At 45.9% G+C, this 144,179-nt stretch overlaps 1 protein-coding gene across 3 annotated transcripts; it reads right to left on the reverse strand.

The window, feature by feature from the left end:
* Window positions 1-12,477: 12,477 nt before the first annotated feature.
* TP63 (tumor protein p63) lies at window positions 12,478-117,034 on the reverse strand. Of its 3 annotated transcripts, XM_074911761.1 has the most exons (14): window positions 116,973-117,034; window positions 95,956-96,084; window positions 95,090-95,222; window positions 61,611-61,865; window positions 32,389-32,575; window positions 30,575-30,690; window positions 30,157-30,266; window positions 29,742-29,878; window positions 28,655-28,737; window positions 27,585-27,721; window positions 16,040-16,197; window positions 14,966-15,110; window positions 14,016-14,109; window positions 12,478-12,774 (listed from the first exon to the last, which is right to left on the reverse strand). In XM_074911761.1, the coding sequence occupies exons 1-14, from the start codon at window positions 117,032-117,034 to the stop codon at window positions 12,478-12,480; spliced, it is 2,043 nt and encodes a 680-aa protein (XP_074767862.1). The 3 variants fall into 3 exon arrangements, with proteins under 3 accessions (XP_074767862.1, XP_074767863.1, XP_074767864.1); XM_074911762.1 differs by lacking the exon at window positions 116,973-117,034 and having other exon boundaries at window positions 29,754-29,878; window positions 95,956-96,029; XM_074911763.1 differs by lacking the exons at window positions 12,478-12,774; window positions 14,016-14,109; window positions 14,966-15,110; window positions 16,040-16,197; window positions 116,973-117,034 and adding an exon at window positions 22,898-23,012 and having other exon boundaries at window positions 95,956-96,029.
* Between the last annotated feature and the right edge of the window lie 27,145 nt (window positions 117,035-144,179).

A 144,179-nucleotide genomic window follows, 5' to 3' on the forward strand; every position in this document is an offset into this window, starting at 1 on the left:
TCAGTCACCCCACATAGCGGTTTTTGACTCCCTCCCTCTCGCCAAGCACACTGGAAAAAGCTTTAGTGTGAGCCCATTCTTCCTTGCTCTACCCAAGAGGTCAAGGGAAAAAATAAAGCCTTTAATATGGGCAGCCCATGGCACTGAGAGAGGGTGGGGCAGGCTGTGAGCTCCTCATCAGCAGCGGGGCGATCGCTGAAAATCCCGGCCTCATAGCCTGGCCTCATTTCACACAGCTGCAGGGAAGAGGTTTGTCACCAAAGGTCCCCAGGGAAAGCCCGGAGCTGTGTGCGGTTGATGCCCTGAGGTGCTCTGAGCAAACACTTTCAGAATAACCATCCCCACATCAAAACATGGCCCCGATAGTAACTCTTAGGGTTGGGAGGAAGTATATACAGACTTTCTCCTGAGCCTGGCTGTGCCCTGAGCTTCCCAAGTGACTCACCCGGCCCTCGCAGCACCTCCGCAAGCAAAACAGCCCTGGAGGTTTTTTCCCCCATCTCATTCATGGCCATGAAGAGAAGGATGTTTACATGCATCTTCCAAAATCTCAGCCACGAGCAACTGACGTGCCGTGCTCTCCTGTGCCCAGCAAACTCCCAGGTCCACCCTGCCAGCTGCAAGCCCATGGGGTTGCCACCAGGATTTCCTGGCAGCTTGGGCTTGGCCACCCCTCTGGAGCCACCTGAGAGGCTATGGGGAAAGTAAACATACAGCAAACCCAGGTCCTGCAGGGCGTGAGAAAGCCTGGCTGATGAGCACCCACCCTGCCCCGCTCAGCTGGCACCATGCACCTTCCTCCCTGTTTGCTTGAACATCTGCACTGGGAGCTGTGGCAGTGACCTGGCAGCCGTGGCCAGCACCCTGCCAGTGCCCTGAAAGCAGCTTGACCATGGGGGCTGCATGGCCAAGAGCTGCTGGCATGCCTGCCCGCTCCTCGGCTGCTGGGACTGATTGTGCTGGCTGGAGCTGCTAGCATCATTGCTTTGGGGGAATCAGGCCAAATCTACAAATTGCGTTTGCTTTGGGAGTGTAACGAACCCTTAGCAGTTCTCCTTGAGGTGGAAGATGCTACATCCTTTCTCCCCTTTCAGACTAATTACACTGAAACAAAAGGTGAGATATACCATGCCAGGAACATTACCAAGCCTGCAAGTCCTTCAGCCAGCGGGATTAGGTGGAAGCTCTGGATGGCACAAATACAGATGCCGGCAGCCAGCCTCACGCTCTTCTTGCTCAACCGCTGGCGCCACCAGGCAAAAGATAACAAACACCTCTCCTGCTCCCATGATGGGCCTAGCAGTAAAAGATTTCCAAGTCTGAAGTTCCTGCTGAGTAGCCCATGTTCCAGGCTGTGCGGAAGAGCTGCCATCCCTCAGCACCTTTTTGCCCCAGCTATGAACATTGTAGTACTAAAATGTAGGGGAGACCCAAGTGCTGCATAGCCCAGGCACTGCCATGGGTTCTCTCCTGCTGCCTTCAAACTGCATCTCACTTCCAGCACTTCCACCCTTCTCAAAGGATGTCATGGCTGTTGCTGACTTCTCCTTTTTCAGGAAAACCCATCTGGACTCTTTGCTTTCCCCTCCCTTGCAGCTCTGCAAGTCATCAGTTGCCATGCTGCCAGGTCATGGTAGTCTGAAGGCAGCTCTGACTTGAAGACATACTCAGTATAAACAGGAATAAATGCACCAGAGGGATCCTCCTGTTCTAACCAAGGAGGGGAAAAAGGACAGAGTGCTGCCTGGAAACACAGGCCAGCTCTGGAAGCATCACCCAGACCTTCTCCCTCCCTGTCATAGCTGGCCTCTCCGGTCAGCATTGCTCTTCTCTCACTTGCAATGGGGATGCTCACCACCAGCTAAAGCTGCATGAATGGGAAAAAAATCAGGCTTAGGAAATTTGCCTCTAACAGTATAGACATTCATCTTGGGCACCCTTTTCTGCAGCCTCACTGGATCTGACCTGGCTGTCTCAACTAGCTGAGAGGCCTCCATATGCCCTGGCCTAACCAGGCATACAAGGGTTAACCAGCATGTTCTTTGGGCCCAGCATCTCTTCATTCAGATGAAGCAGAGGAAAGCTCTACTGAAGCTCTTCCTCTTGAAGATGGGAAAAGGGTCAAGTGCTCCAGTTTGTGTTCCATGTCTTCCCAGACTCCCTTGCTGGGCTCCACCTCCTGTGAAATGCTGTGGTAACTGTGCTACTTCCCAGCCATGGGGGCACCAGTACAAAAACAACAGAAAAAAATTAAAAATCAGATTTCAGTCAGCTTGCTCTGCTCCTGAGACTCTCCAGACAGCAGCCGGGCACAGCCTGCATCGGACACAGAGTGCCTTTGCCTTCACGTCCTCACCTGCCCATCTTCATCTGGCTGCTGGCATCCCTGCCAGGGCTTCAGTCATGTCCAATTTCCTCACCTCCAAGGCAAGGCTGAAATAATCTGAGACAGCTGCTGCCCATGGCCTGACTGTAATGTACTTGCCTTAATGGTTACTTGCTAATATTTTACCCTTGGGTGAAATGATAAGGTTCAGGGCCAGGTGGAACACGTTCAGCCATCTCTTCTTTGGGGCAAGCTGAGTCACTGCTGTTAGAGTTGTGCAAATCGAGTCTGTGTGTGGTTTTGGTGCATGTGTTTTTACCGTGAGCCCTTGCCTTCAGCACACAGCAGGATCCCTGATAGCTCCTACACACCGACTTCCTTCTGTTCAAGTCACTAATTAAGCAGCAATAAAGGCTAGAATATAAACTATAATAGAAGTAACTGTCTTGATACCTGTAGCACTTAAAGCTGAAAGAAAACTTTTCTATAGGGAGAGCAAACAGTGAGGTCTGTGTTGTCCAGCTACCACGCTCAGTGGCAGGCAGGCACCACCACAGGCTGCTGCCCTAGAAAATCAAAGCCCTGCTCAGAACTTGCAAGAGATGTGGTGGATTTGAGGCTCAGGCCAGAGCCTAAATGCAAGAAGGGAGGGGACCAGCTCACAGATGCCGATGCTCAGGGCTGAGTATTTGCACAGCCTTCAGAGGGCCAAATACTGCCCTAGCAGAAGGGTGCTGGACACTGCTCTGGGGCCTGGCTTCCAGCACATGGACCACTGCAGCATCTTCTAGGCACATTGTGCTGGACGTGACCTGCTACCTCCTGCTTCTGTGAAAAACATCTCCATTCAGATACTCACATTCACCTTCAGGTTGGCAGCTCTCTCCAGGTTCAGCATGGGCTGCTTGACTGTCTCCTTGGAATAAGAAATCAATGTGTTTATCTCACATTTCACCGTGCACGTGGATAATTTGATGCAATTGTGTAGCCATCCACGCCTTTAATTAATCAAAGAGTTTTTCACGCAGCACTGTGCAATATTTTGTTTCCTAACATCCCTGCTACAGAATACTAGGATCTGTTGTAACATTTCTTACCCAATTCCAGCTCTAGGGCTATGCAGCCAAGAAGAAGATGGATCACGTGTAGAAATCTTCAGCATTGTCTCCAGAGGCGATTTCCAAGGAATCAGAAGCTGAATTTATCAGAGGCTCACAGAGGGATTTGGAAAAACAAAACAAAACTGAAAAAGAAGCAGCCAACAAACAAAAACAACGTCGGGAAGAAAACAGGAAGAAGTCAGCAGGTTCCCTGGGGTGCCATTTAGGAAGCTCAGGCAAAACTAGAGAAAAACAGAGGCTCTCATATAAAACACCGTGCCAGAGTTCACTGTTTTAGGACAGGTCTGAAAACGCCTTCCAAGGGGCCACTCCAACAGCTTTGCTTTCAGACCTGCTCCTGCACAGCTTCATGTTGCAGCTGCTGGCGGGGGGGGAGTGCAGGTAAAGACTAGAGATGGCCAAGTAGGAGAGTGCTTGGAAATGCTTGGGCCGAATGCTACTCAACTGTAAAGAAACTCCTGACAGATGCTTGTCCACACCTGAGAGCCGAGCACCCAGCTCACACCTTCGTGCCCAAAGGAGCGGTTTGCGCCCTCTTCCCTCCGGGCTCCCCCGACCCCAGCCAGGACAGCTGGGCTGGTCCTGGCGGGCAGGGCGCCTTGCTGGGGAGCAGAGAGCCTGCGTGGGCAGAGCAGGGCCCTGGAGGCCAAACCCCACGCAAGTGCTGCCCCGGGCTGCCAGCATGGCACACCCTCCCCTCCCCGCCTGCCAGGCAAGGGGGTGCCATCCTCTGCAGCTCCCCAGCTCTCCCTGGGAGCTGCAGACTGTCTCCGTGGCACAGCCCTGGACTGCGGCGGGTGCCTGCCCTGCGCTGGGGGCTGCTCTCACGTTTGTCCCCCCCGAGGGCAGAACTGCACGTGAGCCAAATGAGCGGGGCGAGCTTTCAAAGCGTGCACCAGCACACCGAGCTGGAGCCAGCTCACGGCCTCCGAGCCAACAGCCCGCAGGGAGCCCCGGGGCAGAGCCCCCCTCCGCGCAGGTCCTTCGGAGCCACGCAGGTGCGGAGCGGGGTGCCGGGCCGGCCCTGGCGGGGTGCCGGGTCCCCACCCGGACTGGCTGAGCGGGCTGCCGCCGCGGCGTGGGAGCGCGGGGCCGGCCGCGGGTGCTGCAGCCAGGTGCTGCTGTGGGAGTTCCCGGCTGCGGCGTGTGCTCCCTGCAAAATACCTGGTGGTATTTTCTCAGCTGGAAGGAGAGATGTGTATCGCTCTGGCAGGAAGGACTCGTGCAGCCGAGGCGCTGTGTGTGTGCGGAGGGAAGGTGGAGCGCCTCTGGTGCCCACAGGCAGGGCACCCATGGTGCTGGGAACCCGGGGGCTGCCTGCGCCTCGGCCGTGGCCGCGGGGTGTTGCGGCACAGGGTGGCCGTGCAGGGCTGTTTGCCTCCCTCCGTCTCCAACCAGCCTCCTGGGGCGGGCAGGCTTTGGCTCTGGAGGGCACAGCTTCAAGCCTTTTGCACCCCAGAGCTGCCTGGGGTGAGAAAAGCCGTCTCTCCTGGTTTTGGCAGGTGATGGTTTTTGGTCTTCATCGTCTGAATGTCTCATTCTCGTGAATTGTGCTGGTGTTGGTTGCCACGGGCACGACGCTGGGGATTCCCTAGGTCACAGCAAAGGGCAGGAGCGCAGTAGCTTTCCCAAGAGGCAGCCGCAGCAGTAGTTGCTCTGAAACACCAGCAGGTCGCTGGGTGGTGCCACCCATGCAGCTCAGCGGCCCTTGCTCACGGAATCGAGGCGTTGAGAAGGGCCGTTGTGCAGAACTCATGCCCAGAGAGAGCCGTTCGGGGGGCACGCTCCGTCATTGGCTTTGCACCCACCCGCGCTGGGAAACACGGGACCACATCGGCGGAGGAGGAGAGCTGGCACCGCCAGCCGTCACCCGCCGCGGCCCCGCCAGGCCAGACACCGCCACCGGCCCCCGGCCCCCGCCGCCAGGCCCCGCAGCCCGCTGCCGCCGGCGAGGCCGGCCCGGCCCGGCGCGGGTCCCGCTAGAGGGCAGTGGCGCCCCGGGCAGCACCGCGCACCACCGCCGCCCTCCTCATTTTTTACTTAATTCTTTTTTATGAAGACGGCGTTATAAATCCCCTTGACAGAGGAACCAACGCGGGTGGCAGATGATGGACTCGGAAACGCCTTGGCTTAGTGCAGCCAGATCTCCCGTTGTCTCAATTTTCAATTATTTTTTAATGTCTTTCTCTTTTCTTTCTTTCTTTCTTTCTTTCTTTCTTTCTTTCTTTCTTTCTTTCTTTCTTTCTTTCTTTCTTTCTTTCTTTCTTTCTTTCTTTCTTTCTTTCTTTCTTTCTTTCTTTCTTTCTTTCTTTCTTTCTTTCTTTCTTTCTTTCTTTCTTTCCTTCCTTCCTTCCTTCCTTCCTTCCTTCTCTTTCCCTTCCTTCCTTCCTTCTCTTTCCCTTCCTTCCTTCCTTCCTTCCTTCCTTCCTTCCTTCCTTCCTTCCTTCCTTCCTTCCTTCCTTCCTTCCTTCCTTCCTTCCTTCCTTCCTTCCTTCCTTCCTCCCTCCCTCCCTCCCTCCCTCCCTCCCTCCCTCTCCTTCTCCTTCTCCTTCTCCTTCTCCTTCTCCTTCTCCTTCTCCTTCTCCTTCTCCTTCTCCTTCTCCTTCTCCTTCTCCTTCTCCCTCTCCCTCTCCCTCTCCCTCTCCCTCTCCCTCTCTTTCTTTCCTTTTTATATATATATATATATATATATATATATTAGGTCTGTTGCTAGACACTCATTTCAAGAGTGCTGACAGTTAAAACAGAAGAGGAAAAGCACCATCTCTTCCCCAGGGTCTGCCCATTGATTTTGTTTCAGTTTCTCCCTTTTTCTCCTCAGACCCTGCACCAGTTTCTTTGCCACATGCAGAGCTGTACAGCCCCTGGATTGCACATGGCTGTGCCATGAGAGTGTTGCTTCCAGTGCAGCCAAAAGCCTTAGGAACTCAGCAAAGCTGATTGCATGGACAGAGCTGTCCTGCTTACTATTAACAAACAAGCTTACCCTTCCCTTGGCCTTGAAGCAGGCACTAATGAGACCACATCTTCCAGGGCATGATTCAAAGCCAATATGCTCTGAATGGCTCCCCAGGGACTTTCTTGCCACTGATGATGGAGGGAGCCTAACCTCCTACCCTAGGCAGTTGGGAGAGACAATGTAAGCATCTCCCTTCCATGCTGTAATGGTTGGTATCAGCCCAGCTGCCTGTGAGTAATTGCTGAGCGTGCCAGAAGGCACCCACCTCCTGTTGGAGCATGTATCCCCATCATCCGGGGAAGTGGCACAGCCAGAAAAGCCACTGGCTGCTGTGCTCTCATTATTGTTGCATGCAAAGGGCAGTGCACTGCAACAAGAGTGAAAAAATCAGCTGAACGGTGCATGGAGACCCTCACCAAACACTTCATCTTAGAGCTATCAAGCTGAAATCCAGTTGCCCGTGGCCCTGTGTCTGGTGGTGCTGTGGGAGCGGAGCAAGGTGTGGTGCTGCTGTGACTGCAGCCACCAAGGCAGAAACACGCTGGGTACAAACAACGTCCTCAGGTGTGGTTGGGACTCCAGCCCTTGGCTTGAGTGCTGCAGGCACACAGTCACTGTGCACCATCCCCAGAGATGCCCCTAAGTGCTTGTCCATGCCCTGGCGCTGCAGCTGCAGCCCCCTTGTCCAGCCCCAAATCCGGTATCTCCTGCCCCCCTGAGTCCCACATAGCCTTTCCTTCACTCACCAGTGATCCCAGGTATCTGTCTCTCTTCAAGCAGGCAGAGCTGACATTTCCTAAGAACAAAACACTGTAGGAGTGTTTACAAGGAAGTCAAAGTATTTTAACATAACCAGCTGATCCCCACACTGCCCCAAAGAAGCACTTACCTAGCAGCAGGGCATGGCTGCGATGGGCAGCCCTGCAACATCCACAGGCAGATCGAGGGGGCTGTGGAGGGGCTCCAACTCCTCACTGAATGAAAGGCACCTACTAATAAAAATACACATACACATAAAGCTAAAACCACCTGGTTCCCCAGCGCTGATGTTCAGGCCTTGTGCTGTAGGGGTGGTATATACAGTTGGGAGAGACTGGGCATATAAGGAAAGGGCTGCAGCAAAGAGCAACTGCCACACACCTCTAAGTAAAATTTTGCCTCCTTAATGTTAGGGAAGCAAGCTGGGAGAAAACTGCAGCCAACAGAGCATAAAGATTAGCTTGCTTTTAGTTTATTTGACCTTCAGGGACAGTGTATCCAAATATCAACAATAAGGCTCCAAAACTCCAGCCTCTGCCCTTTGCTATATAATCAGGAAGACAACTCCCTGCCGTCATGGGTCATAAAGAGCCAAAACATCTCAGGACCTGGAAACCACCAGCTGGAGCCTGGCAGCCAGGTGAGGCTGTTTGCCAAACCTGCCTGGTGAAGGCTCGGCACAGGCACAGCCTGTGCCCGCGTAGTGACTGTGTCCTGCTGCCCCCCAAAGCTGACCACTCAGGGAAGCTCTGCAGGGCCTGGCGTAGTAGCTCCTCACTAACCTTCACACAGCAGCTGATACAAGCTACACATTTTATCGTTCAGTAAATCAGAAGGCCAAACAGCCCAGGCTCCCACTTGGTGCTAGGGCTGCCTGCATGGTTTTCCCACTGAAAAACAACTTGCAAAGAAGCAGAGCGGGAGACCAGGTCCTGCAATCCTCCCACCACAGCACAGACAGCCCTTTTGCTGTCAGGAAGGAAGGGGTTTCTGCTAAACTATACAGGACAGAAAGAACGTGATGAGCAAGACATCGTTCACAGGCTCCACTCGGATGTTTGCCAAGTTTTGTTGTGTCCGGATAAGTTTCATTCCAGCGGACTGCTAGCTTCAGCACACTTAGAACTAACAGCATAGAAGGGTATGCACGTCTTCAGAGGTCCACCCAAGCTTGCAAAACACAGCTGGAAGCTTGTGAGGGATCCCTACCCTGAAAACTTCATGCCTGCATATGAAGCATCCCAATATCCAAAGACAAAATTCCAATGGGTATGGGTGGAGGGCAAAAGGGAGAGCACCAGCTTAGGATTCCTCAGCACTGAAACCCTTGCTGTAACAGAAGCAATGCAGAAGTTCCCTACTCCAGCAGTGGATCATAGTGAACAGCAACCATCAGCAAACGTATTTCAAACCTACCTAGTTAATGGAAACTGAAATCCTATTTTACCTGATCCAATTTGCTCATCTAGAGGCAAAGAGCCCGTCAGCTGAAACAGCAAGTTCTTGCAGCCGTTGTGGTAGCAATTCTCTCTTTGAGGGCAACATGCTAGTTTTTAACACTACGTTCAAGCAATCCCTGACTGCCAGAGTGCAACCAGGGGACCAATGCCTCAGGTATTGATATCCAGAGACAACTGTTTCTTTAATCCGTCAAGCAAAATGGAAAAGAAACAGCGATCAGAACCAAAGAAATCAGGCAACCATTCCCTACTCTAATGGTAAACATGAAACTAACTCCGAAGGGAAGCCATGCCTTTTCTTCTTCTGAGATCTTTGTGGGGTTTTTTGACTCCCTGTTCCTGAGTATCCTCCCCCAACCATAGCCCAGGAAAACTGTAAGAGACAGACACGGGACCCCATACAGAAGCCACTGATGAGATTGAGCTGTTAATGTGGTGGTCCATGGACAGACTGAGGCCCCCAGCTGACGGAGCCCACTCCATCACTTTTGGGACAGCCATCCCACTGGCTCTGAGCTGCTCTTTCAAATCCCTGGAAGAACCAAGATGCAAAGGAAATGACTTGGTAGGAGAGAGGATGAATGGGGTGATGGATGAAGCCTTTGGTGTAAATTAAATAAGGACAAACCTCGCCAAGCTCCGAGTGGGATGGTGAGATGGCTGTGCAAGCTTATTTCAGAAGCATGGAGGTAGGAAAGAGCAGCACTGACCCTGCCTGCTCAGTGTGCACATTCCCTCCCCCTGGCCAGGGTACAGAGCAGTCACAGCTCCGTGATGTTTGAGCAGGATGTTGAACACGTGGCATTTCCGAGCACCCTGCTCAGGAACAGAATAAAGAAAGGGCAAAAGCCAGGAGACTTCACAGTTCAGCAGAGGGGGCTTACAGAGGTTGACCCATTCAATCTGCCAGAAAGCAGGCAGGTGGGTGTAGGATGGCACCTTGTAACACACCCTTGTGACACAGGTGGTGCAAGGATGAGAAAACTACACACATGGGCAAAGGCGACATGAAGCCCCAGCTGCTCAGATGACAAAGCAGCAGCAAAGACTCCTGCTCATTTCCAAGGCGGCGCACAGGCAAGAAAAAAAGTTGTTTGGGAATTCAGTGTCATTTTCAGTTTGGCTTTTATTTTCATTGACTTCAACAACAAGGTGTTCCAAAACACACACAGGTCTTGGTGCAGGCAACACTGTCATTGCTACAAGCATTGGCAGATTCTCAGCTCAATTAACCCATACGCTTTGATGTATCAAAACAAAACGGAAAAAAAAAAAAAAAAAATCACAGCTCTACAGGGGAGGGTAAAAGCTACAGCAGTTCAAACTCATTGAAGATTCCGGTTATACAGAAGTGGGCTCCATAGTGGCATACAGTAGAAAGGTTTTCACAGCATATATTTTAATCAGTGATGCAGCAGAAAAGCTCCATCTCACTGCTGAGTTGAAAAGCAGATGCTGAAGTTCTTGCACCCAGACTGAGCACAACATTAACTGCATTAACCTTTATAGTCAGAAGCTTCCTAGTTCCTAAAATGACAGTATTTTTGCATCAATATTTGTACAATACTGAAGCAGCTCAGAAGGATTACACAATGGAGATGCAAAACCTTGGAGGTGAGAAGGGCACAGCCTAATTCACCTCCAGGAATTTGCAAAGTACCTGCACTAACACTTTCCCCACACTAACACTGCCCCGCTGAATTAATTCTTGCATCGAGTCAAGAGCAGGATGACTCGCTTCTCTTGTAGCATATAGGAAAAAAAAAAAAAAAGACATAGTAAATTTTCACACTGAGCATGTTAAATACTTTGAAATCTAGGACACTGCTCTTTGAAGTGTTACAAAATAAAATGACAAAACAGGCTTTCGGTACCTGCCCCCTCCCCCCTCAACTGCAAAGTAACACAGGAATCTCAGTATGAAAAATACAAATATATTTGTCCAGTGATGAATCATTTGTTACAAGGTATACTGTAAGCGTTCTGCATAAAAATAATAATTAAAAAAAACAGAAAAACAAACAACATTTTATTGTGGTTCTGTCAGACCCAGTAGCCCAAGAAGAAATAAAAATTGGCATGTTATGCTGTAGGAAACAAAAATTACACATACAAAAAAATATTTATATACACACACTTTACAGGGTAACCATCTTGCATTACCATTCAGAGCTATCCAAAATAGGCTTGCACAGGTACTGAAAGGCAGTCTTTGAATGCAACATAGACCTGGCACAACAGACAGAGGAGGATGCTAACAGTATCAGACTTAAATGAAATATGTGGCACATGGCAGGGCCCAGGAAACAGCCGCTGCATTGAAACAAGATTATTTGGTTGTAGCAAGGTAGGATGAAAAGTCATTTAAGCTGCTTCTTTCCATCTTTCCCCAACCAAAAAAATGTCAGGCTTACTGGTAAAAAGAGCAAGTCAACTTGAAAGCAGCTGTGCTGAGCTGAGCTCCTCAGTTTAGGTTTGTTTTGTGTATGTTAGAGTCTCACTATCCTGGACAATATAAATGTGAAAACATGCACTCTGTTCAGTAACTCCTCCACAGGATCACTGGCAGTCAGAGGAAATGCCTCAGAGCACAGCTGCTGTAGAACCAATAAAGCAAAAACACAGAGAAATCAATTTCTCATGTAAACATGACTTTTTGCAGTAGCAACACTCATATTACCAGGAACTGGTCCTTGCTCCAAGGCAGTTGGAAATTTCTTTCTTTTTTCACTCTCCACTTCTAGTTGCTCATCACTTAGTCTACAGTCACCAGCAAGAAACCACAACAGGCTCCAGCCTATCACAGATATATCTAAAGACAGTTCTACTTCACTTGGCAGGAAACCAATTTAGCGTGGTCTAAATAAAAGATTGTCTGGGTTTAGAATAGCTGAAGCCCTACAAATCACTGTGCAGCTCTCAGTTGGTCCTCTGTTCAACTGGAGGCTAGGCAGGCAAATCCTTATGCTAAACTAACCAGGCTGCATATGTGGCAAAACCTAATTCTCTAGCTTAAATGTCAGTAGTAGTACAGAATGGCTAAAGGTTGGGTGGGGGGCAGAAGAGTGACTGACGGCTGTATTTGCATTTACATCCTGAAACAAGCAAACCAGGACATACACATGAAGGTAAATTCAAAACAAGAAGAGACAGCAGGCTTGGTTTTTCCCAGAGAAGGTGAGGGAAAGGAAAAGTGTGTTGCAGGTGGCCATAAGTGCTGGCCTGCCCAGCAAAGTGCATGTGCTGTCTCCGCTGGAGAATATTACACATGAACAGAGCACTCAGCTCCGTGGGAAGAGGCTGTTTAAGTGCAACGTTCAGCAGACCGATTCCCATTTATTTTTTGGATGAACTGCTAGTTCAGACTTTGGTGGCTTTGGGTTTTTTGCATTTGGTTTTGGGGTTAGGGTTTTGGGTGGGTTTTTTTTTTTTTGCTTTTTAAACATTTATATTAAACTTTCCTGCTTTTCAAAGCGGGATCACTGGATGAGAGAGACAAGTTTGCAGGTCAGGATGCCCACAAGGTGTGTGAGGATTCAAAAGTCAAGGAAAGAAGCCCTGTCCCCAGAGGAAAACACGAAACAAGAACAACGCCTTCTCGAGAAGGTCAACGGCTTTCAAGGAAATACTACCCGCCTTCCCCCTTCGCTCAGCTCTTCCCCTTGCAAGAGCTGGGGTGGAGGTGGCTGCCCAGGAGTATGACCTAGACAGCATCAAGGGCATAACCTAGCGTGAGTGAGCAAGAAGGTTCCCTCCGCCCTTCGTCCAGGGGTACAGTACCAAGCAGAAGGAAGACAAATGAAGGGCTGAGCAGTTTCTGGCCGAGGCGGGGTGGAGCGGGGTCCGTGGGCCTCACTCCCCTTCCTCCTTGATGCGTTGCTGTTTGTTGCGCCGGGCATCCATGTCGAAGTTGAAGTCATTCCACTCGTCGCGGGGCGGGAAGGAAATGGTCTGCCGGAGCGTGAAGCGGACCGCGTCGATGACCCGCTCCCCCCGGGTTTCGCTGGAGCCCACGCTGACGGTGGAGGCGCCGCTGGGGGTGCGCAGGAGGTGGGGAGGGGAGGAGAAGTCATGGAGCTGCCGGTGGTCCAGGATGCCCTTCCAGATGGCATGGCGGAACTGCTCCGGGATCTTGAGGCTCACCAGATCCTGCAAGGCAAGGTAGAGGGCTTAACAGGGCAATCCCTGGGCAAGCTGGTCTCCAGGAATGGAAGGACCCTCTGGCCCACCCTGAAAATGCCTATTAACCAGCAAAGCTGCTAAAATCCAGGTGGCCATGATGCACATGAAGACAAACCACTAATCTTGAAGGTGGTCATTCACTTCTGAACAAGCATGTTTAGCCGTGAGGCAGCAAGGACTAATGACACAAGGTCTGTTCTGAAGTTACACAAAATGCACATTCATGCATAAGATATGGTGACCTAAAGCTAAATGTTTAACTGGACTGCAAGACCTCCAAGACAACCTCAGGGAGATCTGCTGGTTGTCTATGGTGGGGGCTGCTGGGCTGCAGAAGTTCAGTAGCTTTGAAAACTTCCATGTTTATTTGAAAGCCTGCAAAAGGATTTTAGAATCCAAATCTGAGCTCCAGTATTCAAAGCTCTGGGTCTGACTCTACAGGAACTGCCTTAACTTGAACACAACCAAAATTTAAAAACAGACACATAACCTTAGAAAACTCGGACTCTGAGGTCCCATCACCTTTGGTGCAGTACCTGAGGGGAACATTAACTAAACTCTGGGAAATATGATATCAGCTTCTGAAAAAATTAGCAACCAGCTTTGGTTAATTCGGGTCAGCTTTTCTGATTAGAGCAGCAGCAAAAGGAAGGCAGCCCATGCTACGAAGCAAAAGCACCACAGCCTTACAAAGTCTTGGGGAAGAAAAAAGGGACAGCCAGCTCGGAGGAGAGCAATGGTGCAGGAGAGGAAGCAGCAACCCTGCAGCAAAAGCCATGCAAGAGAAAAAAAGAAAACCAAAACAGGGCTGAGATGCCAGTGGCAAGAGAAGATCATTAAGGTAAGGTCAGAAAAAGAAGCAGGGAGGGAAAAATGCTTCTGGACAGCCTACTTGTCTGCAGGCAAGTGAGGTGTTTCAGAGCAGTGTGAACTGAAACCAAGCCTTGCAGAATTAACAGGCATGTGGGCTGGGTCCACTTCGGGGGCTGAAACAGAGTGGTGGGGAGGGGGAGACACTCTTTCTCTGTGCCAGGCAAGGCAGTTAAAATGCTGGCCTTGAGTCCAGCCTCTCTTCACCTTCTCTGTGTGCAACAGCCTTAAGTCACAGTAATCATATAAAAATAAAAATATACTGAGTCTGGATTTCTGACCCCTTCCTAAAGCAGGGTCAAGAGTGCAAACAAAGGAAATGGTGAGGAGTTACTTACATCCATGGAGTAATGCTCAATCTGATAGATGGTTGTCAGCCCCTGGGTCGTGAAATAATCCACACAGGATGAGCAGCCCAACCTCGCTAAGAAGCTGCAGAGGAGGAAGGAAGGAAGGAGAGAGAAAAAAGGATCACCCTGGCTGCAACAGCCTAAACCACAGAAAAACCAAACACTCAGCCAACCTGCAGCAACAGGAAACAAAGCTTTCACCCTTGGCTTGACCTTCTCCAAGACATCCCAGGCCAGCAAGCCACATCGCTCCACATCAAACAAATGAGGGAGTCCTTCGGCTCAGCGCCCAGCAGACAACCCTCATGGCAGCACATTGCCTGAGTCAAGAGCTGGTACTGCATAGCCTGGATCCTGGGGCAGGAAGGCTCATATAGACCCTCCTGCCAGATCACTTCACCCAGAAGGTGGCCAAGCCCATGGCAGCCTGCTGCATGGATAGAGGGCTTCAACAAGACAGTGGGTCTGGGGCTCAGACACGTCATGCACACAAAGTACTTCAAATCTGTACATTCCTCCCTAAGTGTAAAGGATTCCTCCTTTATGGGCAGCATCTTTCAACCTGTTTGACTTCATGGAGGGCAGAGTGGCTTCTGACCCCAGACATGGCTTGTTGAGTGGGCAAAGGGGAAAAAAAAAAAAGCAAAAAGAAATGTTTGCAAGACTGCCTGGCACGCTCAGCTCCACCAGTTCAACAGATGCTGCATCCCTCAGCTTTCTTGCAGTCCTAACGTCCCTGTTTCTCTCAGGTGCTTGGAGGTGGCGGTTTGAGGCTCGGTGCCCAGAGGGTGCCAGACCCAGGACTGCCAAGACCCACTGGGATCCAGTGCTCCTAGAGAATGGGGTGAAGAACCCGGCAGGACCCTTCAGGCTCCTGACACGAGGTCTCTGCTCCCTGCAGGTGGGAAACGTGTGCCGGGCAGCCTGCTCCTGCTCACCTGACGATGCTGCAGTCTGTGGGGTACGGAGGAGGGGGGGTGCAGTGGGACGTTGAAGGCATGGAGAGGGGAGGAGGCAGCGCCTGCGTGGGACTGAGGCCATTCATGTCACCGGTCATGGCCATGTGGGTACCCATCATGGGAACTGGAGGAGAAAAGGAGCAGCACATCGTTACCCAGGCATCCCAAGACCCCTGCTTCACCCCCAGCACCAAAGGACAGCACCTGCAGCTGAAGCAGCCTTAGATCCCCTGCAAAGCCCCAGACAGAGCGAGCTCATAGGGAACTACAGGCAGGGCTGCAATGACTGCACAAGGAGCAGATGACAGACAGTCCTTCAGGATCTCTCCCCTCACTGGAGCAACTGTCAGCAGCACCGCCGCCGCCGCGTCACCTTCCCTTACAAACAGGCTCGGTAGAAACCTAAGAAGCTGCAGGCATCTCAGCTTTCCCTGCCGTAGGAGAGGAGCAGGACAGAGCCAGCGGAGTAACTCAATACAGAAGCCAAACAGCTTTGTTTTCAGAGACACCAAGAGCACCCAAAGGGGATCAGCAACAGGTGTGGGCAGGAGTCCAGTGCTTTTGAAATTAAAAAAAAAGAAAAAAAAACACCAACAAAACTCAGCCCCCAGAACCATGTCTGTCATCCTGGATTTACAGGGCTGCTGGGCACTCTTCAACAGCCAGGAGGAAGCAGGATACAGAGCTGCAAGATGCAGATACTTCCTTTGAAACTAAGAAGTGTCTTAATTGAACTGAGGGAAAAAAAATTTTGCCAACATTTGCATCTCCTCTGCTGGGAATAGAAGAAGAAACAAGTCTTGAAAGGCAGACAACAGTGCAGCCAGCTAGATCTGCAGCAAAAAGCAGCTCTGTTCACCCCTGTGAGGCTCAGAACAGGATGCTGAAGCCTTGCCCTGTGGCACAGCAGTGAGCAATATTTCATTCTGCAGATTTCCAACAAATGACTCCAGGCTCTCCAGCATAACACTAGCCACTTGGAGGGGCCAAGTCTCCTTGCCCAGACTAGTGGGGAGCATGCACGGAACAGGAGAAGGAGTGAGGGTTTCTTACTGTTGGTTCCCATGCCGTCGGGGATGGTGGTTGGGGTCAGGGCATTGCGCTGCTGGGGGTTAATTAGCTGGCTGACCGAGGGCAGCTTGTTCATGCTGTTCATTTTGCTGAGTGGTGGAGAGTTGGAGCCGTAGGATGACTGCGACTGCATGGAGGTCCTGCAAACCAAGGAGGTGTTAGGACAGCTGTTAAGAGCATGTATCCAAGAGGCTAAATGCTCTGTGGCAGTGGTGCTACTGCTAGTGAAATTACTACACCATGGAAGCATTGCAGATAAAGATCATTGGAGAGAGAAAGTCAACAGGAAATAAGAAGTTTCCCAGATATTCTGGGTATTTAAAAAACAAATGGTGAAATACTAACAAAGGGAAGCTTTACTTTCAGTTCAAATTTTTTATTTAAGGAAAAGTTTTTACGTAGGTTTTTCAGTTGAAAAGAACACAGGCAAAGCCAGCAAACAGCTGCCAAAACTCAAAATGAGTATTTTTAAGTTAAACTTTCCTTGTGGTCAAAGACTTTTTTCATAAGAACAAGAACTGAGGAAGAAATCTCAAACCATCCTAACTACCCCTAAAACCTGACTGCAGAAACGATTTTCAGATTGGGACACATATCACTTTGGTTTCTCCAAAACTCCTAGTTATTCATATAATCAAGTTGTTACCAGGTGTATGTATAACAGCCAGAGGCTCTTTGCTCAAGACAGACTCCACACACCTTAGGGACCACTGCTGAGATGGTCAGAGCTGCCTGAGACACCGATATGCAGCTTTTGCTGGTGTTAAGGAATACCTGATATCCAAACCCCGCAGGCTGCTTGCAAAGAGTATCAGATTCCTACTACCACTCGACAACAGCACTAGCCTCCCTCAAGTCCAGACAGCCCCAAACTCCATCCAGCATATCCACGAACTGGGCCAGAGAGGCTTGCTGGCAAGCTCCCCCCTGCCCAGCCCCAAGGGTCCCAGCTGTAATCCTGCCTCGTAAGTGATCCAGAGTGTGAAGACCAGACTGCTTCTGAACAGCAGCCCAGTTCCCAGATCGCGTTACGGCTGCGGCATCCCATCTGCAGCGGGGTCTTATCTGAGATATGCAGAAAATGATCATTAAAGCAGGTCCAACAGCACAATTGGCAGAGCAGCACCATGCCGCAAGAGAGCAGGTTTTCCTCTCTCTGACACCAAGACTGGGCAAAGGTGCTGGGGAAGCGGGCACACTTCCCAAACACGACAGACACTCGCAAGCTGTGCTCACCCAGCAGAGCGGAGGTCGCCTGGCTCACCACGGAGCCCAACCCTCGTTCGGCCATATCACAGTGACCCCACAGTGAACGTGCAAGGGCACATTCCCATCTTATTTCCCATTGGGAAACTTGTTCGTCTGGGTATAACTGGTTATACCAATTCCTGGGAACTGGCTTTCCTTCTATGCAAAGAGAACATTTGTTACTTCAAATAAGCAAAGTGTAAAAGAAAGAAAAGGCTTATTCCTAGCTAATTTATTAAAACCTTCAGCACTCAAGGTCAAGTTTCATACAATTACATTGTCTCCAGCTTCCTGCACTTTTAAGACTTGCAATGTTGGGTGGAGAAAACATCTATGCTAACAGGCTAGAGTATCTAAGGCCCTGAAGAAATGTTACCTTAATTACACAATTACAGGAGGTACAGAAGGGTGTGAACTGTCCTTTGGCAGTGAAGATGCAGGACAAGATCCAGCAAACTTCATAGACTCAAGGAAGCTTCACAAATTAATATTAACTATGGCAGCAATTCCCAAGGGGAAGTGAAACCAAGCCATGAAGTTCAGATCCAACTTTTCAGGGTGAAGGGAATGATTCAGATCTGAGGTTTCAATTCACCAGTTATGAAAGTTGAGGCCAGCCATGAAATTCAAGTCACATTGACACAACCCTTAACCTAAGAGGATTCTGGATTTAGAGCCAAAATGAGTATTTCTACTTTACAGGTTTGGGCACTTATCCTAACTGAGGTTCAGCTGCAATTAATATACACCTGAGTAGTCTTTTGGGGCAAAATCTGCACAATATGTAAGTGGGGAGGTCACCATGTACACAGTGAAATTCTAGATCAAATCAATAAAGACTTCCCAAGAAAGATTTAGTTGCATGGTTTAAGCTCAGGACAGATTTTATTCAGAGAGCTCATGACTAGAAACCTTTTATTTAAAAAAAAAAAAAAAAAATCCTGTTGCTATGAAACAAGGTTCTCCAAGGAGGTCAGTAGTGGGCCTAACTTTGCCCTCTCCACCACTAACAGTGATCCAGTGATCTCAGCAAAGCTAGTTAGGAGACTACAAAATATTTTGGGGAAAAAAGTAAACTATCAAGCAAACACAAACCAACCCAAAGCACCCTACACTACAGAAAACAAATGCCTACATTAACATATAGCTTAAGGACTCCATTCTTACCTCCTTCATGCTGCTAAGAATCAAGATTAAGACAATCAAGCTCAAGTGAATAAAACAATAAAAACCCCTATTTTTCTTCATACCCATATTCATTTCAACTAAACAATTCCATCACATTTGCAAACACGTAGAAGGTCTAAAGAGAGACATCCAGCCAAATAAAAGTCCCACGATGAACCAAGATGCAAAATTTTATTGAAAATTAACGTCACACGTCAATGTAGCAACAGTCTCAGAAACACAAGAAAATGTTTTGGTATTAAACACACAGACTACATGGTGTTTGAGGATTCATTTCAAATATATTGCTTTTTTCTCTTTTTTTTTTTAAAACAGGTATTATAAGAATGTCATGCACAGTGATTTTTATTAAAATTATACTTACTATGTCTCAAGAAAGATTAGAAGTAGGAGCATTAACATTTCTTTGATATCAATGCCAATGAAATGCATTTTAATATCAAGGTATAAGGACTTCAATTAAGAGACTATTATACTTCTTGGAACAGTCTGATATGAAAGGCACTGAGTCACATTCTGCAACTGATTTTTCTCTCTTCAAGAGGCTATGTAATTATTTAGCCAATAACATTTGTAGTTATGCAAGCTCATATAAAGGCAATCACCTCTCATGCTTCAAGGCACATACTGATCATCTCAAGAGGTCAAGAAGGAACTTCCTTCTTCTCCCACATATGAAGCACAGTTCAGTTCATAGGTTAACTTGTATAATTCTGCACTTCTCCAGCTCACTGGATATCAGCCCTTCACCAGAGGTAGAAAACTGCTTGGATAGACCAATTACCTGATTCAGTAGACAAGTCCCAGAGTCCTCATTCACATTAGATGAGCACACCGTCATGTAAGCAGCCTTAATGCAAATGACATCAAAGGTTCATTAAGTGCAAGAATAGGGCAGCTCAGGCTCAGAGAGTTTAAGATCTCACCCAAGCCCCTGTGCTTACAGTTTGCTATCCTTGAAGACCTAGAGCTAGTCACAGTGCAGAGAGACCGAAGTGAAATCTAAGCTGTTCAGTTCTGGGCCTGCCTCTCCTCACAGCAAGTGCAGCAAGAATTACATCCTAAGTTCACACATGGTCAACATGTCCATTTGCAACATTTTTTCAAGTAAGGTTGCCCAGTGGGATGCATAACCCTGGGATGTCACTGATGTAGTCAGTAATGGCACACAAGTGACAGATGATGCTCACTTGCACTCATCCACTTTGAAGGCCCATGAAGCAGAGAGATGCCCTTGCTCTCCACATCTCAAACAGCTGCTACTCTAAAGCAAGCAACAGTGCATGTTTTCAACCACACAAGTGGTTTGTAGGCTTGGTAACTAACTGGGAGCACGGAAAGGAGGAGCTTTGATGGTCACTAGGCAGACAGCAACTACAGCACACAGACAAGGGTAGCGATAATGACTACCCTTAGATTTCACATATGGGAACTTCCCAAGCTAGGCAGTGGATGCAACCTGCTTTCCAGGGAATGGAGCTGTAATGAAGGGAGTGGATATACATCAACTAGTTGACACAGACTATTATGACCGGACTGACAAGGCCTAATTAGTCCACTCAGTTATTCCTTGAAAGGAAAAGGCTTATTTTTCGGAATCTTTGAGAAGCAATCAAAAGACAGAACAAAAAAGCAATCAAAAGACAGCTAGGAAAAAGTTTTCTTCTTTTATTATCTCCAATTGCTTTCAGCTCTAGGTTATTTGATAAAAAAAAAAAAATCTAAAAAGTGCACCTTCTGAGATAACTACCTTGTAGCTGGAGAGCAAATCAAGTCACCATTAAGACCAGTTTCACAATCATCATCCTCTTACAGGTGAGGACAGATGGGAAAACCTTTCCAGAGGACAGTGGGATCCAAATAATTTATATTCTTGTTTTGTGGACATTTCAGGTATTGTATTGCCCATCAAGTTACAAGAGATTTCCTAGAGGTCAAACCAAATGGTGAACTGGAGCATGAGCTGGAAATCTGCTGGTGCGAGCTGTGGATGTCTTGTATCTTCTGGTGGACAGGCCCTGGAGCACAGCTGTAGATACAGATTAGCGTGTCCCTGTCGCAGCATTTCTGTATTGCCATCCATAACCCACAAGACCAAAATCCAGGAACAAACTTTCATTGGAAGGACAGACTCACAGTGCCATGCATAATCCTGCATCTGGGCTGCATTTGCAGTTCAGATTCGCACCTCTCACAGGGAAAGGAGTGGTGTTGCCTTCCTTCTTCCAAATAAAGGCACAGAGCAATAGTTATCTGCTTTGTGATCTCAAAGTACTTCCTGTAGTTTGCAGGCAAAGTACAGAGGCACTTGATCTGGTTAGTTTTACACAAAGAATAATGGTAGAGCTGCAACTGTATGAAATAGTCACTGCTAGTGTTTGTTATTATTTATACTTAATCACAGTTTTTGGGGCTCTTCTCCATCAGCCCTCCCCCACACTGCTACGGTAGAACGAGTCTTGCTAAGACATTGAAGGAGATATCCAGAGATGGGATATGGCTCTCAAAGGAGATGTTAGTACGAGTCATCACCTGCTCAGATCACTGCTCTGCTGCCTGGAAGCAGATGATGTGATGTTCAGAGATAAGAGTCTTCTCCCACTGCATCAGGCTTTTTTCCTTGGTGGGTGGCCAGGAGGCCCGCTCTGCATCTGGAAGGCATTTTCTCTTCAGGCTGTGCCTAACCACAAGTGTGTCAGAGCTGGGTATGCACCTACCCCAGATAAATCCAGCACAGACTGCACTGCAGGCACACAGGTCCCCATCAGTACTGATCCAGCTTCCTGTGTTTCTCAGGGGCTGCTGATCACTGGCGTTTGTAACCGAGCTCTGCTCCTCAACCACCGCTGATCTGTGCGGACACCAGCCCACAGGGAGCACTGCTCCTGGCATGCCTTCAGTAACTTCTTCACATTTCTATTTCCTGCAGCCATGAACATCACAGAGTTCCCCAGGAGAAATGTCACCACCTGGAAGTGTGCATTGAAGGACACTTCTCTACCAGCATTAGAGGCTGTTCTTCATGTAAGGATGTTTGAACACCTCTCGGTGGGGAATGCCACAGCAGGCACCATGCCCACCCTCAACTAGCTCCACCCTCATCACCAGTACCCGCACCTAGTGCCATGCTCAGCAATGCCACATTAGTTCCATGGCAAGTTACTTGCCTGTTGATCATTCCTCCTTTGTGCTGGTCTGGGCTTGACACTTAAGAGATGAAGTTTTCAAATTATTCAAGGATGGCTTTCAGAGGTAGAATTTGATACAAGCAGTGTGAGGATTTACAAGTCCCTTCTGAGAAACAGTCTTCTGTGCAGGAATGGCTAAGCCAGGATGCACTTCATCGACACAATAAGCAAAAGCCACTGGTTGCAGGATTAATGGACAAGGTGGGCACAGCTGAGACCACTTGGGGGAGTCCACTGCAACATATGCTGGCACCATTTTCCTTTGAACAAGGCTTGTAGTGAGGTTATAGTAGGGTTGATGAAAACTCTAAGGCAACGTCTAGTAACTGCTGAAGATCTGCAAGGAAAGGGGCAAGCTCTGACCCCTTTTCACAGGTAGGGCAGTGAGCAATTTTGGACACTCTGGTCTTTACACCCTCAGCTGCAAAGGGACGGAGACATTGGGCACACATGGATGTCATTACACAGAAAGACTTCAACCTCACATTCAACTTGTGCAGCTCAACCCACCACTTGGATCGAGCCCGCAGAGTCAGGAGGGACCTTCCTAAATTCAAAACTGGATTAATGCCAGCAGTACTGATGCAAAGTCAAAGTCACTCAGTCTTCCCTACAATTCTGATGTATTTCAGACCAGACCCTTTAAGATTAGAAATAAGGGGAAACAATTCATGATGTCAAAGTAGTGGGCATTTCTACAGAAAAAAACCAATTCTTACCAGTGCCAATTCATATAATTCTTACCTCCCTCTGTCCAGCAGTACAAATACTTCAGTTACTTGCAGTATTACTGCATGACCAACATTAAAACAGGCCAAATTGACTATCACAGACCTTTTAAACACACACCCCCTTTCACCCCTCCCCCCCCCCAAGTCCATGAACACATTTTTTAATTTAAACAAGACAAGAGGCATTTTAAAATTGAGACCTGCTCAGAGAAACCCTGATGAGTTTCACAAATACAGAAGAGGAAAGAGTATCAACACATTACAAAAACAGGAAGAAAACGTTACACTAAGACAACATTGTGGTTCCTGACCTCCCAATGCTATGGACTACAGCTAAGAGGTCTGTAGAAGTGTCTGTTGTTTCTGCAAAGTTTGAGTCCCTTCAGAAGATTACTCTCACTATTTGCTCTGTTGCTATCAGGCTGTGTATTTGCCCCACTGTTCCTAGTCCTGCCAGCTGGGCAAAGTGACCCCACCATCTCGGTTTATGGATATACTGATGGGTTTGGGGGGCTGGAATGTTTTAGGATGGCATCGGTCTGTTTGGGAGGGTCTCTCCTTGAGTCCATGAGTTCACTCCTGAAGCAGGCCGAAAGGAGACTGTAGAGAAGGAACCAGACAAAAGAAAAAGATGAATGTACAGGACCCTTCACCAGCCACCAAGAAACAGTCACTTTTCACCTTCATGATCACAGTATGGGCTTTGCAGGAGGGGAAAAGCAGATGTCTTAGCACCTACAGTGAGGGTATGTGACACGGAGATTTAGAAAGCTGGAAAGCCCCAAGTACAGGTGAGTGCTTGGCAAGGAAGAGAAAACAACTAGTTGATAGGGAAATCAGATTTCTGTGTCCTAGTCTCGTGGGTGCAAATGGTGCCCCAATACTGTTCCCAGTAAGAAATATAAGAGGAAAAAAGCACTCAGCTAAAGGGGAAAAGGAGAGAAGCAGTATCCATTGAGTCTACTTCAAACTTCTATTACTTAAAAACCAGAAGCTGGTTCTAGGGAGACAGGATGGTGCCTACTGTGAAAGGGCTGTATTGATTACAGCTCAACTACTCCCATTTTCAAAGCCAGGAGACCCCTCGCACTAAAGCTGAGGGGTCCCTGGGGCTGCCAGAAGGCACTGCACCCTCTGAGCAAGCAAAGGAAATGCAGCACATCTTTATATACCTAATCTCACATTTTTTCTTGCTTATTTTCTTCTTGGCAGTTCTCTAGTGAGAACACGATCCAAGTGCCTGGAGTTCACAACACATGCAAGCACAGCACTACCAAGCCAAACCATGCAAAAATCCACTATATAGTTTTCACACCAAAAATGAGAGTGACTAGGTGGAGGTATGAAGAATACCTTCCCCACCAGCCCCCTCCCCACAACAGCAAGCACTCTCATCTCAGCCGGAGCACTCCAGGCACCAGATAGCTCAGCTCTGTCATACCTCACTGACAAGGTTAATTCCTTCTGGTTTGGATAACGAGCTGTGCTGCTCACTAGATTGAAAGTCTGGGAGCTTGCAGCCCTGCTGATACGAGAGAAAACGTTTGCTGGGATATAAGATCCCACTTGGAGATAAGAACTCTCCTTCTTGGTAGCCATTGGAAGACTTTGTGAAAACCTTTCCATCATGGGAGTTGGATTTGATACTTATGGGTCCTTTCCAACTTGAGATATTCTATGCTGTGACAAATTGAAATAAAAACTGTTCTGAAAACAGTGCTCAGCAGGGTGAAATCCACCACACAAAATCTTACTGAAAAAGTGTTTTCCAGTGAAACCTTTAAAGGCTGTGGAGATACTCCCTGGGAATATTGATGGCAAATGTGTTCCACAGCAGAGTATTGAAGAAACCTTCCCTCCCCAATAAAGCACGGGCCACCTCTGGTATCTCTGGCAGCAGGGATCTTCTGGCAAATCCATGTTTTAAACAAATGGTGGCAGACCACGTAAAGGAAGTCTTCTAAACATGTGTGCTGATGTTCACATATGGGCCACAGGATTTGTCAGTGAAAAAAGAAGAATAGAAACTGCAGCAAAAAACCCCCAAACCTTCCCACCTATGATCATGAAGGTATTTGGCATAACAGTAAATAAGAGAAAACCATGCACAAAGGAGCAGAGAGAGGAGATGAGACAGAGAAAGATTGTGGTCTGGCATGATGTGGAGCACTGCAGTATTTTGGTCATCTCGTGGGACACAAAGCTTTCTGATTGTCACCAGATTTGTCCTTTTTATTCCAGAACAGTGAGACTGTTGCATCTGCTGGCCTGCCAAATGAAATGCTGGTCTGTATGTGCACAAGAGCAATTATTCAGTTATTTTCCAAAATGACAGATTTATATTTGTAAAACTACCTTTCACCATGATAATCCCATCCTTGCTTTTCCTACTCTTCAAAAAAGATGAAGCTTTCCATGTTGTAGGAATGAAAGGGAAACTTCACCCCACACATTTAGATAGCTTTTCTATGTTAACTAGTACTCAGAAAAGTAAGCTGAAAAATCAAGCAATTCCTCCATCAAGGCTTGACTGTGGAGCACATATGGATGAAGCTCCATTTTGAGAAGAGCAAGCCAAAGGGTCTTTTTCTGAATTCTGGAACTCACAAACATGCCACCCCCACAGAACCCTGCTAGGACCTACAGCTTCCTACACATCTGAACTCAGTCACTGCACATGCACTTTCCTAGCTCCCAGTTTTAACATACACTTTGAACAAAAGTAAACCAAGAGTGAGATTTGAAAGTACATCCCTACCTATAAAGTGAAAGGCATTTTCTTTTAAAGCCAGAACAGACTTGCAAAGGAGTCACTGCGCTGCTGAGTTTGGCTGGCCTGACAAGGAAGCAGTAGCAGGACATCTCCCAGCAACCTGCTTGCATGCAAGGATGCTCTTATCCAAACCAGTTCCTACAAAGTGTCTTCTCTCCCCATTCTCACATCAAAATGTGAGGCTCCTTTACAATTCATTTTTGGGGTACAGTTGTGTCTCCAAGTCTTTTCAGCCTAAATGCCCCTTTCCCCTGAACACATTCCTTCAGAAATTAAGTTTTACCCTGGATTATCAAGGAAGAAGCACCAGAATCCAACTGCACCTAAGAAGCTATTGCTTGAACATGCATTTCAGCACAGAGGACCTTGCTTGATGGTAGGCTGTCGGCAGAGACAAGTGCAGGAGCTCTGAACAAACACTGAAAGTTATTTTTCTCCACACTCCTGGCATCCTTAAAAGCTCTTAATCTTTCTCCCCAGTATTTGAGCACGCTCAGCAGCTGAGAAAAACGAGTCTATAACTGGACAAGTGCCAGGAGACATGCCAAAAGAAGTTTCATTAAATTAAATGGCTGGACTTATACATGCTGGTCTTAAAGGTAACACAAATACCAACCTCAGTTGCCAGGAACCCATCCTATTGATATAGGAAGAATGAAAACAGTAATTATGGCAAAGCAACTGTCAGCACCAAGTGAAAGCTGTCATCTGCTGCCGTCCATTTCTGCTTACAAAACCATTTCTCAAGTGAAATGGCTGTGCAGTTCAGGTGGAGCTTTGAAGACACGCAGCTGAGCGCACAAAGGTTGCAATGCCTAGGAGCTAATAAATACAAGCTATAATATATACAAGCAGTGCAGATGACTGATAAAAATAAATAATAACAACAATAATGAGAATTTTAAGTGCCCCCCAAAAAAGTCTAGAGCCCCTGGATGCTCCAGCCATTTTGGCACAAGGCTTTTTTCACACCTCCACAAGACTCCAGCTGACACTAAAAACACACAGGTCGAAATGTGAACACATGCAGAGATCTGGCAGAAAGCCGTGGTATTGCAGAAGTCCTGAGACAAGGCCAAGGCACCGAAATAAAACCCTACAGGCTCAAGTGGGACTTATGTGGTGCCTTGGCCTTGTGCTAACCTCTGCAGAGGAATGAGTTATACCCGCAGCCTCTTGACGCGTGAGCTTACCAGCAGGAACGCGTGAGATCCTAAGCACTACCGCTGGCGGCTACCTACGGCCCGGGTGGCTATTTTCTGTCACCCGATACAGCAGGTGAAGCAATGCCCATGAATGACACTGCTTACAGTCTGTCTGGGAAGTAATTCTCTGACCCAGTCTCTGTAACTGCAAAGCTTGGTGAACAGAGGGGAAAATGGAAACCAGACACTTATTTGGCCCTTCTTCTCCCCATCCTCCTGGCACTTACACCACCCAAAGTAAATCTGGCACAGCCCTGCCAGCTGAGTTCAGATAGGGACTACGTCTGCCTGGATGGAAAGTTTCTCATGCACAATGTGGAAAGTCAGTAACAAAATAGAGTTTTTAAAAACACTTTATAAGTGCATGCGTAGTCTTTTTTGAAGTTTCCACTGGTCACAAAGGGATTCATACATGTTTTATCCTCACTCTCGACTTTCAGCTTCTCATTTTATAGCCGAGGAACCTACAGTATTTATATGCCACTGAGACACCAACCCTCCAACAGTCCCAGAGACACACAGCAGCGGGATCCAAGCACTCGGCCGAGCCAGTGCTCGCAGTCCCAGTTCCACATGCTCTTGGCAAGATGCGATGGATACCCTGGAGAAGGCATGGAGATGGTCCCACATTTGCTGCTGTTCCCATGGAGCAGATGGGAGAAGAGTACACTCACCCTGTGCTCCCCAGCTCAGGCATGCACACACAGCATGTTTCTGGCTGCAGGCTGTTCAATGGCACTGCCTTGCTGTGCTGCACCTTGGGCTCTAGTTGGAAGTCAGAAACGAGGCACTGAGCCTCACTCTCTGAGGCCAAAATGTGAATTGTGTGGGACAAGAGACTAGAGAGGGACCTTGCAAGCAGTCAGAATGTGTGCTTGGGGAAGGAGGACTGCTTTCTCCCATTGCACAGGTCAGGAAATCTGGATCTCAAACTCAGTCTCTCAAGTTCTGTACAGAAACTTGGCTTTGGCCAAATTTCTGACATCGATTTCTACCAGCTCTGACCACGGGGTTAACAAGCAGCTATGCTGTTAGAAAGGATTTTGCCAATGCAGTATTCTAAAAGTGCTTGGCCCTTGGTTGAGCACCACATCCCTACAAACAAGTGTGCAGAAGCCTTCTGTGTCTCTCTCCTCTCTCCCCCTTCCTCACCGTCCTCACCACACAGGTCACTGGAAGCTCACTCATACTCACTGCTTCTGGAGCAAGTGCTGGTGCTGCTGCTGCTGCTGCTGCCGGTAGGTCTCAATCGTGTGCTGGGGAAGGTACTGCATTAGTTCCAGGGACTCTTTGATCTTTAGCAGCATTTCATATGTCTCCCGTCCCCTCACCTGGATCATGGCAAAAGGAAAGGGGGGAAAAGAAAAGCCTTAAAGGACTGCATCTACACTCCTTAGTGACAGCCACCTTAGCGAGTTTTAGATAAAGTCAAGTAAACAACCAGAGCAGGATGCAAATCCTCTGTTTATGCACTATGCATACGCAATAAAACCGCTCAACCTTGCACTAGAGGCACAGCAGATAATGTTGAAGAGCGATAATCTGACACTGCAGGCTAATGAACATCTTGGGGTTGTCATCCTGCTTGATGTAAATCTATACCAACTAAAAGTAATATTCTGATCCAATCTGTTAGAAAATGTCTTTACTTGCCTCAGATGTAAGCAGATCTGGTGCCTTGAGGAAAAAAAAAAAAAAGAGTCCTTGAATTTGGGTGCTGGGTTTAGATCTCCCTTCTCCTCTAAGCACACCATGGTTTGTGATTTATCCAATTAAGTGTGGCTCATGGGTAAGCAACTAAACAGACAATTACAGATATTTATTGTCCTTTCTGACCCTTCCTTCAATACAGGTATTTCACTTTTATCGTTAGAATAGTAACACATATAAAAGCTACTGAACCATCCACCTTTGTCAGTATGACAACACCCATTATCTCTAGGGAAAGTTCAAGTGCCACAGACCCAGAAATGACAGAGGAGGAAACCCAGTTAGGTCTCCAAGACAACGTTCCCACCAGGATAGATGGATCCCTTGGAATATTCTCATATGCCTTGCCAAGCCACTCTCAGCAGCTAATGGGATTTTTCATATTTTTTGTTTGAAATATGCATTTAAAATAGGTAGCTCTGGGGATTAAAAAAAATTTCACATTTCATCCCCATCCTCAGTTCTCTCTGAGGTCTAGATGAGCAGCTGACTTGTCTCAAATCACTGAGGAAGATACTAAACATAGGGTAAATGCAAAAATAGAGAGAACTCACTGGCAAATATAAGAGTTCGTCATCTGGGGAACGTCTTTTTTTGATAGATGTCATCTGTATGCCATGAGTTCCTTGTCGAAAAGCTGGAAGAGAAACCCCAAAAGAATGCCATTTAAAATTTAAAAAAAAAAAAAAAAAAAGGAAGAAAATGAAAAGAGAGATACAAAAGAGACATGAAGTGCATGGCCAACTCAGATCTGTTCAGTGCTCTGAAAGGGTCTCTGCCTGAACCGCTCCAGAACCGTGCTTGAAGCTCCTGGCTCCATAAGGCAGACGTGACTTCGTAGATGTTGGGTGGCCATAATGCTTGAGGAAACACATCAGCCAAGGAACACATGATACATGGCAAAACCCCAGCAAGTCATACCTAGAACAAGCACTGGCTCTTTGCAGGAAAGACTGCGGGCTTTGGTATTACAGTGCTCACAAGACGTTGGTGCATCAGTGATCCATGAAGGTAAGACAACAGGCAGGGAGCATGCAGAATTCACTGCAGAAATGAAGCCCCCTTCCAATCTGGCTCCTGTTCAAACCTGCTGCCTTGCCATTCAGCCTAGTGCTATTGCTGAAAATACATGGGAAACCAAAGCCGGGTTTCCACATCTTGCATCTCAGAGAACACAGAGCGCCACTTGCCAGAGCACCTCCGATGCACAGCAGGTTTTACATGCAGTCTTAATCTAGATCCATGTGGTTGGAAGACACATGCCACAACATGAGACACTGGCTAGAAGTAGCAGAGGATGACAGCACAGTCCCAAACAAGCAGTAAAGGTTCAAAAAGTGATTACAGAGTCCCAGCCATGTACCTTGAGGGTGGCAAATAAACATCCCCTCCAGCCACTGCCGGCAGGGCTAATCTAACTCAGGCAGTGGTGCAAGGCAGCCCGCAAACCCGGATTTGACAAACGCTGTTTTGTGAACACCAGATCATTTTTCAGGCTGATTGACCCTGGGAGAACAGATGCCTAATGCCCTCCTGCCCGCAAGCCCATGCACAGCACCGCTCCATCCCTGCGGCACAAGCACCAGGGTTGCACCAGTGACAGCATGATTTGCAATCCACCCAGCTCTGCCAGCTACTTACGGCGCTTCGTACCATCACCATTCTTTGTACTGTCGGAGACTTGCTGCTTGCGGATGCTGTCCTCGTCTGCTTTGCGATCTCTGCCTGGGCAAGCGCAAATGCGAGCTTCGAAACATCGGCGGCCCAGGACTTGCCCACTGGGAAAAGAGGTGAGAGGAAATGTCAGCTGGCAGCTCTGATGTGGGCCAGCAGTGTTCCTCAACTTCACACCCGACTGTGCACAGACCCAAACCTCCCATTTCCCAGTCAGGATGTCCCAGGTGTTGGACAACTCCCACCTGCAAAGATTTGAAAAATATCCCATGGCCCCAGGCATCAAACTGTCCCTAAGGATATGCAATACTGCTCTGAGCAGAAGAGGAGCCAATAAGGCCACCTCTCAAGCAGAGGGCTACACTCATGATGCACTACTTACTCTCTGGTTTCCAGCGTCACAATGATGAGGATCGGGCGACGGTTCATCCCTCCCACGCAGCTACTGTTACACATGAAGTTGTACAAGACTGTTGTGAACTCTGTACCAACCTGGATGAGACAAAGGGGATGAGCAGAAGAGACAGTGGATGGAAAGCTCTGCTTTTTCCAGGCTCTCCACCTGTAGTTTCACAGCTGTGCTGCACTCAGACTAGCATGAAATAGGACCCACCACAAAGCTTCCTTAAAAGAAATGAAACACTGGTCTCAAGTGATAAAGAAGGTGTTTAAAAGCTCTTTTCTGATGAAGAGGAAAAAGGGATTCATTGTGATGAGGATGGGGAAAGCACAATATCCCAACTCCTTTGACTAGGGTTACGACCCCCACCCTTTTTGTGTACCCCAAGCTCACAACGTACCTGGGGCGGCTCGTAGGGGACCAGCACACTCTGCCTCCCAGTGATGGGGTCTTCTACATACTGGGCATGGCTGTTCCCTTCCACCCTGATCAAGTGGCTGGGAGGTGCAATCTGCCCTGCAATGGCAAGAGGCAAAACCCAAGAGACACCATTCAGTGAAGCAAGGTCATGCACAGAGCAGCAAGATCTTCCACCAAGGGAGACCTCCATACGTGGTCCCAGAGGTCTTTCAGAGCACATGCGTACCTCCCAGCCCTTATAGCATCCCTTCCCAAGGTCCCTGCAGCCAGGCATCAAAGGCAATGCAGACTTTCTCAAGCTCACGGTGGACACCTATGAGTAAACTTGAGCACTGGCTTCCCAAGATCACAGACGAAGTGAGCCCAAACATTAACTGAATGGCAGCTCACACAACTCCTTCAGCAGATAACTCCATGTGGATTTTCATGCCATCTGAAAGTCCTTCTTTTCCTCCCCCTCACACATACACAAAGCAAATTTCTTCAAGTCTCAGTTCCTATACTTTTCCCTATTAATTGCTAGCCCTGTTCCCTCCTACCAGTCTTGATCTTGAAGAACTAAAAAGGATTCAAGCAGCAAAAGAAATAGGCATTTAATTAATGGTCAACTTGAAAAATCACACTTGCTTACAGCAGCAGCGGAAGAGAACATGATCTTTGTTGTTTCTAGGCCCCTTTCCAATAATTTAAAAAAAAAAAAAAAAAAATCCTTCTTGAAAATTTTCTTCAGTGTTTCTACAGTATAGAAATAAATTCTGAGGAGAGAAGCCTGTTACAGGTTCTTCTCAAGAATTTGTTTGAACTGTTCAATTCATACTCAAAATACAGCATATTTCTAGATAAGTAATTATTCTGTAGTAAAAATTTATTTTTTTTAAAACTCCACTATTTTGAGGGTATCAACCCTCAAAAAAATCCATTGTCAGAAAAGCACTTTCTAATATGAAAAACTATTTCTAAGAGCTGTCTTGCTCCACTCTGATTTTACACTCCCAAGTCCTCACTTATTTTTGGCTTGTCTAGCTGACTGCACTGTAACCAGCAAAGGGATCCAGGCTCCTAAGACATCCTGCTAACTGACATCAACCAGGTTTTTTTACAGTAGGAGATAAATAATGCATATAGAATAAAACAGATGCTCATCTGAACTTATGCGAACATAAGTGGCCAAGGCAAAACAGAGCCCAGCCCATGAGTTTGCAGAAAACCCCAGGACATTTTTAAAACAGCTGCTACTTCACTAACATGAGGAGAAGCAAATAAAAGATCAAAACATTAATACTGAACTGATAGTGTTAAATGTACAGGAAGGTTGCTACAGTCGATGCTGGCACTTAGCATTATCCTGCGAGAGATAAACAGTCCCTCCGTCTTTGAGGCGTGGATTAAGGACTGCAGATGATATTGCATCCTGTTACTAGATCCCTGTCCCAGCGACGTGGAAGCTCATTCCTGAGCACAAGAACAGCTGCTTCTCATTGCGGGAGCAAAAGCAGAGTGGGGAAAGGCTGCCAGAAGGGCACTGCCTACCATGGGGACAGACATCCATCCAACCTGGGCAGGCGTGAGGTTTATTTTGGTACTTTCTTCCCAAGGACGTGCTTGCACAGGGACAGCTAAAGTATAGTATGAAGCTTCCTGCTAAGTGCGGGAAATAAAAAGCTGTGCAAGATGTGGCAGGGAGGTCTGCTTTCAGCAGGTTTACTGTGAAGCTGCAGCTAAATTCCCGCACTGGCCACTCATCAGCCAAGCAGCTTTAGAGAGGGACTGCCAGCAAAGCCCTGCCTTCCTTACCCTCATTAAACTCCCGGCTCAGCTCGTGGTTTGGGCAGCGTTTGACCACTTCGGTGACATGTTCAGCTTTCTTGTAGACTGGCATAGCCCTGATGACAGCTCCCTGAGGTGGCGGGGTCATCACTTTGATCTGGATGGGACACGTCTTGGCGATCTGGCAGTACAGCTTTTTCAGTTCTGTGGAATACTGGATAGGGAAAAGAGCAAGAAAGAGTCAGGATGTTCAGCCACAGATGGAGGCATGCCAGCAGGATGGAGATGGGTTTCCACACATAGCTGAATACACCACCTACTGCATGTGCATTGCATTTATTCACAAAATAGCCACACTTCCAGGTAAGTGGCAAAAACCTCTAGACTTTTACCTGGTTTAGAATAGCAGAGTATAAATCTACATCTTAGTTTTCCCAAAGGCAAAAAATCTTCAGATAAAGAGCACTGTTTTTACACGAACAAATACAGTCTTTATTTCTCTTGGACACACATCCCCTCTTCCAAGGGACACACATTACCCATCTAACAAAACAGACACTATTCTTTTCACAGCACCCTGTAATCCTGGAAGCACCATAAACCACATGTAAAGAATTTAATCCTATTTTGCAAGAAGCCCTCCTACTTCTGCAGAGGAATGAAATGGAAACACAAATCTTGGAATTCAACAGTACTTGAAAGCAAGATCCTGACCAATTTAGGAGTTGTACCAAATCTGACATTTCCGTCATCTTTTAAAAGCACCTCACATCTCTGCTGACCGCCTTTATAGCAGTCTCCACACTTCTAAACTCAAAGCATCATAACCATGAAAGAGGTAAAAAATAAAAAAGATTATTTTTTTTTTAAATAATCAAAGATCAGAAGAGTTGAACAGCCCAAAGACCAGATCCACGGCGAGATGTAGAGCACAACCCAGCAGCTGGCTCCAAAAGGGAGGTTGTGATCATGCAATGAACACCTGGAGCAGAACAAGATGCTCTTATTCACTATGCTAATTTAGAGCATGTTAGATTTCCTCTTTTAAGATGTTCAACACTAAAGCAGTAACACTGGTGAAGCATTTTCCTGAAGTATGTTCACATCTGGAAACCTTTACTCAGCAAAACATCAAGGCATGAGCTGAAGTCATTGGTTTCTGTTCAAAAACCCTCACTGAAATAAGGACATGTGCTTAGCAGGAATGGCTGCAAGAAAACTTATGTGGTTCAGTGCAGTGTAACCTGAACCCATTTTTCTGGATGCCTCCCATGAAGGAGACTTTTCAGTCTCCTCTGCTGTAGAAAGTTTTTTCAAAACAACAGTTTTCGTCAGTAGCCCACTCCAAAGGCATTCAGTTTTCTCCCAGTGCTCAAACATTTGTAAGCGCAGAGCTCTCCCAGTAACTCTAACCACATAACCCACAGGAATTGCTGGCATTTCCCCACTTCCATCTCTTTGGTTCTTCTAAAGAAAGAAAAGTGAAAGCCCCAAGGTGGTTGTTTTCTCAAAAAAATGTCTCTAGCAGCCGTGGCTGATACAGCTCCAGTCCCAACAGTTCAAACAGAGCACTGACAGGTTCATACAGGTCGAGAGTACGGCGTGGCTGTCCACCCTGCTGGGATGGGAAGAGCTGGCGCATGCATGGGTGGGTGGTGGGTGATGTGGCAGCAGAAGGATTAGTGAGTGATATTCAGGGATTATTTACATTTCAAAGTGTACACATCGCTAACATAGGAAAAAACAAAGTTAGGAGAGACACTAGGGAGGAGAGAGGGATTAAAAATGAGCCAAACCAGTCCCTTCCTTCCTGTATCAATGCCACCCTGCCATATGGCAGAGAAGATGCTACAGGTATTTAAGTTAAGGAAACAAAAAATAATCTTTAAAATGCAAAGGCCAAATTGTGCAATGCATTTTATGTGCCTGCAGGCTAGAGATTAAACCCACAAAGGATTTACCCAGCCCGCGGAAATGGGGAACATGCCAAACAATTTAAAAAAAAGTTGCGAAACAGATCTAGATGGTGATTTATATCATACATCTTTTTAACCTGAAATCCCTTATTGTTTTTTAATTAAAAAGCAATTCCTTACTGAAAGTAAGAGTGAGCTCACTATGTTGTCTTTTCATCTAAAGAGGTAGGAAAAGAATCACTTACATATGAAAGAGGAAGAAAACTTAGACAGCATTGTTTCCCTCAACACATCAGTTTGCTAGTAGCATTGTGAAGGTTTCTAGGGCAGAAACCTCAAAAATCTCAAAAAGCCAACTAATCACTTGGATGCCTTAACACCGTTGAAGTGTAAAGAAGTTGGGCACCTAAAGGCGATGGGCCGAAATGAAAGCATAAATATGGAAGTATAATGGCACAGGGAGGGCACAGCATGCACCAGGAGCCAACGTGTCTGGTGTCTGCAGGCATCCGGAGAATTGAACAAATGGAAGGAGATACACACCCCTCGGTCACAGATCAGGAGTGTTGCTGTTGACTGCAATTTTCCGTATAATATCTTCAAAGACAGAAAGCTGGGGTTACGAGAAGGGGAGAAAGAAGAAAAATAAAAATCACTGCTTTCAGGACAGGAGAGGCGCCCAACACCAGTATGAATACCGATGCTCCAGATGAAACAGCATGGCCTTCTGACAGCAGAGGAAGGGATCTGCTCTGTGTCCAGCCTTTGGGACCCCAGCTGTCAGATGCCTTTACCTACATCCAGCAAGGAAGGCACTGGACCTGCAGCTTAAATTCACAGAACACAAACAGCCAAAGGTTAACGGGTTACAACGAACAAGCCCATCCAACAAAGAAATATATATGTATGTCCCCAAAACACAGGACAGACGCGAGATCTCCAGGCTCTAGCCAACACCTCAGACTTGGCATGCCAGAAAAGTAGAGTGGCCAGGAGCCCACCTCTGCTTTGAGACATGGTCAGGGCACAGGGAAGCAAGCAGCAGTGCCCAGCATGGAGGTGGACAAGACAGCAGGAAGGCTGTGCTGCCTTTTTGTCGCCTGATTGCAAGAGCAGTTCAAGCTTCACAGGGCTCAGCGACGTGGCATACAGCTACAATTTCCCATCTACCCCAGGCACAGCCGTCCGTGAGAGTGTAATCACTGAGCAGCCAGTCATTTAACACCGGTGTAAATCTGTCCGTGGGGTACCTGCTGTCAGACAGCAAGGGGCTTGAGTTTCCCACCCTGCCAACTTTGCTGCAATCGTTGGTAACCTGACTCCCAGCCATTTATTGGCATAAATAGATGTGAACAACTAGGTCATGGTGACTTCGTACTGGATCAGTGATAATCACTATATCCACGGAGCAAGACAGGATATTGTATATAGATTTCAAAGAAAATAAGTGTCAAAAAAAAAAACAAACCCGAGGCAGGAGCTGTCTGTGAATTCAGAGTGATTGCAAGCAAGGGCTGCTCCTCTCAACACAGGTGTCTCTCCCCAGTGGTCCCCAAACCCCCCCACCTCAAAGGAGGTGACAGTCCCCCTGCCCACCATTTTGCTATGGGAACTGACAGACACTCACTGTATGAGGGGTAAGATCACAATACGAGCAATTCCCAGAAATCCAGAACATGACTGTTAATCAACGCACTTCTGCCACTTGCTTGAGTAGGAAAACTAAATTAATTAGGAGCAAAAATGAGATCGACCCAATCAACAAGCCTATCATTTAGTAAGCTGACAACAGTCATTATCTAGCAGCAGGAACAAAACTTGTGCCAACAGCCTGAGGAGTGCAAACACCACTTCTACCAGATGTATGGACCAGAAAGTTATTTAACACAAAAGAGTGGAGCCTGGCGACATGTTATCTGTTCAAGAGGGAGAGGAAAGAGCTTTGGCCTGGGCTTTTCTTTGGGGTTCAAGTGCTGCATGTCATGTCCAAATAAGCAGACTTCAAGAGGTTACTAAGAACAACAGTGAATTTAGCTTTTTGCTTAATAATATGTTTTGAAAGGAAAGAGGAAAATATTCCAGTGCCTGCAGCTCTGCCCTCCCCACCTGCCTGTGCAGACATACTGTATTACCCACTCTTGGTACCCTGGCTGGCAATTCAGTACCAAAATACACACACACACCATCTACCATCAGGCAACACCTGCCTGATTTCTCAGCAAGCCCCTTCTCCAGAAGGTGTGTCAACAAAGGGTTTAAAGGAGAAAACAAAACACTTTTTACCTCTCAAATAGAAAATTTTTACTAGAGAGAAGTCTCCTGGAAGTGCTTCGTGCAATACAAGCTGCAATGGCTTTACCCTGAGCATTCAATTCCCCTGCAAAACTCTGATGCAGCAAAATCCCCCAAACACTACTTTGGGAATCTACCTTTAGTATCTATTTTACTATCTGATCTAGCCAAGGGATTATGGCCTCTAAGTCTTTAAAAGGAGTGGGGTTCAGTCAGCTCTATCAATGCTGACGGATGTCAACTTGAAGGTGTTCCCAGAGGTTGGCTTATGGCATGACAGCTCCCTGAGTCCCTTCTACTCAGATCAACAGGTCTTTCAAATCTTTTGCAAACTTCTTTCAAGTAGTCACGTTTTAGCTCAACTCAGTTAAACACTAGATTCATTTTACTTTATGTTTTCTAAGCTGTCGGTCAGCTATGCTTTCTCCCCTATCAAACTAACTCCAAGAAGGGGAAAAAAAAAAAGAACAGGTTAGAAGAGGGGGAAGGTGACATTTACTTGCATGGAAGTATTCACGGATGAGAACAAGGAGAGCCACAAATAAATAGAAAATCACCTGCATAAGGCTGCATTTAGGAGAATAAAAGGCAGTGGGAAGAAAGTAGGTCACCTACTAAGAATAAAAATCAAGATTACACACGCAACTTAAGTGTTTTTGCTTTGATGAACAGTGACTTAACTTTTCATTCACAAAAAACCTGTTGGGAGGGGGGGACGACACACACGACAGACACCAGATACACAGGTGTGCATGTGCACACACACTCTCAGGAACTGACTTGTACCCTTGAGGATGCTCAGGGAGGAAGCCTAAGAAGAGTTCTACCAGGAGTAGACATGGGCATCTCCTGCCAGATTTAACCTTTGGCTCGGCATACCCTTAACCCCACAGTTTACTAGCTGACTTGTTGCATCTCCAGTCTGAGGTCTCCCATCTCATCAGGCACCAGAGAAAAGCAGACAGCTTGCTGCTAGGGGACGTCGCAGACATTCAAAGCATGAGCACAACCGATAGGTCCAGCCATCATTAGCCTCGATGTGCCTACAGATCCACCGTGTGTAATGACAACCCCCACATTCAGAGCCTGATGTACCTACAGATGTACCACGCGTGATGACAACCCCCAGACTCACAGCCCCCCGCACCAGTGAGCATGCGGTGACGCGAGAGGACGGCAGCACGAGGGGATGCTGATACCGCCTCACCAGCTTTGAGGACATTTACCAAACTACTCTGACTCGGGGCAAAAGGAAAAACCGTGTCACCCTCTTTTTTCCTCCTGGGGAAGGACAGCGATTCACCCAAGGGCATCCACCTTTGCAGAGACTTAAACTCTGTTTTCCCCTTGAGCTCCTCTGCCCCCTCCCCGCCCCTGCCGCCTCGCCAGGCGCGCACGAACGGTGCTGCTGAGCTCTGAAAATCCTTCCTCCGAGCGCTTTTCCCCAGGAGCCGCAGCCAAAGGCCGCCTGTTGCCACCTGTCAGTCCCAGGGATTAATTACCTGCGCCGGGCTGGGAGCGGCACATTCCTCCCCGGCCTCGCCCTCCGAGATGTTGACATCAGGCGGGTGGGCCCCCCGTCCCCCCGGCCGGCAGCGCAGAGGGGGGACGCGACCCACGGGCTGCGTGGGGACGGGCAGCGCCGCGAAAACCGCAGGAGAAAGGGGAGAAGCCAGGGAGGAGCGTGTCGGTGCGGCTTCGCGCTGCCCCGGGGCAGGCGGCACTCCCAGCGCCGGACCGGACGCCGACGGCAGCTGGTGCTGCACCTTGGAAACCTTAGTGAAAAAAAAATTACATATATGTGTGTGTGTGTGTTGACCTGCTTAGGTAAACGGGGAAGGGGAGGGGTGGCAGGCAAGAGAACGGAGAAACGTAGCCGGCGGCCATGGATCCAGCGGGCCGGTGCCTGGCACGCCGGCTCCTTCCGTGCCCGCAGCGCCGTGGGGAGGGAGGTCGCTCGCCCTCTCCCCACCAGACGTGGGTAACCGCGGGGCTCAGCCCGCGGGCAGGGATGTGGGGGAAGCGGTGCTGCCCACCAAGCCGCTGAAAAGGGACGCTGGCGCTCGGCTGAGCTGGCACGGCTCCCGCGTCGTGCCATCGTGCGATGCAAAGGGAGAGAAAAGCAGATTTCCCCCCCTTCTGGGAGCTGCGTGACAACCAGGTCCTTGCCTTGGCAGAAAGAGACAGCTCCGTGCTCCCCCCTCCACGTACAGACCCCTGCGACTTCCCCTGTGCTGCACCCCTGTCCAGTCCCCTACCACCACCTCACAAATACCCATCCCCAGCCACGCACACGGTCTCAGAGGGCAGCGATGGAAAAGGCCGAGAAGAGCGTGCACGGGGACACGTACAAGTGTTCATCCTGTAGAAGACCCCTGAAATTCCCCAAAACTTTGAATTCGGAGCATCCACTAGATTCTCCCATCATTACGAAAATGCAATCATTCGTTCATGTGACAATACTTCAGTGTTTCGCTTGAGGGTACCCAGAGATTTTAATTCAAAACTACGTTGATCAGGCTGTATTATCTGCTTTAGGAATACTCCTACCTAATATTGCCAGCAAAGCCACGATAACAGAACTAACACTGATATTTTCCCATACTAATTTTGCAATGTGAAACAGTGGTAAATTTGAAAACTTTACATTTGAGGGCTTTCACATTTCAGTTTCATATCTACAGACTTATTTCATCAACAAATGAAGACCTCTTGAGGTTTGGCTTGAAAACACTTTTTTAAATGAACAATGAAAACAAGGATTAACTGAAAAGTCTCCTATTTCAAGAGAAAAAAGCTCCAATGGAAAACTTCAGGGCAAGCTAGGAATTATTTTGCACATGTTTTTTGATACAAAGTAATAGCTATAAAGGAAGGCTTTACTATTTGATTTTGTTAAGTTCTCTTCCTTTGCTAGTCCATTTTATTTTTTAAATATTCTTGAAATTAATTTCTTTAAAATCCAAAACCATAAGATTCCTGCAGTCAAATGACCTTACCTTGCATACCCAGATCACACTCTGCTTGTGTATCATATCCCGTTTCTCTGCCAGTTTCTAAACTGAAATTTTAGCACTACCAAGTAAGTTCCAGATGCTAATAATGTCTAGTAATTTGCATTTCTGATAAACTATTTCACACCAAAAATGTGAGGTGAAGGTATGAAACAAGAGCAAATGTGCTGAAAGCCAAAGCTGAACAGCATCTTCCCCTGTGGGTCGCAGTGAGCGCCCATGGACAGCGGGATCCCACGCTACAAAATAACATGGGAATTTTCACTGAATAAAGCAGCTTCCACATGGAGCATTTATTTTACGTTACTACTCAAAGTCTGATGTACGTTCTCAGATACCTTCTTGCCAACATAAGTTTACACACATATGCAAAACACACGAGAATAACCCCAACCATAGCACAGTTCCCGCTGATGCAAACCAGCCAAAGCACACACGCTGTGCAAGTGTACCAGGCTCTGGACGCTGTGCGATTTCCATAGGATCAGACTGTCTCCCAACTCATGACTCTGCGTATCCCTGTGCTATTATTTTCATAAATTCTGCCAATTAATTGACATTAGCATAGCCAATTTACAGGCCATCAATAAAACACTAACTCCGTGGTATCTCCTGCCTCAAAGGACTTTTCTTTAGGATGGTTTTGCAAATAAAATCTCCCATGCATCGGGCTGCATTGTTATATTTCAAACATTGGGGGTTTTTTGGTGTTTTTTTGGTTTGGGGTGGGGGGTGTGGGTGGGCGTGTCTGTGTGTGTAAGGGCTGGACACAGGCTTTTTATCCTGTCCAACTCTCAGTCTTTCAAGCTGATAACTAGGTCTCCCAGTGACTTCTGTATTACAAGTGCACAACAACATAAGCAGCCTGTTTGACTACCAAATCAGATACCACTGTAAGAAACATACCCTGTAGGAAGTCCACTCTCACGCTACCCAAACTTGCCTAAAGGCTATGGAGTGAATCTGCGAACAAATAGTGAACAAACTTAGGCTAAAGCTAAGTTAAAAATGGATTGAAAAACATCCACTTTAATTATTGAACATCAGTGAGCCAATAAAATCTGACAGCAAGGTTTTTAATCGTTACAGTGAGCACAGAAAAAGCTACATGAATAACTCCATTGCCTTTCTTCCCTCCTTTCACAGCTCCACTATCCTCAAAGACTGCTTCACATCCTCCTAGCAAGGATGGAAGATGCAAACAAACTGCTACACTGAAGTTGCAAGTATTTGTGTCTATATACAATGCACACACATGCTTGCAGGTAATGCAAGCGAGTGTACAGTACATATGTGACCACATGCATTTGCTTATATGAAACTAATGCGATTAGTATAACACCAAGTGTCACACCAGCTACACACTGTGACAGTGAGATAACAAGCATAGTCCTTCCAGGCAATTTTACTCATTACACCAGAATGTATACACCAGAGTTGCAGGTAAAAACCTCTAAGACCTGATTTAGCAAAAAAACTTCAGCATATGCTTACCTTTTGGCAGCACCGTTAACCACTGCCTGCTTAAGCCAGTATGCCTCTGCATAAGGGCATCTGTGAAGTCAAACCTGGACTTAAAGGTCTGATCCAACTTGTATTTTAAAGGAAAACAGAATTTTCTTACAAAGGACTCCAGAAATGAACTGAAAAGAACATACTCAGGCTTTCAACACCAAATCCACCCCAACACATACTGCTCCTGACTCATGTGCCTCAGCCTCAGATACTGAGCACCAGAACCTGTTCTGCTCATGGACTCCTTTAAGTAAAGCTCAGTTTGGCTGTTTCAAACCTCCTCTTAGCTTGGCGTGGGGGATTAAACCTTCTTACAATCATGTCTTAGGTTCAGCCAAAGAGGAAGGCTGCTGTTTGTTTCCTATTAGTCTCCCAGATCTCACTTGTTTCAAGTCTGCATGTTCCAGCATGCTCCATCCTACCAGCCAAACTCCAAAAAACTCTAACCAGCCAGAGGAAGCGTTGTCTGGAGTAATCAGACACCACCTTGCAGTGCATCTCCCTGCACTGCACTCCTCACTTTTGTACCCTGCTGAAACCCAAAGGGCGATAACTCAACTGTAAGGATAGAAGAACCACAGCAGCACACAGAGGTTGTCTCTACTGATTATTTCTGTGCATGCTCAGTTAAAATAAGCAAATGGCAAAGCAAAAATCCTAAAGCTCTTCAAAATAAGCCTGCTCCCATGAACTCTAACCTGATTTCATCAACATGAGTCAGCTGTAAGAGTCCTAGACAAGCAGGTCAAGCCTTGCAGCCCCCTACAGAGTAGACACAGGCTTTAGGTCCTCAGCAATTTGGGATACAGTCACAGGTTCAGATAGCTCCACATCAGATGAAGATCACAGGGAGGAAGCATGGTACAAGGAAATGCCAGATATAAGATCCAACTCCAAAATTCTTTTTAGTTCCCCCATCTGCAAGTAAGTGTATTCGTTAATATCTGAGAGGAAAGCGAGTGAGTTGGTTAGTATGGTATCTGTTACAGCAGAGGGAAGCCAAGCTGGACAAAAGAATACGTTAAGCAAAAAAACCCACCCAAAACACCAAACAACGAAGTCACACTAGCAATGTAGTCTTTTCAGTCAGCAACATCCCAAGGCTGCAATTTAGGAGGTATCGGGCACTCTGCCACAGACTGCACCAGCCATTCAACACCCTGGGAAGCAGGACACTTTGCTAGATGATGACAGATTTCCACCCAAATTCTGGCTCATGCCAAGGGGCTGACCTACTTCCAAAACATCACAGGGTCAGCATATTGCAAGGATAAGAGTATGTGTGTCAAATATGGGCCCATCTTCCTAGTTGGGTCACTGACAGGCTCAAAGGAGGTGTAAGCTGGCCACCTTTGACCACCACACTGTCATTCTGATAGGTGGCTACAGAAGCAAAAATTCCAGTGATTCAAAGCTAAAGCAAGGTTTAATGTCTTCTGACCTCTCATACTTAACACCTTTGCCCAGGCACATTTTCTTTCCTGTTCACTCTTTCTTGACTATGGGTTTAGATTTAATGGACTCTAAAGGACAAATAACCCCTGAAGAAGTTCATATAGAGATGATTTGTATTTTTTCCTTGCCTTCCTGAAGTGCTACTGAAGGCATAGTTGAACTCCTGTTACCTATGTTGTGCATATGGCCATAGGAGACCCCTCTTTCATTCCCCCTATGACCCCTGTGGAGGATCAGCTCCCCTACTCCTTCCAGATGACCCAGCAACAACCCTCCTGCTGGTGAGCGCATTAGCAACACAAACTGCAGGTTATCTCCAGATCGTGTAGTTCAACACAAGCAAGGAATGCCAGATTTATTTAAAAAGGGGCAGTTTTCAGCAACGTTCATCCAGTGGGAAAGATGGCAGGTCTGGCAGAACACTCTTGTCTCCTCAGATGCTGCAACACACAACTTCAGATCCTGAATTTGTGCACATGATAGCTCAGGACTCTCCCACAGTAGCCTCCTGTAGCTCTTTTCTTCATCCAAAGTTTTCATCCAGAGACACAGGTCAGACAGAGCTAGTGAGAGCGCTCTGGGACACCACAGCCCAGCCCAGCTTGGAAAAACACGAGAACATCTGAAACCACTCCCTCCCTGCGAAATATGGGGTTTATTATCTATTATTAAATCCACAGCCACAGCACATTAGGTCTTTCCTGAGCAGAGAACAAGATACTCTGCCTCTACAAAGGACTAAGCAGTTTGAGCAGGTTGATCACTGTGTGGATATTTTCTTGGCTGGGCATGCCTACTTCAGTGTTGTGCTGTGACCAAGTGCAGGACTACTCCCCGGCTGTCCCTCAAGTGAGGAACTGGCCAGTGCACCCCATGGAGCAGGGCTGGTACCTAATCAGGAGGCCAAAGGTCTCATCTGTGAACTTGAACACTCCAACAGAATAAGGAGCCACCAACCAAGTCAGTCAATGAGCGCTCTTCTGTATGTGCACTCTCAGCAAAGACTGAGTGGCTCTGATGGAAAAAGGCGAACCCCTTTCTCTCCTACTCACCTTCCTTTCCCCCCATTTATTCTACCTGAGGGTAGGTACATATACGTCTCCACTTCATCCTTCTAATAAAGTATTAATCACACCTATGGGAGGCAATGGAAGGAAAGACAAAGGCTCTCAAAGCAGCAGTGCCAGTGAAATGCATCATTAAGGTGAGTAATTTTCCTGTTTACTTCATAGGCTCTGAGCCCCCCCTTCCTCCCCGCCTAAGATGTGGGCAGGACCCATCAAGGCAAAGCTTTGGAAGCAAGCAGCAGCGTCCCCAATTTCTACATAAATGCTGCAGGCCAAAGAGCAAAGGCAAGTTCCAACTGAGCCCTTGACAGTAATCAAGCACTGCGGCGCCTCTGGTCTTGTCTTGTGCATACCTTGCAAGTAGCATCATGTCTTCCTGCTGAGATTTCACTGGCAGCACACACAAGCACCTTGTTCCTTGGCTTCTATCTCAGAAAAAGAAAGTCCTGAACACACACACACACGCCCTTGCCTTTCTGCTCTGAGGAAGACCATTTCCCTCTAAATCTTCAGCGTACTGTGAGCAGCCCTTTCAGAACAGATTTATGAATTTGCAAGAAATCTCTTTTGTTCCCGTGCAGAAAGGTTAGAGCCAGTCCCTTGCCAAAAGGGCATTGAGTTTTCTCTATTAACGTCCAGGAAACTTTCCTGAGTCAGATCTTATTACATTTGAAACAAAGTGCAGGTACCAGCAAGTCTCTTCTATGATAACAGCCAGGGCCTGTCCCATTTCCTGACCACATTACGCTCAATTTCCAGAATTACATCTATGCAAATATTGTTCTCCTGCTTGCGGAGCATTTCATTGATAATTAAAGTGAAAAGCCAGCAAAGCTTTTCTGGCCACAATGGTGAGCGAGGCAGCAAACTAACACGCAGACACTGAGCAGGGACAAATTTTCTTCTGTATGAACACCACTCGATAAGGGCCCTCTTCTCCCAGAAGACAAAGAATCCAAACCAAATGAAACCATTTCTGCAAATGCCCCTCTTCTCTGGGTTTACCAACTCAATGAGGCCATATTCTAGTTCTGACTCACACAGAAAACATAAGGATTAGGAAAGACAAAAATCACACTTAATTGAGCAAGTCATAGGGTTACTGAGAACATAAAGATGTAGTAACTCAGATCTAAGCTAGATCAATAAAGCATGACAGCAACTCCAGCATACTTTGGTTGAATAACAGACTTTAAACCTTTTATTCATACAATTAAGCTTTGGGACCGAATGGCGAGACAGTCAGACAAGAACAGTTGCTAGCTATTACCAGTGTTGGAAAGGTTCTAGGATATGTACTTTACCCAGATCCTCCTCTCAGCCCTCTCCTTCTATCTTCAATGACCTAGCTAAGCACAGTCCTTGAGTCAACTCATGTGGTTTCTCTTGGGCCTACTTTCAAAGTTAAAACATGATTCAGCAATGTGTTTAAGCAGATGCCTACCTTTAAGGATGGGAGCAGCCTTGCTGACTCCAACAGAACCCAATACATTTCACAGGGAATATTCACGTGCTAGAGGTTATGCACTCGCTCAAGTGCCTTACTGAACAGAGACCTTGATTTTCCTACATACTGTGGGAAACAGGTTGTCAAGAACCACACTGAGGAATGTAGCAGTGTCGCTTCGGCAGCAGTCAGGCCGTTGATACGTCCCTGGCTCCAGAACAGAGCGCCTCACCCCCAGGCAGCTAGTGAGGTCAATGCTGTGGCATCTTCTCTGCTTAGGAAGAGCAACAAGCCCATAAGAGGCTTGGGGTATTCCTCCAGTTTTTCTTGTGCTCTCTAGCAGCCCTGAATCTGTGCAACTGTATCAGCTAAGGGAACCCAGCCCTTCTGCAAAGCAACATTTATAAAGAGAGGAAGGCTTGCAATGAGTTTGGGAAGAGTTAGCAGCAGTCTTTTCTATCCCTCTTATAGAAATCAAAATCTTCAGTTTTGCATCTCCTACCCCTCAAGAGAAAAATGGAAAACCACATCCCAGCTGACATGCAAGCCAAAAGAAGATGTGCAGTAACATGTAGCATGAGAAATGGAAGGCTTGAACACAGCATAGTCCACACCTGCTTCAGCTAATTCTTAGGTTGCTTTATAATTTCAGCAAGAATGCACAAGTGCATAAACCAAGCTTACATGGACCTGGATGCACTTTACAGGCAAATCTAGAGGCCTGCTAGGGAAACTCATCAGGAATAATTACCCAAACCCTCCATGACATAGTTACAGATCTATAAATTATTGGAAACAGATTACAGCAAGTCTCTCAATACCCAGCAATTGATTTATTTCACTTGGTAACTGAAAGATAATTATGTCATCTGCATGACCTAACTGGAAATATAATAGGAATGAACGTGGATTTAGATGCAAATCCTCATGACCACAACCCGAAGATGGCTTTTCCAAGAAGAACACCAAACAGCTCTTTGCCCCTGCAGACCTTGCTACCTCTGCACCGCTCCATTTGCAAACTGCACGTTCTGAAGACCCCAAGCTACAGATGTTTTGTGAGAACACCTATCTCATTCAAAGCAAGACTGCTTTCCCAAACAAAAAGCAGTCTTTGTTACTGGGTAACAATGAGAACAGGAATAGTTCCCTGGGAAACATAATTTTAAAGTCAGATTTCCCAACTAACCACACCCAATTAGTAAGTAATGCCATGTTTTTGAGTGATTGTGGAATTCCAGCAGATTTTTCATCAGTTTCAATTTTGTGATTTTCAATTTTTGTGACTTCCCAACAAAACAAGCAAAGAAAAGCCCCTCACAATCTTATATGGGCTGAAGATAACTAAAGGCAAGCCCCTTCTTCCCTAAAAAGAAATAAACCGAACTGAGGCAAGACAAGACAAAATTGCAACATCAGAAGAAGTTATTAGCTCACTGTCCGGCACTCCCGTTTTCCTTACAGCTCATACATGATGCATCAGAGAAAGGTGCAAAGCCTCCATGGACAGAACGTGCTGTTGCCCTGCACGACGCTGTGTGGATGAATTCCTGCCCTTGCAGAAATCAAGCTTTGTCCTGAGATAGCTACTATGAATCTCATGAGCTTGCACCACTGCAATTGCTATCAGGGGGAAGACTTAAAAACAGCCCCTTAGTGGCTCTGAGTTTAACGTTGTCCAAAGGAGAAGGTCAGAATAGGGTTAGGATTAACACTGGCAAGCCATTTCCAAGTGTAGCCTATTAAAGACTATCAACTGGCACCAAAAAAAACCAAGTATTTTGAACCTGTAGAAGCTAACTACCCCACCAGAATTTTATCAGTCACTATGTAGAAGACATAATTAAACTATCAGCATAACCCCGAAGATGTTCAGGTCCACCAGCTTCACACTGAACAGCAGAAAAGAGTCCACAGGGAAACAAGTATTTAGCTCTCCAGTTTCAGACAGCAAAGCACCAGGATGCAAAAGAAACCCTAAATAGGATCACAAATATGACAAAACACACCACAAGGTTGTGACCATGCTACTGCTACGATGGCAGCAGAATCATTATCATGTAAGGTAGCGTGCAAAGCTTCTCTGCACAAAGCACCGGCTCAGAAGAAATAAACCCAGTTTTATAAAGCACAGAGGCAACAGATTGAAACAATCCAGAGGTAGGCACTTGGGAAGAAGAAAGCTGGTGAGGGAGGAGAAGCCCTAGTCACAGCACACCATCTACCTGACCCCGAAGACAGCAAATGATAGTGGCCCAGCTAGACTGTAACTGTTGCCACATATTTCTTATTTAAATGCAATTTGTTTAATCTCAAGTCGGATTCAACCATCAAAGGCTCTTTTCTGTAGCACACTGACAGTTCACTCTAAATCTCTGCACCTTTAATCCTTTAATTAGCCAAGAAAAATGCGATCTCAACTCTTCCACCAACCTAAGCTAATTTTCTGCATGGCACTTCCAACTCCTGTAGGTTACAGGTTTTAGCTGCTCATGTAGCCAAGGGGAAAAAAACAAACCAAAACAACACCCCCACCCCATTCCCACACAGGCTGATGTATGCTTCTCCATGTGCTGCCTCTCCAACGAGCAAGGTCCTTGAAAAAGCAAGATGGACCCATTTTTCACATTGCAGTAGTGGGCTGGGAGGCATAATTACATTATGCAATTCAGAGGAAGAGTGAACAGAGGTTTCAATGTGTGGTGCATGGGTGGCTGGAGGAATCTGGGGACAAGGCAATGGTTGCACCGGAGAGTTAAGCCAATGCTTGAGTAAGAGAGCATCCCACCACATGGCTTTGGCCACTTTCCTTCATGATTTTGGGATAGGAACACTACGGCAAGCAAACAAAATGCCGGATAGCCAACCATTTTGGATACTCTCTTCAAAAGAGGATTTCTCCAGAGATGAGCTCTGCTATTGCTCAAGAGTGTCACTGCAACACAGCTCTGAAGGCAGAAAAGGAAGATTGCATGAGTCACCAGCACATCAGGACAGACACCCGTTCAGGCAGCTTAGATTATACATGAGGTTTTTCATGCAGTCCAACAGAGCAAACTCAAGGAAAGACAAGGGGGCCACCTAAAGCCCTCAGCATGGGGAGTGAGGTCAATCTGCACCTGAACACAGACCTGACTGACTCTCTAGGTCAGGATACTCCTTGCAAGGCAAGGCAAAATCAAAAGTGCTGTTGCTCAAGGCCTGCCAGAGGCGTACCCATAGTGCAGCTGCAGGGACTGATGCCTTGCCACATGCTAACCCAGTGTGTGATATGCAGGAGTTCAGACACAGCCGAGCCATCCCTGCACAGCCCCCAGACTAAAAAACAAGTTGCAACGTGCCAGAGCTAATGAACCTGACCCATTGCTGCAGCACCACAGACACAGCAGTTCTCTTTCTAGGCGCAGCCTGACAAGTCCATGCAGCGTGGCATGGAGCCTAAGGCTATCCCTAGCATGGGTGTCTACCTGCTGAGCATGGACAGGCTGTAGGAGGCCTTCCTGGTAGCTGGCCAGGGAACACAGGTGAACAGCAGCCCAGAGAGTCACTAGGGACTTGACAAATTTATGAAAACACAGGAGTAAGAGTAACCTCACTCTGATGAGCAAATGCACCATGGAAGAGCCCTGTCTACATCAAAGGCGAAGAACAGGCATTCCTGCGTCTTACAGTTCCTTAATTTGCTTGTGTGTTGGGGCCGTGAAGAACGTTAGCACATGACCAGGGCTGCCTCACTTAAACAAGCACTTGACAGAGTCATAGCAGAATTTGGTACCAGGCAAGGGGGGGGGTGGGGTGTAGAAAAAATTTTTAAAAAGTATTATAGCCTGCTGGTTTTAGGCACTGGCAAAATAATACCTGGGTTACCTGAATAGTATTGTAATCCCCTTCTATGCAAAACAGAACACTTTGAATGCATGCCCCTTTCCTCTGGTAGGATTTTAGAGGCACCGTGTTCACATTCTTGACCTTATTCAGCCCCAGTCAGTTCACCAGCAAGGAATCCAGCCCAGAAGAGAAGGAAAAAGATCTGAGCTACAGTTGCTACACTCCACTGACAACAGATCCTAGTCACACACAGTCTGCACATTCAAAACTCACAGTAGTTATATGTGAAAACCAGAAATACAGCTGCATGTGCATCTTGAGGGTCAGCTTAAAAAAAAAACACACACAGAGCTCAGTATGATAAGAACCATCCGTATGATGATATGAGAACCTCAATATGAGAACCTCTGTTACCAACCTCACCACTTCAGCTGCTCCTGAGTCATATAACTGTTCTATGCTGCCACAGGCCTTGAGAAAGAGACATTTCAAGTGCACAATTAAAGGCAGGCAAACAAGCTCTGCAAACTGCAGTTGCTAGATGTTCATTCTACATTCAGTTCTTGCAGAACAAAAAGGATGGGAGTAGCTGGCAAGGAGTATTTGACTGGGAAGCTGCATTCTAGTGTCCAGGCAGTCAGGTTGGTAACAATCTTTGCACACTCTTTGAGATCAATGTATTACAGAACATCCTTCCAACGGCAGTCCTCAAGGTGGGTACGCAAAGGTAGCAAGCAGTTACCAGATTCACTCCAGGCCAGTCAGCAAGCTCATTTTGCAGCACCAAGATGAGCAGGGTTTTTTTCTCTTTTAAGAAAAAAAAAATAAAATTCTAAAGTGCTCTGAAAGCAGCTAATCAAATTATTACAGTGCTTAAAAGTTTAATGAAGAAATCAAAGCTATTAAGCAAACATTCAGCTTGATGTCTCTTTCCCTTCTTACCCACCCTTCCTCAATGCATTCAAAACCTCTTTTTGCTGTGCTACAACATGTTTGAACAGGTACTGAGATACAAACAAGTCTTGGCCCCATCTCATACAGAATGGATTGGTTGCAGATGTTCTCCTGCAAGCTACATCTTGCCTCCTGCAAGAGCATTCATCTCCAAAACACATCATTTCACCTACTTTGCCTGAAGCCAAAACTCAAAGGTTATTTAATTTTATTTTTTTTTTATTAACTCTAACATACCTACAGCTGTGCAAGCAAAACCCCATCTGGTTTTTCAAGCCACAAAGAAGCAAGCAACTAAGTTTAGATAAATGTAACCAAGTTGGGGCAGTCATCTTTCTGTTCACCTCTGCAGCAGCCAACAGCAATGTCAGGGGTGCAATAAAACAAAAACCTGCTATATTTCAGAGAAGCCTGACATATTTCACTATCTTCCTAGGATAAGTCAGACATGAGCTCATACAGTGGCAGGTGAGTCAGTGACGAGTCAGACAAGAGCTCCTTAATTAAGCTTTAGGGGCAGATGATCCCTCGAAGGTGTAATCAGATTGGTATGGCCAGTGGAAAAAGAAAAAAAAAAAAATTTAAAAAGCTGACTGAACTGTCACACCCTTGCTAAGCCATGCCAGGCAGGCTGAAGGCAGCATTCTGCAGAGCCGGAGAGCCCCCAGCAAGCAGGAATACCTGGCCATCCTGTACCTCTCCCTGGCAGTCAGCGCCTGCCTGCATGCTCAGCCCTGCTTCTCCCAGGAGCAGAGAAATGCTGACTTTCCCAGCAAGCAGGTTACTCCGGGGTCACGCTGCAAATGTGGCACAAGCCAGGGGTCCACAGTAAGGTGCACCCCAGGAGTCTGACTTTGAGGCAAGGGGGTGGCTGCAACAGCTCAGACATGCATGGTGGAGAGGGAAATCGTCATGAGTGAATCATTCCCAATCACTAACCAACAGAGTCAATCTTGGCCACGTGCTTTATCGACCCTTAAAATGCTACCAAGCCACTCCACTTAAGAGAAAGACCCCACCAGTTCTGTGTTTAGGAAGCTTCCCCGAAATAAGTTGCAAACCATGCATCAGAACATCAGTGTACTGAAACAAAATAGCCCCATTAAACAGATTGCAATCAGCAGGGTGACTAACAACATCGGAGTTTTTTTGTGCTTGTGACATCAGACATGCAGCATGGAAATGGTTTTCTTCCAGCACGTGTCCCTGCAAATTCAACCAGGAACCCGGCTCGTCCATGGGGCTGCTCCTCCTGTCAGCCAGGGACCATGCTGCAGTGCTGCCTCTGAGCACCAGCAGCACCAGTGCAACTCAGTTCTCCCTGTCTTTATCTTGCACTGATCAGCCTGCTGAAAAACAAACCCCCAAAGAAAGACTCCAACCTCTGCAGCCCCTTTGAGATGCATAACAAAGGAAACAGGAGAAAATGATTCAGGTTAGCACACAAAGGGGATGACAAATAAAGGCCAAATTTATTAATTCCTTATAGAAACTATTGCAAAGCAATCAGTCCACATGCTTGTTTTTCTCCAACCTTACAGAACTAACATTGACTGTTCTGAAGCTTTTCCTATGGCCTTGCCATTCCTTTATGAGTGCCAGTACTGTAAGAGATTTTAGTAGCATCTAAAGATGCACAGACTGTTTTTTGTTGGAGTCCCCTTTGCTCATACCCCTACAAGAATACACCAAGGATGGGTAAAAAAAAAAATGAGTAAGAATGAGTAATATGAGCAGTTTGGAGCAGAAGAGACAGGAGACAAGGAACTCATCGCAAAACCAGCCACCACCTTGCTGATTAATGAACAGGTGTCATTCAGTGCTCAGCCACCCAACAAACATCCACGGGAAGACTTTACTCTCCCACCCATGGCAAGACCGACACTGAAATGCAAACGGCGCGGGTCTACTGCCTGCCCTGCTGCTGGCTCCATGAACACCCTCCAGGCTGGGTAGGCAAGCCCGGTGGCACCGCTCCTGTCCCTTTCCCACAGGAATCCCTTCCAGCCCTGCATTTTAAGGGGGGTCCAAGGAGCTGTGGGTGCAGTTTTGATGGTAAACTTGGGCTCACTCTGTTCCCGTTGCAAGGAGGTCAGGAGCAAGTCAGCTCCCAGACACATCTCATGCGGTTGAGCTAATAAGCCCTGACAAGTGGCAGGGTGAGTTTGCTGAGGCTTGGAACCACAGCTAAGGTAGCAGTGCTGGTAACAGCATTGTGCTCTGGCTACATAATAGCAAGAGGCCTTCCTTCATGCCACAGACCTCAAAGAGCTCCTGCATCAGTAATTTTCCCACCTGGTGGGCCTGACACTGGTAAAGCTCGAGATTTCAAGGTGGGGAAGCAATAATCCAACAATCCAGGCAGTTTCAAGCTTTAGCCTGGAGATATGTTATGGTTCCTTCAAAAGTTAAGTTTGTAAAAAGACTTTCTGTCCTGTAAATAAGTCAAAAGAAAATGCCTGAAAACTAAGGCTCATGATATGGGATACAAAGCAAGCAGCAGCAGTCCTCAGCTGTCCCCCCCGGGGCATTTCACATCAGGGGTCCAAGTGCTTTACAACACAGGATCAGGGTGACACAGTCCTAGATTTGAGGGTGGGTGTGTGGAAAGGGGGGAAGAAGGGGAATGGAGGCAGAGGGAATGACTTGCACAATGTTACCCAGATTACGTCTAAATCACAGGGCAGGAGCAGCTCTGGGGCCGGGCTCGGAGCCAAATTCGCCGCTGGTCGATGCTGCTCCCTAGCAGGGCATCTCCGGGCAGGTGGTTTCTCTCCCCGGGAGGAAAGCGTGGTGCACCCCCGGGCACGCAACAGGCAGGGAGGAGAGCCCCAAGGCAGTGTGGCCATCATGGCTAACAGGGAAAAACAACAGAGCCAGAAAATTTACACCCAATTCCCATCCCGTTTGTTCAGGAAAGAGAGGTCAGCCTTCGAGTGCTGCTTTCCTGCGTTCCCTCTAGCACATTTTTCAGCTTTCTGTAAAGCTGAATTCAGAGAAATTTCATCCGATCATAGAACATTCCTTTTTATCAGACAAGTAATATTTTGCTCTCCTTAAAAAAACCCACCATTCTCATAGGATATATCTGAAAAACACAAGGGAGGAGTAGCACTCATGAGACTTCACTAAGTTTTGCTCCAATGTTTAAGTGTTATAATTAACAACTGGAAATGATAAAGTTTGTATCAATACACATGTCTATTTGCAAGAGGATCTAAGCTCTTATTTGGGTAGCTATCCTACTGTGTTTACAATAACAAATCTGACACACCTGCACATAGCAAAACCTCATGGGATTTCCATTGCATAATAAAAGTTCATGCTCTTTCTATACAGAAGCCATCCCTACCTAGGACACTTATTTTTTTAAACAAAATAGGAATGTCTTCATAGTGTATGATCTGCCAAGCACTGGAGTTGAACCCTCAGCATACAGAGCACCACCAATGCAACACACACAAAATGATGCTGGCTTCAGCACACCACCAAACTACTGCTTGTCCTGTATCAAGTCAGCAGGGAAATAGTATCTATGACAACTGCAATATTTCGGCTGACCTAAGGAAAAGAATCATCATCTCCAAGGCAGTCTTTGTCTGCAAGGTGAGCAACGCCCTCTTACACCAGCTTACTTGAAAACATTTACCCAAAACTAACTTACTAAACAGCCACTTAAATATTTTTTGCACCACCTCTTTCTGTAGGGTTGAAATATCTTCTAACAGTGCTCAGTTGATGAAGTTTAAGTTAAAGCTCAATGGTATGGGGGAGACTGGCAACTTTTTAGGAAACCCTCCTTGCCCTGGAGCAGGCTGCCTCCCTTCTGGCCCAGCTTGCCATGACCTTTGGAAAGGTAAGGAGGCAACTCTGCCGATGCCTCATCTGAGCTCTGCTGGGCTGCTTTGCACGCTTACCACTTGAGAAATCCAGGAGAGGCCAGCAGCTTTTACAAGCCAGCCTAGAGGCAGTCCCCATGCTGAACACTACAAAAACCCCAAAGCATAAAAAAAAAAAAAAAAAAAGGTAAAAACCTTTCTCACTCTGAAAAGCTATAGCTACTTGTTTAGAAATTTTGGCACTTCTGGTGCTCTAGTTTCCCTTCTCTAAAATGGCGACTACACTCCTGATTTGCCTACCAAGTAAAGGTGTTTGCTGATTAGGGAAGTAATGTTTGTGCAGCACTTTGAAGATTTAAAGTACTACATTAATCCTACATGTTGTTCTTGGTAGAAGCCAATTTTTAACTAAGAGGAGGAAAAAAAAAAAAAGGTGATTTAAATAGTGACCCTCCCCTACTTCAAGATGTTCACTCATCTCCCAACATCAGCTATTCTTATCTGTAAATGTTTTTTTAACCCTTCCTTCTCATAGTTCTCAGAAACCACAAGTCTCATTCAGCTTTTATTTGAAAAATGGCTTCTTTCCAGGCTGTGGCTGTTTCTTGTAAAGTTAATTCCTTCGGTAATACTGCTGGAGGCGCATTGGTATGTTTGGTGTGTGTGTATATACATATATATTTTCCCCCTTTCACACGGTGTTGTTTTTATATATGTGTGGTGAAAGATACCTAATCCAGGATTATGATTCTCTTTATTCCTTTCTCATGAAAGTAGGTGGGGCTTCTTTGTGCAAGTTGCATTGATGAAAATTATATTTAATTAACACTTTTTCCTCTCCACATAGACAAAAAAATTCTCATTAAGGAACAAAAAAAGGTTCTTGCACTTAGTTCTCTCCCTCTGAATTTTTCTTCAAAAATAACTAAAACCTTAAAACAAGTTTTCTAAAGGGAAAAAAATAAGTGTGATGCCAGTACAGCTAGAAATCGCTTGGGCAAAATAGCAGAGGGATCTTCTCCCCCTCTGAAGGACACAACCCCTCCCCACAATTTTCTCCATCCTCCTATGTCTGACCCTAGTCTCAGTGGTTTTCACTTGCAGATCTTGGGAGACCTGTAGTGAGCTCTAACTGGTCTCCTGTTACACCATGAATCAGCCACAACCAAGAGGCTAAATCCTAGCTGAAAAAAAAGGACTTTCACACCATCTGAAGCCTGATTTCTCTTGGTGGGTTAGGCATGCTGGATGCTCAGCACTGACTGTTCTGTTTGAAGAGCAGAGCACACCCCACTGCAAGGCAGGAGACACAGATTTTCTGTTCCCAATGCTGGCAGATACCAGTTCAAATAAGAAGGAAATAACTTCCCTTCTCATCCTTCCTGAGCATCACTAGCTGTGTAGGGTACAGACTGCCCCTTACAGCATGGTCTTACACCACAGCTCTATCATCATGGAGGGTGCTGGTCTAAGAGAGCATATAGCAAAATTCCAGTTCATATAGGGAGACTATACTGCCTTGGTAGGATTTACAAAACAATAAGGGACACAAAAAAAGAAAATAAAAAAACCTGAGACACCTCATCTCTTAAGATACTCTCTGGAAGTGATTACATGGATCTGTATAGGTGCTTGTGAGGAGTAACAGAAAAAGATAACTGCTAATAAAACCAAAATATACATGACAAAGCAATTAGGGGAAAAAAGCACAAGTACGTTCTAATGGGAACCTAATGCACTCAGATCTCTTTTTACTCAAGCATAAAAACCCAAACAGAAGCCAGCAGGCCCCTCCTGGCTGGTTCTCACAGGTGAACTGGTTCTTCCCAGCTTCACTAGCTTGAAAACACCTCCCTGCCGTGAGAAAGGCACCTCCTTCAAAAACAACAAGACCAGCTCCTCTCCTTCCAGGTAGATGACCTAGGACAAGCTATGTATGCCTCAACAGCCTTAGTGTTAGGCCCTGTAACATCACAGAGGGAAACACTTCACTGTTCAACCTCTCTGTGCACGAGAACGATGGTGGTGATCAACACCTGCCTTGCCTGCTCCATGCCAAGGGGCAGCACATGCTGGAAAAAGCCTCTTGAGGCAAGCGTGGCTGCAGAGAGCTTGAGGAAGCCAAATCTCACCACTTCTCACCTGAGACAATTGCCCAAATATGGACTTGCTTCTGCTTCACCGAGATCAGCAGGGAGCCAAGCCCTTAGCTCACACCATTGCATCAGCTCTCACAGCCTACAGCATGTGCATCCAAAGGCTGCCTTCTCCTTCCAGATCGCTTCTCTCCCCACGGATTACAGGCATGTTTTCCTTTCCTCACTCCTGCTGTAACAAGGGGGAGGTCTATCACCAGCAAAGTTACCTTTGCTGGGCAAATAGCTGGGCTGAAGAGAAAGCCTGTTTAGAGGCATGAAAGGATTAACATAGTGGCTAGCAGGTGGCCGACTTCAGTGCTCACCAATGTCCAAAGATCCTCTACACAAGGGGTCCTTACAAGGACCCTTCTCAGCTGCCCTATGCAAACACCTAAAGCCTACATCATTTGCTGACTGGGAGCCTCCAAGGACAGGGAAATTCAAAATCCTTTAACAAGACCACTTCCACTCCCTTTCTTCTGATAGCTTTAAAAATTATGTTAAAAGGATGAAATTGGAAAACTGAGATTGCACTGACCAACACACCACCAAGAAATAACAAAGCTAAGACTTCATGTGAACACTTAGCACAGCCCCACTTGTGTGTTCATTGGGAGAGTCACCAGCCTTTAAAAAAAAAGTGTTCACATATGATGCAGAGAGATAATCAGCAGCCAGGACAATACTGGACATTATCAGTGTTATTGAAACAATGGGCTATTTGAACAGACTATTTAAGAGAACACTGAACACATAATTAAGGACTGTTGAGTCAAGGCAATGCACATATCTAATTGCCCTCTCATTGCTTCACTGTGCTTGTGCACCATCCTCTAAGTCATTTTATAGAGACTGGGGAAAAAAATTCCCAATTTTACCAGGTGGGTCAGGACAGAATATATTTGAAATGAAAATGGAATGAATTAATCTGAAACAAAAAGATAGTCCAGACAAGGAATCTGTACTCTCAACCACGGAAACCTGTTATTGCTCGTGTGGACTAATTTAGCGCATTCCTTTTACCTTCCTTAAAATGCAGCTTTTCCACTAACCCCAGCCAGCACAATCCATTTACTTGCTTTCATGCGCGTTGCACAGGCTGATAACCAGCTTTGCTAGCATTTTCTTATAGCTGTAGGTACAGCTGAATTTACTGAGAACAGGAGAGGCAGTGAGCCTGACTGGAACATGGATTGCAGCTTTACAGAACTCCATGTTTCATAACAAAGCCCTGCAAGGACCAACCCAGCTCAGCTCCAACCTACTGCAGGGCATGAGAATAAACTGCTAAACTTGGGTATTGCCAACGCCTGAATTATGCAAGTCTTGCAGGGTTGGGTGTCTTTCTTCAGCAGAATCAAAAATTTGCAAATAAATTTCAGTTTTCATTTAAAAATTTAAAGCAATTTCTGCCTTCTTTTTACTTAGCCCTCGTGACTACCAAGAAAAACTTTAAAAGATTTAGTAGATGCACCCTAAAGGCTCAAAAACCTGGGGGAGAATAAGAAGAACCTGTTTGTCTTTTAAAAAGTCTCATGACTTATAAGGTGGTATCTTGCTTATGGGGATGGGTGGATCCGATTCATTTTTTGATAGCTCGCTTTTGGCAGTAATGTTAACTTTTACTTACCTTGACATACAGTTTTAATTTTTACTTGCCCACTGTAATCATGTTCTTCCCCCTATAACAGGTTCTGCTAGTGACAGGTGATTGCCAAATCTTCTTTTAGGGGGAAAAGCCAGTGCAGTTGTTTATATATTTATTTGTGCTTAGAGTGGGTGGGGAAGATCGGCACACAACTTCCACAAAGAAAAAAAAATCTGAGGTGGTACACTTTTGAAATGCCTTGTTTTCTTCTGCTGCAGAAACAGGAGGAGATATTGCAAGGCATGGGAATATGGGAATTCTCTCAGAGGAAATATCCCACAATAAGTGAGACAGAGTTCTGCATAAGTTCTTACTTCACCTAATTCATAGGGCTTCTCGCTCAACCTCAACAACCTACTCTCTATCTCAGCACTATAAATTATAACTGCTTGTTCTTTTGCAGCATGGTTTTCAAGGTTTTATGTACTGTACGTATGCATGTGAGAAACTTTGTTCAACTTAGACTATTAAGGCTTTTGGTTTTAAACACTTCAGTAGACTTTCAATTGTTAAAGACTTTCCTTCTGAAAAGACTGATTAACCTGCTTATATTCTTACTTGTGTTCTCAGGTCATTAATTAAAAAAAATAATCAAGGATGCTTATAAAGTCCTCTGCAATCCAATCTCAATTTGTCATCATTAATTAGTTCAACATTGCATACAAATGAAGACCTAACCTGATTAGACAGCATGTTTTACTGGAATTCCTACTTAAGGTCATGAAAGACTTCAGAGAGAAAATTTGTAATATTTTCAAAGTGAACTGCGCATACATATGAAATCACCCTCTCACCTAGCAGCAGCTAGTGTTTCTCTGCAATTTTTGTGTCCGTCCCGTCCCCCCCCGCAATTAGGAGCCCATTACAAACCTGAGCAGAGAAACAATCCTGATTTTATAGGCATCTCCCTCCCAGCCTATTCTACACAAATACTGCTCATTTGGCAGAGGGTGCCCACTGTCCTAGGACAGTAAACCTGCCCCACAGAAAGAGTCTGCAGAACTTGGTGGGGGGAAACAAGACACAGGGGCTTGGGAAAAAAATACAACTTCGTGGCTGTTTTCAGAGACATAGCATTTAGGTACTCAGCGAGAACCCTCTCCCCTTTCCCTCAGCTCCAACAGAAATAACCTTGGGATCTACACATGATTCCAGTTTATTGCCTCCAAAACACACAGATTGGGAGCTAAATGTAAAAAGTGGTCAAGAAATCTGAGTTATCTTCACAGGTCTCTAATCCTCCCATAAAAGCAGCTCTTCCTTTTTAGAGAAATAACCAAGTCCTTTTACCAAGCCCACAACCTTCACTCCCATGACCTAATCTGACATGACTCAGCCCAGAAGCTCCGAGGAGCTTTGGTGGAGCGTGCTGTCAGCCAGGACAGTAGAGCCCCGGCCCATCACCACCAAGCCTTCCCAGCAGGGCAAGGTGGGTAAGCCTGGCTCATCCTCCCCAAACAGGGGAAAGTACAATACAATAGATTTCCTTACTTAATACTGTTACCTTGGGGAACGGCAAGAGGAGGAAAAAGAGAACTAAGAAACAAGGCTTTCAAGTTTTGGACTCTTAATAAGGGTGGGGCCATCAAGTAATTAAACTTTTAATAGGTCACTGCAGTGGAAGAAACTCTTCCAGTTGGGTAAGTTCCTAATCCATCATTAAAAAAAAGACGACAGGCATTAATCAAAGCATATGAAGTCACATGGGGATGTGAGCAACTCCGAGAACTTGCTGCGAGATGGGGCAATCACTCCTCCTTTCATCAACATTTCATGCGTGTTTCCACATTTCTCAGGACGGCAGCAGGAAAGAGAGCCTTCACGTCCATCCCCACCCACCCCACTGATAAAGCTGTCGAACGCTTATTACCAACTGCTCAAGAGCCCATGTGAAACGAGTTGGTGGTTTAATTAGCAGAAGGGCAGAGCTCTGAAGATGGAATGATGCTCTACTGTGAAAGGCATATTGATTGAAAGTCACCAGCCACCACCGCAAGACTGTCATCATCCACTGCGAACACACAGCACTCTGCCAGTTCCTGCAGAAGCAGCTAAATCTAGGTCACCTGGCTCAGCACCTGGACCATGGTCACTCCTCCCTGATCAGAGAGCTGTTTGGGAGCCCATTCCTTTAGTACAATACATGGGCTTAGACCTAGACAGGCTGCTACAGGTACAGGGAGCACACCTTCATCTGTTGGTAGGGTGGTCCACATGAGGGCAAAAGAAAAGGAGGGGAGGCTAAATGTGCCTTCCCCCAGGCTGCACACATTTGGTGACTGTAGTCACTACGGAGTACTTTAAAGCCAGCATATAATCCGATCTTTGACTACTATTCATATCCACATTGAAATCTGGCCTCCACTTCTACCCCAGAAAGCCACTATCACTACAGTGAAACATCTCAAGTGCTTGCTTAACTTTAAGCTCACGAGTAGCTTGCTCATCTTCAGCTCTGCTGGAACAGCCTGCTACATACATTCAAACCTCATTTCAAAAGACCGCTTTTTGTAGTTGAAAGGACAGCATCAAACACTCTGGTTCCCTGCAGCTGCATTAGATAATTCTTTGTACCATACCTATCAAAAGAGAACATCTTTTCATATCTCCTTCAAAGGACCCTCTCCAGAACAGCCTGCAAAAATCCAAGGGCAGCATTTTCTTGCTCTCAGAAATGGAAAGTAGAGCTGACCAACTATTTCCTTACCTAAGGGGAAGTGAAAATAAATACTGTGTGTAGTGTACGGGGAGAAACCTGGACATGAAAACAAGGGTGAACTACAGCAGGGCATCACTCCCAATGCAGATAAGGAAAAGGTGCAATTTAAAAATCCTTCACCCTTTCAGGCATAAACAAATTAACACATTGGTTTTGAGCAGGCCTATCATGTTTTAGCCCCATTTAACACTATTTTCTGATCAAAGTTATTGTTATCAGTTCTGGACAAATTTTACTTGAAAAAGCTTTTAATTTATAAAGGATGTAAACTTGCAGTGATTTATTGCTAGGTGCCATCTTTCTCCAGAGTGGAGCATATGGGCTCTGCCGCTTTGCGGGCTGCAGTGGCTGGGAGTTTGTTAGTTGCAATTCTAGCTACAATGTATTTATATTTGAGATGAAGTAGTTCCTCAGATTTAAAAAAGGAAAAAAAAAAAAAAAAGACTATTTTAAAGCTTTTAGCTTTTAGTTAAAAGTGTATCTTTTTTGCTTTAAAAAGGAAAAAAAAAATAGAGTACCAGCTTTTATTCAGGTATTATGGGATAGGACATTATTCACTGCACCTATTCCAAGTGCCTGAAGGAGGGGAAGGCAAATACTGAACATCTTTAGGACAGCAATATTCTCCACTGCAAACATCTCTACTCTAGAGCCCTAAACCACAACAGCATATACAGAGCAGCAGTGCTGTGTCCTGGGCTACAAAGTTTCTAGAGCTTGAACAATCAAGCCAGGTCCACCAAAAATCAAGGGCTGGGCTTCAAGTTTCAAGCTCCATACTTTTTTTTTTTTTTTTTTTTTTAAATAAGCAAAGTACTATTCTGACAGCAAGAGCAAAGCATTAAGTAAAAAATATAAAAATAGCATATCCACAAATAACTCAGATACTGCAGGGCTGACTTGAGCTGGTGATGCTGGGGTTCCCACACCAGCTGCAAGAAGGGGAGGACATGGAGAAAGAGAAAACCCCAGACTCCATGGCTTAGAGCAAGGAGCACCACCTCCGGCCTGCTGGCACAGCCCCATGTGCCAAACATCCCGTAAACCCGTGGATGCTGAAGAAAGACAAGGGAACCACTGGAGCCATGCTTATGCCCACCCCATGTTTTACTCCAGCATACCTGCTAGACCCAAATGGAGTGTCACTGTTTCATCACATGTGGCCTTTAGACAACTGTCTTTTTGCAAGGCATTCTATTCACCTGGGATTTAGCGATATTATTGAGGGTTAAACTCCCACCACACCCTCCCAGAGCAGCCAAGATAAATCTCTCCCTTCTGTGTGACATGCCATGCACTGAAGAGGACACAGGTCACCCTGCTCTTGCACAAGCCTGGGTTCATATCATATGAATAATGTCACTGGTGGCATTGGGACTATAGCCAGAGAAGAAGCAAAGCAATGCTGCATCCTTACCGTCCACGTTGCTGACTTTGCTGTGCTGGACTGCTGAAATGATACATCGAAGCTGTGAGGTCCTGGGTAGTCTGTGTTGGAAGGGATGGCTGGGGAGGGTGAGAGGGCATCAAAAGTTGAGCTGGGCTGGGCATAAGGCGAGGGGGCCGTGACACTGTTCTGTGCGTGCTCCGTGTTGTAGGGGCTGGTGGAGGAAGAGCCGTTCTGGATCTGCTGTTCCATGCTGTTCAGGAGCCCCAGGTTCGTGTACTGCGGCTAGAGGCAAAGAGACGCACAGGAGTGTTACAGAAGGAATGTTAGCACAGGCTGGCTAGCCATGGCATGGCCTTCACCATGGAGGATGCACAGCATAACCTCAGCACCACCGTACACGTGTCACACCAGGAGGAAGGAGATTTGTAAAGGATATACCCCTCTTTACATTGGTGACTGAAACAGAAAGAAGCTTCTCACAGTCACACAGCGGATCAACAGCTGAGCTGGCAAAAGAGCTTGCACATAACAAGGAGGCAATTTGCAGGGCAGTAAGCCATCATAAGGAGACAGGCTCCCTACATCTAGCAACACCTGGACCAGGACCTTTTTTGGAGGGACTGCTATAACCTGATAAAAATCACCAAATTCATTACAGTGCAACTGGCTTTAAACTGGGCTACGTAGCCTCTGGCAATCTTGCACTCTACGCAAAGACTGCTTCTCTTCTCGTGGATCCAATCCACCAAATACACAGTGACATTCAGGACTTCTAACTCAAGTAGTAACTGCACGGAAGTGACTCACTGGAGAAAAGTTTCATAGCACTTAACAATATATATATATTGTTGCACCATACACTCAATTCCCAGTGACCAGTCACAGATAGTAGTAGAGAGGAATTAAAGGTCTCATCAGGTAGCATGGAAGCTCACAACATGAAGCTCACATGCTTCTCCATGTACTTAAGCAGCAACAGTCACACAGTGTGTAGCACTTAAACGAGCAGATGTGGTTGCGGCCTAGAAGCAGCTTCCAGGTACAAATGACATACGAAACAATTGAAGACATCAAAAATGAAGGCTAGAGAAGGGAGTACAGAAAGGCAAAGGTTAGATTAGTGAGAGGTTTGCAGAAAAATCACAGGCCTAATGCCCTAAATTCTATGTGTAGCCCTGGTCCCTCACCTCGAAGAGATGAGAGGGTAAAAAGTTCAGAGAAAGGTGACAAAAATGAGCAAACCCTTTCAATGCCTTCCTGTAATACAACAGTAGGTGACTACTTTTCAGCCTGGAAAAAAGACAAGGAGAGAAGTGGAACTCAGTATGACAGAAGTGGATAAATTCCTAAACAACGTGGGAAAAAGCAAATAGGAAATTAATTTTCATGTCCTCTTAATAGAGGAGTTAGGGAACAAGAAAACATTTTGAGTGGGATTTTGGTTTAAATACAGAGTGGTTCTTCACAAATCCCACAAATAAACATGGATTTTCTGCTACAAAACACTGCAGATACTAAAAGCCTACATATGTTTAAAAAGACATCAGACAAGTTATGCTGGAGAAAAAGGCAAGTGTATCTGATTTTAAAATTCTGAACCACAAACAGTTGGAAGCTGGGAAAGTACTCCAGGGAAAAAGAGTTACACATCTAGTCTGCTCTTTAAATCTCCCAAAGGACCCAGCATTGGCCAGGGAGACAGGGAAGCAGGCAAAGCGGTACACAGGGTTCGGACAACAACATGTAGTCTTATCCTTGTGTGTGTCCGAAGGGCATTGTCTGTGCCCAGCTTAGGGAGAGCAGCATCCAAAAGGTTTGTGGTACCCATCCCAAACAGCTCTGGGGATCAGCCAGGAACACGCAGCAATAAATGCACCTGGTTCCACTGTTAGCTGCTGACATGGCAGTAGGGACTCGGGCTCTTCCCCTTGTCCAAGCACCTCATGTCTCTCACATCCTCTCTCTTCGCTCTCACCCAGAGTCATCAAGCTCACACATTTCTCAGTATTTCAGCCAGTTTGCTCCTAACTTCCCTCTTTCCATTAGTTGCTCCTTTTCCAGAGACAACTCGGTATTATCAGACAAGGAGCAAATGTTCCCTGGGCCAGAGCACCAACTGCAAGACCAGTTAAAAAAGCTTTCCCCAATACTGGGAATCCTACCATCCTACTGAAGCTTTGAGCAGCACATCGTCACTCCTCCAAGGACCTGAAAGGGAATGGCACAAGCTATCTGCTAAGCTCCTCGGGGTCTTTCGACAAGCCATTTAACACCCAGTTTTCCCAGTCGTTTCAGACGTGAAGGGAAACAGGCTGATCCCTTTGTAAGGATGAAAGTGCCCTCCCTACACCCAAACACTTTATGCTCTCAGCTGTCCTTCCAGGAGAGGAGGAAACAGAGAAATTTAAACCACTGATTAGAGTTCTTCCTTAGGTTTCTGTTTCACTGGTAGAGGCTGGTATTTTATGGGGATTTAATTAAAAACTCAAGGTGAGGGGGGTGCTCTGGGGTATTCATTAAGGCACATGAGACCTTCCAGAGATGGATCAACTTGGTACTATGAGCTGTGCTGGGAAAGTGACGGTCTGGTGGGGAACAGTACAGGGGACTTCATTTTGGGAGCTGGGATGGTCTGCAGAGAGAAAGGAGCGCTGGTTCCCTCCCTCACCCTGTCAGCCGACATGCTGTGTCCTTGGGCAAGCCACCTCACCTCCCCCTCCACCCTCAGCCTACTTCAGGCAGCAAGGTCTGCAGGGCAAGGATTGCTCCTCACTATGTAAAAGCACTCTGCTTAATGGGCCTCTGTTTTGTCTGAAGCCTCCAGGCAGCAGAGTAATAAAAGCAATTACATATTGAGTCCTAATCCTGGGTGAACCGGTGAATCTCTGTGTTGCCTCAGGTTAGTCATTTGCCCTCCCTGCCTCAGCTTCCCCATCTATAGCAGCAGGGATGTTACAGATGCCCAGCACCCCTGTTAGACTGGCAAGCAAGCATCTGTGATCGGACTCAAAGCATGCTAAATAACTGACGCAGGAGAAAGCAATCCAGACTGGTTCTTCTTCTCCAAAAAGAGATCGCAGCTTTGGCAATGCAGATGACAGTTATGTTTCATCTCCTGCAGGCTATTCAGCCAGCCAAGACCTATTTAACGGACTTTTGGTACATGTTTTCCCTTGAGGCTAATTCTGTATGGAAAGAGCCAGAATACTGATGTACTGCACCAGGAACAGTCTTTTTCCTGGTCAGTAATTTTGTATTTAACCAAAAAACCCAAACCTCCTTGCCCTTCTGCCCCAGAATACACTAATAAGACCTGAAGACCTCTCAAAAAGGTGGAAGTGTCACTCAGCTGCTTAATTTCTCATGGAGATTAGCATCAGACACACTCCCTAACCAGCAAATGATGAAAAGACGGCTGTGATGAAAACAGTCTCCTAAACCAGCTCAGACACACAGACAACAAAACAATGGTGTTTCAGCTTTCACTTAAAAACTATTCCCTCTAATCCCAGGCTATTTAAGATGATGGAGAAAGATGGCAAATGGGCAGTCGGCGTTAACAAGACAGCACAGTCTGGAAGCACTGAAGGTGCTGCCTGGAAGTCAATTTAAAAAAAAAAAAGTGCCCCATTAAAATTTAAAATATCCGTAAGAGAATCAAAGATCCTTTTCATTCCTTTCAGTCCAGGGACCATCTGTCTAAATGTTACCAATGGAGCAGTCATTCCACCACATTTATATACTCACATGCCACAGCCAAATGCCATGTCCCCATTTGCTCTTTAAATAACTATTAATCTCCTTACACTTATCCTCGCGCTGACACAAGCAGCTGTTGGACTCCCATTCTCCCCCTCTGAGTCCCACCAGCCTTTCACCTTCCCCGGCCCCTTGCTCCCCTCCTCAGGCAGGTGCTTCATCCCTGGTGACAAAGCCAGCCGCTGGGTTTACAGACACACACACCAGCACTAAACCTCTTCTCCGAGCTATGCCCCAAGGCAGGCGGAGAGTTGTTTGCGCTCAGGGGGTCAACATCTGAATTGCTTGCAAGGCTTTTGGAGGAATCAGATAAGGCTTTCGGAGGCACACGCCTTCTGACAACACAACAATTAGAGGGGCAGCAGGCCCGGGGAAGGCGCACGCAGGAATTCATCCACAGCCGCAATAAAACCCTTTTGCTCCAGCCTCGGCTTGGGATAGCGAGAACAAAGAGAGCAAAGGGGCTGCGGGCACGTCTGCAAGGCATCGCCCTCCAGGAGGGGTCTGCAGGCTGTGAGTGCACACACAGCCGCCTTTCACCATTTACAGAGAGGAACGCAACAGCATTTAATTCAGAAATTAATTCTCGTCAGGTTGGTAGCCCAGAATTTAGAACATGCTCATGTTTTGCTGTGGGGTTGTTTTTAAGCAACTGCAGGATGTAGTCCCACCACCGATTCCTGGCAGAAGGAGAATGCTATTTGGTGGGAATAAGAGAAATGCATGCAAAGCTGAAAGAACAGATTATCTAATTTTCAGTACCTTTGTTCTCTATTTTGTTCCCCTCATAAAGTTTCTGAAACTATTAATATCACCGAGGCACTACAAAGACCTTCAGGCGAGTTTAACTGCAAATAATTAGAGAGCTACAATTAGATCTTAGACTAGGTGTTTTGGAACATCATTTCAATAATGTATCTTGAACTATCAGTTTCGCTTCCTACATCCCATCAGCTTCACTTTCAGGTTTTCATGCTAACTCACGCTTCTAGATTAGGAGAGCCATGGTTTCACTGGAAGGGCTGCTGAACTAAAAAGCAGACTGAAAACGGCAAAATTGTTTAATCACTGTTCTGCTGCCAGGAGGACAGATCTCCCTAACAAGCAACGTGGACAAGGGAAGGCAGAAAACCTCCTGACCCCAGCGGCTCCGGGGCACTTGCCACAAGAGGGCAATGCAAATGCTCTCGCCGCGAAGGGCTGAGCTGATGTGCCGGGCAAGATTCCCCAACCCACCCAGACTGGGGCCCTTCTCACCCTGCCCTGCAGTAAGAACCCACCTCCGGTTCTTCGGCCACAGCCTGCTTTTAAGCCCATCATGTTAACTGATAAAGTTATGAGATAGGTCAGCAAAGAGACCCCTAGTACAAAGGCACAAGGGAAGCGATGTAAGCGAAGGAAAGTTCTCAAGGGGACTTCCGCACCAAAAATCCCCTAAAATACACAGGTCCAGCTATTAACTACCCAGTTATCAACCTTTAGAGGAAGTTTTGAGACTTTCTCCGCTTGACAAAATAAAGGAAAAGTTGCCATCTTCAGGTGTAGAACACCTAGATGCCTCCACTCCTATCAATACCCTTCTCTGGATCTCCAAAAGAACGTTCACCTACATTGTGTGTGTGTACCGTCAAAATTTTAATTCTCACTGTTGGATCCATGTAGCTCGAAAGCATTATCCAGCTACTCACAAAGCCTTGCCAAACACCACCACTGGTGTTTATTCTCCAAAGATACGAGATGATGAAACTAATAAACTACAATGGTTGTTAGCAATAAGATTTTGCAAGGTGCTTTGCTAATTCAGTGCTTTGTCCTTAACTGCACCACAACTGATACACCAGGACTAACAGTTGCAGGACTAGTACGAAGCAGCTTAAAGTGATATTTCAATGCTGAACCAGGTAAAGATTCAGATTCCTGTTGGAGGACAGCTCTCAAGAGCAATAGGATAAGTGTTTTTCCAGAGTGTTTGATGCCTATCCAAACCAGATGACAGACACCCCAAATGTATCAAGAAAAATTTAAGTTAACCTAGTTTTTCAAACCATTCTAGCAAAGGATTTTAGTAGGTAGAAATAAAGCACTTGAGCTCAACAGAAGTGCTGCTATCATAATTATTAATCAAGATACTGCTGACTGCAAGACTATGCAGCTTTGCCAGTTGCTCCGAAGGCAGCTGATACAATACCCGATGTAGGTGCACTGCTTGTGCCATTACAAAGTGCCAAGAAATAAAGGGCTCCACCCATGCCCCTCAGCTAAGATCAGGGCTGAAGCTGAAAGAGCTATCTAACTCACTCATCGCAACGAAAGGTGTGATTTGGTTTGCATCTCTAGCCTCTTTTCTCATTAAAAAAAAAAGAGACTGAAAAACTTCTTTATGCGTCAGACTTTCCACTCAGCTCACATACACCTGGACTGCACTCCTTTCAGGAGGAACAAACTCAGTTTGGACACCGCTCTGGTCCCCTCCAAGCTGTGAGGGGAGGATGTGGGCAGTCGTTTCAACACTAGTTCAGGCCCAGATCCCCACGGAGAGCTGGGGTGCTGGCAGCAGGTCTCACAGCCTCTGCACTCCCCCCAGCTCCATTTCTAAAATGGAAACAAATCCCGTAGGTCTATTTTGAAAAGGTTTTTCCCCAGAGCTACTGTGCAGCTAAATACATCAAACACTCAGAAGCCCACAGATAAAATGATAATGTGATAACGTGTATAAACCATATATACTCAATGTGAAGAGTGAGGGAGCAAATAACTTTGGTTGAACCAAAGATATCAACAATTACCAAGATAGGTTCCCAGGCACAAGAGCTCCTAAGCTCCAATTACCATTTGTCACGGCTTTTAGCACTATAACAAATCGGTCTGATTTGAGTAATCTTACTGTTGGCTCACTGCTTTTTCCAGGAAAAGAGGAGACTCTTTCACATCCCAGTAGCATTACAGGTTTCTAGTGTGATGAGGAGCACTGGACTAGAAGAGGCTCTGGAGTCAGTAACTCCTGTCCTGGCTATTAGACCTGATGAAGCATAACCAAACATTTAATGTCTCCTCAGCTCAATACCACCTGTAAGCAGGGAGCACAAATATTTCTGCATACTATCTGCTGTGTTATTTAGAAGAGGATCTACTTGAGATCTACAGGGCTACACATAAACAGAACCACAGTAATTTTAAGAAACTAAATTAAAGAGTAATAAAGAGAAAAAATTATTTTTCTTCCAAAGGGAGCAAGCCTCCTGTAGAGAAAAAAAAAAAAAAAAAAAGAGTGCATCTGTCTCTCCACAATTGTCCTGCACAGGCATTTCATGTTAAGTAGTAAGATAACTAAGCAGGTTGCCTGGACATCTTCCAACACCACACAAACACATAAAACACAACCTAAAGAAAACAAGAGTCCTTCATTTCATCCAGCTGGGGAAGGAAAAAAAAAAAAAGAAATGAAACAATAACTCCCCCGCCCCCCCCACCCCCCCCAAACATACGTTAAGGTAACCAACTGAAATCATGCCACCATGTTTAAAGTTCAGATATGCAAGCTTAAAAATTGCCTGCTCTGCCTACTTTAACACAGCATCTCTTCCAGCAGTTGCCAATCAGCCCTTTGCCCACGGCCAGCTTGGTAGACAACACACCACATAGGCTAAACAGGAGAAACCAGTGCACATCAGTGATCTGCAAACACACACCATCACACTTGAAAAACACTGGGGGGGGGGAAGGAGTCTGGGTGATTTTCACTGGGATTGGCTATTCCAGCCTTCATGTCATGCCACATCTACAGCCTTTAGGTTTACACAATCAGTACAATTTTAAGAACCATATCCAGTAAGACTGCAGCCTACATGTTTCCACTGGACATAGTTCTGTTGAACTCTAACTTGAACCAGAAGTTCTGCTAAATCCACATTAGCAGGTTTTTGTAGGTTTCATGAAAAGCAATGTGAGGGCAAGTTTCTGTCCATCCATGAAGGCTGTAAGCTTCAGAGTCATCTCGTTCCCCCTAGCTCTAATTGTTTTCCTTTTTAGCTAAATTTTGAAATATGCCCTTTGGTTAATTCATTTAACTCAGCAAGAAGTATTTTTCAGCCAGAAGCAGGGTGCCTTTTAAAACAAGCACAGCCCAAAGCAGGAATGCCTGTAATTCCTGACTTCTACCACCTGCCACAGGTTCACGTAAAAGAGCTTGTCTAATTCGAGGATTATCAGAATGACAGTGCATCCCACTTCAAACAGATATTGAGTCTGGACATTCTACATTGTGTAAGTATTTACAAAGTGTATAAAAATCGCTGACTTCTCCAGAGCTGTATTTTAGGCTTTTAATGAAAAAAATAATATTCTGAATTGGGCATAGAAAACAACTTCATTTCTGAAAGACAGACCATTTTATGCAGCCTTTCATTAGAGTATCTAGGCTATGCTTAGTTATTTTGAAAATTCAGACAGTTTAAGAACAGGAAAAAGTCCAAGATCCACCCCCCCTGCACACAGACAGTCATTTCTTTACTCTCTTGTGTACAGCAATTTGACATGTAACTGTAAAACATATAAAGAGGGGAGGAAAAAAAAAAATCATACAATATTATCTCTATGAGATGCAAGAAATCATGAGACATCAGAACTCCATGATCTTAAAGCAAATTAATGCCCCAAACACTCAGATTCCTGAAAATTAACACAGAGGCCAAGAGTTTCCTATGTTCTCCTGTTACCAGCTGGACAACACAATGTCAACAAAGATCTGGAGAGCCATAAGGTACAGACAATTTGGAAAGGCACCCCCTCACACTCCCAAGAGATGTAAATATAACCAAAGACCTACATCAGGAAAAACAGAAAAAGTCTGCAAGATTTCAGGAAAGCATTTTTGCCCAATTTCAGTGCTGAAAACAACCATAGGATCACAGCTTGGCTGGTGACCAGAAATCCTATGTGCTGAGTTTGTACAGCAATGTTAAAAAGTTAGATTAAAAATAAATAAATAAATCTTTAAATATAAGAGGAACCAATTAAAATACGAAGTGGGAGACAGGTAGGAGAAGCATAGACTGAAGAACAAAACTCCAGTAGTTGATTAAGGCTGCCTTGTTTCTTGAACTCTCTACTGCATGGTAACTGTTGGTGGTTATCAGTCATTTCAGACATGCAGAATTTTATTGTGTTGAGAGGGCAGCATTAGGCTGGACAGGGTATTTGCGTGTCATCCACAGTGAAAGACTGCAGACACTGTAACCACCGAAGTACGGCCATAGGACACAAGGACAATGAAGAATCAGGGTCAGAATAGCACCAGAAGTTGAAATTAGCTCCCAAATTCATCACAGTGCTCAATAAAATTAGAATACACCAGTTTTCAGGCAACAAGGTAAAATACTCCAGTTAGGTAACATTTTAGTCAGAACAAGAAATTCAGATCATCTGCAAGTTAAATAAGCCAAGCAGTTAAACACACACCAAAAAAAAAAGAAAAAAGAAAAAACCAGCCACACGCATATACCCCCCACACCCACTCTTTGAAGCGTGGTGCAACTATGGAATATAAGAATTCATAAGAAGAGTTATAGGAGGGCAAAGGGCAAATTAAAACAAGTTAGAGCAAGCGAAGGAAAAGGGCTACACTTCAGCACGAGACTCCCTATAGATCAGAAGGAAGATCTACTGGATTTTCTATTGTATTTTGCCATTTCATCTATCCAAATCAGGCAAGAAAACCCCTGCATGATGATCTCAAAGGCCTGAGACACCAAACAACAGACTGAGAAGCCTTCAAGATTGAGTGGGGAGTCAAGACGACTGACTGCCAAATTCTGATTATGCCCCAACTGCACAGAACAAAAGGAGGCAGGGCTTCGCCTTCCAACACTTTATTTTGTATATTAAAGCAGCTCCTAACCTGCGCCAAGCTGGCGCTGCCCGCACCTAAGGACCTGTTAGGGTTCAGGACAGCAGCACGCACAAAGCTGGAAGACCACCCTAACCACCTGCCCTCTGCAGTACACGTGAGAGACGCAGCTTCACATCACTGCTGCAACCTACTTCTAAGAGATGAGCAGGAGTTTTATATGGTCTTTTCCAAAGATGCCAGGCTGTGCATACACCAGACCCAAAAGCTGGTCCTTGCAGGGGGTGTGGGGGGGTGGTGTTTGGTGGGCATGTATACACAGACACAATGTGCATGCAAAGGCAGTGCTTCTTCCACAGTGACTTCGCTCCATCAGCAGTCAAAAATATTTTCCTAATGATTTAAATCACATTATCACATATTCTGCACACCCAGGATTTCCACAGGGCTCTCTGGTATGGGCCCTCCAATGTCTAACAGCACAACCAAACCCACTTTTCAGTACTTCCCTCCCTGTCCATTACTGCTGACTTCAGCAAACACTAAGACACACGGTGCCAAGGTCACGTACACAAGGCACAGCTTCAGAGATCGACATTTGAGGTACTCAGCTGGACAGACCTTTCACCATCCAAACGGAGAAGCTGATGGATTTGTTGTTTGATATGGAACTGCTCACATTAACAGAAAGACAGAAACATTTTCTGCTCAAATAGACCTTCCATAATTTTAGTGGTTGTTTCTTGCAACAAGCAAGTCAGCTAAGCTAACTGCATGAAACTTCTAACCATTTGCCCCCCCAGTTACTCTGACTGCATGTGATTTCGACAGCCAAGGACAGAAAGGGGTTCTTCCAGATTTTCTGAGTAACAACCTACCTACTAATTTCCATCCAATACCATGTTAAACTCCCTATCCCGCCAACTCCAACATTCACAGTTTCTTTCAGACACAGCACAGTAGACTGACAAAGGCTCGTATCAACAGCTTTCCCACCTTAATATCTGAGTAGTGGTTTCCTGCTTGCAAAATATTAGATCACACTTAGCCAGTGTATGTTCTGGATTCCCTTTTAAGAACTTCTTGCACACTTAGCTGCTACTGAAAGAAGGTGGAGGGAAATTCACTCATCTCTTCAGTTCTAGTTAGTCACCACTAGCGCTCCAGAGGGAAGCAACTCTTACAGCTACAATGCAGAGTAAAACTGCAGAGTGAGAAATCGCAGAATAAGCTATTGAGGATCTCAGAGACAGAACTTAAATCTGCAAAATCCAAATTTTACAGAGCAGTCAGTCAGAATTTTATTATGTTCTTTGAGCAAAAAGTATTTTGTGATGCACGGAGATGTCACGACATTACCTAAAAACCCGCGCAAAATGATTAAGTCATTTCCCATGCAGCAGAGATCCACTTGCTGACTTGACACTTTTGTTGGCAGCATGCTTAAGTCCCATAAAGCTACAAGTTGAGAGAGAGCATCCACCTATTCCTATTGTTCTGTTCACCAGGTCTCCCGAGGCATTGCGCACCAGCCCTGTGCATCAGATCCCTTACGCGGCTGGACTACAGCTCAGCAGCACAGCTGAAAAGCCCAGCACCACACCTCCTCCCCTCTTCCCGTTCCCAGAAGTCGGCAAGATTCTTTGTATTTACTTCCTAGATGTGGATTAAAACTGAAAGATTCATATCTGCGGAGACACAATCCATCCCTTTCATTCCCAGACACTACCCCACCATAAAATATTTCCCCTTCCCTCCCTAAACTGGGCGTTTCCTCCCACTCTCTTGCCCTTGGTAAAAACATTCATCATCTTGCCATCTTGAGGAAGTTGGACTCATCTCAAATTTCACCAGGTCCCCTTGTATACCACTTCCCAAAGTCCTTGGGGGGATGCTTAATCCGGATCCAAACTCTGGAATCAATCCCAAGAGGCTGCTAGGCTCCAATCAATGCATTAATTTTCAAGCATGCTCAGCCTTGCCACTTGGGTCCACTTCCAAACAGAGCAGACAACTAAGCACAAGCCCAGAAATACATCGCACCTCGAGCCATCTATTCTATATGCTAACACACACATCCTGGTTAAAACACTGCTTCTTTAATTGTACCATTAAGACTCCAGGTGAAACAGCAGCAGCAGGGGATTTGCAAAAATACAAGATATCGTTGAGTGTTCTTGGATCACTTCCCAAATCACGAAAAACTAGTAAAAATTAAAAAACAAAACCACACATATCCCACGTTTAATGTGTGCTTGTGCATGGAGCTCATCAATGGTTAGTAATTTCAAGCAAAACCATCAAGTTCAGATTCAAGTTCCCAAAGAGGGTTCACGTTTACTTTGCCAATGCCAAGGAACTAAAGCTGTCACGTTTCTTATCTGAGACTACCTGAACAGTCATTTCTTACAGATTTTGCTCCTTATATTAGAAGTCTTACAGAAGTAAACCCCCAATAATCTTAAATCTTATCCTGCTCTATTTGCTCCTTGATCAAGGTATTGCAAGCAGCTAAGCTAAACCTGGAAAGCCTCTCACAGGCTCTTCTTTAAGTAGAGAGTTGGGACTCTCCCCCAAAAGCCAGTCTGTTTATAAGAAACAGGTTCACCCCTACATTTCACTGTACTTCCTTCTCAGTAGTTTGCAAACAAATCACAAACTTGCACACTCTTTGTCCTGGGCTGCTCTACTAAGGCTTTATCCCATGATGTATCCCTACTGCAAAACAGTTCTTTAATCCCTCCAACAGTTAGAGTATCTTCTGCCAACACAGCAAAGCTCTGATGGAAAGCTCCATTTGGGAGACTGAAGACTGGAAGATTTCTCAGAAATCGTTTAATACAATAGCTGAAGAAACCAAAACAAAGCAGGAAGTTTCTGGAAAACAGCAAGTTTATTCACTTGGAGAGACCCAGCCTAACCATGGCTGAGCTCACATACCACTCTAAAGATCATGGCCTTGGTTAGTTGTTAAGGGATTGCAAGGTGAACATAGCACCAAGACAGCAGAGAATCTAGAAAAATGTGTGCAAGTGGAAAAAGGTTGAACCTCAACACTCCTGGAGAGAAATTATTTTCCTCTCAACTCTACTTGACACCAAAAGTGACTTGACACTAATCCAGGCCAAGTGGCACAAGAAGAGTTTGAGCTCACTTCCCTGATGGAGAGGATGTAGTGGAGTGTTGCTGTGAGTATATGAGAAGCTCCTCTCCTTTCTGATGATTTATGCAACCTCACTTTAAAAGAGTTGCATTCATTTTATTGCCTACTCTGCACATTCTCAAGAGGCGTTGGAGGCAGTGCCAGAAAAATAACAGGGCTTAACAGTGTCTAGTGCAAATCCATCAGTGCAAGAGCTCCTTTCTGAAGCGTTTCCAGATTTTTTTTTTCCTCCAGTGGGAACATTCTGTAAATAGAATTTAAAGTTTGCCTTGAGCCAGGCAACACCCGCTTTTATTCAGCCCTTCACGATAATGAAATAAGTAGTTTCTCCACTAGTTATAGTCAACATCTTCCAGAGGAAAAAAGCGCAAAGCACATGGTTTACACCCTCTCATATCCCACATCTACAGCTCTGTTGCAGATGCCATGTCCTCCTCATGGAAGCTTCTGTCTCACAGAAAACAGTAAATCCTTCAACTAGGCATAACTCGGCAGACGCAACCCAAAAGGTCACCACCAGATAGGTTGAGACACACAAGGCAGGCAAAGCTTCCTTCTATTTCTCTAAGCTCAGGGACAGGGAGAAAAGAAAAGCAATTTCACTTGACTTCAAACCATTACTTCATTATTAAAATGTACAAAGTGAAAAGAAAAACAGCTCCTGAGGAAGCTAAACAACAGCTAGGCTTGTATTAGAAGAAATCAGAAAATTCAGGTGTTGGTAGATTGTGGAAGATTCAAGCCATCAGACTGGTAAAAATAACCAGTTAACAAAGCAGTTCCATTATTTGCCAAGGAATAATCCTGAACAGAAAGTATACGGATAACTTCATCCTGTCTCAACTGAGGCCAATTTACAGCAGACAAGAATGGCTCATGTGTTACAACCACAGGTTCAAGATATAAAACGTCCTCACTGCACTGCAACGGCAGTTGTCTTCCATCTCTCACAGTGAAAACCTTTGCATTCTAGAAAATACCTAGTATTAGTTTCTTGCCAAATGAAGCAAGCTAACAACTTGCCAGCAACTGATTAGTTCCCCTGTCCCTAGTTTCATACTGCTTATTAACCCTCATTTTGAGCATAAAAAATTGTAAAACCAAGATGCAATTTCCAATCTGATGTCTAGTGTAATTGCATTACTATGCAAGCCACAAAACATGTCTGTTATTGAGCAGTGATGACACTACACACAGCCAACTATCCTGATTTCTGCAGAAGTATTGTACACCACTCACTGAGAAGCTAAAGCTGTGCAGATGGACGGAACATCATCAGGTTTCATTTCTGTCTATTAAAGGATACATACATTCTTTCCACCCCTATGCAGGTTACAATCACTTTTTTCTGGACTATATCCACAGCCTTAGGACTGCTGAGGTCCAGTCCCTCTATCTAAAGCAAAGAGGATTTCTCCAGGTGACATTTCCAATTCACTGCTCAACATGAGGGTCACATTACCTCTACTATCAAGATAGATATCACCAAAATTTTTTGGTACCTATTATGAAACAACAGAAGACCATCCATGCATGCCAAACCTGCTCCGATAAGTGGTTGGACCCTTACTGGAAACACTCAACCCCTGCTCTTCCCTGTGTTTCTCCTCCAGAGTGGTCCAAACAAAAGATATGGGCATATCTAACCTTAGGCTTTTCTATCTCAGGTTAAACATTTGCAACTGGACTGCAGTTTTAAAACCTCTCAGAGGAAAAGGTACCTGGCTATACAGGACCTCTACAGCCTTGCAGAACAACCTTGCAGCCCAAGGATAAGACACATGCCTCACAAGCCTGCACAGAAGATGTCACATGACAAAAACTTTAGTCCCTTAAGTGCAATTGCAGCAAAAAACAAACAACAGATACAGGAGAAGTGTACCTGGAACTGCAGTTGGATGCCGCCAGGGAACACAACCCCCAATGCACTTCCCTAATTTTTTGCTCCTAATAAGAGACTGTGCCAAAACGTGTGGGGTATTGATGCTGTTTCAATAAACAGAGGCCACTGAAAGGCATGGCACTCATACCTGAACCCTGCACAGCTCAGGGAGAGGTTTCCTCCCAGGTATCAGGAGTTGGTTGCCTACCTGGAGCCAGTAGAAGCCCGAGACACTGTCACAAACAGGAGGAGGAAGGACCAGGAGAGAGGGTCAGGTTTAGCCAAAACCCTCCTTGGGAAACTCATTAAGCTTCATATAGCATCTATCCAAGTGCTTTCATCTTGGGGTAGGACAAGATGTGGGGTGCAGGGGTTACTGCACAGATGAGCCTTTCTCCCTGGTACCTCCAGACTGGAGTTAAGGAGCAGGTGGGCTGCTCTTCTGGGCAGTGACCAGGCAACACCCCTCAGAGACCGCTTCCTTTGCCCCGGGTTTGATCAAGGGCCGCAAGGATGGGACAGCAGGAGGGGAAGAACCTTTGCTGAACACAGTCGGGGTGACCCCTGCCATGTGACAAAACCAGACATGGACAGCAACACCAGAGGGGCCATGGCTTTGTCCTCTTTGGTGGTTCACAGCCAAATCCAGGCTGACAGCAAGGATAATAAACCCCAGTCACACTTCCAGTACACACCAAGTTGATGCTCAAAAATGAGCTACGGCTAAGTTCCCAGATTCCTTAACTTTAAAATAATGTTTGCTGAACCAGTGTCCCAGATAGGTGCAAGAAATATTCCTCTTACTGAGGAGGTCCAACTCCCTCAGGATATCCTTCCAGGCCACCCCAGAGACCCACATGTCTGCTCCTGCAAAGAGGAAGGACTCACATCCAGGGCATTACATCTAACACACACATCTGAATTATTATTAAAAAAGAGGGAAAACCAAAACAAAAATCAAAGATACACCTTTCTGAACAGGCTATCCTAAGCCTCACAGATATTTGCAGCAATCTGTATACAGTTTTTCTTAATTTCCAATGTGCAGGAATGCTGCCAAAAAGCCATAAAGTAGAGCACAAGATGTTTAAGTCTAAAACTAGTTTCCCTCACTCCCCTCCCAGAACTATGATAAAAATCTTAACAGAAAGAGATTATTTAATTTGTCTCTCTCCCACAAAGAGCAGGAAGATCTTTGGGAAGGCTGAAGGAGATAATCAAAAGTCATGGCACATATTTCTTATCAGTGTTTGAACAAGATGTGTTTATTCTTTTGGCAATGCTTTAATTTGATTTTAGCAAACACTCCAAACTCTGCATCATCATCTCAGCCAAACTGCAGAAGAATCCAGAGTCCCTAAAGGGAATCTCTATTATCCTCATCCTCCCCTCCCAGAACCCAGGAAACTTGGACAAGACTGGACAAACTTGCACATACTCTCTTCACACCCGATTTTGTGCATGCTCCCCCACAAACATTTGTGCACAACACCTAAAATTCCAGATGTGGAGCTGAGGTAAGAAGACACAATGAGATCCAAAGGGTTCCTGTTCATCAGCACCTCATCACCCCATTACAACCACCCCAACGTCTCTCTCCTTTTCACATCTCCTACTCATAAACACACAGGAATGGATCTCCAGGGTCATCAAGTCCAGTGCTCTGCCAACAAAGAGATTAATCGTTCTTATAGTCAACCAAGATTAAATGCTAGGTTTGATTAAGCTGGAAAAGTGGTTGGGGCAGGTTCTACCTCCTGCCTTTCAGGGCTGTGATTCACTTCAACACCCTTCTCCTTTCTCACAGATTTTCTCATCCAGATTTTGCCCATTTGGGAGGAACTCCTTCATCTCATCCTGGCATTCAGCACTGCTCCTGGGGGCATGAGTGCCGTAGGGCCGTGGGCAATGGTGTGAGCTCACCGCCCTGGCCATGCAGCCCGATCCAGGGCTTACACAAGGGCCAGTTCCTAGGCTGTGGGGTGGAACATGTCACAGCACTGGTGGGTGCTGAGGGCAGAGCTCAGCATATGCAAGCAGGCAGCGAGCATCCTGGGGCAGCTGGGCAAAGCACCTTGAAAAATGGGCTTGTGGGAGGGGAATCCCCACTCTCCATTTTAAGATTTGATTTCAATGGAAAAAAAAAATACTTCCTCTAAAGTCCTTTTGTCTGTTTTTAAACTCAAACTATAGCCTATACCAAGTTTTTCATGAGTTGGTATGGCCACTTTCTGCCCAGTCCAGCAATAGCTCTAAAATCTGAACTTCAGCAAGCATCAGTTACAACAAATTGCTACTTCTATTTCCACATTGAGAGCTTTTTTTTAAAAAAATTATATTTTTATTTTTAAAGGAAACAATGCTAAAGCCTACATCTTGTTTTCAGGCTTAGGATGGGAGAAGTTCATCATCATCAATATATTTTAATTGAGCATTAACAAGTCTCCCTCTCTTTTGAGAGAAGTCATTAGGATGACTGCTCTTCCTCAGAAATAAAGCCAAGTCAGTGCTAATCAGGTTTTCCTTCTCCAGCATATGTTTTGCTAGATGAACAGAGTTGGTGCACCATGTTCAAATCCAAGAAGGGGAAAGGAGGGGGGAGTGGAAATCGGAGCTAAAGTCTTTTAAAAAACCTCCCCTGACAGCAACAGTGATGAACGGCATTTAAGCGGAGCGAGAGCACTCCTGAGCACATTGCTTCTGACAGATGAGCCCAGCAAGTCAACCATAGGGACTCCATAGCCCCACTGCTGCTATTCAACAAAAGTAGATCAGATAGCAGCAGACAAATAATGCCAAACAAACTCTGAGAAGTGCTTTCTCCACATTTAAGAGTTTATAATTAACCTAGAAAAAAAAAAGTCACCAATTTGGGTCTTCCGCACAGCAGCAGCAGCTAGGAACCACACGCATGCAGGGCGTTTGCACTCCCTGCAGAAGGGGAGATGGAAAACACACGGGTTTCAGTTTACCCCTGCCCTCCCCGAGTCGCCAACCTGCCACCCCAGGCGTGCAAGCCCCAAGTGTAGTTTTAACAGGTTTTCCTCGCCAGCTATCGTATCTAGCTCCTCTGTCGGCCTTGCAATTCCTATTTTGTTTTCTTTTCCAAGTGGCTGAGCTTCTGTCTGCTTCAGGTCTCATACCCTGTGCCCTCCACTTGAAGCATTTTCACCAGGAATACACACACGTGCACACACTCACACACACACACACACACACACAGAGGAGCTTTGGCTGCATTGCCATTCTGACGAGTGTCAACACAGCTGCTGTCTCCACTGGAATGTAAACCAATATTGTTGTTAGATCTCCCTCAACCCCAGGTAACTTCCTCAAAGATTTGCACAGCATGCGGCAATTCTCTCCACTGCCACCCTACAAAGCATCGACCCAGTTGGTTAAAAGCAATTAAATACATTTAAAAAAAAATAAAATCAAAGCTGTATCTGAAGTTTGCATTCCACTCGCGCCCATGCGGTACAAAAGGCTGTAGAAAGCGAAATGCATCCATTGTACACACGTTCATCCTAATATGTTTAGACAAACACCCTGTATAAAATATCTTGCTGATGCTGCAAGTCAGGAGACAAGGTATTAACAGCACTGAGTAAAAAAAGAGTTATTGGTGTGGACGTTAATGCAACATCTGCAGAAGAGAAACTTCGTTTGCATATTATTTTACTTAAAAAGGTAACCTAAGAAGGGATTTATAATGTATTTTTGGTTATTTCCTACATACCATCCACTTTTAACAACAAGCAGCAATTTCAGCAATAAAGGACTAGTAAATGAGTTGTAATTCAGTCAGAGAGACTGTTCAGACTGCTACAGGAACGCAACCTGTAACATGCGTTGCCCACAGTAAGCGACTGCCTTGCCTTGCTTCTCCAATGAAAGAAAATTATGTTTGGCTGATCAAGGTTCCCCCCAAAAATTTGCTGTCCCAAATGTAAAGACTCAAAAGTTCACTCTCATTCAGATATTTAGCCCAACAAACTCTGACTCCCATTGTAAAGTGCAAAAAGTTTCAAAAAAACAAGTGTATATTCCACACCTAACTTCAGGACTACAGGGATGAAGAAATATCACATGCATTCACTGAAAATAAAAACACATTAAAGATATCATAGCTCAAACCTAGTATCCTTACCTCGCTATACTGGGACTGGGCATTGTTTTCCAGGTACAACATGTTAGCAGTCAAATTGATCAATGCTGCTGTTCTTTCTTCTGGCTCCAGGATTTTGACAAACACCTCCCACCCCCTAGAAGACCCTAAAAATATGTGATGCTACTTGAAAGATAACAGGACTCGGAGTGTGCCTCTCTGCATAATTGAAGTTTCCCTTATATACCTAACTATAGGCAAGGAGGAGGAGGTGGGGCTCTCCTGCCTTACCTGTCCAATCTGTCAAAGTGCCACCTGGAGTCCTCCACTCCAATGGAGAGAGGCCTCTCCCAGCTCATTAAGTAGTTAGAATTCCTTATCACCAATCTCTAAAAAGCAAAGGGAAGAGGAGAAAATAACAAAAAAAAAAAAAAAAAAAGGAAAAAAGATAGAAAAGAAAGGAAACTATAACTTTCCCCCGTCACTTTTCTACATGTTTGGGAACTCAAAGACAGCCACAGAGTTGCTCCAAATAAGCTGCTCCAAGAAACTTCTATTTATTTATTTTCTGAGAAGACTCCAGTTTGGTTTTTTTGTTTGGTTTGTTGTGTTTTTTTGGGTTTTTTTTAGGCACAGGCTTTGTTGCTACCAAAGCTCAAAATATTTGGGAAGGGATCGAGATGCAACACTCGAGACCAGTGGTGCAGTAACACAGCTGAGCTTCTGGCTGCTGCAGCACAAGTTTGGGATGAAACCCAACAAGAAGCTTTCCGAGAAGCAGTCATTATTTCACGCACCAAAATCCAGCTACATTCTCTGTTATCTGCGTGTTCTAAGCTATACTCATAACCAACAGGTCCTATATTTGCAGGACATCACTCCAGCTATATTTTTTCCCCCCTCTTTTGCAATTGCTCCTAACCCGGTGCCTTAAAAAAAACCCAAAACCTTGCTTAAAACAGGTAATGTTAAAAAAAAAAAAACAAACAAAAAAACCCAAAAAAACCAACTCGTCCAAAGGGACTCGTGATTTTGAATTAATATATGGGAGAAGTTGTTGGGAATTACTCAGTAAAAACCACCTGGACGCTGTGCCCACGGCAAACTAAAAATTTTGAAGAGAAAGACAAGAAAAGCACTTAGCCGAGACTCGGTCTGTGGGAGAACAGAGAGCGCAGACAGGCAGATCAGAACAGCCTGGCTGTGATTTTACTTTGAGCGAGAAGCCAAAAAAAAAAAAAAAACCAACCCACCCTGTCCTGTCCCTGTGTCCTGAAAGGAGACGCCCGGAGCGAGGTCCGGTCTGCGCTGCGGCCGCACCAGCCGCCCTCCCGGAGCCGGGATGCCGCATCCCAAGCTGCCCCCAAACGCCTGGCAGAAGGAAGGGGACCCCCGCCAACCCGCCGGGCGAGCGGGATGCACGGCAAGAACAAAAGCCGGGTGGTTTTGCCTGCTCCCGAAGAGCGGGGTGAGCGCCATGGAGCAAGGGGAAAGAGAACACCTTTTTAAAGGGGTAGGGAGGGGGAAGAGAGGAAACCAAACATCCAGATCTGAGCGCGGCCGCCTGCCCTCCCAGCCTAATGACAGTGCTTCAGACTTTTATCTGAGGACCTGTCGTCAAACAGACCGGTGCCTAAGTGCCAAGTACCCTCACGCATGGCGAGCTCTGGCAGCCAACACCAAACCTCCTGCTGCAGGCGGCGAGTGACCGGCCCACAGTGCCTGGAGGGGGGAGAGGGGTCCCCAGCAGGGCTGAAACCTGCCCGTGGCCTCAATATTTCTGTGCAGCCTCGGCCCAGGAGCTGCTGGTGCTCCCCGCCATGCCGACTCCCTTGCCTTTGGGCACCATTTAACCCCAACGTCTCTGGGCACACAGGGAGAGGGCTCCAGGTTCACAGGGAGATGAAAGCACGCAGGCTGTGCTGCTCGGGGTGCTAACGGCTCTCCAGCCGTACGGCAGCAGAAGGAACCACCACCAACTCCCTACCAATCCATGAACTGAAGGACACCAATCTACGACTGGCCTCTCTCCTGGCTAGAGACAGGCAGCACGTTCATAGGACTGCCACTAATAAAATGGGGCAAAACCACCTTCAGGCAGGAACCAACACAAGAGCAAACACAGAGCAGAGGATTACAGTGCCCTCCCTACCCTGCAACAGCTCACTGCCACAAGAAGCAGGGTCAGACGTCTCATTTAGCTCTAACCCCGCGAGCACAGCTCAGCAGAGGACTGCTGGGCACAAAAGCAAAAGGTTGCAGGCATTTCCAGTGCACCTTCCTGATTTCTTCTCAGCACGATGCAAGGAGGTGCTTCCAGTAACAGGCTGCAGAGAGGAGCAGAGTCCTCCCCAGCCGAGGGAGAGGAGCCCTACCTACCATCAACTGCAACATCCCAGCTCGGGCTGGGGCCACACACATCTCCAGCACTCCTGAACTACCAGCAAGAGTCTCCTGAGCGCACAGCAGTTTTCCTACATCCCAGGAACAACTCAACAGACCACTACCACAGCCCCTTCCTCTCCATCTTCCCCGGCAGCACCTAACACCAGGGGCTATGCCTGATGCACTTACCTGATCTCACCTGAGATGGGTACAAGCCAAAAAGCCACACAAGCACTAATCTGAAGATGCAGGCAAGGTTTGCAGGGAGCAGCCACAGCACCGTTAGCCAAACGGGTCACTTCGCAACACCACTGCAAAGCTTGCATGGAGCTGGACATCAAGCTAGAAGTCACCTGTGGATTTTCTATTGACTAGTAGTGAGGAGAAGTAATGCTCAGATGATCATTTTGCCCCCTGAATACTGTCAAATTTTTGATACTGGCCCATTAGTTCAAAGCCCACGGAGGGGAAGGAAAGAGGAGACGGTATATACAAACATAGATCTCCCAACCTCAGCAAGTCATTGCAAAAAATCTCTTGTACTAGCTGTGCTGTGAAACTCAGAAGATCCACCTTTTCCAAGTCATTAATGCAGCACTGTTGTGTTAGGTATGTGCTATCTTCTGTCCCACAGGTGGCTGGAGGTGGTTGTGGGTGAAGCAACACCCAGATGCACTACACAGAGATACGTGGAAGTTTATCCAAAGAGATCTGCATGTCAAACATGAGAAGAAGTGCATATAGCATGAATAAATTGACAAGTCAGCACAAATCCCTGCCCTCTATATGCACAGCCCCGACCTGGCTCAGTGTTTCAAAGGCATTAGCCTGTGCGGTCACCTTGAAGTGGATGCTGGACAAGTGGCTTTTTGAGAATCAGTCATGCACAAGTGACACAAAAGAGGCCACCACCACCCTGACAGGAGGTAACAGAGCATGCACCAGACACTGCGCCCACCAGCGCTGCTGCAGCCCGGGCACAAGTGTACCCCTCTCATCATGTGCACCCTGTCCCATGGGCTGGTGTCATGTCTTGAATATTCATACCAGCACCCATGGCGCAAGAGAAGAGGTAAAGGCTTGATCACTCGCCTTTCTACCGGAGCATGAGAAAGAAAGTTCCTGAAGTCTCATTTGATTCACTCTTTTTGCAAATAAAAAAAAAAAATTAAAAAAAATTAAAAAATCACATAGATCAGTCTCCAACAACCTAATAGCAGTGAGGCAGCATCTCTTAGAGGCTCTCAGAAGGAAACTTGACTCCCTGAAATAGTGTATACTTAAATGGCTGAGTCACAAAACCAAAGGGACACCCCCACCTCCTCAAACTGCACACTCACTTCTCAGCAATGGGATGGTGATAATCACCATTTATCTAAGCCTTCTGGACAGGTCTCCAAAGGGAGACACCAACATCAGTCCTGTTGCAACTGTAATGGTCGAAGTCACAGCAAGACAATCCTTGTAGACAGAGATTACACCTTATTATACCAATTAGCCTAGTCAGAAAGAGCAAACAGATTCAGGCAAAGGCCCTCCTTTCACATGTTAAAAAGAATTACTTCATAGTGAGGCCAGTGAACAAGGTTTAACTCTATTCTTCTAGTCCAACAAGCTCTCCCCCACCCTGAACAGGAAAAGAACAAACTAGAAATTAAAGAAATCAACCCAAAGCATCAGGAGTTGTGTAAAGCCTTCACATTTTGTACTCTCAGTTGGATTGAATTTAAAGCCCAGAGCAGCTCAGCCTCAGGAAAGGAAATCTCTTTAAAGCAATTTACCTCCAATACTGTAGGAAACTAAAAAATAATAATTGCTAGTTAGATTTGAAAGTTTCAGCTGCAAACCTCCTGGGTCTGACTCAGATATTCTAGAAAGCTTCTGCAACACTTTGTGGCTCCTGCTGGTACATTGAAGAACAAAATAATACACAAACAAGACCCCTAAGTTTCCAAAACTAGGTATCAGCCAAGTCAAACTGCTGATTCAGGTTCTCTGAATGCACTTTCACTGTGATATTATATCGTTCATCCCAGCCTCTTTCACCAGTACCACTCATAATAACACTTCCTGGACACAAAGTGCGTGCACTAAATGGCAACGATTAAAAATGTCTTTGCCACAATTGTAGTGTTAATTGGAGATTGTGTAATTTCTTGCAGAAGGGGTGTGTGTGTGTGTGCACACACCTGCCCGTGTGCTAGGTGGTTCATGCAGAATTTCCTGCAGATCAAAGAAAGAAAATCTGCTCAGACCTCTTCACTCTTATAAAAATAGCATCTGGATCAACCACGTCACCACGGACTGTGACATTCACTCAGCTCAGAAATGTTTACAAATTAGGACTGAGATAACAGAAGGAGGAGGGAAAAAATAGAACATGGGGTTTGGGTTTTGGGTTTGTTTTTTTTTTTGTTTGTTACATCTGAGTAACTGCTGAATGCTCAAAAAGCAAATCTCTGCCAATTGGCTTTGGGAGTCTTTCCAGTGAAAACTTTACAGGGACAGACGTGATAGACTTGCAATAGCAGGCAGCCAAATTAAAGAATAAAAAGAAAATACTTTCAAAAATGTAAAAGTCACCTTCCCTTCTTGAAAACTCATGCAGAGCTGGTCTTCATTGCTCAAACCATAAGGAAGAAGAGAAAAAGAACCCAGAAGCCAGCACATACTGAAACAAGGACTTTTCCCATTAAAAAAAAAAAAAAAAAAAAAAGAGAAATACCATCTATGGCAAGACAAAAAAAAAACAACAACAAAAAGAGAGCTACAGTTGAAAGGCAGCATCCTGCCCGCTGCTGACTGGATACAGCCCTGTGTACATCCAGGCAGGCTGCGCCAGGGCGCTGCATGGGAGGTGCAGCTCACCACATGCAGGAGAGGGACAGGCACCCCCGGCTCTCACAGGATTAACGGCTCTGCTGTGCCCACGAGAAAAACATCGATGCCCTCCTGGCTTCTCCACCACTGACCCAGGGACAGGTCTGATGCCCAGAACTTCCGATGGAAAGCACTCAAGCATTATGAACCTTTAACCTAGAAACATGCCCTGGCTGCAAGTGCTTCATACTGAGGATCAATTCCTTCTTGCAAGGATTCCAAATTGCATTTTCTTTCCCATTTTACAAGTGTGGGGTAAAGAGACAGACTCGCCGAGGGCCGGAGGCGAGCCCAGCTCCTGGCTCTGCCCGCAGCACAGGTCAGCTACTCCTTCCCCCAAGGAGCATGCCCTCCCCCTGTCACAACAGCCTGCCCTCCGACCCTGGGTAAACATCTGCGCACGCTGCTTATTTGAGCTCCTCTAGCCTCCTTATCTCCCCCAGAACACCCCTAGGGCTAATTAGAGAGTTAATGGCATCATGTCAAGAGATAACGCTATGTGGGGGGAGCAGGGAGAAGGAAGGTGGAAAGGAGTTGTGAAACAAAACCAGTTCCCTTCACAACTGCTGTGCAATATTGGTTTAGGAAGGGCGCACGAAGCCCCCAGGGACTCTGCCCTCCAGCTGCCAAGCTCTATTTAATGAGAGCAAGACACTCCTCTGGAGAGATTCAGCTCTCCAGCCAAGATGATGCAAAGTCCCCATGCCTTCCCTACCGTCTGCACAACCAAAACCCCTCCAACCCCACCAAGAGAGGTCGTTCCTACCAAAACGCCAGCAGGGACTCACTTCCCACAGTTGGTGTACAGTGCAGGATGGGCATCGAGCATACAGAGGATCTATCAAAAAGTATTGTCCATTTATTCCTGGTGCTCCTTTTATCTAATTTTTCCACTTCTTTTTGTACTCTAGTGACTCTCTTTAAAGAGCAGTTGCTTTCACTGAAAATGCTTAGAGATAAAAGGAAACAATTGTCTAGACACAGAGATCTTTGCAAGGCAGCTGATAAGCCTGCAAACCCTCTGGCCAGCAGACACTTTTGCACTGATGAGTGCAAAACCATGGGTCAGCAGATGCTCATGTACGGAGACACAACCAGAGGACTTTGGGTGTTCAAGGCTCTGCTATCAGCAGCTCTTTTGTCAGAGTAACAACTCTCAACATTCAAGCTCCACTTCTGCCTGATGAGGATCTTTGGATGCTCAGCACGTCGTGCTTGTCCCTTCCTCCATTTTCATGAAATATTTTACAAAAGTAAGAGAGAGGACATTACAGCAGAAAGTTGAGGAGAATTGCTCCTGAGCAGCACCAACTGCCCCATCCCTCCTGCTGGAGGAGGGACAGGGTCATGGCACAAACCTGCATCCCAGCACGAGACAGAGCGTTCTGGCCAGGGAAAGGGAAAAGCAGGAGATAGCAACAGATTAGAAAGTCTTTGTTTTTAATTACGAGAGGAGCAACTGTTGACAGACCAGTGTTGTTCTTGCACAAGCAGCTGCGGGGAAAGTGTTGCTCTTTCTTTATCTTGTATAAACTACAGATTGCTCTCAGGAAGCACATAACTGTTCATAAATGCACAATCACAGTAGCTCTTCAGAGACAGCCTCTACTAGACTGCCAACTCCCTCCCACCCAAGCTCTTGTGCAATAATTCAATAATAAAAAACAGTTATCACTTTTCAATAATTCAAAACAGTCCCCCAGACCTCTGGTTAAACCCTGACCCTGCAACTGATGGCCATTCACGCTTGTGAGCACATCACCATTACCCTATATTGCCCTTGTGTGTTGGGCCACAACATACATCCCAAGGCAGTCAGGGAGACTGTCTGTTCCTTGTTTCCTATGCAGAAATGTTGTATTCTGCAGTGCTGGTCTTTGTCCAGATGCCCTCTGCCTGCTCTCCCATGTCACATCCACCACCAGTACGGCAACAGTCATATGAACCATAGAGTTCAGATATTTGGCCAGAGATCTTCCCCAGAAGATTGATTGCTTTAGTTTCTGACTTAATCCAGTCTGGACATCACCATGAGGTTCACCATGGCCATCCATGCCCTCAAAGAGAAAGAAGGGTGCTTCAGGGTACCCTTTCCTTCTGTTTAAGCAGGCTGGAGATAAAAATCCATGCTTTTAGAGTGACAGTTACATTCGTTACTGAAAACTCCTTTGATCTTTCATTAATCTCTGCAAATTCAGATGCTGATTAGCAAAGACTTCATTCAGCAGTGAGAGAACTAACCCAGGCCACAAACCACTCCTTAATCTACGCTTCACAGAGATTGATTTAATTTTCTGTGACTGCCTGACAATTCACTCCCTCATTAATTTCGATGCTATCAAATCAGCGACAGTGAGGTGGAAAGCAGATGGTAGAGACATTCAGAGGAAAGAAAACCTAGTCCAAAAGTCTCTTCGTGAAATATTGGAGGAAAAAAATAATAGTAATCAACAGCACTGTGGGCAGGATCTGCAGAACCACAAAGCAACATGTACAGTGAGACTTTGGATGCATAGGACTTTCTTCAAAGCAAGAATCCCAATTAAAGCAAGAGAGAACTTTAAAAACAAAAGCTACACCCCACAACTCACTGCAGCACAAACACTTTGGCTGTGTTAGAAAAAGGAAGGGGAGTGGAGTGCTCCCAGGGCTGTGCTCCAGGTTTGTCTTAGCCTGAAAGGAGCATCCTGTGAGCCTGGCCACCCCTTCCCAGGCATGGTCAGCACTGCAGCTTGCCATAGCCCCATGAGGTGCTCTGCATCCATCTCACCCCACAAAGTGGGGTACCATAAGTCTCGGCAAAGTTTTCATTTGACAGGATACGGACAGCTCAGTTCATCACCATACTTCCAGCTAATAAGAGAAAAAGGCCTTATTTCCCTTATTTCAGCAATTTTTTAGTTAAAAAAAACCCAATGAAACCAAAACCCAAACAAAGTCCAGAGGAAGGTGAAGTTTGGAGATGGCCACTCCACTTCTGCTGGTATTCAAACTGTGCTTCATGCCTTGCTGAAACACCAGCTGCCCAGGGAGTTTACCACTTATGGGCTCTAACCCAGTCAAAGCACTCCCAACAAATACGTGAATTATGTTTATAGTCTAAGAAGAAAAAAAAAAAAAGGGGGGTGGGGTGGGGGGGATTCTATCTCCAGTGAAGTTCCCATCAAGACAGCATAAACCCTAAACTTGCTCTGGAGACAAAAGTGCCAATGATCTGTTGCTCCAAGATCAAGATGCCTTTTAATTAAGTATTTGTGCAGAACTTTTAAAGATGTAAAATAAGCAGTAACGCATTATTGCTCCATACTTAAGCACAGAGCACGTGCAGCACCATGGAAACCTTTGGAGGCAGGCCTACCTGCTTGGGGAAGATGTTTTCTGAAGCACTGCTTCTTTTGTTCAGAGGTATTTGCATGTAGGCAGATGACAGGACTCACAATTGCAACACTCTTCCACCTCAAGTGCTTGTAGTAATACAAGCCGGGGAGTCAAAGCCAGCCCTCCAGAGGAGCCAGGCCAGAACGAATGCGAAACACCCCATCTCACACATGGCTCTTTTCCAGTAGGTTTGTGCTTGTCAGCTTAAAATTAGTTTATTCCTTCCCAAGACAAATGTAAAGCAAGATACCGAAAGGGCAGAATATTTAAAGGAATTTTAGATACACTTCCCAAATGATCCATAACACAGCAGTCAGATCACTCACTGTTTTTTTCCAATACCATTGAGAATTCAGGGAACTGGCATTAAAAATAAAACACTTGGTATAACGATACTCATCAACTGGCTGAATTCCTACGAAAAGAAATGCAGCCAGCCCTGGTCTGAAGCCAAAACCAGGACAAAGCAGCACAGAAAAGACAGCTATTGAAAAATTATTTTAAATAAACAAATATGTCTTTAGAGCCTTGCTACACACAGAATAAGAGAAATCTTCAGGCTTCGGCCAAAACCGAACTTACAAATGTATTTGCTACTTGCATCCTTTATCTGAAAGAATTGACCATTTCTGGATTTGGATCTGCAGCCCTAATGATTAGACCATTTGGAGGGACCTACACTGCAGAAGATTAAACATTCAGCAGGATTACAAAGCCAAGCCTAAATTAGGAGACCTTATGAGTTCAACTGCAAACAAGAGAGGTGCTGGAGGGAAACTTCCAGCAGAATAATGCATTTGCTCATTATGGAAATACCTCTGCATAATCTCAACTTTCTTTGCACAGCTATGGAACGAACAAATACCCACAAAGAAGAGAAACTTGGCAAGCCTCAAACTCTCTCAAGCACAAACCAGACAGTAATAAAAGCTTTGATCATATCCCTGTGCTGTGCAAAGTCCTTCCTTCCTTCCTTTCCATGGTCAATCCAGGAATACTTGGGCATGGAAACAGATGGCCACACAACCCACTCTGCTGCATCTACTTATCAAATCAGCCTTATCCTCCAGGTGCAAAACCATTTCCCAACAAAATGCAGGGCTGTGGCACCTGCCAGAGCCCTGGGAAGCACAAACCACGCGTTATTCAGCCCCTGCACTGAGATATTCTTCCTGCACTGCTCAGCCACACCATACATGCCATGCCAGCTCCCTGCCCTGCTGTCAGTGCGCAGGGATGCCCTTCCTGCCCTGCATTCCCACCACCCCATAACCAGTTTCCAACTGCTTCCTCAGCCATTACCTCAATCGCAAGAGACAGGATGCAACAGACACCCTTCTGTACAGTGGGTAGCTCTGCAAGGGCCTCAGCCCCACTCCTCTCCAGCTCACCAGATTACAGCATGGAAAGCTATCCTGTACAAGGTGGCTGGGGTGGGGGTGGCTCTTCCATGAGCCTACAGCAGGTTAAACCTGGAAAAAGTTTCTTGTTTTCATTGGGAAGCATCAAATACCAACTCTGAGATGTGTCATTGGTGTGAGGGCTGAGTCCAAGAGCCTTGATGCCTCCATGTCCTCCGTGGGCTGCATCGAGTCTCTCCTACAGCCTAGTTTTATCTCCACCTCTGCGCATAAAGGAGAACAGCAAAATTAGAGCTGAAGCTTTTGCTTTTAAAACTATGAAACACATGTTGCACCTCCAAGATTTCTGTAGCCACCAGGCTTGGGACACCCACAGCCCATGAAGCTGAGGACCCAAACCCAAAAGGACACAGCTCTGTCTGTGTCACCCGCACCACCATCCCCAGGGCAAAACCCACCCCTCAGGGAGCGCAGCAGTGCCTAACCAAGCCACACAGAGCAAATCCCCATGATGATGTACAGAAGATGAGGAATGACAAAATAAAAACAAATAAAAAGGCAAGGAATTCTCTCTCCCTTTTGTGGGGAGGGACAGATCCAGGTTAAGAAAACTCTGACCACCTCGACTGTCTGGGGAAAAGGCATTCCACTGAACTGGTTCGGCAAGGAGCTGCGGGAGGACGGCTTGCTCAGGGGCATGAAAGGAAGGTATGTACAGGGGGAGGGGGACGAGCTGCTCCATCACTGGGGACAGCACTCCTGCTCCTACTAGCAAGGTCCCCGGAGCCCCAGACACGCTGCTGGGATGGTGACAGAAGACTTCCAGACCCTGCAAGCCCCTCAAATAACACTTTCATCAGGATGCTGCCCGCTGAAGTCCTCAGCCCAAAGCAGCTATGTTTGGGTCCAGACTAGCATCTCTTAGCATCAGTGAGCAGTTTAAAGGACTTCTGAGGGATGGTAAAGGAAGGCAATTTTGCACCTGGTATGGCAGGCTGACAGCACACCGTGAGGGCTCCAGGGCAATGCAGGGGTTATTGCACCGCCACATTCATTCCTAGAGAGAGGTCTCCAGACCCCTCCTCCCTGTAGCTCCAGGATATTTAGTTAGTTAGGAAAAAAAAAAAAAAAAAATCCTTTAACATTACCTGGTTTCTAGCACTGCAGGATACAGCCATCAAGACCAGTGTTCCTCTTGAATGAAGGGAGCTGACCACCAGGCCACCACAGACCCCCCAAGGTGCTGGCTACATCCTTGGTGAGGAAAGAGGCTGGGGACCACCTTCTGTGGTGGGCCTAACGAATGGTGGGACACGCATGCAACTTGCCTTCCTGCACATCCGCAGCTCCTTCCCACGCCAGGGCCATGGCAGAGACTAAATGTTCTCTGCTCCCACAGGGACCACCAGCCCCTCACTCTGGCTATGCAGAAAGGCAGATCTCCGCTGGGATTTCCCAGCCTGCTTGTGGTTAATGCCATGGGAGAGGAAGGGGCACAGCCGGCAGCCTCGCAGATGAGCTACCCAAGACATTGTGAAAGATCTGGTCACAAGGCATGCTGCTGGGGAACGCTGCTGACTGCCTAATGTTACACAGACCCACAAACCCTCTTCCTGTCCCTGCCAGCTCTTTTCATCCCAAGGTAGCGCCAATCACCAGTTTCTCTTACCCCTTCTTATATGGGACACAGGAAGAATATTTCTTCTTTAAAAACAAGAGTGAGAACTGTCAGGTTTTGGCTCAGCAAGAGACAGAGCTGCAGCTGAGACAAGAGAGGTTTCTTTGTCACCCAGCCTTCTTCTCCAGCTCTCTCCCCAGACAGTTGCATTTTCAAGGCAATTAACATAACTGATGGATGTTCAGCAGGGCAGGACTTATGCTCATTTTCCAGCCCACTGGTGGGAGAGTTTCTTCAGGCACTGCTCTGAACACTGTCACTCTTACCCCACCGCCAGCTCTGTTGTGAACAAGCAACTGTACCCCAAAATAATTTAAAAATCACAGGTCTCACCAACACAACTCTTGGGATCAAGGATGGACATCTTTTAAAGCTGGAAATTCCGTTTTTCAGCCATATGTTGCAAGAAGTTGCAGACCTTATTTTAGAGATTGATTGGGATTGCCTTACAGTCCAGGTCAGGACAATAGCTTTAAATAAACCAGTCGTAATTGCTTTGCACCTATTTAACTCTCACATGGTGGTGCATTTTGGAGAAGAGCTAGTCTTTTCCTCAGACAAATCTAATAATAAAAAGCACTCTGCCTTGATCTCATTGTTCATCTTCCAGGGCCCCTCTGTTTCTGCTGCATTCCTTTGTGTTTATCTGCCCTCTTCAACTCTTTGCTGCAATCAGCTGCGTGCAGCACCTTGTGTCTAGAAGTGACATGGCTGAGGTTACAGGAGAGACAGGTGCAAGGGGAGCTCTTGCCCCAAAGGTATCAAAAGGAAAAGAGAAGCTGGAGGGGAAGAGGGTTGTAAAGTATTTCAGATTAAAGCCGACAAACAGCAAACACCTTGCCCCAGGCTACACATTCTCTGCCAATGCAAGTTGCAGCGGCTGGGAGCCCCAGAAACAGCAAAGCAAACACCGACTTCTCTGCAAGGGGGAGTTGTCACCTGTCAGGGATGTTTGCAAATTTATAGGGAGGTGGTGGTGGTAAGGGGAGTAAAAAGTGCTTTCCTCATTTTAAAAGACAGGCTGTTTGCACAGGTTTGCGATGCATATTTTGCTTTGTAAAGGCTTTTGTCCAGCATTCAACTGAGCGAAGGTCCTGTCTTCCACTGAAGACAAACTGGAACACTTATTAATGTACATACATTAATGTACTCTGAGCCGCTGCCTTACAGTAAGGGCGAGGATGGGATGGAATTTCCCTGCTACCCCTTCAGTTTGCCATGTCAGGGAGAAACACTTCTTAAAGAAGTCACTGTGCAGCTCAGCTTCTCCAGAAATGCCTCCTGCAAGGCTGGGATCAAATCCATTCACAAGCAAGAGGTAACTTCATAGCAAAAGCTGCCAGCCCTCCTCTCCTAGCCCCAGCGCTCACTTTGGCAGTGCTCAGAGAGGACAAGAGGCAGGGATTTTCCATTCATGTTTCGCTGAACCACAGACAGGAGAGGGAGATTGAAAAGGGCTTCAAGTAAGCCTGTCAGCTACCACAGTGCTCTGTGGCCAGCTCAGAGGAACTGGGGATGGGGAAGCTTTGCTACCACTCAATGCAGCAAGTCCAGGTTTGAGCATGGAAGGAGCAAAGTTTTGCCAACAACCTTTGAACTGTTTGGGACTGTTTTTTAAGACGACATAGTTCAAACAGAACATTACCACCCACTTGGCCAATTAGGAACCCTTCTATACATGGAGAATCTTGTGGACTAGCTACTGAAGAGACATCATGTGGATCTGGTAAAAGCCGAGATCCAGATGCTGATCGAAGGCTTTCACACCACCTCTCTGTGCCCACCCAGCACAAATGCAGAATCAAAAGATAACCAGACTTCATGTCAGTCACCTCTCCTTGTGCACTTGGATTAGCTTCACCACATTAGCTGAGCACGTACCCAACTTCAAAGTGTCCTTTTTAACCTTTGCAATCTTGGCAGAGAAGAACACCACAGTCTCCCCAGTGGTCACACCAGAGCAGCTGTAACAGGTCAAACCCTCTGTCACTGGGGACTGTAATCAGTGGGACCTGGGAGCTCTTTCCTTGCAGACGTGATCCGCCAAGTTACGAACGCTGCCAGGATGCAGACCACCAACACGCCATCATCGGGCAGATTAAAAATGGTGGTTGATTAGCCAGGGAATTAAGTGACAGTTTCTCAGGATGGAAACACAGAACAAGAAAAATTACAGACACTAACACAAATTTCAAATCCCACATGATTTTTACCCAAAAGTATACAAAACCCAGGGGAAGAACAGAAATGGGACACAAACAGCTCAAACTTCTGATATACCTCCTGCTCCAGCCTGCAAGAATAGCACCTGGCTTCTTCACCAGAGCTATTGCTAAGAAAGAGCTGGTCAGTTTGTGCCAAAGGCAATGAACCAGCAACCACCAGTGTCTCATCGGCATTCCAGTCTTGAGCCATACTGGTGAGACACCCACGGCCAAGACTTGTTACAAGCACCTCCAGCTTTGTCTGTGTGGAGACACAGGAGGAAAAAAACCCAACCACAGCCTGAACCCAAGTTTTCATTCATATCTGACCTTCAAGAGAATAAAAACCAGTGAAGAACCCTTGCCCTCGGTCAGCAAAATTGCAACTGTGCCCTGAATACCAACTACTTTAATCCTGAGGCCACATAAACTAGCTCTAAGCAGGCAGAGAGCAGGGACAGTTAAGCAGCCAAGCAAGTGCAAGAGACTCCTCAGGTCTTCTGCCCGTTTAGCTGCCTCATCCCTCTCTCCTGCCATTACTGCAGCAGGCTTGCTCCCCCTCACATCCCTGGAGAGGCAGAGTGGAGCGATGCCTTTCCATGGGTCACACGCCATCCAGTTCAGCCCCATGTACAGAACCGCTGTTCACCACCACCAGAGTCAGTTGGCGGAGTCATGCTCCCGACCAGCTTCTGTGGGGGGGACACAGCAGGGAACGCAAGAAGGAACTTCCTTGGGCAGAGGCAGCAGCCACAGCTCCTCCACCAAGAGGGGGAAGATGGCCCCGAGGCAATGCAGCAAGAGTAGCTACTGCAAAAACTCCCCATTTGTCCCCAGATGTTAAGGAAGTTCTTACTACTCACCCACATTGGGTCATTCAGCTCTGTGTCCTGCACTCGGACGCAGTCCATGCTAATCTCTATTTTGTTTGTTGGGCCATCTTCAGAAGGGCCATCGATGAAGTTTAAATCGATCGGCTGAACTGAGCATATTGGCCTGAAAAGAACAGAGTAATGCAGTTAAAATTGGCTAAATTCTGCTCCCCCCCAGCCACATGTTAGGGTGTCACCCAGGACTTAGGCATGATCACAAACTGGTCTCAGGACAAAGTAAGTAATTACTAATGAACAACTACCTCATCACCTGCTATGCTAAAAGCAACCCCTGGACAGGACAGGGCCTGGAGGGACATTTCACTTGCCTGACCAGAAAAATGAGGTAAGAGCACAGGAGTTAAATCACTGAAAGACAGAACTCATGGAGGATTTATAGCAGTAACTGTCTCGGCATCAGTCATGGCAAATCAGGAAAAGGAACAGAGTCAGTTTTATTTCCTTCACTGGACCTGACGGGGTGAACTCTGCACCATCTCCACCTCCCCTCTCTCCCTGGCACCAGCAAAAGAGCCTAGACATAGAGTAATGACCCCATTTCCCTAGAGGAAAATGCCAACCATCCACCTTACTTAAGTGATCATGTGCTGGAAAGCAGTCAGCTCACCAACCAAAGCTCTTGAGGAGAGTGTCACTGCATCTGTTCCCCATAGCCTGGATGTAGAACCTCTTGAGAGCTCAAGAGCTGTCAATTATCACAGACTCACACTGACATCTTCTAATCAACAGGTACAGAAGACTCCAAAACCCCCAGCATCAGTCCACCGAGCAGCCTAATTATAGGTGTTCTGTCCCAAGACACCTTTTTCCCCAGGTTCCATGGAATGGTTACTTACTGTTCCAGGAAGTCCCAGATATGCTGGAGCACCTCTGGGCTGAGAAACTCCCTGGGCTGTGAGCTCTGGGACATGGCCGATCGGTAGTAACTCTCCTTCCAGGAGAAGTGGCTCGGAGTTTCTACAAACCTTAAAAAACAAAAGCAAAAAAAAAAAAAAAAAAGAAAAAAGAAAGAAAAAAAGAAGAAAAACACACACAAAGATATGTTGAATGCATGAGCCCAACTCGATGAAAACCCATAAATAGAAGCTATTGTGTGAAAAGGGAGACATGCTGAATGCCTGGAACATTCACAGCTGTACAACACACATTCCACACTGCTGCAGATGCTGTATTTAGATGGCAGAGAATTTGACCACCCTTCCCAGTAAGTTAAATATTCCTCAAAGTCCACTGGGATGCTGCACCATAAGAATCCAAGAGAGAAAAAAAAGTCACCTTCCATTTTACTCCCAAAATAATCAACTTCCCATATAAAGCATGTAGTCTTTGCAGCAGGTGAAGCACCTAAGTGGTGTGTGATTCCCCTGTCCCTGGCTGGTTGCCTCTCTAGATTGCATGATCTAGGATGATTTGAGTGATTTCTACACCCAGTCACTGCAGCTGAGGTCTTGGACTAAAATAAGAGGGTTTTTTTTTTAAATGAATAACAATAATTTTTAAATCTTGGTTTTGCTTTATTTTCTATGGAAATAAGTTCCATCACATCAGATTATATATGCTTGTCTACTGCCTTCTCACCTCCAATAATTTCTGATCCCAACCAGCTGATGTCCACCAGATCTGCTAATTACCTCGGCCATTTTTATCCCCTTAAGCTCCCACAAGCCTCACAGAAATAGGTGGGCCCAAGAGGAGCAGTGACGAAGCCAGAGCACTCGCGCCTTCCACAGCTGCACATTCTCATCCCACTGGCCAATTTCTAAATTCAAACGCAGCAGCTTTGACACCCGTGTCAAAATACTCAGCGGCTGCAGAGATGTAAGGGTGGGGGGAATTTCTCGGGTATATTTGCAGTTGACAAAAACTCTCAGTTCAACTTAATTAGTGTATAAGGCAGGTGACTGCCCTTCCTGCTACAAGGATGGGGGCACCTTGCAAAATTTTTTAATATAAAAGAGCTGCTTCAGCACAATGCAAGTGAATGGTCATGCTCCCTGCCAGGGGAACGGCTGTGGCAGGAGCCAGGGCTATAAATGGATCCCAAAGAGAACTGGACTAACATTTGTTTTGGCACATTTTGGTGCTGTTTAACACAATAGTCTAAACAAACTGCATGGAGGACCCCAATTTATTAAGCTGCCAGAATTAAGAAAGAGCATTACAGAGAGAAGATCATCACACTACAGTTGTTCTTCTCCTCTACTTTGTCCTGAAGCATCTATTTCTGGCTGCTGTTAGAGAGGGATCTATGTCTCTTTACTGAATTTTTATGGCCTCTTATGTTTTAAGCATGAGTCTCATCTACAAAAAGCAGGGCTTTCCTCACCTCTGCTGCCCACAGAACTGCATGCTCTTTGAAAAGCACAGACAGTTTTCCTAAGCTAATGGAAATCAAAGTGGTTTCAGCACCCAGAGCCACAGCCAAGCATGCCTCAAAATATGTGAAAGTATCACTTCAGTTGCTCATCCTTTTTGTGATTAACAAAAAAAAAAAAAGCCCAACATCCTTTAAAAGTTCATGAACAGCCGAAGACAAAAATAAAATTCAGAAGCGTCACAGATGTGACCACATACCCACACTACATGTGAATAATCAATCACAAATCCTCTGAGAACAGCAGTTATCCCACAAAGTACCAGAAATTACTCCTTTCAAGCTTTCAGTCTGGTAAGATACTTTCAAGAGTGCCATACTGAAACCCAGAAGAACAGATCTGGCCTAAAGCCTGCTATAGAAACTGTAAATCAGCACTACCCCGAGCTTTGGAAGAGAGCAATGGGGAGTGCATGCTCCCCAACCCTCTCTGCTGCTGAACTTGCAAACCCCAGGCACTGCTCAGTTCCCTGCACCCAGTCCTGACCTCCAAGGAACAGCCAGAGAAACCCCACAATAGGTTCTCCAAATCCACCAAAGTGCTCACTTTTAGCAATTATTTACCACTTATCACAACTACCCTTGACTTGAACGCTAAAAATCACTTTTTAGGAATTCATTGCCAAGGTAGCAATGACAACCATTCACACCAGCTCATTAATACAACTTCACCAGAGGTTATAACAAAACAGACCTTTCTCAGAGACCTTCTTTCTTTAAAAGTCTCAGTGCAATGAGATTCCTGCATGCTATAACATGCCCCACCTTTGGTTCTCAACTGCACTGTCTTAGGTCTCAAGAAGGCAAAGCCTGGTTTAGCCCTGCCTGCTCTGGCCCTTGCAGCCCCATTCAGCAGCAAAGCAGAAGTTGCTTACCATAAACCTATCCCAACCAGGCATTCTTCACAGTGCCTACAGCCTGCAGCACAAGAGAGGAAGGAGTTATTAACTGCACAGATCGATAAAGCCAGGTTTGTTATTCTATGCCTCTGAAGCTAAGAGAGCTGTTGGAAAGAGTCACACAAGTTAAAGATGCAACTGGTTCATCCCTGTACTAAACACAACTCCAAATTTCTCCAGAGAGAGTCATTTTCTATCTGTGACATCTCTATCCCTGTACCTAAACAAGCTCCTGGCTTACTGTTTCTAAGAAAAGCATTATCAGATTTTACCTGATGGCCAAAAAGGCACATTTCCCTATACTAAGCAAAAGAAGTTCCCTGGTTAATGCTTTCACAGAAAAAAAAAATTGAGATACTCCTCTGATGCTCTCTGAATACCTTTACTATCTAGTACAGCCTGATTTCCAAAGAAGGCTACAGGATTAGGTGGCTAACCTTGACAAGGCACCTGTGAGAAGGCTACAGCATTACAGAGGTAGCAAGCATTGCTTTTTACTCAGTTTGGTGCATCCCACTCTCAGGTGGGAAATTGCTATCAAGCTGCAAGAAAACCAGCACAAAGCCTAATACAAGCTAAACTGTCTCCTTCCCTCTGATGTTAATCAAATCTAAATCTAGTGTCATTTTTCTTAACAGTTTTCAACACAGAGCAGCAGCCTCTGTCTACTAAACAGCATACCTAAGTGCCCAAATTCGCTCTTCCAGAAGAAAATAACAGCTAAAGCCTAAGCAAGATCTGTGCATAAATTTTACTACTTAAATTGTCTTTTCCCACATCAGCAAACGCTCTAGCTTCAGTAAAATAACGTCTGAGTGCCTCAAGTTAATCACAAGATAGCAGGAGTCTGCACTGATCAAATTTCTCCTATCAGCTTCTTTTTTTATTAATAGACATTCAAACATCCCTTTTACTCACAACCTCTTATCCCAAAGCGCATCATAGGAGGTAACGCTACCAAACACAGCCTGTATACCAAACTACTGTCTATGACAGGACAAAGCATGGTAATAAGTCTTGACTAGTTTACCCTCTGCTTTAAGTCTACAAGCTAATTCCCTGCATTAACTACTGAAATAGTTGGCAGGATGCTTACCACAAGCAGAGAGCACTAACTGCACCAGGTTGGAACTAGAGAGATTTACAGCCCCCATCGAACTACAAGCTGAATAGGAAATCACACCCACAAGCCTCTCCTTTAAAAACAACTAGAGGATTATTAATTAACAGAAATAGCAGGTTAAATCTTCTCTTGAGAAGCAACACCTCACCAAGAGCACAGGACTTCCTAGCGCAGTGCGAGGACACTGCTCCTGAACCACAGAATCCCAGGACAGGTTTCAACCTAGCAATGCACTCCCACTAAGGTCTAGCTTAGCTCCATCCTGTTTATTTTGCTGAAGCAAGAGCAGCCCAGAATCCAGGTGAAAGCACTTTTCCAAATTCACTTGGCGGGCTGAAGCCTTGCAGACACTGATTATTCTGCTGCCTCCTGATCGATCATTTCCCCAGAAGTTTTGTGTTACAGCCCACTGAGTGGGGCTGCATCCCAGCTGATTCAGCTTGCCATCAGGCTAACCAGTGAGATCTTTGCAAAATATGGCAACAAGAGCAACGTGCCCCTGTAGCTGTGCCCACACAGCACTCAATTTCAGAGTCTCCCAGAAGGCTAGGAATGTCAAACTTCACAAAAAAACCAAAACAAAACCCACTTCACCAAAAACCAACAACCAAACACAAATCCCTGGCAAGCACAGCATTTGCCTTTCATAAGCCTTAGCCCATGTGCACTGCTATTGTATTTCCCTAGAGCTGAGGGTCCCAACATAAGTGAAAACGAAGCCCTGACTGCTTGGCCCAGCACAACATAAACTGGTGGCAAAACAGAGAGAAAACAATGCATTTCTGCTCCCACTACCTCGCTCGAAGCACATGCTTCTACTTTTCAGTCTCCCCTTTCCTAGTTTCTTATCAAATGCATTAAAGAAAAGCAATAGGGAAAAAAAAACAAAAAACAAAAAACAAACCAAAACCAACCACTTTCCACACCAAAAAAAAATGAGAGAAAACTATTAAACTCAACTATTTCAATGCAGTATCTTTTCTCACCCAAAAAGCCACCTCTCACTGCAAATCACCTTTCTTAGAAAGGGCTAAACCCAAAACACCAAAGCTTGACTTACCACTGGGGAAAAGACACAAGCTCCTGAGGAAAACAAGACCCAGGTTTGATACAGAGCATGCACAGCCCCTCCTCTGTAGCTTTAACCTTAAAGGCAGATGCCACCTGCTTTCACTGATACAAGTTTGGATCTGATCTGCTACAGGGCGCAGCTTATAGAACTGGGACACATGTGTGAGTCCAGCAACCACCTTCCAAAAATGACAAAGACAGTTAGAACCAAGAGATACCATAGATTTCTTTGTGTTTTCATCCAAAAAAGGCTTGGAGCTTCAACACTCTGAACCGCCCCCAGGTTAATAGTAGAGTTTATGGGGAAACCAGAAATAAGGTATCTCAGTGAAGCGGCTCAGTTGGGTTTCAAGAGATCCAAGCACTTCCAGTTCTCCTGAGTTTCCCTCAGAAGGTGGAGCTCTGGAGTGGTTTGTATTTCTCCCCCATGGTGTGCAAACTCTCGGAAACCATCAGTGTGGTTTATAGATGCCAAACTTCATGGCTTAATATTGGTGTGAAGCCACAGTGCAAAATCTTGTGAGAAGAAATCTTTCACAGTAGGGACAAGCAAAATGATTTTGAGCTTTTTTTCTGCTTGATGCTAAAGTTACAGGTTGTTGCTTTCTGCTTCTCTCCACCAAATGCCTATCAATGGTGTACAATTTTCTATCACTGGGTCTGTAGTCCTCAGTCAGTGGACAAGCAGATGGGGAGAGAAATCTTTCTTTGTAAGCTACAGATTTTGCTATTTTTTTCATGAAATATATTCCTCTAAAGGACCTGCTAGCAGAGTACTTGGGAAACCTTGATGCAAAAAGAAGAACATCTACTCTTATGAAGAAAGCATTTCCACATTATACAAATGAACTCAAAGAATAATTAATAATGTCTAAATAATGATATCTAATATGGCTCATTTTATTCATAGCTCTCAAAGTGCTCAACAAAGGAAGACAGTGTAATTACTCCCATTTTACCTGTGGGAAAACTAAGGCACCAGGAGGTCATAGGATTACTCATCATTACTCAGCAAGCCAGTTGTACAGCCAGAAATACAACCTTGGTCACCTGAGTTCCAGTCTGGTGCTGCTCAAAAAGGAACTGGTGAGTTTGGGTGTCTAGATAGAGAAATTCAAAAAGGCCTTAATTTCTTCAGGTGGAGTATGCCAAAAGCAAGAAACCCCTAAACTTCATTTATCTTCAGACACCAAAATGCTGATGCCCAGGAATGAAAATCAAGGCTGCAGAAATGCTATGACCAGCTCTAAGCCGCATTCAAGAGTTCAGGGTGGGAGTTCAAATCCAGATACTCAGACTAAAAACTATTCTTTCTTCCTGAATGCTTACAGCATTTAACCACTTAACAGCCCTTAATTCACGCAGAGATGAATGTATTAGCCCTCAACCATCATGGGCTGGATAGAGAAGAAAGTCACAGAGCAGAGAAGTCAGCAGCCTCAGCTCCACCTCCAGCAATCCCAATCCATGTGCTGGCCCCTGCCTTCTCCAGTTACACCTTGGAGTGCATCAAAAGCAACGATAAACAAATGATTTAAAGTTCATGAGCGTTACCCTTAATTGCCTGAATCTTGGTGTTAGTTGTATTTTTAGCTCTTGAGTGGGGAGGGGGCTCCTTTTCGGCCCACACCATTAAAACTCGAGGAACTTGGCAGCCCACGTCCTGCTGGAATTCCCCCGCTCCGCATGTTAACACTGCAGTGATTTGTAGACATCGCTACCTAACGGAGCCCACAGCTGTGCAAGAGGAGAAGGAAGCAGGGTCTGGCAGCACGGGACAAGCGTGCGCCTGGCAGGCAGCGTCAGCTGGAATTCCCCGAAGCCTGGAGCATGCTTGTCCCCCATGGCCGCATCAGCCACCCTCAGCCAGCAAAGCACAGCCTGGAAGCACCCCTGAGAGACCTTTGGTAATCAAACAGGTAAAGTGCTGCAAACAGTGGGGCCAAAGGGAAAGCCAAATGGTAGACAGGCAGGCTCTCACCCCCTCAGAGAAGAGATTGCTGTTGAATTTCAGGGATCTGTATTGCACCTCTTTCTATGGCTCTTTCTGTGTCTACTTCATCAACAAGCGGCCCCCCTTCTCCAGCATTAACTGCACTGTACTACATATTTTCCTGTTTCTTTCTCTGCCTGATACCATATTCCAAGGTCTTTGCACATGTAAGCCCAAAAGAGACTGACTCCCATCCCAGCAGAGGTAGGTCCTGCTGAACTGCACTCACAAGTATTTATTCTCCTTTAGATTTCCAGCCCATCTTTAAGATTTAGCTTTTTGAAAATCTAGACTTCCAGCAACTTCTTTATATCCTTCAGATTTTCCTTCTATATGTGTTAGTCCTAGAAAACATCTCTGGAAGAAGACTGATGGATGAATGGATTTGGAAGGGCAAATGTAAGGAGTAACAAACATTGACACACAGAATGTTTTTGAGAGAGAATATAACTTTCACCTATGGTTCAAATGTCCATTTTTTTCCCTGATCCCATGTTTTTCAGATGTTTCCGAGATCTGATATCTCACTAAAAAACACGTGGACAACAGCATGGGTTATGGGGAGGGGCAACTGAGAGAAAAGTGGTCCAGTGGCATGGAGATGTGCATTAGAAAATGAAAGAAGCTAACTGCCCAAAGGGTGAACCCTGATCTCAGAAGTAGCCACCAACCAAGGAGATATGGGGAACACAAGAAGGAACTGGGAGTGACAGTGGCAAAGGACTCTGTGACACTGCGTGTCCTACAGCGTCTGCTGAGGACAGCCTAGGGAGGACTGTTAGCTTCTTCCTATTCTCTAGGCAAATGACACTTGTACTGCACACGCCCTGTTTCAACTGTGAGATATAGGATGTTTAGAGGAATTAGAGCAATTCTGTCTCAGAGGGAGATTGAGTTGCCTCTAAAAACTCTGAGTCTGCTAGAATCTACTGTAACAGTGCTTCCTGATCTCCCTGTGACTTGGATTTCTCTTTTGGAAGCATATGTGTGTGAGCTGAATGGAAAGAGGTAGGAAGGGATTGTTTGGCTTTCTGGCTGCTCTCTACTCAAGCCTTCACTGCGTGGGCAGGACTGACCTATATTAAAGAAAGTGAAACTGGCTGCACAGAATGATCTCCTAATTCACCACGCTGAAAAACACAAGGGGGTTTTTTCCATTCATCATCTTCTTTCAGTTAGGGTCATCTTAAGTAAGACTATGCCTACAGTTTTTGCCAACATTTGCAGCTTTATGGCAGCCCCTCAAAACCCATTATATCACTGCAGCCCTGGGCCCCACACCAGCACTCTTCTCTAGCGCTGGCAGCAGAGGTCCTTTGGAAGAAACAGGCTCCCTCTGTGTTCCCATTGCTACCGTGCTGAGGGGTTCCCAGCTTGGGCACGCATGGCCTGTTCCCCACAAACTCCTGGGAATGGCTTCTGGAAGCAGAACAAGTTCAGAGTGCTATCAGTAACCCCCACAGCCTGGGGAACCCACTGCATCTCCTATCTACATCTCATCACATCTGCTATCTACATGTCATCATTAACAGCACAACAGTGACCACTTCTACATAATAGAGGCATTTCTTTGTCCTCAGGGCTTCAGGAGCTAATCAGTCCACCAGCACTAGAGGAACCATCCCCTAATTGTTGGAGCAAGTCACCCCTAATTTTTTTTTTTTCCTCTGAGGATTCCGTCAGCATCTTGTGAACTTTCCCAGACCCCTCTTATCTCCCACTCAACCTTGGACAGCCCCTTTCCACCCTCCCCTTCTCACCCATCCCTGGAAACTACCTCCTCACCCAGCCACAGACATCTCCTCCCCTTCTGCTCAGCCCTGACACCCACTCCCTTTCTCAGCAGTGGCTGAGATGGAGCTCTGGCCAAGGTGAAAGCACTGCCACAGTAACTCCTCCACTCGCCCACTGCAATTGGTGCTTCTAGTCTGGGGTACAGAGCCCTCATAACCACCAGAAGACTACTCAGGAGCCTGAGCAACCTGTATTGGAAAGCCTAGAGTTAGAGCACAAGCCTGGAGCTCAGGACACCGAACTCAACTGCTGGTGCCTGGGTGACCTGTCCATCTTTGCCCCTCCATTCCTGAGGTATAGCAGTGCCACCAACTTTGTAAAGCACACAGAGACCTGCTGACCATCAGTACATCTCCACAGAAGTATGGTGTGGTAGGCTGACCCTAGCTGGACATCAGGTGCCCATCAAAGCTGCTCTATCATTCTCCTTCCTCAGCTGAACTGGGAAGAGAAAATACAATTAAAGGCTCGTGGGTCAAGATAAGGACAGGGAGAGATCACTCACCAGTTACTGTCATGGGCAAAACGGACTCCACTTGGGGAAATTAATTTAATTTATTAGCAATCAAATCAGAATAGGATAATGAACCAAACCTTAAAATACCTTCCCCCTACCCCTAACTTCTTCCCAGGCCTAACGTTACTCCTGATTTCCCTACCTCTTCCTCCCTAGTGGCACAGGGGGATGTGGGTTGTGGTCAGTTCATCACCTCTCCCTCCTTCTTCACTGCCCTTGGTGACTGCAGAGTTGTTTCTCTCACATATTCTCACTCCTCTCTCTGGCTGCAGTTTCGCTTGTGTTTTTTTTCACCTTAAATACGTTATCACAAAGGTGCTGCCACCATCACTGATGGGCTTGGCCTTGGCCAGTGGCGGGTCCATCTTGGAGCCAGCTGGCATTGGCTCTATTGAACACAGGGGAAACTTGAGCAACTTCTCACAGAAGCCACCCCTGTAGCTTCACTGTTACCAAAACCTTGGCATGCAAAACCAATACACACGGTCCCAAGACTTTCCAAATTTAAATAAAATTTAAATAATCCATTTTTAAAAAGCATTAAACTAAAGAACAATGAAAAATCGGTTGCAATTGTATTATTTGTACCTCTCTTTTCCAGTCAATCCCTTCCCCAAACCTATTTGCAGCGATGGTTAAAAGCAGTGCCCGTCTGGAGAGGGAGGAGTGAGAGCTGCTGGGCAGAGGTGAGAGCTTTTACTGCAGTAAGTGAGAAAGTCTTCTCAAAAGCAACAGGAGTGGAAAATCCAGGCCCAACCCTCAAAATTCTGAGGTATTTTTGGGCCAAGTCCAAAAATAAGTATTGCAAGATAAACTTTATAGGCAATCTGTTCAGAAGCCACAAAACATTTTCAAGTCCATTAAAAAAAAAAAAATCCCTTTGGTCTAAATAATTTGCTCAGTTTCAGATACTAAACTAAGAACATGCATTTGGGTACACCTTCCCAGGTTTACACAACACTTTTTGCAGCCAGCCAGCCCACCCTGATAGTTTTACAGCAGGACAAATGGAGTGATGCCTCCTCCCCTCTGTGCAGGAGAGGGCGAGCACAGATCTCTGCTGAGAGGTCTCCTGGGTCAGTGCTGCCTCCAGCCCTGCTGCCACAAGCCAACCTCTGCTGCCCAGCTGCAGCTACAATTAAAGACTACAGAGACCATCTTTTGTGCTTTCAGGGGGACTGCCTAACTGAAAATCACCCCATGACCCACTCATCCACCATCAGCAGTGGTTTGCAGCAGTTGACTGGGGGCACGCCCCCAAGCTGCCAGGGAAGGAGACTTGGAGATCTCTGCTGTTGCATTCTGCTACATAGTATGAGGAGACCCCTCATTTTTTCTGGAGGAAGAGGGGGGAAAAGGCAAGTATTAAATGCCCAAAGCAGCCTAAAACAGCTAACCACGTTCTTTCCAGTTATCCAAATCTTTGCAGCATCAGGGAATACTGAAAGAAAGCAACAGCACCAGAAATGAAAGTGGGCAAGGTAATTTTCAAGACAAGACAGTCATGACAAAATACAGCTATTACAGGCTTTCATCACTACTGTTGTGTAGTGATTTTAGGTATGTAATAAGGAAAATCGAAAAGTTCTGAAGAAGTGATGGTCAGAAATCTGACCTTCCTGAATCAATTTCCCCCATTTGGGCCTTGTTCATCAGTATTTTTCCTGTGAGCACAGAATTTACCCAATAACAATATCTGCAGCAGTTCATTGCTATTTTTTACAAGGAGCTTGCTTTCAGTATTTCCCACAGGAAATGGGGCTGTTTTAGCTATTGTCTACTGAAATTTTGCAGTGTTGAGTGCAACCAGCATCTCTCAAGTTTCACTAGTCTACCTCCATCACACCTATACAGAGACTACAACACAGAATGAGAAATTACTTTATTTATTACAGATGGTAAAATAAATCAGCCAAGCACATCAGAGCTTCAGAAAGGCAGTTGGGGTGTCAGAATCTGGCTCTCATTAGATACTACAAAGCTCTGAAAGAAGACAGAGTTAGGGAAAAAAATAAAAATCCAAACCCAACAGAAAAGTTCCACCTGCAGCCAAGGTATAGCAGCAAGGAAAGACCTTGACTACATCCACACCACTGGTCTGGCTGGGGTTCAAGGTCTGGTTTGTGTGTTATCCCTTATCTACATGCAAGCATGTTTTTCAGATGTGGCCGTGGCCTGAGCTCTGGGCTGTCTGGAGAGGAAATGACAGTGAGCGCCGTTGAGTCCAACCTCTCATTTTATGTAGCGTGAACAATTTAGGCATGGTCGAGGCTGAGCTTCCTACAGTCCAGTCCACTCCTAATTGTCCTGAGCTCATGTCCTAAGGACTGTGTGACATCAGAGGAAGTGCCAACCGCAGGCCCCACATTGCCAAGCAAATCTGAGAGAAAGCTCCAGATCAAGTGTTCATCACGAGCACGGATGCTCCCCCAAACCAGAGACAGGCGCTGCGATGGATAGCTGCCAGGAAGATCTCTTTGGGTTCCTGACTGACTTGCTTGTTAACACAATAAAAATGAGATTATACAGGGCAAAGAGCAACTGTTACTCTCTCGGGAGCAAAGCCAGAGCAGTGTTTCTCCCAAAGATTAACAGGGGTAAACCAGAAAAAAACCCAACCCACATTAATCTGTACCTCTTTTAAAAGACACAGTCAGAACCCAACAACATCTCATATGCAATGCTCATGCCTGCAGAGATGAAATTGGGCTCAGTGCTTCTCCCAGGGAGTGCAGGGATGAAGCATCATCTCATGAATTCTCACACTGCTGATTTACATGCTCCAGACAGTGGTATACAGATAACACCTGATGGAGGAGCAGAAAATAGGTCATTTCAAGCACAGTATTCTCTAGTAGCTGATACACATAGAAATATATTATAGGGAAACAGGAGTGACTCTACTGTTGGATATGGTGCATTTACGTGGAGTCCTTCCCAGGCAGCTCCACAGAGGCTGTGAACACTGAGTGCAGCGTGCAGCCACTCCCGAGCACGAGATGTGTGTGCCTCGTTCAGCCTGCAGCTGGCCATAGATTTGTGGGACAGGACCGGGGTGCTCAGGAGACTGTGCTCTCAGATCTGGTCTTGGCAATAGACTAAATTGAGTGCCTGTCCTCACACTCCTGCACCAAACACCATTTCTGGTGTGTTTCCAGCCAGCAGAAGAGAAAGGAAGGAGCTTCTGCCTCTCTTCTCTATGGTAAGGTTTCTCTATGGTATGGTTTCAATCTCTTCCAAACCTTTCCTGAGCACTGATGCCATCCAAAACCCTCCAGAGGCAAACAAAATGAGAAATGCAGGATTCAGCTCCTTCCCACTTCTGCTACAACTACACCCACTGAACTGAGCGTGTTTTTCTGGACCAAGCCACCAGGAATACGCAGACTCGGCAGCATGGCAGAGGTACACACAGCTTTTCTGGCTGTGTTTGTAGCTCCGATTGCTTGTGCTGGGTTGCAGCCCTGCAACGTGCTCTGAGCTCTGTTCAAAGCCTGGCATAGGTTTCCTGTGAGCAGCCTCTTCCCTGCTTGCACCATATCACTATCAGTGGCATTAAGGGCATACGCTCCCCAGGACACTAAAACATTCTGCCAGGAATGGAGTTTCTTTTAAACTTGCTGAGATTCGAACCTTTTTGATGTGTCAAGGAACCAGATCCTCTCTCTGCCAGGGTCACCCCAACAGCCTCTGGTGTTTGTTTGCCCAAGTGCTTGGTGTGCTGCAGCTACGACCCTGGGGAAGGCGCTGGGCACCCCTGCATGCCCTACAGCAGGTGTCGAGTTGCTGCTGTCCCGGTTCATACAGGACAAGCATTTCCCAAATTTGGCCACTGTGAGGAGGTGGCAGGGAGAGGCTGGTGAGGGGATATCCTACACGGGTCTCGAACCTGGCCCTGCACCAGAAAGAAGCAAAGCAAGAGAAATCATGCAGCCCACACTGGTTTTCAGCCCTGAGATACTATGCAAGGCAGGGCATTTAGTCATACAACTATAGTCAGAGGAGAGGGACAGCTTCCCCAGATAGAGAACATAAAATATGTGATTCTTTTTTAGGACAGGAAGATCTCAGACTGTCTACTGCAAAAGGCTTGTGACATTTTGAGTTGAGCCAGGTAAGACTCTTGGCTCCTTAAGGCACCTACTCTTACGAAAGCTGCTGCAGTCTTTAATTACACAAATTCTTTTCTCTCTGAACTGCTCAGGGGACTTAGAAAGTCCCTCTCTTAAACTCTCTCTAGAAGGTTGAATTTTACAAAAATATAAAATAAATCATCATGATAATACAGAAATTCCCCAGAACTCTTTAGAAGCAGGAAACTGTAAACAGCAACATCCGGTGTTTCAGTAAATAATTAAAATGCAAAACAGAAACGCCAGCAAAGCAGATGTTAGGTGCAGATTCCTGTAATACGAATTTGGTTGAAGCTCCCTCTTGTTACCCCTCACAGCCAACCTGCTACATCTGATGTGTTTTGGATGATAAACAAGAACTTCCTCGCCTCACCCCAGCCACCAGTGATACTCCTATGGGAAAATGAAGTCTCCAGCTAAATACCACGGTGGCTGCATTTTTCAGCACACAGCAGCTCTGTGGCAGGCCAGCTATTGCTAAGCCTAAGGGCAGAGAATCCTTCTCTCAAAAATAAGAGCACTTGCAAAAACCTTTCTCTGGGTCACAAAATAGCTGCAAGACAGGGCAGATGAAGGACAAAGAATTAAGAGCAGATTATAGCCCTGGAAGACAGGAACAAGTGAACTGTTTATCAGAAACACTGGTGGTGTGTAAGGGAACGCTACCTGGAGCGCTCACAGGATCTTCACTTTTGCAACTATGCCTGGTGCTAAGAAATTACAGGGTTAGTTCCCTATAATTTTTATCAATACACTGTCACACCTAATGTGATTTATGCTTTTTGCTTGTGATTATCTTAAAGCAGCAGCTCCTAGAGTGCTACGAGTACGTCAGTTTCCCATTTCATCAAAAACAGGAATGAAGTTTCTGGTCTGTACATTTTAAGAGGAAAATTCACAAATATGAACAACCAAACTTAGAAGACAGTGTAAAGGAATTTTCTTGTCTAACATGAAGATTTTTAATGCTGTAATATTTGATCACCTAATGACCATGCTAACTCTCAGAGCCAGCTGAACTACCATTTCACAGCTGTTACAGCCACCTCATAGACCCCATTGACAACAAGCACAGCAATCCCACCGTTTTGGCCCAGCAGCTCTGGCTCCTGCTTCTGAGTTTAGAGGCAGACACTGCCAGCAATACACAGCTGAGCAGCTGCTGCTTGCAGCATCCTGCTCACCAGCATACTGCAAGCTTCTTTCCAAGCATTTTTCAGCATGCATTGACTTAGGTGCGTATCAGCGTTACTAAACTGGACAGGCATTGAACTTCCCAAGGCAAGGTTTTGTAATCAGCCTTATTTTTATGTTGCAAAGAGCCTACTGAACCCCCAGTCACTTACTGCAGGGTTTCCCCCTTCTCACTCTCAGAGGTGGCTGTTCGTGGCTGTTCTCTTTATAGCTCCATGCGCTAACCAAATTCCCCTTGCTTATGTGCATCAGTTATTTATCACATCAGGCCACCTGTGGCATTCAAACACCTGATTGGAGATGACTCAGCAGCAAAATCCTGCGGGGAGACAGCCTGCTACACAGTAGTGATTACAAACAGGAACCAGAAACTCCCAAATAAGCCCTAGGAACAGATACAGATGTTTTCATGAAGCTATCTAAGCAGATAGAAGGATATTATCTCTCTAATATCAGCAAACCTAGTCAAACAGACCTCAGAGATCTATTAGAGCAAAACATTTTCCTTATGATTATTTCAGATTTGATCATGGGCTACCAAATTTTAAACTAAACTGAAGTAAAAATTTGTATGGCAGTGTAACCGTAGGTTCCCACCACAGTTCCCATGTTCCCGTGAAGGTTTTCATGTAAGTGCGAAACTAGATTAGATCCAGGCAACAAATGAAAAGCCAAGTTTCCTTGATTTCTTCTTCATCCAAGACCCTACATCCTCCCCCATGCCTTGTGACACCTATGGACATTTTTTAAATGAGGGTTCAATACTCCTTTGGCAATTTTTTGGATGTCAGAGGGTTTTGTTTTTCCCAAAATTAGAGCTGAGCCCTTCTACTCTGTATCAGGCCAGAATCCTTGTGTTTGTTGAGAGGAGCCATTGCAAGTCAGCTTGTAGTGGAAGATACCACCAAATCAGGAGGGGATTATGATTTATAACATGTACAATGAACACCCTAAACATCTCTGAACAGATGAGCTATTGAGAACTTTCTTCTTTAAATTCTGCAGTATTTTTTGAAGTTAAGCAAGATCCTATGAATTAGTTATTTTCTCCTCATAGTAAAAAGGACCACATGAAAGACTTCACATATTCTCCTTACAGTCCTCTGAGATCTGGCAAAAACCCCAGAAAACTGTCAAATTGGTTCCACTTCAATCCTTTAAGCAGCACTAAAAGGACCTCCAAGCAGACAGATATCTTCTTATAACACTCTTGAGAGGCCTGTACTGTTTTGAAGAGGAAAAGAAAAGTGCTGTCTTTGGCAATGACTGCGAAGGGGTTGCGACATCCTCAGCACAACGATGTCTCTGAGACATAGAGCAAAGAGGTCCAGCAGGGACAAAACGCAGGAGGGACTGCAGGGGCTCTGCCAGGAAGAATGAACTGAAGAGGGTTTAACATGCTGCTCTTGAGTGGTGTTTTCCAAAGATACTATCTTCTAATCCCATCTTCTGATGAGACTGCAGCATAAGAACAGGAGACCAACCAAAGAACAGATGTCAGAGATGAGATAAATACCCTCCCCCCTCCTCACCACCAGCAGTGCATATCCTTAGTGAGGTGCTGGGATGCAGCTGAGAGGTCCCATGCTGGCAGCATGTCCTCTGTGCAGAGCTGCTCTAGAAAGCCCTCCTGCCCACAAGGCCTCCCTGCGATAGTTGTGTCTTGGCACACTGCACTCTGTCCCCTCGCATGCATCTGGCTCCAGCTGGGGACCCTCCCAGAGGGTTGACAGCACAGCCATGAAGGTGACCACCACCTCACAGGAGAACTAACCAAGGTCAATAAAAGCAAAGCAGCTCCCCAGCTTCCCTCCATCCTTTCTGCATGAAGCCAGATCTGCTCCTCCAGAATTCACTAACTGTTCTGAGCACACCACAAGCTGCTCAGAACAATTTCTGGCCCCTCTCTGAGTCTTTGGAAAGTACCTGCTGTATCACTGGCTGTTTCTGCAAATAGATCTATACCAAGTCATGTGGCTTTCCTTACTTGGCTTCAGGTTTTTCTGCCAGTATGGCAAATTTTGGCTCCCATCTCAAAGGTAAAGGTAAATGAGATTTGTCCACCCTGTCACAGCTAGTTCAGTTGTTCTTCAGCAAAGCATAGCATGAGGAAAGCAAAAGAGTGTGCAGTTGCCCAAATGCAAGCATTCTGCAGAGCCTGCACATGAGATGAAACATTCCTTGGAAGACATTAACCTATGGCAGCTTAAGGAAAGCTCTGTCACAATGTCACCCTCTAATACCCAAGTGAAAGGAGAGCTGCTTACGCCAGCATTGATTCACAACCATGAAGGGGCACAGCACGCTGCTGCCTGTAATCAGGAGGGGTAGCCGTCAGTGTTTTGCTTGAATGTGCCCCCTCCCTACCCAAAGGGAGGAAACCTGCTGTTTCATTACTGCCGATTAGTAATGATGAGCACTGGGTACAGTGAGTTTTTCACCTTTGTACTGCATTACAAGCATTAACATTGGCGAGACTCCTATCTGATAATTGCAGTCCGTTTACCAGCCCTGTTTGATACGTGTGGGAACCAATGAAGAAAGGTGAAGTGACATATGCAATGCTCCCAACGAATGATTCCTTTGAACCTAGGAGCTCTGGCTAACAGGAATGAGACCCTGATCGCCAAAATCTATCAAAATTCAGCACCCAATGGTGCTGTCATGGCTCATGCCCTCCCCTCCCTTCCATGCTCCAACTAATTTCTGACAGAGTTTCCCTCATCCTCTTCTAAAAATAGATTATTTTTTTTTTCTACATACCTGGTTGGGCTTTTTTTGTTTGATTATTTTTTGGGGCAACCCACCCAAAACCCAGGACCATGTCTGAGTAACCAGGTTTTCAGCATGGATGCTGCAGGCACCAGAAGATTTCAGGGTTTTTTTCTCGAGCCTTTGCTATTAGTGAGATTTGAGAGGCTGGGCTGTATCACAATGTGGTGAGAATACAAAGCCAGAAATGAAAGAGGAAAGAGCAGCTTGTGTGAGAGGCCTTTCATTCAAAAGGGAGGAGTGAGCCACAGCAAATGCCTTCAACACATCAGCGGTGCAAAATCCTGAGGCCATCAATTAGCCTTATGAGGAGAGGGGCGAGCAGAGCAGGCAGGACCATAGTCAGGTGCACCAGCAGGTGCATTCCCAACAGCCCCAAAGGAAGAGAGCTCCTGGGTAAAACACAGCCTAAAGACCATTATTTCCAAGAACACACGTAACTTATCTGTAAACATCACTCCCTCAACCAAGCATTAGCTGAAAAAAAAGTGGCTTTGGAGGAGAGACTAATTACATAGCTCTCAACGGCTGGACTTTGATCATAATTACAGTGCCTTCTTCATCTTACATTAAGTGGCTTTCAGCTGCAGCTAGGTGGGCACTTCTTGGAAGGTGGAAATCCCGCCTGTTTCAGATAGTTCATTTTATGACTCAGAGCTTGCCTGGGTTTTCTGCAGCACAGGATGAGCTCCCACGGTACCATCCAAACAAGTATTTCATGAGAGTTGGTGACTTGGCACTTCAACGCAGGTACTTCTGTCCTGACAGCAGCCCCTTCCCAGGCCCAGAAGCCAGAGCACTGAGCCTGCTTTATCAGTGATTTCAAGCATTTCATGCAAATCCATTTATAAAGGAAGCAGAAGTAAAAAAACTTTGAGGTTTTGCTCATCTCTGTTATTACTGAATTTTAGCATTTCTTAGCTCTTTCTGTTTTAGAAGAAAGATGAGCCCACTCAGGATATATCTTTCCAACCTCATTTCAGACATTCACATGTTACCTTTGCACCCCTCACTTCTGCACAGGGATGCACGTCCCCGTCGGTGCCCAGTGCCTCCCTGCCCGTCTCTCAGCTGGCCTGCAGCTCCCGCATGGAACTCCAGTGCCCACAGCCCCAAGTGGGGTTGTGAAGGAGGAGGCGGCTGTCCTGTGCCCTAGCTGAACTGTCTGTACTTCAGTGTGATGCAGGAGGCTCTTTGCTTTGATACCCACATTTACAAAGAATTGAACAGCCTAAACAAGAGAGCTGGGCTGTGGAGACAGAGGCTGGAGCGGCTTAAACAATAACACAGTACTGGGAGTCTTGTCACGCAGGTGTTTTTCCCTACCCGTGGCACTGAATTAATGCGTTATTTGGATACACCGTAGCAGCAGCACATAGTTTAACTGCTGTGAAATGATAGGCAGTAAGAATACGAGCATTATAATGGCACATTAATTAACACTCCTAAGCATGATCTGTGTTCACCTCTTGACAAAGGGAATGTTTTACCTGGCTTCCACGCTGGCTGCCTGCTGGACACCCTCAAAGGGAAGAGATTAATAAATGAAGCAATGACAGAGGGTAAATCTAAGCCACAAATCTTAGAGCTAACTGGGATTTATAACTGTGTCCCCCCAACACTGACCTACAGGGAAATCTGTGTGACACCCTCCCCCCTCTCTCCATTTTAACAGTTTAACACTTTTCACTATTGTTATTTTGCCAGCGTGCCTCAGCTCAATGTTAACAGTTTGCTGTTTAGATTATTACTAGATGTAATTTTAAAGTTGCAAAGAAGAACACTGGTATTAGCTAAATAAAGCACTTTGACCACATCAAAGCAAAAGTGTTTCAAACTGTGTAAAATAAATGCCATTGTGAAACTATTCAATTTTGTTAAATCAGTCAGACAAATGTCACCCAGCACATCACGAATATCCAACCAATGGAGCTTAAAGCTGAAGACCAACTATGTCTTCAGACTGAGAAAAGCACCTCTGGGACCAGCTTTCAGTCAGTTTTGACCCGTGGCAGAGCACAGCCACTAATAACTGGGCAAATGCTACTCTCAGCTCATGTAAACAGACATGCATAACAGCTGAGGCACGTTGTTACTCTAAGCTACATCTTGATCAGGTTTTATGACTGAGGGGTGTCACAAACTCTATCTGTCCCAAGCTGTCCTGAAGCTTCCCACACTGCAACGGTCACTTAAAAACTCATCATGCTGCTAAGGTGTGTGGCATGGAGCAGCATTTCTAGTGAAAGGCCTGACTTGTGGGAGGATGCAGGTCTGAAGAGGAGAAAGGCCCATTTAAACAGAATACAGCCAGGGGAATTTTTTTTCTTTAATTCTTGCTCCAGCTGTTTTTTCTTGCCTGAGCCGCAGCACCAGTTTTATGAACCTGTTCTTTGACATGGAATGGGATGTGACTGGCAGGAGTTCACAGGGGCTGGGAAGCTGTCCCAGAGCTCAGGTACATTTCCCAGTATATCTTTACACCTTCCAATTTTATTATTATTATTATTTTTAATTTTCAGTTTGGGAATTTGCCTGGCTGTGGCTTCCAGCCACTGAAATTTATTTGTCTGCTAAAGACCCTGTTGGTGCCAGCCCACATCCACCTTCCCGCTTGGCACTGCTCTGGTACAGCTCTTCTGGACACACGCACATCCCCACTGGGGTCTGCGAAGCTGGGCACATTTGTGGGAGATCAGAGTGTGGCTGCATGTGCCTGTCCAGCACTGGGGCTTGTGTTGTGGAAGGTCTCGCTGGGGAAACCAATACCCCTGGCTTCATTCCGTATTCCTCTGCCACGGCAGTGCAGCCAAGGACTGTGCGCTATTTCCCAGCTCCCCTCCTTCCCCTCTGCTGGCCCCAAACTCAGCCCCTCCTCGCTGCCAGGGCTCCACACTCCTCCCCAGGACCTTCACACAGTGGTGGTACCGAGCACCCAGCGGATTAAGGGGGGGATAAACACCCCCACAAACATTGCAACAAATCACGATCACGATAGCGGAGCAAAGAAAAGACGAGATCACAAAGCTGCCTGTAATGCTGTGGGCTGGGTGACAGTGGCCAAGCCCTTTCTTCAAGACAGCTATGCAACACAAGCAGCCTTCCCCAGCACCCTGCAGAGGATGCAGAGTTAATAGTTAACCCATCCAGGGATCGAATGCCTTCATGAGACACCAGCCAGGGCTTTTTCAAAACGCAGCCAGAAACAAGCCTTAAAGTAGCTCAACAAGTGACTGTGCTCAGAGGATTTCACCTCTCCAAACTTTACGACTGGAAAAATACCATCTACATGTCATTTACATGCTTAAATATAGTATCTTCTATTGGGAGAAACAAACAAACTGACAATGTGATACTGTGATACCTCGTGCGGACATGCTCTTTTATCTGCTGGAAAGTTATAAAACTCAGTGTAACAACAAAGCTAAAATAAGAGTGGTTGTCAGGCTCTGAGGTTGGCTGTTAAACAGAATGAAAAAATATTCTTGGAAAAATGCTCTCTCTTAGAAGGCAGTTTTTTCTTTTATGAATCTTTTCAATGATTTATTTATCCTTTAAATTCAAAAATCTCAGATCCTAATAATTAAACTCATATTCTTTCCAGGAGCTTTTTCATTTAAAGGAAGAAACAAACACACTATAGAAAGCTAAAGGAATTCCGGCATTACCCAAAACACAGAGTAACCTTCTGCTCCAAAACACAGGGAAAAGATACTATCAGCTTTCATGTTATTTATCATATATTTTTTTCTCTAATGCCAAAGAGGAAAAGGGAGATATCTTAAACGGATGCCTATAATTAAACAGTAACCTGTTAGAAAGCCAAAAATAATAATAAGCTCCACTGAGCATGAAGAGAGCGGCACATTTTTTCCGCGTGCAGCCCAGCTGCCACCGGACGATAGCAGAAAAGTTAACAATTACACAAGACACTCAGATCAAACCTGCGATAGGAGAGAGTTACGTCACACTCAGACACTCACCGCTGGATGCAGGGATCAGGGTAGTACTGCAAGGTGGTGAAAGGTGCCGGTTCAAAATTCATTTCCTTCAAGCCCCAATTTGGGTACAAACCAAAATAAAATAAATAAATAGATATAAAGCCAGCAGGCTAAAAGCAATAAGGTCAAATGGTACACGAGGTACAACTTTAGAGATTTATTTTACACTTGCGAATGGGTGGGATCTCCTAGGGACTTGGCCAATGGGATTCATCAAGTGACCTGAGCATCACCACCAGTCCCTCCTCGCCAGCTGGGCATCTTCTGCACGGTTATTTTCCCCTCCTCTCAACATCCTTAATAAACTTTGGTGTACGCTGGCCACACTTGTTGTTGGGAGCTCATCTGGGGCATCTCTGAACTTCTGATCTCGTCGGTCATTGGTCGCCTTCCCGCCTGACTTCACTGTTTAATTTTGGCAGCTCTTGCAATTTTGCAAACTGCCGTGGCGGCTGGTCATCCTTGTCTCCAGATGGCTGGAGTTTCCTCTGCTGGGTGCAGCGCCAGTGCTGAATATCGTTGTATTTTAAAAGGTTTTCTTGTCAACTCTGAGGCTAGTACCTGCATAAAGTTGCCTGGGGAAATTTTCAGTCTCTCTCATGCCACAGTTCAAACAGTCTGTTGTGGTCACAGTTTCAAAAGCTGAATGACAAAATATGGGGAAATTCCTCAATTAAAATTAACTCTGAACTTGTGCTCCTCGGCCTCCCCTTCCTGCCCTCCTCCCCCCCAAGAAAACTATCAGACATAATTGATAATGTTTCCCTTTATATCTTTCGACATTTTCTTCAAAAAGAATTGAGATGATGTAGAAATCTTGCATTGTTTTGGTGTTCTGTAAATAATATATACATTTTCCACATGAAAAACAACAATATTTTCAATATCTTGAGGAGAAAATAAAAGTAAGAAAAGAAGAAAACAGAAATCATACCTTTTTCAGGCCACTAAAGCCTAAAGAAACAAAAGCAAAGTGAAATGCACCAAAACAAACCACCAAAGCTGAAAAGCAGATCTGATTTTCCTGAAGGAAAATAAAAGCCAGGAATAAAAGCTTTAATTCCTAATTCCCCTCACCCTTTTTTCTGCTGCTTTTTTTTTTTTTTTTTTTTTTTTTTTTTTTGAGTCACACAGAAAATCATTCAGGAAAGCAACCTGTTTTGTCCCCCCTGTTTTTCCCTCTCCGTGGCTCATCCAAATAGTACAGGCTGTAAACCTATCCTGGTTTTGTGGTTTTGGAGAATGAATGAAATATGAATCAGGAGCTAAATTAAAATGGATTCCAGCAGGAAAAAATAGCGCCCATGTATCTATGCACCAGTGGGATTACATCTTCAAGCAGACGTATATGTTTGTGTGTATGAAGAGAGGGGAAGGGGCTGCCCTATAGCTCACCTACAGCGCATCTTTTGTGCTGATGTCAGCACAAATGCCAACCTCGTAAGCCAAAGCTCACACTGAGGCAGCAGTGATTGCCTCTTATTTTTCCTCTCTGCGTTTTCCTTGTAGGAAATTTTGGTTCGAAGAATGTCATGTGGAAACATTTTCTTTGCTGCCTGTGCCAGGGTGGCAGGGGAGCTATTTCAGACTTGACATTCTCCACCCACACTCAGCCTGATAGTTCCTAACATCTGTGAATTGTGAATCTTGTAAACTCGCAGGGCTGATCCCTGGCCAAGTCCAAGCAGCTTTTGCTACGATAAGTGGCATTTGCCAAGGAAGAGAGGCTGGAAGTGAAGGATATATTTATTTACTGAAGTTAAGGGCTCCCACACTGCTGGACGCTGCCTCCCCTGCCTGGCCTGCAAAGGAGCAGAAACACCTTTCTTCTCTTAGGCTGAGCAAAAAAATGAAAAAAAAAAAATGTTTTTTTTTTTTCAAAAAAACCACCAAACCTTGTAGCCTGCATCGCTGGGGAAGAAGTGTGGGAATGTTCAAACCAGGCTCTTGGGAAGAGAGGGAAATCACATCAGGGCTTGTGTACACACAGTGCAGCGCGGGCAGCGCAGCTGCAGAGCGGCTGCATCCCCTTCTGCTGCTGAGATCGGGGCTGTGCTTACCCCTGTGCGGCCGCCTCTGCCGGGGCAGCAAATACCCCCAGGGAATGGGCAAGGAGGGGTAGGGACCAGAGCAAACATGTGGTCCATACTGCTAGCCTGGCTCTGGTCTAAGCTTTAAACATCCACCCTTAACCAAAGACACAGCGGGCAAGTCCTTTTCCTGCATAAACCATTTGAGCAAGAGCCTGGGTGCATGTTGTCTTGCTCCAGGACTCAGTTTCAGTCTGCACCCATGGGTGGGAGCATGGATCCAGCCTGGCTGGGGAGGTGTACACAACCACCAGGCTGAGCTGTAGGTACACTGCTGAGACCTCATGGTTGCTCCTAGTGACACACCAGAAGCTTGTTGGATTTCTTTTACCACACACATAGTGGGACTACCATTACCTCTGCAGGCCTGGCTTCACAAAAGAGTGGCCATGCATTGTATGCTCTCCCAACAGCCTGGAAGAGTTTGTCTTTCCTGATAGATTTCAGCCTGAAATACGTAAACTTCATGTAAAAGAAATACCATGTGAAAACAGCTGTTCTTGTGAAATCTTGCCCTGCCTACTTCTCCACAGGAGCTGGAGAAGAGTCTTTCCCAGCATGGCCTGAGTGCCAGGGCCAACACACTGAGGGCAGAGAATGGCTGGACAATTCCCACCCAGAGACTCAGACCGGTTTTGGCTAGTGTCCTCACCTGGCATGTGCCCAGATAATGTTGTTTGGCCAGATCATGCATCCCAAGCGTTTTGTGAAGTACAACAGGGACCTCCTGGAATTGGTGCTGCCTCCAAGGGTGAACCTGACTTCTGGTTTTACACTACCTTAACTGCACAGCAGAGTACACCTTGGTACTTCAGACACATTAAATAGAAGTCTGTTACAGCCCAAACTTCCAATCCTGCTTTTAGTGCTAAACACATCTAGCAGTCAAGACCACAGTCAAGAAGAGTTAGTCTCCAGCTTGCAATTCACACCAAAAGAATAACTTCTTCTGAAAGACCATAATTTAAAAAAGCACCACCACATAATTGTAATAAGAAGTAGTTGCTTGGAGCGGGGTGCTCTTCTCATTCACAAGGCACGGATGGGAGGGTGTGTCTAGTAAGGGCATTTCCATAAAAACTTCAAAAAGGGCCACCAACTGCCCAAGGTCCTTACCAGCCCTCATGCCTGGGTCTGGGCAAATGCAAATCGCTCACGGTTTGGCTCATTTTGTCAGTGCACATAGCAGCTGACTGCTTTTCCCAGAGAGCCGGACATTTTTGGCCTCCCACAGAGATCTGGACATGTTCTGAAGTAGCTCAGAAGTTCTATCTTCTGCTTCTCCCAGCTGGAAAACCAGAACCTTGGAAACCCACTGGTGATAACGCACAACAAACACCTACAAAAGCCAGTCTCCTGATTTGTCTCCCCCAACCCCAGCTTCCTTCCTCCCCGCTGCTCACAACCAACATTTAGCTGTGGGCTGATTCACCATGAATTTAGGCAGAGATATCTACCATTGCAGTTAGACTGCGTCAAACTCCTCTCAGCTGCAAGGCGCTCCTTTGCATAGCACAGTCCGCAGTGGAAACACAAGCCACAGGGTGTGTGAGTGTGTGAATTGCCAGTACCCCATGCATAGCTGGGAGGCTCTCAGGGCTCACTGGTATTGGGCCAACCTGGTTTGCACTGCCTTGAAGAAAATCTGCTTGGAGATGGAGCCCCAGACACTCAAGAGCTGAGTATTTCAGACAGGTTCTGAGTGGGTACATGAGGACTAACAAACTTCATGGCAGCCTGGGAGTGCAGGCAAAGGGGAGCTTCTTGCAGTAGCAGACCTCAAAGGTTGTCAACTCGGGAGGAAAAGGGGCTTGTGATACCCTCAGTGTTTACTACCCTTCCTAGGAGGTTTCCTTGATGGTAGTGAGGGTGATGCTAATCTAACAGCAACAGGCATGTGTCCTGCAGAAGCAGGGCGGAAGCCAGGGTGTCAGGGATCTGTCTGGCTAGCGGATTTACAGCCGAGCCTCTAGTGCTTGCGGTAAGCAGGCGGCATGGGGATATGCGGAGGAAGCATGTGTGTAGGTGGGCAAGAATGCAGGGCATCGCTCCGCCACTGCTGCTTTCACGTCTGGGAGAGAAAAACAGCCAGAGAAACAGCTGTGGACTACTCTCCCATTACCCCTCTGTGCACCCTCTCTACAGCTTTGATTTAAGCTGTCATTGAAACAGCCACGAGATTATGTTTTAGCAAACATTTATATCCTCAGGAGGAGACTGCTGGGGATTTATAATGCTGTCCCCACCACCCAAACTCAGTGCCAGGATGCCGTGTGTCAGCCCCAATCCTCAACAAGGGTGAAAGGGAGAGACACAGTTTCCTGACATCTCTGCAGCTCCAGTCCTGATCTATGGGTCTAAGGATCTCTGAACAGCTTGGAGCTAAGGAAGATGGGGAAGTGGAGATGCCAGCTTTGCTACGAGCCACCTTTGCAACTACTGGCTTCACGATTTGCCTGGAATCAGCCCCACCCTTTACACCAGGGGATGAAATCGTAGCTTGGGGTTTCCAGGGGAGTGGTTGTGGTCGTTTTGTTTTGGGTTTTTTAAGTTAAAATGAATTTCTTTTAAGAGCAAGAAGTCTGTGGGATATTTGGGGATTTTTTGTTAGAAAAAGTTGAAGAGAGGGAAATAATTCACCCCACCAGCAATAAAATGTCTTTAGCTTGGCTATCCAAGGGAACAGAAATAGACAATGTCGGTGTCCCTTTTGAGCACATTTTCAATTTCAACTAAATATTACAGATGTTTAAAGGTCTCAAAGATAGTAATGTTTTAGTAGTTTTGTGAATAGAAGCAAGCAGAGAAAAGGCAAGTTTTCAGTAATTCTAGTGAAGGGAAAAAGGCAACAGAAGTATGGCCCCCACAGACTTTCTCGGATCTACTTGAACGCTGCAATAGTGGGAAGAGCTTCCATAACAATTCACATTTTGCCTCCAGCCAATCTCTGATCCCAGAAAACTTAAAAAATAAATAATAAATAATACTGCAATTCTACACACAATCTTCCCCCTTTCCCCAGCACATTTTGTCCCTCATGCAAACATAAACTGGTAAAAAAGTGTAATCATACTCCAGCCCCTCCATGGGGATCCCAGAGCTGTTGGTGGGGACATGATGGCCTGAGCCCAGGCAGCAGCTCCAGGACAGAGCTGTGCAGACCTGCCTGTGGTCCGGGTCTTGCTTGGTCACTGTTTGCTGTCTGTGTCCATGACTGGTGACAACTCCGTGAGCGAGCAGTCCAGCACAATCCTAGGTACACCTAAAAAGAAGCTGACAAAGGTATATTAATGTACTGCTCCCCACATACTTCTCCTCCAGCTAAATCTGAACATATCAGTTCTAACAAGTGTAGACTTTAAAAAACACACCAGCTTCAAGCTGCTGTCTGCATGTGATACCATGCACCTGGAGCTCTGCACTGTCCTCACGTTGGCTGTCAACTGTTACACAGAGCTAGAAAGAAGCAAAGGAGATGGCACAGTTTCAGCCCTGCTCAAGAGGACAACATGAACTACTTTCAGAGCTGTCTGGTGGCCTTTGGGGTCTCCTCTGTCATATCTGTAGCATCAGAGCATCATCTACTTGCAGTAAAGGACAGTATAGTTTGGGGGGGGGGGGGGTAACAAATGGTTTAACGAGGCACAAATCACTTCTTGAGCATTTGTCCCCAGAATCAGCAGGGACTCAGATGACAGTAAATGACAGTAGACTGACTACCCCACAGTGGAAAAGCTGAAGTCTTTCATGTTCTCCCCCCTCACCATCACCTATTTTGCAGTCTTTGTCTGTCAGGACATGGCATAGTCCTCTGCTTGAGGAACTGTAAAACTATTAATACTTCCAAGTCACCCAGAACAGCTACAAAAGGAACTTCCCACTGCTTCCCTTTCTACTCCAATCAGGAGTAGAGGCTGGCTTCACTCCTAATGCACCGGCCTTTATATCTCACTGACCCCAAACCAAAATCCTCAGAGACGCAGTTTCCTACATTGCAGTCTGATGGTAAAACCTCAATACAGCTATGGATGTCCCTTCTTCTGGAGACATTCCCACCACATTGGGCCCACATCAGGCCTCTTTCTTCCAGAAGTGAGGGCAGGAGGAAGTTGTGCCCCTTGTTTTCATGTAGCCAGAAGGAGATGGTGTAAAAGCAGGCTTGAAGCTGAACATGCATTCTGGAAGCTGCAGTCTCCATTTTCTTACCAGTCAAAACTAACTGTAAGGGTAACACCATCAGTGAAGAGCAGATATGAACACTAGAGGGGTTCCTCTTATCTGTTACTAAACACTAGGGCTCTTCTCTCTATGAAGAGGGAAAAAAACGAACCAAGTCTGAGACCAACACCAGGACACCAACACTCCAAACTGGAATTTTGCTCCATCTCCCTGGTATGCCACAGAAAAACGAAACCCAAGCCTTATGGTATTCACACGTATGTGATGAAGGTAAGACACAGAGAGCGGTGACTATAGGGATAAACCAGAAACAAGGCCAAAAGGAGGCTCCCCTACTGCAGTCAGGTCCTCAGCAGTGCTCTGGTCCCAAGAGAGCCTGCCCTGTCCTCGAGAGCTGGCAGGACACCGTGTGTGCGACTCCCATGGGAAACTCCCATCACCTGAGGCGGGGAGGGAGCACAGACCTGCCCAGCAGAGGGAATTTCCCTCCCTGACATCAGTGCAGCTGTGCCACCATCTCCGGGCGTTCCGGAGACATAGCAGGGCCACAGCCTGGGCTAAAGCTGGGCTGAAGCTCCCCAGGACAGGTGGCAACACCCCGCCGTGGGTCAGGATTGCATATCAAAGGGGTGACAGGAGCTGTGTAGGTGGAAGGCTTGGCCTCCCCGTACAGCTGCCACACGACATGTCTGGCATTCTGGTGAGAACCGCACCACAAATACACACTGTGTCATCATGCTCTGTGGGGTCAAGCCCAGGCTGGGGACAGAAACTCTGGTGACCACATCCTTACGGGAGGAGGCCTGCCCTGGCTCTGCTCTGCAGTGGGGTGGGTGGCAGAGGAGGGCAGGACCAGGAGCTCTGTACAGTTTGCCTTCAGTTTTCTAGCAGAGGCTCACACTCATCCCTCTGACCCTAGACCCATCTCAGAGTTTTCTCACACTCTGCTCCCATCTCCAGGGCTTTCAAATCAGAAGCTGCAGAGGCTGGTGCATGTGCATCAAGGACATCAGCTTCTGAAGTGCTGGTGACAGCCAGCAGCACCAGGCCAGAAACAAATGAAAGAAGAGGTCTGGGTCTACATGAAACAAAGCAAAAGTTTTCAGCAAGTTGTCTGCATGGAGAGATTCACTCAGTGAGAAAGTCACGAGCAAGGATGGCAGCCTTAATGGAGGATGCAGAAATGCAGTAGACTGAATATTGCTGCATCACTCGTCTTTCATTCCCTGTAACTTTTCGTTGTGAGTCAGAGCTGAGCTGAATCATAACAATGTCTTCTTGCTGCTGTCATCCCCTGCTGTTTTCCATCTCCTGCATACTCCACACAAGCAGAAACCTCTCTGTCCTTTTGGCAGCTTCAGAAAATAAATCCTCCATGCAAAAGCACTGGTCTCAAAAGAATTTCTCATTTCCAAACAGGATACAACAAAAACTTACTGCTTGGCTGGCAGAGCTCTAGTTCCCAGCATTAAGGTTGTGTCTCTCTTGCAATCCAAGGTGCAAGCACAGCTCCTGCAGGCATACCTGAACTAATGGGATTAAAGCCAGTTCAAGAACCAGTAGCAATTAAAACAAAAATCCCCAAAGCATTCACCACTGGTGATGGAAGCCCTGGCTGCAAACCTGCACATCCTCTGCTGAAGCCTGCACTTCCACACCTCCCCAGCCAGCAGTACCCAGCTCACCAAAATTACCATTAACGTGGGTGTGTTCACACAAGTAATAATTGCCCTACTGACTATGCCGGAGATACAGCCCAGGAACACCTGCATTGAGGGGCACAGGGGTCCTTTTCCAGGTTTACAGCTTGAAAAACATCAAGGATGGCACATGCTCAGTTCTACTAGTCAGTCCGTCCTCAGGATGGGGTGAAAAATCCACTTAATCAGTAACAGTGAAGTACATGGGCATAAAGTAAGGCTTTGGTGCCACTTAAGTAACATGTAAAAGTTAATAAAAGCTTTTTTCCCCCTCAGAGCAAAGCTCAGGAAAGCTGAAGAGCCAGTGTTTCATGTCTTTATGAAGCAGATAATGACTTAAGGAAAGTGTCTTTTATTACCCCCATCCTTGCACTTTGATGTTAATAGCCCATATATGCATCCTCAACAACAAAACCTCATATGTGATATGATCAAAAATTTGCACCTCACTTTTTCCAAAGTGAAATAATTTCTGCTGTGACTCAGCCTAAGCATGTCATTGCACTCCTGAAGCAGACAAAAGATTAACACTCAGTCCCAAGCTCTCAACTCAGCCTTCGGCTTTTCAAACCAGGGTGATTTCCACATTGTCACGGGTCAGCAGAAGCCAGCATTGCTCTTCACGAGGAGGTGGACCTGCCAGAAGCAACACGTCAGCTGGGTAATGCCAACTAAACAAGAGGTACCTAGCACAGGCTGCCCTACATCTTTAGAGACCCGGTCCCTCCTCCTGGGGGATCAAGCCCCCCCCCAGGCAGCAATGCTGGTACAAGGCACAGCACACAGCAGGCAGACTGACAACCGACAGTTGATTTCCAAGAATCGACCTCTTCAAAACCTCAGCCACGTAACACGCTTTGAGGCGGCACACATCTGCCTGAAGGAAGGCGAGTTATGGCGGTCACAGTGCCACCTGGTGCTCCCTGCCGCCGGGTCACCAGCCATGGGCGGCCGCCCAAACCTCCCGCCACCGGCTACCAGGTGCTCCACAGACACTTCTCTGCGAAGTTTCACTGCTGAGCGCTGCTGCTGTCGTCTCGCGGGGCGGCAGGTCAGAAACACTCGATCTGTGAGTAAGGATAAGAGGGAGGAGGGTTGCTTTTTTTTTTTTTTTTTTTCCCCTGCCTACCAGCTTCCCTGAAAAGTCCTGCAAGCATGGGTTTTAGTGAAACTGAGCTAGGTCCCTCTACTCCCCATCCTATTACGGTCCATCAAAAGGCTGAGTGAGCCAAATCCTGCCTTTCATGATGTCTCTGCAGCCCCCTGATTTGCCATACCCTTTGCCAGGGGCTGTTCCAGATTCACTTAGACCATCATCTCTGTGGGTGTGAAAGCAGAGGTCAGCTCTGTCTTGCAGGGGTACATTAGTCCTAGATAACAAGGGTATTTTAGCCCCTAGGCCCACATTTGAGACAAATGCACAGCTGGGAAGCATTCCTGCCTTTTTTTTTTTTTTTCCCCAAGTCACCCTTCTTAAGAGTAGGGCTCCAAAGCATGTTACCAATTGCTCAAACAGCATCAGTTCAGAAACCTTAACGCTGCTTGCCTCCTACTCAAGGATGTCCAGGCAGCATCCACAGTCTGCGTTAACTCTGCTTAAAATAACAGCTTTTGCAAGTCCCAGGGAGCCCACCTACCACACAGGCAAGGCCTGCACCCAAATCCACTGCAGCCTAAGCACCAGGGCAACCCAAATGCATGGATGCTGTCACACATTAGCCACTGAGAAGTTACGGGCTGTCTGCCTATAATCCACAATAAACATCAGGTAACTGGCATTCCCTCCATGCTCACTATGCAAGAGGTGCCACCCAAGTCCTCCTGGGACAGGTCCTGAAAAAGCAGGGGCTACCCAAGGGCTGATCTCAGCTTTGAGAAGAACCTGTCACTTAACATAGCTCTTTCCAGCCTGCTGGAAGGGAAGGAGGGAACACCTCCAAAACCTCTCAGGCTGCTGTAGCCTTGGCAAGTGCACCACTAGTCTACTAAGGATGTCCCAATATCCCCAGTAGATACAGGCGAATCTTTTCAGCAAGTCACCTCAGAAGATGTGGAAGGGGAATGCTCATAATAACATTTGCTCTGGTGTCTTCTCAGTCTCCAGAAATGGTTGAGAACTGTGCTTGTTCTCCTTCTGGGAGAGCTGGTATCTCATACCTTTGGCAGGTTGTATTACAGACCTCCCTCTGCTCTAAATAAGAGTAGAAACACCACCACCATCCAAAAAAACCCCATGAAAAAAACCTTTCCACAGTCTGTGAAGCTCACAGTAACACCTCTCCATGTTTCTTTGCCTGATGCTAAGTCTTAGCCCTGTCTCCTGTCTCCCAGGAAGTGAGAAGCTTATTAACTGCTTCCAGTTCTAATGTCATGAGGTCTCTAATGGATCCATACTTGAAAGTGGTGTTGAATATGCATTAAATGATATTACTGATAACACCATTTAAAACAGCTTTACAAATAAAGTGAGTTCCTGGCTAAAAGCACCTAATTAATGCCTCTTTCCAAATAACTTATCCTAAAGCATTAGCAATCAATTACTAGGCAGACAGGCTTTAAGAAAGTCTCTTCTAAAACAGATTGCAACATGCAGATTCTGTGTTGTTAAAACAATTCACATGCCTTTTTCACACATGATTTCAAGTTACTAAGGTAAGCAAGACCACACAATATAACTTAATACATAGCAATCAAAATTTCCACACAGTCCTTTAATATAGAGCCATGTCCCTATGTAATAAGTGATGCAACAGACTTTCCCTGAAGTCCCAGTTCCTGCAATTGAAGCTTAAGCCCAGCAAAGAAAGAATTAAAATTCTTTGGTTGCCGCTGAATCACTGGCTGCATTGGGTTATTTTACTGTGCATTAGACTTTAATTATAACTAAGCTTTACCCATCTGTTCTACTCCATAATTACAGATGCAACAAATATTTCACAATTCCAACCGTTAAAGGGATCTAAGAGCTCAGTCTGTGATGTGCAAGGTTGGCTTCATGAGGACCCTTTTCACTCTTGTTTAAAGTGCTGGGGAAGACGAAAGAATACTCTGCACGTGAAGGCTGCTGTTGCTAATCCCAGGAGGCCTTTGCTGCATCAGCTTTCACACCTCTTGGAAGGATTGCACATTTACCTCTCCCAGGGCACAGAGGGCCACACTAGTGCTACCTGCTGGTGACCTCTAATCCAGATGTTGCTGGTCCTATAAGAGTTTGAGAGAGGGATGAGCAATTCAGATCACTTGCTAAAGACTCATACCCTGAAACATCAGCAGTTACAGCATTTGGAAAGGACTCTGGCAGATAGGTTCTGGGCTTCTTTGCTGGAGAGACTAGAAGTGCTTCCACCCCTAGCTGTCCACCTGGCTGCTCTAACTGTGGTTGTTATCACACCACACACATCCTGCTAGGATGAGTCCTTGTGAGTGCTTCAGCAGTATCACTTCATGGACCAGTGTCTCATCAACATGAGGAAGGTGGGACTGTCTTTGGACATCATACTGCGAACAGCAGCAGCTGAAGACAAAGTCCCCGTCCTGTCCCCTTCATGCCTGCTGCAGCAATAATCATCTCACTATGTTGGCCAGGCAGGGAGAAGGGTTGTATGAAGGTGTGGTAGCACCCAAACCAGCCAGAGCTACCACGCAGCACAGCTTTCTTAGTGAGAGCATAGTTACCAACTCTCCCTGCAGAGCTGGGGCTGGCTGCCTTGCCCATAGACTGGTGGATACCCAAGAGGAGAAACTTGCTGCCGACTCTGGAGTCCCCCAGCCACCTTCCCAACAGCTCTGCCCACTGTCATGAGACACGGCTGCAGCTGCCTGACTGTTCCACCACCTCCTCCCTGCCCTGTCCACAGCACTGCCCAGTCCAGAGCCTCAAGCACGCTTATAGCTATAGGGTGTGCTTGTGTCTACACAAACCACCTGGACAACGGCCCAGTGTTTTGTAATTATGGCCACCACCACTGACCTAGGCAATCCCTTGACCAATAATAAATGGTCAGATGCTCAGTGAGCTCCAAAGCTGTTACTCATCACAAAAAGATTTTGTTTCACAGTGGCTGTCTGCAACTGTGTCCGTACTTTGGTGTGGAGAGGAAGGTATCTCCTTTGCAGGTACATGCCACGGGCTACTTTTTGTTTGTGTGTGTCTGGAAAAAGCATGAAAGTGAACAGAAGAAAATGTTGAATTCACAGAGATGAAGTTTGAATGTTTATATCTGTTAGTGTACCAGGAGAAAATAGAGCTTTGTAGACAAAAGAGAAAGCTAAGGAGGGTAGAATAACCCAGAAGCACATACCAATTTCATGATGGGATTTCACAGAGTTGTATCTTAAATTGTCTCATCTCCTGCATCCACAGTAAGTTTTCAGATGAAATGCAGTGGTTTCTCACCACAATCATATGTAAGACCCTCTTTACATTTCAGTCCATTTAGGTATATGCCCAGACTTTCACTCTGAATGTAATGTTAAAAAGAATCTTTTAAAAAAAGTAATCAAACAACGCTCTTCTGCTGTGCTTTGACAAGGACCCAAAACCACCACGTTTCTTGTGGTTTTCTTCTAAAATCATTATGACAGGGTTGAGTGGAATCATGAGGCAGGTTTGCCGAGTGGTTTGGTTCTGAGAATATAATAGAGTCCAGAGTCAAAGCATTTATCTCTGGCATCAGGGCAAGGGATCACAGTGTTTCTGTGGGTACTCATAACCATGTGCTTGCATGTCCTAGCCTCTGGGGGATTATATATCACACAAGGTGATAACATGCACACTGAGAATAACTCTGCTGGAGACATCATGCATGAAAAGAAGTGACTCTGGTTTCCTTGAAGTTAGTCCCAGACCTAAAGCCAGAAAGTCCTGCTCTGCCATTCTAGTTCAACTTTAACCCATAAGGAAAGCAAGAGCAGAATAATATCAGTTGCTTCCACCTCAAGGAAGAAGCCGACCAAAGTCTAGCATTTTCCAAAGACCTCCTAAAGCTTTCCAGAGCCATCTGCAGAGTTCCCTTTGCCCTCAGGCAAGCCACAGTCTTACTTATCTCTGCAAAGGTCCTGGAAACCAGTGGCTTCCCTTTTCCGCCACAGATGTTGGTTTGGTTTAGACTTTAATGTTGCATTCAGTAACTGTCCAAGAAGTGACCAGAGCTGAATTCCCCAAGGGCAGCCCATGGATGAGAGTGCAGATTGAATTTCAAAACTCAAATATTATAAGCAGGGGTTCAAATGGCACAAAAGCAATATTAACAGGACACATGGGATCCAGATCTGGACTGAAACTCTGTCCTTATTCAAGTCACAACAGAATTCTCACTGACTTAAGTCAGGTTTTTGCCACTGGGATATTGTTTTCAGTTTAATTAACAGGCCTAAGCTATATCTTTCCCCTTTGGTACTTTCCCACTTTTCATGCCCTGGGGAGTACTCAGCAAGCAAGCAGCCTGGGGAACAGGTATGCAGAAATCCCTCCTAGCACAGGAGTCAGCATTGTGAGCAACTTTCCTGTGCTAAGAGGCTGACGTAGATACTGTGAGCAAATGCCTGCGAGGAAGCTAGATTAGGGGATCCGCTTAAAGAGATTAAATAATTCACTGTGGCATTTTTCAGGAGCTAAATTAAAAGGGAAACAGTGTCCTCATCTGAATGACTTCCCCCCTCACCTTACATAAATGGATAAAAACCTGCTTATTTTTCTTCCCACCAGTGATGAATTTTATTCAATATGATTTCCATTTCCAATCACCCTTTTTGCCACCTAGTACCAGCCAGATCAGTACTGTAAGCACAGAGAAATGATGAAAGCAGGACAGTGAAATACTGCAGTCCAAATGGGAATCATTTGCTTCGAGTCAGCACATCAAATGTATGTTTTACTCACAGATGCAGTTCAAATTCTGAATCAAAAGGCAGGATTTTACCCACTCACCACTCTATATTCACTGAGCATCACCAAGCAATAAATTCAACACATCACACTGGGAGATGAAGTTATGCTCCCTGCATAGCAAGGACAGCTGCACTGCAATGAGGATACACTAACAATGTAGAATTTTATTGATTTTGGCTGATCTCAACACTGTTGACCTCAAGACGTGTGATGCTAGATGAAGAAGAAAATTCCTCACTGTTAATCTGAATAAGATTGACTACTAGTTTCTGTAGACACACTTGGCATGTCCATGGGATAAGTATGTTGAGTGGCTCTGCGCTGCTCTTCTGAGCAGACACATAGCAAACCCTGCCCTAACCAGATAAGACTCACCTCAGGACCAAAAGACGTGCAGTTATGTGCACCTGGCTGAAAGCCCAGGCCAATATACCCAGCACCAACATAGCCATGGCCGCATGGCTCAGACCAGCACTGGCTTTTGTCCAGACCAGACAGGGACTCACATCTGTCTGCAAACACTGCACTGCCATCCTCTCCATCCAGCAAATCCTGATCCTGCAAGGGTCTGTGCTCAGGGTGTGTCTCATCCCTCATGATGCATCCAGCATCATCTCAGGTCAGACCATCCATAAACTGTAGGAGAACGTCTCACATTTCACAGTGGCCAAGAACTGTGCAAACAAGGCTGGGGAAGGCATTTGGCAGATTCAGGCTGTCCTTAGATGATGCAGCTGACCTAAAGCAAGTGATTTGCAGGTGACTGGATAGTAGTAAACAAGTCATCCTGCCTGCAGGGGCAGAAAGCATCACAAATATGCAAGTTACAGTAACTTTCCAGAAGAGGAGAGGGAGAAATAAGTGGAGACCTGCTCTGAGATGAGTAACTGGATAGAGTCATCTGCCCTAACCGCGGTGCACCTGCTCTTAGGCTCTCTTGCTGCAGCCCTCAGCACCCTCACCTGACCTTCCCTGTGCTGCCACATCAAGGCAAGCACAAAGCACCTCTCCATGCCGGCGGCTGTTTAAGAATTCCCAGTGGTGCAGGAGCATGAGCAGGGAGAGGAGCAGAGCTGGGAAGGGTAAAAGAAAGGGCAAAGAGCCCTGCAGTCACTGCTTCTGTTGCCACATGGAAAGGATCAAAGGGAGCAACAGCCCCTTTCTGGAAACATTCCCTGCCCAGCAAGAGCCATATGGGCCAAGGTTTCCCTCCAGCTGACTGTCATGGTTTAAACCCAGCTGGTGGCCAAACACAGGCACACAACTGGTACAGCCACCAGCATGGCTTTTCAGGGCTCCAGTCACAATGCAAGGAAGAACAAATCTTGCCAGGACTGCCTTGCCATTTTGACAGCCAGGTAACATAGGCGACTGCCTGCTGTTAGAGAAACCTATAGGTAAGAAGACCAGAAAGCCTCCTGCTAGAAGTTTCTGAAGAATATCAAAGGGATTTGGACCATCTGAAAGGTGTAGAAAGAGATGTGTAAGAGTAGGAAAAAATTAATGACTCTGTCAGGGAATAAGAAACAGCCCTGAAGCAATGAAAGAAAGCATGATTATAGCAGAGATTGCATCCAGCACAGACAGACCCCAGCAGAGAGAATAGACTGGAGTCCCAGAGTTGAGGCTGTACAGACTCTCTGAAGACATCTTTCAGCACAGGTCTCCTCCGGTGTTGAATATGTAGGTGTAGAAACTGGGGCTGACAAAAAAAGAATCAACAATGCATTCCCTGTTTGTGCAACAGGTCTGAAACATGCACCATTCTGCAATAACCCTCTGAAAGAGTTTTTTTTCTGTCATCCTTGAAAGACATTGGAACATGAGAATGGATCTCCAAAGATATGTATGGGAGAAAAAAAAACCCCAAACCACCAATCTAGGGATGTGGCATGGAAGTATCCTGACAGGGACACACTATCAGTGCCCTAGCTTCTATCTACTGTCAGCATAAACTATTCCTTTTCTTTCCAATAAGGTTGGGCTACACAAAAAGTTACAGTTTTAATTCTTTTGTGTTAATTGGCCAAGCTGAGGTAGGGCAAGTGCTGTCGTGTTGGAAGTTTTAATAGAGATGCTATATCAATGACTTAAACTGGTCATACAACCATGATCTTGTATCAACCCACGACCTTCAAAGAACAAGCTTTTACAACAGGATTCACCACAGAAAGCACATGAACACGGATGAAAATTCTTGCAAATGTCACATGGTTTCCTTAGAGACTCACATGGATGAACCCACAGGTATACCTGATGTACATAAGTGTACAGTGAGAGAGCAAAGAGAACCCACAAAATATGCAAACCAAGGAAGGTCCTGAGAAAAATCATGGAGATGGTTATTCTCAGCTGTGTGCCAACTCAGATGCTGGGAACCACGAAGCTCTATGTATTGAACTTTGCAAATGAAAAGGATTCATCAAAAACATCCTAAGAAACACTGGGCTCAAACACCAAGTTTGCTTTCTAATGGAAATGACCTGCCAGATATTGAACATTGTGGGTTAATTGCTAGTGCCTATGAGGAATGAGTCACACAAGACTGCTCCAGAAACATCAGAACTCAAAACATTAATCCATGGTTTTCAAAGATTGGAGCCCTTGAGGTTCTTATGGGAGTGAAGAACAAAACAGCCAAGCTGTTCTGATCCAGTGCAGCACAGTGATGCACACAGGGCCACTACAAACGAAGTAAGAACAGACAAAATCTCCTCTTGTCAGAGACAGGCAGCTAAGCCTTGTGGTGACACCGTACTGCTCTGGCAGAACAAGGTGAGGATAAACCACATGAAAGCTAACTTGTCTACGCTGGAAAACCAACCGGAGCTGGTATTGTGAAACGCTGTCACTTGCCACTCTGCAGTGGTTCCCACTTGGCCACTCTGTTCCTGAGCAGCAGAAGTAGCTTTAGCTCAGAGCACTTCAAAGACAACTCATCATCCCTGGGCAGCTGTCTTCTCTTTCAAACCCATGACCACATGCAGAGTGATTCTGTCTGGTCAGTGTCCTCTGGGAGACAAAGCTCTGGTACTTGGACAAAGTCTGCAGTTCTAAAGCCAGATAACTGTACGCAATGTCATTAGCAACAAAACAATTAATTCCTAATTCCAAACTGCTTATACAAATAAGATGGAGATAAGAAAGAGAACAAACTCTCTGCAAATGCAGCAGAGCAGAGAGTGTCTGTGTATGCTTCACTTAATTACTTATTCAAAAGGAACAAAGCATCTTTCATACTGTGACTCCAAAAATTAATTAGTCTCAGTTCTCATTAAATAATGATCTGGTTCAGCTCTAATTAAATTAGGCTGCCTTTGACAATCAGCTGCAGTCTAGCTATTGAAGGTAACAAGCTCCTTTCCCTGGATCTCTCCCAGGCGTCAGCAGAGGCAAGGGATGCTGGCAGCGTCCTGCAGCCCCAGCTCTGCCACCAAGCGTGGAGCAGGACCAGGATGCTCACAGGCCCTGGGAGCAGCCGGCGTGCAGGAAACCTCCCGGACTTCAGGTCTTCTGTGGAAAGAATTAATGCCTCAGGGAGAACTAACTTCTCTGCAGCAGGACTACATCCATTCACCACTGTATTTCAGCATGGTCTGGTTTTTGTCACTACTGTGTTCAGCCCGAGGTGCTCCACACACCCCTTCAAACTCCCTTCGGCTGCTGGAGGACACTCGACCTGGCTCAGCATTTGTCCTCTTTAAGGTTTCCCAAGGGCAGGCAAAAACCCCATTCTCTGGACTTTGGCTAGAGGATGAAAGATGTGGAGGTTCTGCCCAGTCTGATACAGCTTCCTTAAAAAGAGGAGGAGGGGAAGAAGTTTATCACATCACTCTATCATCACTGATGCTGGTCCAAAAAGTCTGTCCTGTGAGGGCTCAGCCCAGCCTTCAGTAAAGGTTGCTTGAGGATGGTGGGATTTCAATCACAGCAATATTTTTCTTGCTAAGCTGGTGCCTTGCAAGTCTCATTATTCAGCTGAAACAGGACAATTCACCTCACACAGTTTATGTTCTTCCATCTGACCCTGAAAAAAAGCTTAAGGGAGAGGGACCAAGCACACCTTTGGGCTAAGGGAATGCATTAGAGCACACCAGACTCACGAGATTCCTGCATGCAGCACTTCACCAGGCTTCAGTGTTTTCCAGCTCTGGGAGACCCAGAGCCAGAGATGTTAATGTTGTACTTAGTAGCCCAGTCACATATCTTTCATTAGTTATCTAATTTTAACCTGGAAGAAGCTTTTTGTACTCACAGCTTCCTCTCGTAACAAGTTACACAGTGCAACTGCTCAGTGTGCCAAGAGGAGCAACTCAGGTTAAGGGAAAAGAACATGCACATCTCTGAGTTTCAAACACTGTATCCTTTGGGTTGCTCTGCACTCGGCAGCCACCAGCCTACTTTTATAATCCAGCTCTTTAGAGTAAGCAAGCATGAAGGATCTAGATAACCTTCTCCGTGCCACTCACCAGTCAGTTGACTCCTGATATACTTCCCCCCTTTCCCTCACACTTTTTTGAGGCTAGAATCCTCACCTGCTTAGGTGTTTCTTTTATGGAAGCTGCTTCATGTCTTTGCTCATCCATTGATTCTTTTGAAGGTTGACCAGATTACCAGAGACCCAAATGCTTCCCCAAAAAAATCACTGGTAAATACAATGCACAGGGAACTGCCACATCAAAAGGGCTTTTTCTCCCATAACAGGTTACAAATCCCAAGACCAGGAAAAGATATAGAGGCAGGGAGATTATAATTGTTTATAGATCAGCAGTGTCAGACCACAGATAAGCATTTCAAAGAGTTTGTATAATAGTCTGCGTCAATGTGTTGCCAATAAAACACGACTGAATAGTAACCACTGTCCAGCAAATATTATAACTACATTCCCTTGCACAGGCAGCATCACCATTCAGTCCAATTTGAAATGTCACCTTTGCAAACAAGCACATGCCCACCTTCCTGGCACACTTGCACCTTCGCTTCTCCAAGGCAGCTGTTAGGTGCCAACCAGTGTCCTGATTTGGTAAGTGCCTGCTCTAGAAGAAAGGCAAACAGACCTGCTGCCCCCCCCCCCGCCTCCATTGTGCAGACAAGAGCTGCAGCTCCAAACTCCACCAAACCTCCATGTTCAGATCTGTGGAAACTTGTAGTGTTCCAACAAGTTAAAATTACCCTGAACTCCCTGCAATCTGAGAGCTCCCAAAGTGCCCCCACATTAAGGAGATTACACAAAAATGTGAAATGCTCAAGTCATTTGAAATTGCCATGTGATCAGCACAGAGTAAAGGAGCATTACTGGACTGCTTTGGATGGTTCTGTAAAGCCTTGTAGCTTGGGATTCAAGCAGCACTATGAGAAGAACACACATCCCTTAAGAGGTATCAGACAGAGATGGAAAGGGGCAAAGAATAGCCATAGTAGGGAGACACTTCTTGGCTCCGGTAAGGTCTGTATGCCAACCGCATCCAGATGCTGCAGCTCTTCTTACTAGATAAGACCTTCTGGGAACTGGTGAACGGCAACCCTTCTGTATAAGATATATGTGTGGTGGTGCTGGTTAGGAATGTGAGAACATGGGCAACAGGACAGGAAATGTAAGCCAGAGAGACAGACCTGCAATGACAGCCATTTTCTCAAGCAGAAGTAAAAAGAAGTACATATTCCCCCTTGCACATGTACAGAAACCTACAGAGAGCTGTTGAGATGCTTTTCTTCAGGGTCTGGTTCACTGTAACAGTGTCTGAATGCCGTGTTCCTATCTCTCCTTACAAAGATTTCGGCAGAAGATGGTACTGTCTTTGCAAGAAAACTTACAAAGACTTTGATACCATGCTTTTCTTCCTCTCCCTCTACAACATCCATACTCTCCTTGCTTTTGGAACTGGCCGGTTCCCACCACTGCTGATATGCTCAGAAAAATTACACAATTATGAAAAACTTTATGCTGCCTGGTGGCCAGGTAGGTAGAAAACACAACTGTCCTGTGCTCTTTGAAAGGAAGGCTGCAGGATGTGGTCCAGCTTTTACCAGATTTAAGGGAATCTTAATGAGAACATTTATAAAACTAGAATGCAGGAGAAGTACCAATGGTGGAGACTATTTTATTAGACATCAGGGAATCCATTCCTCCATCAGGGATCTCTCCACTGCGGATTTATAATGCTTATTATTGCATTGCAGACTCAATATAATGCAGTAGGGGAAAGAAAGTTCTGGCAAAACAAAACAAAAAAAACCCCAACCCACTAAACCCTGCATCAACCACCAGACAAAGCCCTGGGAAACCTGACTTCATTGTCTGCCAATCACAGAACCCACTTGCCTCTTGTTAAAACTGAAAAATTTCATGATCTGTCCCAGCAGGGAAGGAAGAGAGCCTGGGAATGTGCTCATTTTACAAGCTTTTCTTTCCCACTTGCATGAGAGGGAAATGGTGCTGGTGGTTTTGCTGCAGAGGGAAGCAAATCCAGGCTCATACCCCAGAGCCCATGCTGCAAGGAAAGAGGTGGCCTGGTGATGCACAAAGCAGATGTGCATATGAAGGGGAAGCCCTGCAAAACCCAAGTGACACAAGGTAGTTTCTAGCTGCTCTGGAGCTGTGATTGCAAACGTTTCCACATCACTGTGATGAAACTACCTACCAGAGCTGGGCTTTTGGAGGGAGACACATCTGAATAGGAGCTGAACATTGCATTGTGCCCAGGGAATAGCCACGAAGATGTACCCCAGGGCCACAGGGACACTCACCCCATCACTGAAAAAACTCATCAGTGGGCTGCAGGATTAGTTGCTTTGGAGATGTAAATTTGGATTAGCTACATTATGGGTGTGTTATATTGGATGCCAAGTATCTTTTTAAGTCAGTATAATTTCTTAGTGTTGCATTAAGGGAGAGGAGGCAGGGGAAGGAGGAAACTGAATTCCCCGGCTGAAGTAGAAATACAGTTCTCAAGCTGCAAAATGAAGGAGTGTGCAGCAAGCAGATTCCAAATTCCAAGTGGGTTGGGGGGAGCATTGCTCCACACTGAATGCTCCTATTTGAGTGGGGTAGGAGATGCACAGTGGACTGCTGTCTTGGCCCATAAGTCAGAGAAATACCATGTTGCCAAGTAAACCAGCACACAGCAGAAGCCTTCTTCCCCAAGAGCAGCTCTTTGGATCCAAAGCCTTTTCAAAGCCAGTGAAAGAGGTACCCAGAGCTCAAATTTATGAAGTGATGACAAGTGGCAAGAGAAGGATTCCACTTCTTACATTGTACATATGAGGATTTCAAGGGCTTTTGACTTCATCTAATCAAAAGCCATTTTCACCACAACACTCAAAGGCTTTGTGTGAAATCAAGATAGTTTCTTTGCCAGATTTTCTCTGGGTAAACTATTGCTCCTGACATGCCAAGTTGAGTAAAAAGAAAGAGTAACAAGTTTTAACATTTTTCTCTGCTATTAGTCAGAGAGAAGAGTTAAACTGCTGAGGCTTAAGTTTTCCACAAGAAGACAGTCTAATTAAAAAGAAAAAAATGCATAGGAAATTTTACCAGGGTGCCTGAAAGCAGGGACAGAGGAGAGAAAAGCTAAAATAACTCAAGCCAAATCAGGGTCCCCTCATCTCCTAGAGTAAGTTAGGTCTCTGCAATTGAGGTGTGGATTTTGCAGAAGGTTCAATCTGAAATTCAGACTTCACAGAGTTCCCACACAGTAGAAACCGAAGCAAGAATCTCTCATGCTGCTTGTGAACATTTCTGCAAAGCAGTGCCTCACCCAGTTCTTAACAGGAAGCTTCCCATTAACAATAAGAGAAGGATGACGAATGAATGCTAAAACGCTCTCCAAACCCATTCACTTCTAATTGTTTTATGATATAAACTATGCTAGTCATACAAGTGTTCTATATGTTCAAAATTAACCAAAATGGTTCTGTGGCATATCTTGTCCCTGCACTGTACTGCATGCTGCACAAACTTACTTACAGACAATCTTGAGATGATGGCTGGCTATTGCAAACACCATACACACACACTGCAAAAACTCAAGGCCAACTCATCCCATAGGCCCCCTTCTCACATAGCTTATGTCAGGTATTGATAGAAAAGGGGGAGAAGTAATCAGTCTTCTGTTTTGTAGAGATGAATGCAAGTCACATCTGATATGCCGTGACTAGCCCCCAAGAGCAACCCTACACTGAGGAGCTTGTAGGAATTTCCCACTGACCACCTGCTCTTGAAACTGCAGGGGGAAATCCCACATGCTCTGGGATGAAGGGAGCTCAGTTAAAAACAGCCCTTAACAATTACAGCTGCAGGTTATTTTTAATTGAATTCAGATGATGAATGTGAAATAGACGATTTCAAGTGAGATAAGCAGGGAGATTCTTACTCTTGTCAAGAAGGTATGGAGCACATGGTCTCCCCAGCCAGTTTAGAGAGGAACTTTTTAATCAGTGAAAGAGAAATTATGGGTCCAAACTATCCGTGTCTTCAGTTCTCAAAATAGCCCTAGGGTGAGTCAGCAGCTGTTTTTTGTCTCTGAACAGACCTGGAGGGCCCAAGAAGCTTCACCCTTCAAGGACTGACCGCAGAGTTGGTGCACAACTTTCACATCAACACCGTGGCTGTCCTCAGCCCTGGAGAAGGGAGGGAGGAATTTTATCACTCTTACTGCACTGCAGTTCAGAGCTTACTACAGATTCCTCACACAACATCAGATGCATTACTGAAACTGTCTGGGCAATAGTTTCCCCACCAGAAAAATGGACAAGATTTGTGTGTGGTCAACACGCTGGAGGGAAGGGATGCCATTCAGCGTGACCTTGACAGGCTGGAGAGGTGGACCTGTGCAAACCTCATGAAATCAACAAGGCCAAGTGCAAGGTTCTGCACATGGGTCAAGGCAATCCTATGCACAAATACAGGCTGGGCGATGAGTGGAATGAAAGCAGCTCTGTGGAGAAGGGCTTGGGGACAGTAGTGGATAGAAAACTGACCATGAGCCAGCAATGTGCACTCACGGCCCAGAAAGCCAAACATGTCCTGGGCTGCATCAAGAGAAGCGTGGCCAGCAGGTTGAGGGAGGGGATTCTCCCCATCTATTCTGCCCTCCCACGACCCCACTGCAGTGCTGTGTCCACCTCTGGGGCCCCCAACATAAGAAGGACATGGACCTGCTCGAGCGGGTCCAGAGGAGGCCACGAAGATGACAGGGAGAACGGAACACGTCCCTTATGGGGACAAGCTGAGAGAGCTGGGGTTGTTCAACCTGAAAAAGAGAAGGCTCTGTGGAGACCTTATGGTGGCCTTCCAGTACTTAAAGGGGCTACAGGAAAGCTCGGGAGGGACTCTTGATCAGGGATTGTAGTGATAGGACAAGGGATGACAGTTTTAAACTGAAAGAGAGTAGATTTAGATTAGCTATAAGGAAGAAATTCTTCCCTGTGAGGGTGGTGAGGCCCTGGCACAGGTTGCCCAGAGAGGCTGTGGCTGCCCCCTCCCTGGCAGAGTTCAAGGCCAGGTTGGACGGGGCTGTGAGCAACCTGGGCTAGTGGAAGGTGTCCCTGCCCGTGGCAGAGGGTTGGAACTGGATGATCTTTAAGGTCCCTTCCAACCCAAACCATTCTATGCTTTCCTTTCTACACTTTGTCTTGACCATCTAGATGATAAGTCCTCTTACATCTAAAAGATGCTGTGAAACAACAAAGCAGTCAGAGTTTTTGATAATGTACAGGTACCAGTAACTAAACTATGACTTTGGTCCTGCAATACTCACAGCTGCTTTTCACTTATCACTGTACATTTGGATGGGTAGTTAGATACTGAAACAGAAGCTTTGTAGGCACAATGGATGCTCCTTATCATTGACAGAGAATAAGAGTAGGTTTGATAAATTTGAGGGTTTTTTCCACAGAAGCAGACAAAACCATTCAGGCTGAATACCAGCAGAGCCAATGTAGACATGTGCACAAACTGTGAAGATGTACGTCTCCCTACACCACAACATCTTTTATTTAGATTCTGAGCTCATTTTGTCCATGTGGTAGAACTGTAAAAAAGACTAAAAGTCTTTTTTAGGCTATTGTTACATGATAATACAAATAAATTCACTCCAGCGGAACTTGATCAACGCTAATTTCTAATGTAATGAAAAGAGCACACATGTAACCTCTCCCTTTCCCTCAACCTCAGACCTTTGTAGGACATTATTTCCATTAGAAAAAATGAACTGTAAATGCATGTGTACAAAAGAAAGGGATGAGCAGATCTGGAAAAAAAAAAAAATCATGCCTAAAAGCATACACACTGTTTCACAAGATAACTGCAGAACAAATAGAAAACAGAGTAGAGCCAGATAAACAGACACACTACATTCTCATGATGATCTCAAGAGCATTTTATGGCAAAGGGAAATGGAGTAGATAGCTTTCTACTGAGCCATTTCCTGGTATCTCAAAGATGAATAAAAATAAAGATTAGAATAGAAGCACTGCTAAGTAGGTACAGGTCTTGCATACACTGTGCACATTCAATGTCAATTCCTGTATGCTTGGATCAAGGCCTAGTGCAGCACAAGATGGAAGCAAGCTATTTCTTAAATGCACTCCACAGCTGTCATATGGGAAAAAAAAACCAAAAAAAACCCCAAAACACCAAAACAGTTATGACTCAATTATGTGGGATTTGGGCTGGCAAGTCCACCGCAAACACTTTCACAAACCTTCACTACAACCTGCCTTACCATGCTCTCTGTCTAAAGAGATCCAAGTCAGTTGAATAAGTTTTATAAAATCATGCTAAGGGGAGGAAAGGAAATCCAGTAGTTACAAGCCACAATTTAAATGTAAAGGAAGCCACCATCCAAAGAACCAGAGGAAGAGACATCCTGAAATAGTACGTCCCACTGAGTGTCACCCCCAGCCCAGCTTATCTGTTGGTCAGGTGAACCACCTGCCCAAAGGGAGCATCACTGCACTCCACCCTGGCTTAGCCCTGGGCTCCGAGCAGCTGATCACTGTTAGCTTCCCCCTTTCAGAAGTATCAGCGCTGCACTTCTATGTGGACTGTAGGCTGATTTGTTAACTAGCTATTGAAATTAGTAATCCTCAGTTGAGTCAACAGTTAGGCAGTTGCTTATATCACCTTACAAGGAAAAAAATATTGACACTCATACTGTCAACAGATCTAGAAGTAGGCAAATATAGACAAGAGATAGAGTATTCAGATAACCTGCCAACCTCTGCCAATCGCAAGCAAAAATATAAACAGAAGGCTCTCTGCTTCATGAAGATTTGCAACAGGGCAGCAGCTACATAAGGAGCTCTGGAACCATCTTCTGAGTTGAGTTTAAGACCTGAGGAGCACAATTTTGCTATCTCAAAGATTTTTCTGCTCAGAACTGCTGATGTTATGGCCTTGAGCAGTGCCTTTACGCCCTTTAGCAGAGGCAGTTGGAGTTTACAGATTCAGCTGCAGTTGCCAGATAACCCAATAGAACTGAAGCAGTCTGGATTTTGAGCCACTTTAAGGCAAATTTCCCAATTTGATTTAAAACAAATCTTGGTTTTGTCCTGCTTATTGTGACTTACTGATGAAATGGACAATAGGTACCTTCAGTTTAGAGTCCATCCCAGATTTCAGGGATATAGAACATATCCCTGCTCTTTAACACTCAACATTTCACCCAGGAGAGATAAACATCAGAAGATACTGGGCCAGCAAATGTCTGAGATTATCCTGCCTGAATCTTCTACTCTCTTCTATGCCTTCTCCCATTGCTCTGTCTCCTAAAGCTCCTCCCACATATATCCTAGATATCCCCCTTCAGCTACTTCCCTAGAGGGTCCTTTGGCATAGGTCTTTATATATTGCATGGCTTTCCATATCACATGACATGGGAAGGACTGATGCTTTAGTAAGTTACTCCTGTCTAAGTACCTCTCAGAAGGTCTTTCCCTAAGAGGCCAAATGTCCTTTTACAAAATCAGGCTACTTGTTCTTCCTCCTAGAGCAACTGGGTCAAGGGGTGGGTGAGCAGTGGGTAACCCTTTCAGCACTGACCTACAGCTAATACAACTGAAAATGGTAGAGCTCCTTTGCTGTGCAAAGACCTATTCTTTACGGAAGAATAATTGCCAAGACTGCCTTAAGGGCAAAAAGAAACCCCTCGATCTCTACACTCAGGCCCTTACTTTATTTTTTCTGAGTCAACTCAGGGAAAGAATATTCGATCTCTTTCCTCATGAAAACCACACAGACTCTCCAACAATGACAAGTGGCTGCTTAGGCTAACCACATGCATCCCCACAGTCCCTACTTTCTAACACGCTTTTGGCAAAGCCAAAGGGACACACATTGGTTTGTGGTCCTCTGGGGAGTAAATCTGTAATGGAGGCCGGAAGCCCACACCAGTCTGGGATTAGCGTGCATGGAATAAACACTGGCTGATGTTCAAATAATTAACCTCAAGGGAGGGTAGAGGTGCAGATGTGCAGAAGAAAGATTTTAAGATATCAGCCATAGTTTCCACAATGTCTATGAAGGTTCAGCTCTGAGGACAGGCATGTTCCAGCTTTAGGTTTTTGAGATGGAAGAAGACAAAATTTAGGCTCAGCCCATAAAGAAATGGGCAAAGGTTCAGTCTGAGCTGCAGTTTCTTCTACCTGAACCAGTTTGCCCAACCCTGGAGATGCTTCTCAAGATATTAGCTTTGCTGAGGTTCCCACCTGACATCTTTCAAGGAGGGCAGAAGGGCTCAGAGAACTCCAACTCCACCTTGGCTTCTAAACCTGCCAAACATGTTTCTTGGCAAGGTAGTAGAGTCATTTCCCCAAAGGCATGGTGGTTTTGCTTTGTCTTTTACCAGGTTCTAGCCCTGTGGTGCTAGCAGTTGTCACTGGGAGACAATCGTAAACCAAGAAAGCAAGGCAGAAAAAAAGTAAATAAATAAAAAATAACAAAAATATTAAGATCACAACTACACACAATAAGGACATGTTGTTGAGTAGACAAAAGCCAAGATGGATGAAAAAAAAATGACTCACTTATTTTCAAAAGTTTTTTGCTTGTTCCAAAGTGAAAACAAATGGTGGAATAAGTCATTTCCATTGTGTTTAGCTGCTCTCTGTGGTTTTTACCAGTAGCCACAATTGTCTGTGTTGACTTAAGTATTATTTATAAGGTACAAGGAATGAGTTGTGGAAAAGTCAACCGAGGATTTGACAAACTGCAAGAAAGAGCTTGGAAGTTTTCCCGGTCTTCACTGTGCCTGACACTCAGCACCACTGGCCTCTTTCTGTCTCTTTCCCTTTTCTGCCCTTGATAAGAGAGCTTTGCCATTTCTCCCTC

The sequence above is a fragment of the Athene noctua genome, chromosome 8, assembly GCF_965140245.1.
Source record: "Athene noctua chromosome 8, bAthNoc1.hap1.1, whole genome shotgun sequence".
Classification (NCBI taxonomy): domain Eukaryota; kingdom Metazoa; phylum Chordata; class Aves; order Strigiformes; family Strigidae; genus Athene; species Athene noctua.

What these genes read in the sequence shown, in the direction of transcription:
- TP63 (XM_074911761.1), bottom strand. Translation starts at nt 117,034, where the DNA reads ATGAATTTTGAACCGGCACCTTTCACCACCTTGCAGTACTACCCTGAT. An exon ending in GAGCCGGGAGTTTAATGAGG is followed by an intron (nt 30,691 to 32,388) that starts GTAAGGAAGGCA and finishes TTGCCATTGCAG; the next exon opens with GGCAGATTGCACCTCCCAGC. An exon ending in GTGACGCTGGAAACCAGAGA is followed by an intron (nt 29,879 to 30,156) that starts GTAAGTAGTGCA and finishes CTCTTTTCCCAG; the next exon opens with TGGGCAAGTCCTGGGCCGCC.